A 132211-nucleotide genomic window follows, 5' to 3' on the forward strand; every position below is an offset into this window, starting at 1 on the left:
ATAAATGTGTATGAAAAGTCTTCCTGACCAATTCATCCCCAAAAATTCTTTTAGACTCATATACTCTCTCTGTCAAAACTATAGTCGTAACCAGTGAAAAGCAACACGGAAGAAGGTTTGAAGATTCTTGGACCTATCCTCTTGGGTTTAATTCAAGACGCTCATTTTGTACCTAACGTGTGCAATGTATAAATAAAGATGTTCATTGTCTTTTAAGAAATTACGGTTCAACTTTTTAAATATTGTTATGGATGTTCCAAAACATCATACACTACTTTGTTATAAAGCACAAACAAGCAAATTCACTCAAAAAATGCATAACAAATTTTTTATAATGCTAATAACAAATAATGCGGTAGGAAGCACCTTTGGATAGAAACATCTATTCCACTTTAGTTCTTGGTTCTTTTTATAAAAGCCTGCAATTATAATGCCTTTGTTTTTGTTGGTTGATTGGTATAATTACTTACGGCGTTTTCATTAGGTATATGTATACATATTTTTCGAAATGATGACTAAGGTGCTAATAAGGTAGCTTGGTCAGATGAATTTTATTTGTGCTTAAACAACTTTTATCATTCAATGTAGAATGTTCTCAACATATATATTTATTATTTGGAATTATGCTGTCAACATAGTTAATACTTGACGTGCCAATAATTTTCATTCTTTTTAGCGGAAAGAAAAAAAAAAAAAAAACTAAAAATGACGTACAGTAGTACGTAGTGTGAAAAGCTTTTGCTTACGTTGATGTGTTGATAAATATAAAACCCATGTGTGCTTGAAGCTTTTTTTTTCTAATACTACTGCATATTAAATGAATATTACACATATAATATCTTATCATCTTCAACCCTTTTATTTGACGAGGGATTGATTAATGATATTCTGTATTTAGAACTGTAATTTGGATTTTGAAATGGTTTTTTTGTGTAAGTTTCGTTTTTGTGATTTTGGGTGTTTTGTTTTCAGGCTTGAATACCCCTTTTTCAAAGTCCTCGCTGATCAAGGACAAATCCAGGTCATTCACGGTATGCTAAATTTGAGAATTTCAAATTTAGAGTTGTTAAATGCCGTATGGGAAATATTTTCATATGAAATTACTTACTGATAATTTATATTTTTTTTAAGAATTACGTGTGTGTACATAGTGATGAGTGTTTACAGTTTTGCTTATACATTTTGAGCTCTTGCAAAAAATCTGTATGCTTGAAATGTGCATTTCAGAGTTGTTTGTGTTTTTTTTTTTTTTTTTTTTTTGTTGGTTTTAATTCCGCTTTGTAGGCTCTGAACTCTTAGGCAAACATACATACTACAGGTTAACATCACCGTAAAAAAATCTCTATTGCGTTTAAATTCGGATTACAATTCTTCTGCATTGAGTTGCTTTTCGTTTATCAAATTGACTAGCCATTCTATATATTTGTAAGTGGTTTTTCCTCTATCTATATTCAGACTATAATTTGAGCTCTATCCTGTGTTGCATGATAAAGGGTATGTATGAAATTTCTGTATTCTCAATTTTCCCTTTGTTCCTATTTTTTAATTACATGATACATTGAGATTATAATTTGAGGTGCATATTGTGTTGGATAAAAAATGGAGTGCGTTTTATTAATGAAAATTTTGTATTATGGCTTTTCTCTTTGTTCCTATCCATTTATATTAATTTAAGAAATCTTGAAACAATGGAATTCAGTCATTTTACAGGTTCAGCTTAACCTGTGATTATATACTCACGTTTTCATTAAACTGAAAGTTTTAAGTTTATTATTTTATTTTTCTGATTTACCTTCTTTTTTTATCAATTTGTTTTATTTTGTTGGAAAATTAGACCTTTATTTATTTGCTTAGTGTAAGTTTTCTATTAAGGTTTAAATATGATTGTTGAAATTAGTTGAAAAATTAGACTTTTATTTATTTTCAGGAACACATATGAATGATCATGGTTAATTTTTGGGTTTAATTGAGTTATTTCAGTATTTACCTTGCTTCAATTTTTTATTTTTTTTTTAAAGCCCATACATTAGTGAGGGATGAACATGACTAGAATGGTAGTTGTTACAATGTGTTTGGCAATATGATAGAAGGTGCTCTAGCTTTATTTGATAGCTTGGTTACTATAGCTTCAAACATTGCTGAAAAACCCAAAAAAAAAGGGGATGGCTTCATAAATTTGTATAGGCGAAAAAGGAAAGCATTTTTGCTGTAGAGGCTTTTGTTTCTGTGTTTAGATCTTTTGTATAACTAGATAATTTTGTTGTCTTTCATTTGGAGGAAATAATGATTTTTGAGGGTTTTGTCTACAGGCTTTAAAGTTTAATAGTGGTTGCAATTTGAAAAAATCTCTGCTCCATCTCAGCCGCTATAGTAATTTTGGATGCCGAAGTAGCTTTCAGTTATCAACGTTTCAAGCAATTGAGTGTGTGTGTGTAAGTCTTTTTTGCTTTCTTAAAATTGTGTGAAAGATTACATTTATTCCTTTTGTTTGACAAGTGTTTGGTTGCTGTCAATACTATGGCTTTAAATTTTATATCGAATCATTCTTTTCACATATTTCTTTGCTTAAGTTATAATCTAGAGCAACTTTTACATTACAGTTTTATAGCTGGATAGTATATATTATTACAAATATATAATATCTTTTATCAATGTTATCTGTGCAGTGTAAGTTTTTTCTTTTTTCATCTATGTGTATGTTACTTTTTTATCTGAGAACTTAGTTTTAATTTTAAATTATACATGTTTAACTCAAATATTCTTCATCTTTGCAGTTTCCTATCAATGTGCATAAGATAATTCAAAAGTCATACTTTTGCTGAAAACTTATATATACAAAATAAATTTTGCTTATGTGGTTGCACGGTACATTGATCCATAATTTTGTAACTCCAATTCCAAGTGTCCAAGGTAAGCAGTTTAAAATTTTGAATTATTTAGTTTTAAATTCTAGATTCTTTTTTTTTCTTTTTGTTTTGTTTTTTTTTTTTTTTCTAACCACATTTTAAAGTCTGGGTGATCCAATTTCTTAAACTAGAACAAAAAAATAAGATCCAATTCCTATTAATTCTCAATTGTCATTAATCTCAGTTTCTTAATTCTTTAGGGTTTAGAACACCCATACCAAAAACACTAGCTTCACTCGTAATAATAGACTTTATCTTTTATATCCAGTGTCACATCCCGGCCCGGGGCGGATCACTTCTCAGGCCCGCTCCACCACCATAGCACGATATTGTCCGCTTTGGGCTTACCATTCCCTCACGGTTTTGTTTTTGGGAACTCACGAGCAACTTCCCAGTGGGTCAACCATCATGGGATTGCTCTAGCCCCCTTCTCGCTTAACTTCGGAGTTCCTACGGAACCCGAAGCTAGTGAGCTCCCAAAAGGCCTCGTGCTAGGTAAGGATGAGAATATACATTTAAGGATCACTCCCCTGGCCGATGTGGGATGTCACAATCCACCCCCCTTAGGGGCCCGACGTCCTCGTCGGCACACACTCGACCAGGGTTAGGCTCTGATACCAAATGTCACATCCCGGCCCGGGGCGGATCACTTCCCGGGCCCACTCCACCACCATAGCACGATATTGTCCGCTTTGGGCTTACCATTCCCTCACGGTTTTGTTTTTGGGAACTCACGAGCAACTTCTCAGTGGGTCACCCATCATGGGATTGCTCTAGCCCCCTTCTCGCTTAACTTCGGAGTTCCTACGGAACCCGAAGCCAGTGAGCTCCCAAAAGGCCTCGTGCTAGGTAAGGATGAGAATATACATTTAAGGATCACTCCCCTGGCCGATGTGAGATGTCACATCCAGCATAAAATAGATAATCATGCATGATAATGGATTACAAATTGTCTTTTATTTGTTATATTAAAATTTAGTTTCTACTCTTTCGTACTGCATGTAGCTCAATTTTTCCATCCATGTCAACTAATTATTATATATTATTTATTAACTGCCATAAAATGTTTTTTTAACACTTTGTTTTCCAATTTTAGGACGAAAAAAGAAAAAGGTAGCTAATTCAACAACAAACTTATAACGTTCAGAAATACGTTTTCAAGCAAAGAAGGCATGAATATTCAAAGGTACGTAAAATTAATTAATACTCTATTAATTTTGTTTTATTGACGTTTTACATTTATTTACAATTTTTACTAAGCTTTCTCTTCAGAAGTGTGACAACCTGTCCCTAATTTTACAATTTTATTAATTTTTAAAAAGTGAATTGACGGAAATACCCTTGAGAAGAGGATAGTTGACTTTTGTCGACCATCATTTAATGGGATGTACGACCCATTCTTTAAACGTATTTGGGTAGTACTCGACAAGATGAACACGTGAGCCCAAACATAATTAGATTTGGAGATACGGTGAAGATTTTACGAACTTACGAACGTGAAGGGCAATTTGGTAACTTCAAGTTGGGAGATATTTTTTTTTTGTGTGTGTGTGTGTGTGTGTTGTTTTGTAAGCTATCGGGGCCCACACTCCATTTCTCCCATGCTCCTGTGTCCCCTCCATTTTTTTTTGGGACTCTCTCCTTCCTCCTCATTTATCATCCCTCATCTCTCATTTTCACTTTCTCTCTCTCGTCCTTCCCTTTCAGTACGACAGCCAACAAAACCCTTTGACGATCCTTACCACACCAGACCACCATGGCATGTCCCTCTCTGTCTCTCTTTTGTTCTACATCCCTCCTTCAAACTCTCTAAAAACTCTCTCTGCACTCTTCGTGCACAGTAGCACCACACCACCACTACCCAACTACTCAAGCGAACCAGACTATGAAATCATCATTGTGCCTTGTCCTTCCTTATCTATGTAAAGCTGAAATCGTGAAGGCAACCCAATCATGGAATTTACTTTGTACAGTGGCTGTGGCATTGTTCATCCTTTTTCCCGACCATGGTAAGCCTTAAGACCTTCACATCTTTCATATTCCAAAGCCTTATATTCTTCTTTTCACCGTAGTGGCACTTTCGGATCACTTTTTCGGCTAGCTCCGATTATAGCATAGCCTCAAATGGGTATAGATCAATTCCCTATATTCATAGCTTTAAATGGGTGCTTGAATCATTGAATTTGGTTAAGAACCAAGCTCGAAATGAGCTCTAGAAGTCGGCGGTTCAACCTGCAAAACGCAGGCCCTCGCGAGGAATGCGAGTACAGTCATACTCGCACGTGGGTGGGCGCGTGGCTGCCTGTGCAGCCACATTGTGGCAGCGCTGGGAAGAACTCGAGGTCCTTTATTAGGTTTCTCGACGTACCGGACCGGAATTCGCCTTCCGTTTTCTAAAATTCGACCGTTTTAAAATATTTTCTTTATTAGGCATACTTGGTACGAAAACGCGTTTATGTATTAATACGTTACTTATTTACATAAATGATTTCATTTCTAGGCGAAATGCATCGCAAGGACTCTCGATGCTACGAGGCGGGTTCAACTCGACAACATGATCTGTGAGTGGGTCTTTTCTTTCATATAGTGTGTGTGTGTATATGTTGGTTAGTTTCCACATATATACTTATCAATGAATTTTCTAAATGATTGCCATAATTAAATTAACGTTTATAAGAAATGTCTTATTGTTGGAAAATAATGAAATAATCCTACGAGATGCACATGTAAGCTTAATATAAGGGGATACCTTAATTATATTTATGTTCATGAATAATGTGATGTCGACTAGAATTATCGAATCACTGTGGCATGATTATATTTGTGTTATTTGCTTATCGTTGCTGCACCGGTGTTAGTACTTGCCCAGGCTAGGGCCAAGCTTCACGTGGATGTTCACATTGCACAACACGCTCATCTTGGATCCATTGTAGGTGCCAGTCCTATCGAACAGGTTGCAATAGGCAACTCCGACTCGTATGTGATGTGCTTAGTGCCAGTCTTCACGTGATTGTAGTACTAAAGCGTATATTATGATTACACCCAGTAACGTTCATGTCAGATTACTTCTGCATGAACTCGTGTGTTAGCACGTGTCAATAAGCACTCGATGTGATATGTTTATTTATGCAAGAATATGTGATTATAGACATCATGTGCTTACTTACGAAATATTGTGCCGTATAGAATTCTTGAGATTTTGTATGCTATGTTAAGTAATTTTTTACCATACGTAGTACGTATATTTTGGAAAGTATACTTGTTTTATGGTGAGGGGTTATTATGTTTTTGGAAAAGGTTTCTATAAAACTTTATTTTAAGACCCACTCACCTTTGTTTTTCGCCTTTCCAGGTTTAGCAGCTGAACTTTTGTTTCAACAAGTATTCTTGGCAAATATGGTATTGGAGACTACCTCCGATGCTATAATTCTCAATCCACTTTACTGTACTTTACTTACGCTCTGACATCACGTGTGATATGGGTTCATTCCCGCTCACTAGCGCGCTCTTATACTTAGGCACTTTTAGGTTTAAATTGATTCACATTTTCTACATCACTACACTTTATGCCTTCGTCACCTTTCAGGTGTTGGCTAGCATAGCTCAATTCGGAGTCCTAGTGGACATTCCGAGTCGGGGTATGTAAAAAAGAATTAGCTATTACTAATATATATAAACTATCTTCTCTTCACATAATCTAAATACATGGCAAATTACCTGCTTGCATATTAAAACGATAAATTGAATATCCAAAAGTATCAAACTAGACATTTACACTAGAGATATACCCGCTCCACATATTTTAACCTAATATGTTCTTTCACATATTAAAAAATATGGATAGGGTTTATCTTTAGGGGAAAGATGTCTGTTTATACTTTTGAATATTCAATTTAACCTTTCACCAGACAAACAAATAATTAGTCATGTATTCACATTAAGTTAGAAGAAGAAAGTATCTATATAAATTCGTAATAGTTAAATTCCTCTGAAGAGAAAAGATAGAAATGATGATTCTTACTCCAGATAATCAAAATTGAGTTTACCAATTTACATAAACCTGATCCGTCTTACAACGCTATTTTATTTTATTTTAAAAATGATAATATTCATAAATAAACTGCTATTTAATCATAACATGATTTACAAGAGTTTTATAACTCTCATATAACGCGAGACGTTATCAAAATTCTTAACCTAGGTTTGTATCCAATTTCACTTACTCTTTATTTCTTAATGCATTTGTTTGTATAAATTAATACAACATTAGCAAAACTTAACAATTTACAAATTATGCTCAATCTATTTTTAATAAATTTTTAGTTGTTATTACCAACAAATTTTCTTATTCCACAGCAACGCGTGGGCATCACTTCCTAGTACATATCTAATTACAATTAGAAGGTTTTGTTAATCAATCACAAATTATTTCGAGTTTGAAGTATTGTTGGATTAAATAAATTTTTTATTGTGACGGGAATACGGGTGGTACACCATGTGTTTTTATAGAAGTAGTGAAAATTTTTATTTTTAAGTTATTAATTTTTTAGCACACATATTCTATTATTTGTATGATAACACATGATATAGTGTCTTGATACTGATTGCATTGAAAATTTGTCGTTGGATTAATGTGACAACTGATCAAAATGTATTGGCTGGCGTACACCCGCGTCAATGCACTATTTGACTAAAAAAATTCTAACGCCAGAGGATGGTCCAACATTTGCCACGTGGATGCCATTGTATTTGTCTTCGAACTAGAACAAACACAATGACAAAACAAGTCCTTATCTGTGAAGGATACAACGACGATTATTTTCTTGGAAATCCAAAAGATTTTGGAATCATATTTATTTATCATATATTATGAGGTTAAAAATTATTTTAAATTTAAAAATTTTAAAAATAAATATAAATAGTACCTAACAAAAACTAACCATACGATTTACGATAAACGAACACGATTATGAGATCCTTAGAAAAAGGATCCAGCGAGGATCCTTTTCCTTTATCCTGCGTGGCAATATAGACTTTTATGTGGGTCCCATCGAACCCATGTGGTAAGAACGATACATTTAAGTGGGCCCACAAGCGCTGTAAAATAAAAAAAAAAAATTATTGTAACTAGAACACGGGTGTTACATACATATCCCACCATTTGAACGTTATCACACATATCCCACAATTTATTTTTTAATACACATATCTCACCATTTGTACATTAACACGGAATGTATCATCCATTATTCCAATTACATTGGACAAAAATAAATAAAATTACATAAAATTGAGTTGAATTACGGTTATTTTATTCAAAATACCATACGAAAGAAGACAGAATCTTAAAACGAGGCCAATAACATTTAAGGCCACAAATGTCATAAAAGAAGACAGAATCTTGTAACCATCTATTATCTATCTTCTCACTTCTGTCTTATGAAATATGAGTGCATTAACTACTTCGTGGTCTTACTCTCTGAGTCTCGACACTTTAAATTCCAAGCAACCACCACAAAAACAGACGGACACATACTTAGTCGACTCTGAAAGGGAGAACAGAGGGGGAGAGAGAGAGCTTTCAACTTTGTTTCAATGGCGTCCAATAACCAAAGGGACTCAGAGAAGGCGCGTAACGGCACTAACAGCGCCGGCGACGATTACCCACATCACGATTTTCCAGAATCGGACGGTCACGAGCGATGCAAAATAGAAGAGGTGGCGCTGGTGGTGCCGGAGACCGACGACCCGACGATGCCGGTGATGACATTCAGGGCGTTGTTCTTGGGGCTGACGTCGTGCACTCTCCTAATCTTCCTCAACACCTTCTTCAGCTTCCGCACTCAGCCGCTGGCAATCTCCGCCATCCTCATGCAGATTATCACGCTGCCCATCGGAAAGTTCATGGCCTCCGCCCTCCCCCACCGCCAGCACAGCCTCCGCGGGTGGCGGTTCAGCCTCAACCCCGGGCCCTTCAACATAAAGGAGCATGTTATTATTACCATTTTTGCGAATTGTGGGATTTCTTACGGTGGGGGTGATGCCTACTCGATTGGCGCCATCACCATTATGAAGGCCTATTACAAGCAGAGCTTGAGTTTTATCCTTAGCCTCGTCATCGTCCTTACCACTCAGGTTCCACGACCACTATTCTATTTTGCAATATTTATTCTTTATATTTAATTATCGCTTTCTGAATTTTATATTTGTAGGGTAGAGGTTTTGGAAAATTATGATTTTTCCTCGCATAGATTATAGGTACTTTAACGAAAAAATTCTGGTATTGTTCATTTTAACGAAAAATCATATTTTTACACTAAAAAGTGAATCCTAGTACTATTTACTTTACTCTTTATTTTGTCATTATCGTTAAAATTCAAAATTTTCAAACATTTTTCATTAGTTTTCTTTAGATTTTATTGTCTAATTACTACTTTCTCTTCAAAGAGAATGGATAATATTTGTATCCACCCTATTCATCTTTGTTATTAGCGTATTTTCAACTTATGAAAATTTTAATCATCATTTTAAAATCGTCTCTATAAGACTCAATTACATAAAATTATTTAGTTGTCTATATGTATCAAATATATAGCCTTTTAAATTCAGAAAAAGTTCATTACTTGATCTAAAAAGGAAAAATAAATTATGTTTGTGGACGGAGGCTAGAAAAGAAAATCAAGAAGCCAAATTGTTGGACTTTTTCTCCAATTTGATGTGATTTTACTTTGAATTAATGTTGTGAATAAAGTTTAATTTCTGGGTTTTGGTGATTTGTTGCAGATAATTGGGTATGGATGGGCTGGGATTCTCAGGAGGTACTTGGTCGACCCGGTGGAAATGTGGTGGCCTTCCAACGTTGCTCAGGTTTCTCTGTTTAGGTAAAGACTTGGTTTTTGTCATGTGTCGTTCCTTAATCAATGTTTCCTTTGGTTGTTGCTGAGAATAAAAATTCAAGATAAAGTTGAATTCTTTGGTCCTCAGTGAACTAGGATTACTAAGCTCACTGGTGAAAACTCAAAACAACATAGTATTCATTCCTCCAATCTTAGCCAACCAAAGGAAGTGTAATAATTTCAGTGAAATCATAAGCCATGTGTTGTTGCATGTTCAATGGTTGAGATTCCTGAGAAGAACGTTTCTTCATGCTCTGTCTCTTGACAGATTGGGAATAATATTAGTCTCCACTTAAAACGCTACAATTTTGATCACATCAATAACTTTGTTGCTGTTTCTGTTTTGCTGTTGTGTAACTTACCCACAGAGCACTCCATGAAAAAGAACATAAAGCGAAGGGCCTTACCCAGTTGCAGTTTTTTCTCATTGCCATGACAGCAAGCTTTCTCTACTATGCACTCCCCGGCTATCTCTTCCCCATCTTGACGTTCTTCTCATGGGTCTGCTGGGCTTGGCCACACAGTATCACAGCTCAGCAGATCGGATCAAGTTACAATGGACTTGGTGTTGGTGCCTTCAACTTCGATTGGGCTGGGATTTCTGCTTATCGTGGCAGCCCCCTCGTCACGCCATGGACTTCCATTCTCAACGTTGGGGTTGGATTTGTCATCTTCATCTACATCATTGTCCCTCTTTGTTACTGGAAGTTTAACACTTTCGATGCTCAAAAGTTCCCTATATTTTCCAACAAGCTGTTCACTTCTACTGGGCATAAATACGAAACTACCAAGATCTTAACACCCCAGCTTGATCTTAATATTGATGCCTATAATAGTTACGGCAAGCTTTATCTTAGCCCCCTTTTCGCTTTGTCCATTGGATCGGGATTTGCAAGATTTTCAGCAACCCTAGTTCATGTGGCACTGTTTCACGGAAGGTACTTTCAATTCTTAAATGACATAGCTTCTCTTAGTGTCTACACAACGTTAGCATCTGCACAGCAATTACATAAAAATATATTTGACTAAACTGACAAACTGATCCTTTATTCCTTTTCATAGAGCTATTTTGCAGCAAAGCAAATCGGCAATGAAGAACTCAAAAATGGATATTCATGAGAAATTGATGAAAAATTACAAACAAGTGCCTGAGTGGTGGTTCCTTGTTTTGTTAGCTGTGAGCGTCGTCCTGTCCTTGGTGATGTCTTTTGTATGGAAAGAAACTGTGCAGCTGCCATGGTGGGGTTTGTTGTTTGCCTTTGTCTTGTCTTTCGTCGTTACCCTCCCTGTTGGAGTCATTCAAGCTACCACTAACCAAGTAATTTTTCGATTTCTTGAATGTTCCCCACCTTTGTTCTGGCATGTACTAACAAACTGTGAAATATCATTCTAACCTCTCTAACCATTGGTGTGGCTTCTGTGCAGCAACCTGGATTTGATATCATAGCACAATTCATGATTGGGTATATTCTACCAGGAAAACCAATTGCAAACTTGCTTTTCAAAATCTATGGACGAATCAGCACTGTCCACGCTCTTTCTTTCCTGTCTGACCTCAAACTTGGGCACTATATGAAGATTCCACCTCGATGCATGTACACTGCTCAGGTATTTGATTCAGCACAGAAACCTATGCTCAACCTTTCTGTTTTTGTTCCTAAAGGTAATTATTCCCGGTTTGACACTAGTGTTTTTTTGAAACTGACATTTCATGATGTTTGTTCCCAGCTGGTGGGAACTCTAGTTGCCGGTATTGTGAACCTCGCAGTTGCATGGTGGATGCTGGAAAACATCGAGAACATATGCGATGTTGAATCCCACAATCCAAACAGCCCGTGGACTTGTCCTAAATACAGAGTCACCTTCGATGCTTCTGTTATATGGGGTCTGATTGGACCAAGGCGACTGTTTGGACCCAGAGGATTGTATAGGAACTTGGTGTGGCTATTCCTTGTTGGAGCTTTGTTGCCGTTTCCAATTTGTGCAATGAGCAAAATCTTCCCAGACAAGAAATGGATTCCATTGATCAACATGCCAGTCATCACTTATGGCTTTGCGGGGATGCCACCTGCAACTCCCACCAATATAGCAAGCTGGCTTATCACCGGAGGTATCTTCAACTACTTCGTGTTCAAATACCACAAGCATTGGTGGCAGAAATACAACTATGTCCTGTCTGCAGCTTTGGATGCGGGGACAGCTTTCATGGGTGTCCTCCTATTCTTCGCCTTGCAGAATCCGAAGCACGAATTGAAATGGTGGGGGACTGAACTCGATCATTGTCCTCTGGCGACATGCCCCATTGCACCAGGTATTCACGTTGAAGGATGTCCAGTTTTTTAAATAGCCATGAAATGGTGGAACAAAGAGATATTTGAAGAATAAAAGCTAAGGAGGAGGGCTATCGTCGTAGTTATGGAGGAAGGGAAGATGGTGTGCTCTTAGCAAATGGGAGGATTTCAGGGTTGGGAGTTGTTCTAGTTTTTAATGCTTTACAGTATAACCGGAAATGTATCATTCAGATGAAATGTATGGGTGTTCTTGTTAATTATCTTAGAATCAATTTAATATGAATGAATGGGTATAATTTTACGTTTCTGTGCTGAATATCATTCTTCAATTTTTTTTAATTTTATTTTTCCATCTATTTGGAAGTTTTCTTGAGCAGAATCTATTTAGAAGGTTTTAAACCTATGTTTAAAATATGGGAAATTATCGATTTTTAAGTTTTGGCATCTTCGTAGCGTATGTATGTCTCTCTCCAACTAGATAACAAGAAATGGATGTTAACTTGCAAATGAATTAGACACAGAAAACTTATCCCTTCGACCTTGGCAGGTTTGGGAAATGGGGATCAGACAAACTAGAGAAAATGCAGATACGGCGACAACGGTTGTCAACAAAGTTCATTCTCTCACCTTTTTTTCTTGTACAACAACTGAAGAGAAACAAACAGCCAATAAGTGCAAGAATGCAAAAGCGGATGGATAAATGGTTATTAAGCAATGGAATTGTGTGAAAATGCAATCTTGAAGTTTCACCTCACAAATCCTTCCTGAACATTAACCGACGCCATGGAAATGGCATTTGACTTTGAAATTGATATAAAACTAACTACATAATGGGGACCATGGAGTCCAGACAGACACTTTGTGTGCGTGTGTGCGTGTGTGTGTTTTTTTTTCTCTGCAAGGACTTGTAGAGAACCACTGTAACATACTTCGCTATAAACCTCTCTGTTGTCCCGAGTGCCACCACAGATAGTCCACCCTTCCCTCTCTGCATGTAAAGATGATTGAGTACCACATGTTGAGGTCTCGACAAAGGAGGCGGCATCTCCATGTAAGATGAAGGTGCATTCAGCAGTGTCATTTGTAGGTGTGGAGGAACCAATGGGGGCTCCTTCGCGAAATATTCAGATCCAAGCTGCAGGTTGTTATAACGTGAGTCCGGCGACTGGGGAGGTTCAAAACCAGAAATGCTTCCGATGTCTTCTGGGACGTAATCCTGCAGAAGAATCCAACAATATCAATCAGCTTATAGGACTCACGCATCCAAGCCCAGTTTTCAAACAATTTCCAAAATCCGTACTTAAAACCAAAGGTCAAGACTCAGGCAAACCACAAAAGAGAAAATAGGAGGCATTCTGTCCATGTTACATGTAACCATTATGCCATTATAGAGAATTACAACTGACGACACTAATTTAGAAAAATACATCAGAAAAGTTTAACACAACATATTGATTAAAAATCCTCATACAAATGCCCAATTTCAATAATCTCTCACACACATATGAAAAAAAGTGCTAAATTACATCAACTGAATGTCATTTTAGTCTGACCCATAAGCTCACGCTCTTTTCCAACATTAAAACAATAACAAAATTATCATTTCGAGCACTTCTTTTTTAATCGCAGCATATAAATTTCTCATCGTCTCCAAGTTTGACTAAAAGTAGAGCGGTGCACAGAAAGAAGTTTTAATCAGCTGTAATTTGATCCTTCTCTTATTAGTACTAATACAATAACTTTAACTGCCTACTCCCTATGTGATATCCAAACCAACACATGAAAGAAAAAGGATAATTACAGCTCACTGGAAAAGACAAAGACTACCTGAACAGAACCTTATGAAGTATCATTTAGTTTTTTAACAGAGACCTCGTCTTCCCCGTCTCGATTGGGGTTGAATATAGGTTTCGGGTGGTTTTAACAATCTGGTAGGAGTCATGCAAGATATAGGGAATCCCTGGTTTTTGTCTTGTATCAATGTGTTTCAAGTTAGAGGCCGACCCCAAGTCCAACCTGATCTACTTAATTCGGCTCAATGCAATTTTTCTCTTTTGCAGACAGCTTTTCAAGGGCTTAGAAACCGAAATTTGGATAGAGAGCTTTATGAACATAAATTAGATATGCAATGGAGGCGAAAAAGCAGTCTACCAATGTAAACATGAATTTAACAGCTAAGCATGGTGAAGGGTATTAAATACTGATGCTTTCAAAACACATATATAACAACACAATATTGTTACTGAAGAAATTCTATATATACTAAAAGCCGGTGGATTGGCACTGTTCATTAACAGTGCCCATCCGGTTTTAACCCTCATTTTATTCATGGTTTTTGTACTTTGGTGGGATTGTGCAGTAAATGGTCTATTTTGCCCCTCTTTCATTTTTGTTTGCAGCTGTTGCTCCCGTTTGAAAGGTGCTTTTTGGTGTTTTTGGTTGAGCTTTGGCCACGTTGCGTTTTATAGGAAAGATGCCAGAAGCATCTTCTACTTTTTCTTTTCCTCTTCGTTTTTCTCTCAGTCGTTCCGTTTCTCTTTAGTTTTCCCGTCTGTCTTTTGATTTCGGTTCCGATCGGATCTTCTCGAAGGTGTTTGGCGTTTTTTCCCCTGTTTTGCACAAACGAATTGCTCCCATTCAGGTATGTTGATTCATGTGTTGGTTTATTTTCTGTTTGGTTAGGAAGAAAATTTTATGATTGATTGTTGTGAATATGGGCTATTCGGCTTTTTTGCCCAGCGTTTTCTTTGTTTTTTCGTGCTCTACGTCTGGTTGTTATCTCTGATTTTGCATTTCGGTTGCAGGAAACATTTTTCTTCAAGTTTTAGGGTTTTATTCTTCCTAGCTTTTTCTGGGTCAGGTATATAATTTATCTCTTTGGTGTTATTTTTTTTTGTTTGTGCTTTGATAATACTGATGATTAATTTTTGGGTTTTGCTTTGTATGTTTCGGTTTTGTACTGTGAGTGAGGAATTTTTTATTTTGGTGTTTTAATTAAGGGCTAAACATTTCCAGCTATACAAATGGATGATCATGATTAATTTTTGGGTTTAATTTAGCTGTTGATTATTGTGGATGAGTTGCGAAACTTCTTTTCAATTATGTGATATGTGCCTGTTATGTTTTTTTTTTAATTATTTTTGCGTTTTAACTAAAATTGAAAGATTGCCGACGAATGGATATGGCTACGGTTATATAATTTATCTTTAACCTTTTTTTCATTTTTTTTGTGTTTTAATTAAAATTTAAAAATTGTTGAGGAAGGATATGGCTGCGGTTTAAGGTTTAGACTAATTAATTTTATTGTTGTTCAGGTTTTTTTTGGGGAAATTTTTGGGTTTGGTTGTTCTAATTATCTGTGGTTTGATTTTTGTCCGGAATTTAAAAGAAGAAAAATGGCCATGATTAACTTTTGGGTTTTCTTTGTCTGTTCTGCATTTTAAAGTTTGAATTATGGATTTTTTTTGTATGTCAATCTTTAAATGATCACTGTATGGATTTTTTTTGTGTTTCAGCATATGCCCTTATTGGAATTTTGTGATTTGAGAATTGTAGAAGTTAGTAGCAATTCAAAACCCGTTAAATGGCATGAGAATTAGAGTGATTTGAAATCGGCGAGCAAGTATATACTAAAGCTCAGCGGATTGGCACTGTTCATTAACAGTGCCAATCCGGTTTTGCTCCTGATCTAACGCACAGTTTTCAGCCCTTTAAAAGATGCTACATGAATTGGCGATTTTGCCCCTTGGTAGAGTGAGTCTACATATGGGAAGGTGCTCGAACCCTCTCTCATTTTCTTCCGTTGCTTTTGGCTTTCGCCTGCTCTCTGTTTCTCTGCTTTTTTCCATGTTCGATCTTCGTGTTTCCTTGCTTCTCTGTTCATGTTGATCGTCTGCCGTCTGAAGAGGTGGGTTTTCTGGCTGATTGCGGTGTTTTAGGTGGTTTGTCTATTTTATTCTTTTTCTTTTTTCTTTGATTAGGAAGAAAATTTGTAGATCGATTGGTTGGTTGGTGTAATATTGAAGTTTTTTCGTATTGCATTGACTGTTTCGTTGATTTTTTACTGTATTCAATGCCGTTGTCTAATGTGAATCGGTTTTTTCTTGCAGGAAATATTGGTGTTTGAAGAAATTAAGGCTTAGCAAAGTGTGACTACCTATGCTTGAATTAATGTTGAAGTTTTGAGCTCAATTAGATTAAAGTGCATAGAACATCCATAGAAGTGGTAAAAGTTCTTCCCTCAATCAGCTTAATAGTAGTTAACATGTATGCTTACTTTTCAATTATTAAGAAACTGTACCTTCCAGTTGTATGAATCTCTAATGCATCAACATCATTTCTTCTGAGAAGTTCAGAGGTTGCATAAGCATCTCTTATGTACGAGCACACTCTGCTATTATGAATTGGAGTGGTTCTTATTGTCTTTAAGTGATTCTTATCACAACAATTAGGGAAGAAATCCCTTTCTTTTAAATTGGATTATCCCAACCTGCATAAAATTGAGAGTCATGTTGATAAAATCTTTATCTTTATTATGCTGTTATTAAAAGTAGCCTTGAAATATTTTAAATTCGTTTTATATTTATTTGAGAAGTAATTATTTCTTTGTTTGCAATCATCTGCAGATTAATTTTGGTTGAAAAAAAAAAAAATCTTTGCTGCATCTCAGTTCCTATTCTAATTTTAACTGCCAAGTTAGCTTTCAGCTGTCAAGTTTACAGACAATTGATTGTGTTTGTAAGTGCTTTTCACTTTGTTAATATTGTGTTCAAGATTATATTTCTTCCTTTTGTTTGACAATTGTCTGATTGTAGTTAATACTGTGGCTCTAAATTGTATATCAAATCATTCTTTTCAAATATTTCTTTACTTAAGTTATAATGTTGAGCTACTTTATGTTATAATTTTATAACTAGATGGTACATTATCATAAAAATAGAATGTTTTGTTTTTTTTTTTATCAATGTTATCTATGCAGTATAGTCTTTTTGTTTTTTTTTTTTTTCCTTTACTCTGTATATTACCTTTTTATCTGAGAAGTTACTTTTAATTTTAGCTTATACATTTTAAACCCATCGGTTCCACGTTGTGTTAATCATGATTTTTGGAACCATAGATAGTTTTTATTTTTGTAGTTAACTGTGTTATCGTTTTTAGTAAAACTGTGAATATCATAGATAAATTATATGTAAAATGCTTTTTTATAGTCATATAATGTGTAATTAAAAAAGTTAGATGTTTGCAACAACTGTCAATATCACGGAGTGATATTACAATTTTCTATTGTGATAACAATTTTTGTTTTAGTTAACATATACATTTCTTTGAACATGTGTATTTGTTAATTCTGTGTCACCCATTGTTTAAAAAAGTTTTAGGGCTCCTATTTTCTCACGATATATTTGATAATCTAGCCATCAATTTATATAATTCATGTATTAGTAAAAATCAATTGGCTTTTTTTATTTTTTGTAATTTGTGTTTCATTGAGAATAAACATTGTTAATACTGTTGATCTTTGCAGTTTCCACTCAGCGTGGATAAGACAAGTAAGAAGTGATACTCCCATTGAAAACTTATCTGCAAAATAAATTTTGCTCTGTGGTTACATGGTGCATTAGTGCATAGTTTCACAAGTGAACTATAAGAAGTAAGAATGTAGTTATCTTATTACTTTGTTAATTTTTAAATTTTTTTAAGTTCTATTTATTATTTGTTTTATATTTTGTGTCTTGCCATTTGTTGCTGAACTAAATTCTATTGTCCATTGTAATAATTGTTTGTTGTTTGCCTTTTTGAACAGATTGGCTATCGTATTTTCTAAAATTTCAATTGTTAAAGGTGAGCAATTTTAAATTTTAAATTATTTATTTTAAACTTTACTTTTTTTAATCTTCTTTTTTTTTTTATAACTTTTTTTTTCCAGTCGCATTTTAAAATTTGGGTGATCTATTCTTTTTAATCATTATAGTATATATTTGTTTAATCTTCACATTATGTGTTTGTTGATACTTCTTTTTTTCATTTTTTTGTCTTTTTTTCAGCGTGGTTTGCACTAATTTGTTTTCAAATTTGTATTACAATTTGATTCCATCATGTCAAAAAGACTTGCAAATGCTTTAACAATTAATGATACAGAACACGAGAAAGAGTTTGTCAATAATCAATCCTATGCTTTATCTGACTATGACAGACAATTTAAAAGAGTGTGTAGAATAAGTTGTATACAAAACTATGTCGATGTTTTCTTATCTAAGAGTAGTCCAATTATTCAGGAAAACTCAGCCATTGACTACCAAGATGGTACTAGCACATCTTCTGTTCAACAAGATGTTGAAAACATAAGTTCTTCCAATATCAATGAATCACATTGCATGACTGTTGTTGAAAAAAATGTTCTCTTAAGAGATAAAAAGGGAAAAAAGGTTGTCAATGTATTAGACCAATCTACAAAAAATACTCAACAAACCCTTGATGATCAGAATAATAATCTTATGAACAAGGGTCAAGCATTTTTTCAAAAGAATAGAAAAGGTTAGTTCTTAATTTATGCATCTATTAATTTGATATATCATGAATTTCAATTTTCTAATTGCCTAAATAATATTATGCTCATTTTGTTTTGTTTTTGTATCTTTTTTTGTAGGGGTTGTTAAAGAATATGCGGACTTAGGAGATAAAAGTTATAAGTGTGTTCATTGTGGTGCTTATTTTTGGCTAAAAGAGTCTCTTAAACCGAAGTGTAAAAACGATCTACCTGTTTTCACTCTTTGTTGCTAACAAGGAAAAATTAAGTTTCCAAATCCAAAACCAGCACCACCATTTTTAGATTACTTGCTTGATCCAACTAAAGGGCAAAAAAATTTATCATTTCGACAAAATATTATAACTTATAACTCAATGTTTGCATTCACTTCAATGGGAGCCAAAGTTGATAACTCAATTAACAATGGATCAAGCCCTTATATTTTCAAAATCAGTGGTCAAGTTTGTCATTTAATGGGATCTCTTTTGCCTGTTGATAATGAGTCTCCAAAATTTGCTCTCAACTGTATGTCTATGATACATATAATGAGGTGGAAAATCGACTTAAAGTTTTTAATTCCAATGGAAACAATCAAAGCCTAGATCCAACAATTGTAGAAGGGTTAATCAAAATGTTTGATGCATCAAATGAATTGGTTAAACTTTTTCGAATGGCAAGAGATAAATTTGAAAACGATGCTCTTTCTTCATTAAAAATGACTTTGCTAGGCAGGCAATTAAATGATAGCAAACAATATGAGCAACCTACAACTGATGAAATAGGTGGTTTGATAGTTGGAGATATAGGATTGTATGATTCTAATCGAGATATTATTATAGAGTCTAAAAGTCACGAATTAAAACGTGTAACAAAGTTGAATCCTAAATTTATGTCTCTGCAATATCCAATTCTTTTTCCATATGGTGAAGATGGTTATAGACCAGATTTAAAATGGAATGAAAATTATAAAGGTAAAAAAACTAAAAGACAAAGAATACCAATGAGAGCTTTCATTGCTTATCAAATTCAAGAACGAGAACCACCATTAAGTACATTGTTAAGAGGAGGAAGACTTTTTCAACAATATTTGGTCGATTCTTTTGCAACACTTGAAGAAGATAGATTAGATTATATTAGACAAAATCAAAAAAAATTTGAGAAGTGAAGTTTATAAAGGAATATATGATGCATTCTCAAAAGGTGATACTGATGCAAATAATTTGGGACAAAAAATTGTATTACCTGCTTCATATACTGGAAGTCCTAGATATGTGATAAATAATTATCAAGATGCTATGGCTATTTGTAGAGAATACGGACATCCTGATTTGTTTATAACATTTACATGTAATGTTAAATGGCCAGAAATCACAAGAGAGTTTGAGAATAAGCCAGGATTCAAACCTGAAGATAGACCTGATATAATTTCTAGAATCTTCAAAATGAAGCTTGATCATATGATTGATTTCATCAAGTCCGGGAAGCCTTTTGGAGAAATTCAAGCAAGTAAGTTACTAAAACTCATTCTAGCACTTATTTCAAGCTTTTTAGTTTTCTTATTTATTATAAAATTTACTTTTATTCTTTTCTTTGTTTTCATTTTTTCCTCATGAACAGATGTTTGCACAGTTGAGTTTCAAAAAAGAGGTTTACCTCATTCTCATATGTTAATATGGCTGAAACCAAATGTGAAATGTTTTTGCGCATCAGATATAGACTCAATTATTTCTGCTGAATTACCTGATAAAAATTTGCATCCACAACTTTATGAAACTGTTAATCAGTTTATGATTCATGGTCCATGTGGTTGTATTAATCCAAAATCACCTTGCATGCGAGAAAATAAATGTTCTAAAAACTTTCCTAAGCCATATAAAAGCGAAACAATTTTTGACACAAATGGTTTTGCTGTTTATAAACGTCGTGAAGATGAAGAAAAATTTGTGATTAAAAACGGTATAAAAGTTGATAATAGATTTGTTGTTCCTTACAATGCAGAGTTATTACTAAAATATAATGCACATATAAATGTTGAATCCTGTTGTCAATCAATGCTTATAAAATATCTATTCAAATATGTAAATAAAGTTTCAGATAGAGCACGTTTAGTTTTTCAGAAAATTTGAATGATGAGATTTTAGCATACCTCAATTGTAGATATATATCACCTTATGAGGCTGTTTGGAGACTATTTCAATATTTCATACATCATAGAGAGCCTTCTGTAGAGCGATTACCAGTTCATTTACCATTAGAACAAAATGTTGTTTTTACAGCTGATCAATCACTACAGTCAATCATTAATCAAAAAGCTTTTGAAAACACAATGTTAACAAGTTGGTTTGAATTGAACAAAAATTTTCCTAACGCACGTGAACTAACTTATGCACAAATTCCCACAAAATTTTTGTATGATGTAAAGAAAAAAACTTGGAAGCCAAGAAAATATAAAGCATCAATTGGCAGAATAGCATATGTACATCCTGCATCTGGCGAATTATATTATTTGAGAATGCTTTTGAATTTAAAAAAAGGCGCCATTAGTTTTGAGGATTTAAAAACAATTAATGGTGTTGTACATTCTTTCTACCATTCTGCATGCAAATCATTAGGACTATTAGGTGATGATAAAGAATGGATTGAGGCTTTATCAAGTGCTGCACATATTGCATCATCTGCTCAATTGAGACAATTGTTTGTCACAATAATTTTATTTTGTGATGTAGCAAATCCTCAAAATCTTTTTGATAGTCATTGGCAAAACATGTATGATGACATTTTATATAAATTGCGAAAAACTTTTGCAATTCCAGATATGATTGTGCCAGAACATGAATTAAAAAATTCAGTGCTATTTGAATTAGAATTACTTTTTAATAATGCATCTACCTCTTTGAAAAAATATCATCTTCCCATGCCTAATGCAGAAAAAATGTTAGAAATTCAAAATAGGCTTTTGAGAGAAGAATTAAATTATGATTGTGAAGAACTTTATAAGAAACATGCACTTTTGAAATCACAGCTTAACCAAGGTCAAAAACATGTTTATGATTGTGTTTTAAATGCTGTGAATGCAAAAAAAGGAGGTCTATTCTTTGTTTATGGTCATGGAGGCACTGGAAAAACATTTTTATGGGATACAATTACAAGTAAGCTTAGATCAGACGGTAAAATTGTTCTAGCTGTTGCATCATCAGGAATAGCATCATTATTATTACCAGGTGGTAGAACAGCCCATTCTAGATTTAAAATCCCTTTGATTATTACTGATTCTTCAATTTGTTCAATAAAGAAAAAAACTCATCTTGCAGGATTAATTGAAAAAACAGATTTAATTATATGGGATGAAGCACCTATGAATCATAAATATTGTTTTGAAGCATTGGATAAATCATTTTCAGATATTTTGTCAAATTCACAAGCTTTCGATAAAAATGTTCCATTTGGTGGAAAAACTCTTTTATTGGGTGGTGATTTTCGACAAATATTGCCTGTTATTCCTCAAGGAACTAAAGAGGATATAATAAATGCTTCATTGAATAGTTCTTATTTATGGCCATATTTTAAAATTTTTCATTTGAAAGAAAATATGAGATTGTCAAAAAATGGATTGAGTATTGAAGAAAAAAATAAAATTAGTTCTTTTGCAAATTGGATTCTACAAATTGGTGATGGACAAATTAATGATGCAAACAATGTGAATAATTCAATTGATAGGGATTCATCTTTGATTCAAATACCACAAGATTTGATAATTGATTGTTCTACAAATGCTATCCATTCAATTTTTTCTGCAACATACCCGAGTTTTGAAACTTTTTTTGACAATTTTGCTTATTTAAGGGAAAGAGCTATTATAACACCTCGAAATACAACTGTTACAGATGTGAATAATTATATAATTAATTTATTACCTGGACGACAACAAACATTTTTGAGTTATGATTCTTTATGTTCTTCAAATGCAAATGTTGAAAATCTTGAAATAATGTACCCCACAGAATTTTTAAACAAGCCTGAATTCAATGGTTTACCTGCACATAATTTGGTATTAAAAATAGGAATGCCTATTATGATACTACGAAACTTAAATCAGTCTTCAGGTTTGTGTAATGGAACTAGATTAGTTGTTACTCAATTATTTGATAGAATTATTGAAGCTAAAATTCTTACTAGTACTAATATTGGTCATAAAGTTTTTATACCAAGAATCACTCTTATAGCTACAGAAAATAAGTGGCCTTTCATCTTCAAAAGACGTCAATTTCCAATTAGAGCATGTTATGCAATGACAATCAATAAAAGTCAAGGACAATCTCTTAAACAAGTTGGTTTATATCTTCCAGAACCTGCTTTTACACATGGCCAATTATATGTAGCATTATCAAGAGTGACATCAAGAGAAGGTTTAAAAATTTTAATAGAAAATGTAGAGAGTAGTGTTAAAAACTGTACTTTGAATATTGTTTTTAAAAGATGTGTTACAAAATTTACAAGAAAATTAACCCAGTTCAGAGACTCTGCATCTCTCACTTTCTCATCTCACAAATCACTTCTCTCTCTTCCATCTCTCCCAATGTCTTCGTCTCTCGGCTTTCTTGCTCAATCTCTGTCGACTGAAATTTCGAGGTGATTTTCCAACCCTAAATTAATATATTCCATACCTTGATTTCATCTTAATTTATTGGGAATTGATCTACATATGTGTAGTATAGATAAATTTTTTCTTTAACTAATGTTATAGAATCCATGTCCTATTTAGAAATACTGAGATGGAAAAGGTTAAGGAAAAATTGAGAGGTAGAAATTCCATTATGAGTTCTCCGGCCGATTTGAGGTGAGTAGTACAAACTTTTATGTTAAATTGATTTGTTTTGGTTTTTCGGGATGCTTAATTTCATCTGCAAACAAGGTTGACCATCCAAAAGTTTCAGTTTTGTACCCATTATTCAATACTAGCTCAATAATCATAATGTTTCCTCTGACTTTGTTTATAAATTCTGATATATAATCATATTTTAGAGTTAGAGTTTTCTATTGGGGAAACTTTAGGAACCGATTGTCCTACATCGAAAAAATAGCAGCAGCTGATCCTATTTAAAATGAATCTAATTGAAGACATTAAGGATTGGGCACCTTCTATAAACTACAGTAGTATTACTCTTGATGAGGTCTATTTCATTTCCTCTATGCTGTCTCAATCTTCATAACTCACGTTTATGTGCATTTTTTGTCTGGTTCTTATTTAAAATGTAACTAATTGAATATTTATAACCAAAAGAATTAATTTTTCTAATTGCCCAACTTTACAGGTTTTGCATCATTGGAATATCAGGCCTATGTCATTGCTTTACCTAAGGTAGTTGAAATGTACTTACAATATCTTAGCTTTTAGTTTTTTTCTTCTTTGGCTGCTTAGAGATTATGTGTCATGAGCCTGGCCTTTAATAGTTTAGGAAAAATTTTGCATCTCTTTGAAAGCTACGAATTCAACTTTTGGGTTCCTTCAACTCAGAATTTATAGATGTAACATTTCAAGGCTCATGTTGGTATGAAATTGTAATTCCTCATCCGTCATTACATTTTTTTGACAGGGATTTCAGTTCATAAAACAATAAACTGCATAAATTTGTAAAAGTCTACTTTTTTAGATGGTAAAATCTTAGATTGCCAATTGAGGATATAATTGCAATTTGAATTCAATCTGCTTTCCGTGCACATGTGATATGTATGTGTGCACTAAAATCTCCAAAATATAAAATTCCAATTTCATTCTCTCCCTTAACAACGTTATTACTGAAGAAATTAAAGAATATTTTCAGTTCAAAGTATGAGTGCTATATGTGTTTGTTTCATTCCTAAAAATTATGGGACATAATTATGCAAAACTTAATTGATGATCGTATGAAAGCTATAAAACATCTCACTGTACAATTCTTTAAATCTGGTTCAGTTTTGTCTTAGGTATCCATACAATCATTATTTGTGAGATAATTAGTTCCATGGTTCAATTATGTTTTTTCCATGAGAATATTTCCATGTTGTAATAGAAGAATTGTCTAAAGTTCCTTAAACCTTTCATCTTTTATGTTTACCATAAAACAGATAACAATGCATGATAATGAATTACAAATTGTTTTTTATTTCTTACATTCAAATTTGGTTTTTATACTTTCTTCCTATGTATGACACCATTTTTCCATCGATGTCAACTAATTATTATATATTATAATTAATTGCCATAAAACTTTTTTTTTAACACTTTATTTTACAATTTTAGGAAGGAAAAAAAAATTGCTAATTCAGCAAGGAGCTTACAGTGCTGACAAATACATTTTCAAACAATGAAGAGGCAAACATTCAAAGGTATGTAAAATTAATTAATACTTTATTAATTTTGTTTTGTTAATGCTTTACGTTTAATTACAATTTTTACTAAGCTTTCTCTTCAGAGGAATTAGCTATTACTAATATATATACAAACCATCTTCTTTTCACATGATCTAAATACATGACAAATTACTTGCTTGCATATTGAAAGGCTAAATTGAACATCCAAAAGTATAAAAGTAGACATTTTCACTAGAGATATACCATGTCCACATATTTTAATCTAATATGTTCTTTCACAGATTTACAAAATATGGACAGGATTTATCTTTAATGGAAGGATGTCTGTTTATACTTCCAAATGTTAGCCTTAAACCTTTTGCTAGACAAAAATAATTAACCATGTATTCACAATAAGTTAGAAGAAGAAAGTATCTATATAAATTGGTAATAGTTAATTCCTCTGAAGAGAAAAGACGGAAATGATGATTCTACTCCATATAATTAAACCTAAGTTTACCAATTTACGTAAATCTGATCCGTCTTAGATCGCCAACATTTAACTTTGTTTTAAAAATTATAATATTGCCAAATAAACTACTATTTAATCATAGCATGATTTGCAATACTTTTCTAAGTCTTATATAACACTATCACTAAATATATTTTATTGCAAAAGACATCAATTTTCATTTTTGTTGTACTAAATTGCAACAAACTTATATTTTCTGAAACATTATTCAAATTCTCATCCCAGGTATGCATCCAATTTCACTTACTCTTTATTTGTATAAATTAAAAAATTACCAAATGCAATGGATAGTCGGGGGGCTAAGAATTCACAGTGTTAGTCTTTTTTTTTTTTTCATCTAAGGTTGTCTTTCAATTTTTATTTTAGATTTTTCCTAATTTGGATAAAACCCTAATGATTTCGTTTTGCTGTCAGTATATACATGCTTATTTAGAATCAAATGACACAACTTTATATTTACAATTATATTTTGTTTCTAATAGCTTATATAAGTTTTTCTTCGTTTTCCTATAACATCGTATCGTAACATGGTCTAATCATATTCAATATAATTGAACAAACTGTTATCGACCGGTTAATGCCAATTTAAACACTTCTAATAAGTTACAGCTACATTTATTATCTCGAATTTCAACATCAAATGTAAATTTTTTTACTTCAAATATTTCGTTAATTATTAATAATCGTTTTGACGTGTTATATACTCACACTCATAAAAGCAGTTATCCTCCTATACATAATTCTTCACCACAAATTTATATCACTATTAAAACACTTCTAACCTTAATTTATAGTTACTGCAGTATGTTCTATGTGCACATCATTTTCTTCTTCAGTTTCTGCTGTTTTTTGTTCTCTGAGTTGTACATGTTACCGGTGTTCACAACTAAAATCAATTACACAGACTTGACTACAGGTATGCCGCAACTTACATCACTTTCTGCCAACACTCTACTTCTTTTTCTTATTATATTTTCTGTGTTTAAATAGCATGAACATACTAAAAACCTGTTAATTACAAACTATCCATTACAAGTTTGCATTGACTGTTTTCTTCTTTTATGTCCAATAGTTTTAAGACCCGCAGCAACGCGCGAGCACTATTACTAGTTAGATTCTAAATGACGGACAACTTGAATAGTACATATAAAAGGAAAGCTTATATGTATGGACTATGGACTATGGACTAGGGGAATATCAGTTGCATGAATAAGAGAAATATCATCAACACAATATAACCGATATTCCCTAGTTCACACGGTCTACTATCATCATCGAATAGTTAACGGAAATCGAAATCATGAAAAGTAAGATTTACATAAACAGAATTAAATTAAATTCAGACTGGAACAAAAAACACAAACAGTATTAAGCTAAAAAAGGATATTTAAATGCTTTAACAAATTCGGATGAATATAGTTCCTGAATGATGATATTATAATAAACATCAAACAATCCCTTATTCAATCCTACAAGAAGGTTATACTACTTTCAGGTTGGGATTATAAACAGTTATGAGCGACTGGATACAGTGCAATTGGGCATGGACCATTAGTGGTCCACGGGTACATGCTGCAACCCCAGTCTAATGAAATGTATTGTTATATACATACACATAATTTTTCAAGGCACGTACCTTTAGATATGCCCTGCTATAAGTCTTTAGGGTATGTATGATTTAACAAAGAAATAAAAGAAATATGTTCTCCTCCACGCCCACAAAGAGCCCCAGAATGAATACACATCTTCATACTTCATGTGCAATATGTAGCATGCCATTGCCATGGAGGAGGCTGGTTGTCGTGTGTTTACTGTGTTGTGTATCAGTATGTAATGTACCCCACTTTCTCACTTTGGGAGTTACGTTTTTGGCATCACATGTCCCCCTCTTGTCCATCATTGACAGTGGAACCTTGGACCCTAGCAGATCAATTTTACCAACGAAATAAACAAATGTAAAATATATACATATATGTACCTGTATTCAAGAAACCAAAGATGTATGTACAAAGTCCACAAGTCTACGGCTACGGAAGACAACCTAGTTAGAGCATCTCCGATGCAAATGACTCAAAGTTAAACCTATTTTTTCATATTGAATGAACTTTTTCTTATTGGCATATGTTCCACTATGGACTCAAATCTCATATTGAAACCAAAATTTAACTCTCACTTTTCACAAAATCCAACTATGAATTTTAAGTCTTATATGCATTGGAGAGTTTTGCCTTATTTTGAACTCAAATACGAGATTTGATTCATTGCATCGAAGATAATGCAACCAATTAATAAAACCCGATCTTCTGCTAAAAGAATCAATTATTTGATGCAGATGTATATTCATAATACACACAATTGTATGTCTGACAAGTCACAAATGATTTATAGAACTCAACATTAACAAAATAAAAAATGAAATTATACGTGTTTCTGAATGCCATTCTCTTGTATAAATCACAAGAAATAAAAATGAGACATTAACATTGGTTTCTTTCTCTCTCTATAATTTTTGCCTTTTTTTTTTTTTTTTTTTTTGTTTTTGCAAATGAAATTTATTTTTACAGAATCAAATAATTTTTAATTTCATTTTCATTATTTTGTTAGATGAAAGCTTCCAATCTATCCCATTGATTCTCCCCTTCACTGCCGAAAGTCTTAGTCTCTTAGGTATATTACCACCAATTGTCTAATTGAGTTTTCTTATGGTAACCCCATAAGAACAACTCCATCTCATACTGTTTATAATGGTAAATTCAAGGGTCGCAATGTATCTTTCGTCCTACTAACTAGGATGGATCATAAGTATGGTTGGATAAAAGATTCAAAATCTTTTCTTTATGATCATTTTCTGAGGGTTTACTGGACCTAATGGCAGACTGTTGTGGACTGAGAGAGTGAGCACTCGGTGACTATTTTGCTGGAAAAGAATTGCATGAGTCTAGGAATAAACATGTCATCCATTCTACTATTATTCCTATTGTTAGGATTGTCTGTGATTTTAAATCAAAAGGAAAACATTTTCACATTAGTGTCGATAGTTTGTATTGGACGGGAACCCTTGTAGTTGTTATATTTCGTGGGTTAGGAGGAGACCCTGGTTCAGTGGATGATGATTGTGGCTTAGAGAAAACACTGATGTCTGTTTTTGAAGGTTCCCTCCCTGATTGTTTGGTGAATTTCTTTACGTGCATTCGTGAAAAAATTTAAGTTTTCGTATTTTTAAAGTTTTATTTGCTTTTCATTTGGATTGTTAAAATTGTGTCTACTTAATCAGTACCAATACTGGCCGCTTGATTACTTGCTTCAAAACCAATATGCTCTTATGAGTTCCGAAGTAAGAGTTTGTTGGAGGACCTATGTTGTTAGACATGTATTGGAGGGACCTAGTAGAAAGTCAAACATGAAGGAGCTACGTCGACATTGGAGAATTCATGGAAAACGAACTCATGAGAGAAAAGTTGTCATTCCACAATGGCGGAATGCATTGCATTACACAATGGAGAAAAGTTGTCATTTTCAGAATGCCATTCTATTGTACAAAGGAATGTAATGTAGTTCGCCATTGTGGAATAACAACTTTTCTCCTATGAGTTCGTCTTCCATGAATTCTCCAATGTTTACGTAGCTCCTTCATGTTTGACTTTCTACTAGGTCCTTCTAACATAGGACCTCCAGCAAACTCTCACTTCGGAACTCATAAGAGCGTATTGGTTTTGAAGCAAGTAATCAAGCAAACGGTAATCGTACTAAATAAGTAGACACAATTTTAACAATCCAAATCAAAAGTAAATAAAAACTTCAAAAATACAAAACTTACATTTTTTTACAAATGCACGTAAAGAAATCCACCAAACAATCAAGGAGGGAACCTCCAAAAAGAGATATCAGCATTTTCTCCAAGCCAAAATCATCATCCACTGAACCAGGGTCTCCTCCTAACCTACAAAATATAACAACTACACGGTCATCGACACCAAAGTTAAAATGTTTTCCTTTTGATTTAAAATCACAGACAATCCTAACAATATCATGACAATAGGAATAATGGTAGAATGGATGACATGTTTATTCCTAGACTCATGCAATTCTTTTCCAGCAAAATAGTGACTGAGTGCTCACTCTCTCAGTGCACAACAGTCTGCCATTAGGTCCAGAAAAGTCACAGTAAACCCTAAGAGAATGATAATAAAGAAAAGATTTTGAATCTTTTATCCAACCATTCTTATGATCTATCATAGTTAGTAGGACGAAAGATACATTGCGACCCTTATAAATAGTATGAGATGGAGTCTTATGATCTATCCTAGTTAGTAGGACGAAAGATACATTGCGACCCTTATAAATAGTATGAGATGGAGTTTTTCTTGTGGAGTTACTATAAGAAAACTCAAAGGAGATTTCAAAAGAGATTTCAGAAATTTTCCAGAAAATGTAATCTCAAACGAGATTTCCCAAACAATTTTAAACTCAAAGGAGATTTCCCAAAAGAGATTGTGGAGTTACTATAGGAACATCCCAGAAATTTTCCAAAGGAGATTTCAAAAAATGTAACCTTTTTACTTTTTTGATTAGGGTTGAGTGCAGGTTGATCTAGGAAGAGAGAAGGGAGGGGAGGTGAAGAGAGTGGAGGAGAAGGAGACGTGGGTCGGGGAGGTGAAGAGGGAAGAGTGGATCGGAGAAGACATGGGATTTAGGGTTTGGGTTGGGGGTTGCAGGGAAGGGAAGGGGATTGGGTTTTAGGTTTTTTTATTTTTATTTTTAATAGAGTAAATTATTATAATTTAAATTCAAAAAAAAAATTTGACACATGGCACAAATTTGACGTCAGCTCTCAACGGATTAATGAATGGAAAATGTAACGAATATATTATATTAAAATAAAATAGTATTTGAGGTATGAAAATGAAATATTTTAAAGATGTTGTATAAGATTACAATAGATCTCAAACATGAGGTTGTAAAGTGTAATTTATCTTCTTTTTTCCTTTTGTTTTCTTTGTTTGCAGGAGAATGGGTCTGCTTTTGGACCGGGCTGAGCTCATAGGGGGCTTGTTTCTGGAATTGGCCAACCCCAAAGATATCAAACGTCCAATGAAACCTACATTGTAGATTTGTGATTCATCTAAACACCAACTAGATTAGCAAAGTCGATTATATAAAATGTGAAAGAGAAAGAAAAAAATTGTTTCTGGAATTGGCCAGCCCCAAAATATCAAACATTTAATGGAAACCTAGATGGTAGATTCATAATCATCTAAACACCTAATAGATTAGCAAAGTCGATTATATGAAATGTGAAAGAAAAAGAAAAAAATTGTTTATGGAATTGGCCAGCCCTAAAACAGCAAACATTAGATTCGTAATCATCTAAACACCAAATAGATTAGCAGAGTCGATTATATAAAATGTGAAAGAGAAGATTAGCAAAGTCGATTATATAAAATGTGAAAAGAGAAGATTAGCAAAGTCGATTATATAAAATGTGAAAGAAAAAGAAAAAAAATGTTTATGGAATTGGCCAGCCCTAAAACAGCAAACATTAGATTCGGAATCATCTAAACACCAAATAGATTAGCAGAGTCGATTATATAAAATGTGAAAGAGAAGATTAGCAAAGTCGATTATATAAAATGTGAAAAGAGAAGATTAGCAAAGTCGATTATATAAAATGTGAAAGAGAAGAAGAAAGAAAAGAGAATAACATAAGTAAAACACATATACCGCATATACCTATAAACAAATCCAAATAGTTTTGGATCTAATTGAAGGATTGAACAAATCCGAATAATTCTGGATCTAATTGAAGGATTGAAAAAGCCATATCCCTATAAACAAATCCAAATAATTTTGGATCTAATTGAAGGATTGAACAAAACCAAATAATTTTGGAACAAATTGAAGGATTGAAAAAGCAAATGCATACAAATTGAACAGAAAATACATTGAACACCCGTATGAGAGGTGTAGTCATATGCATAAAACACAACTACCTATAAAAAAATCCAAATAATTTTGGATCTAATTGAAGGATTGAAAAAGCAAATGCATACAAATTGATCAAAAAAACAAAAAAACATTGAAAAACCGTAACAAATACAAACAGATTAACACAGTCAATTACTTACAATTTAAAAAGAAAAGATAATAAAATTAAATCATGAAATTAGTACTAGCCAAATTTGATACAATAAATTCACATAATTTTGGATTTAATTGAATGATGGATATGGGGTTGAGATCTGAACTGAACCATACATCAGGCGATTTGATAGATGAAAAATTTTAGACCATAGGAAGGAAAGAAAAAAAATTTGAGAGAGAGATTGAGTTTTATGATTGTGAGCTAAAAAAGAAGGATTGAGTTTGATGTATGGTTTATATGGACAAAAAACGAAAGAATGAGGTTCTGGATAATGTCATGTGACACAACGTGAATGGTTGAAAATCTTATCGAATTATTGGCTAAACTATTATAAACAGATAGTAACACATGATGCGTCGAGATTGGTTGAAAATCTAATCGGAAATCTACCCACAAAATAGTACGTTCGGATAATAACACGTGGCGTGATAAGATTGGTTGAAAATCTGATCGAAATCTTGGCTAAATTATTGTAAACAGATACTAACACATGGCGCATTGGAATTTGTTGAAAATCTTATCGAAAATCCATCCACAAAATAGTACTTTCGGATAATGACACGTGGCGTGACAATATTAGTTAAAAATTATATTTGAAATAAAAACTAATTTTTTATTATTATTATTTTATAAAAAAATTAATAATATTTTAAATGGGCTGGGTGCTAGCGTATTTTGTAGGGATGAAAATCATTTGTGCAAGCGCATTTTTTAAAAGTGGAGATGTATTTGGCCAATTTACTGTTCATGGGGTCTATCATTGTTTACTGAATGAATTAAATAGGCTAAATGCCAGCGTATTTTTTGGGGATGAACTTACTCTAAGAAAGAGAATGGAATCAATAAAGAGAATTTTGAGGAGTGGCTGTTTCTGAACGCAATCTACCTTACCCACACACACCCTAGCCCTCTTTATAATTTATGAAATTTTAACGAAAAGCTCCTGATACTGTTCATTTTAACGAAAAACCATATTTTTATACTAAAAAGTCAATCTTGATATTATTCACTTTACCCTTTATTTTGTCCTTATCGTTAACACTCAAAGTTTTCAAGTCATTTTCATTAGTCTTCCTTATAATTTATACTAGCATATGGGCACACACAAAGTGTGTGAGAAAATTTTTTATTTTTATTTTTGAAATAGAATGAGAGAGGAAGAGAGTGATAGAAAATGTGGGGCTGCGAAATTATTTTTTATTTTTAGTTTTATTTTTATTTTTATTTTTAAATTAGATATATGTTAGGATTATACGTAGGTGAGATTTTGAAAAAAATGTAAAATTTGGTTGTGTGAAATTACATTTCTACCCCATATTTCTTTTTCATGTTTTGTTTTAATTCGAGGATTAAACTAATAATTTCATAGCGTTTTTGTTGACAATGAATGTTTTATTAATTAATAAAAATACAAATATCATTTAGCCTTGGTGGAAGACAGCACATCACCAAATTACACGTTAAACCCTACCACTCCTTCATCTATACCGTCTGTTCCGAGGTCAAATTGGGGGAGAGATCCCCTCCGATCTCTCCTATAAAAGCCACATAATCAATTAACCTGGATCTTTGAAATTTAATTTAACTGTTAAAAGTATCATAATTTTAAAGAGATTTAGAGTCATTGAATTAAATTTTAAGGGTTCAAATTAATTGATTATGTGGTTTTGTTGGGAGAGATCCGGAGGGATCTCTTCCCGTCAAATTGGGAATACGGATTGAATCTCCTGCCTCGCCTCCAATTGGAACGCGACACGTTTAAGCGCTCAATAAGGAATTTGAATGATAGATTGATGCGCGTCATCAGCCTCCCCTCCACGTGACTTTCAAAGTTCCACAAACTCGCAAAATCTTCTTGTTCCCATTTTACCCTGTCCACACCAAGCCCTTAATTTTCACACATTTTTTATTAACTTTTTGCCATTAGTTATCTTCAAATTATTTGATATGTTAAAATTAAGAATAATATTTAAAAATAAAGTAGCGTGTGAATGCTATCATTTATTTTATCTGTACGTCCAACTAAATAATATTATCCATCAAAATATCAAACAAGATGAAAAATAAATAAAATAAGATTTGTGTTATACCTTCACGTCCAATCTCGAACTTAATTGAGACGCCGGTAAATATTTCCTTCAGACTGTTGACAACTGTTATACCCTTGAGAAGAATAGAAGCCACCATACTTTGTCGGTGCTTGCCCCAAATAAGGGTCCGCTCTCTGCCCCCGCCGGATAAACCAAAACCATCTACAACTCCAAATCAGTCATCAAAATGGCCTTTTGTAGTTGCTATTGGAAACCAATTCGGCAATTCGTATAACCCACTTCACATCAGCCTTTCTTTTCCAATTGATTGGTGTTAGCGTTTAAAATTTAGAGGTCAACAAAAATCAATATAGTCAATCCTTGATGGGCTTGGGAAAAAGTTTAAATGATGGACAACAAGGTTTATTGACCAACTAAGTCTAAGTTTGTTTATTGATCAACTAAAAAACGTTTAGCTTGGCTTTTGGAATTAAACCAGCAATACAATATTCCCCACACATGTTGATCACAGTCTCCGTTCTCATGCATCAAACTTCATCTCTATATGCTTGTTCATTCCATGCATGATTCTCCATCCAAGTGCGTATTTACGGTGAATGTCATCTTTTAGCGTAGGGATCGGAGTACGTATTAAGACTTCTTTATTTCACTAATGACTTTCAGAGCAATGATATACCATTTATTTGTACTTTCATTTAGACAATCTGTCTAATAGAGGTATAGCCCGTCAATACATGTGGATCCTATCTCTACTAACAAAATGGTACAAAAAGTTGATATGAGTAGTTTTTGAGACTTTTAACTTCGAACTTGACTCTCTTTTTTCAAATTTTATCCTTGCGTACGTGTTTTTAGTTTTGGTATGAGCATGCATCCAATTGAAAGTAGTCTTATAGGAAACGGAAAAGGATCCTTGCCAAATCCTTTTCCTAGGGATTAAGGGGATCCCATGATCGTGACCATTCATCATGTGGTTAGTTTTCGTTAGGTACTATTTATATTTAATTTTGAATTTGAATTTTAAAATGATTTCTAACTGTACGATGTACGATAAACGGTCACGATCACGAGATTCTTAGAATTCCTAAGAAAACAATCCGGCGGGGATCTTTTTCCACAGAAAACCTTGCTTTGCCTTCAAATTAATTATTTTCATTCGCGATGAAATTTTTGTTAGACAACATTGAGATAAGGCAAAAGTAGTCATAATACTGCAGACATCAAATTTTCGAGCTTCGCAAACAAATTAAATTTTTTATTCACAAAGGGCTTACGTTGCATACATCACGGGTCCTGTTAAATTGCACACATAGCATGCGACCCTCAAAGTCTGACGAGTTATCAAGAATGACAAATGTCGATATCTGGCAAACAAATCACAATTAAGTACAAACGGGACAAAATAACCCTAATTTGATCAAATTAATTCTAGGCAAAGAATAAACCATATCCAATTTTTTGCGTATAAATACTAGGCACTCATTCATAAGTGAAGGAGGGGAAAGGAAGCAAGTCCACACACATACATCCTCACACTCAGACGTTCAAACTCCCAAACACTCTACACACTCAAGAAACTCAGAAAGCTCTCTGCATTTGTCACCATACTTGCAAAGAACCATCAAGCACCACTACACATGCCAGTTCCTCTTTCGCCACAAGCCAAACTCTTGCGGCGTTCATTGGTTTAGAACACTCATAAAACTCTTTGCATTCCTCGCCATACCCATGAAGAACCATCAAACACCACTAAATGTGTCGGGTCATCCATCACCACAAGCTAAATCCTTGCATCATTCGTAGGTTCGAGATCAAGTCACTGCGACCATTGGATCAACATCTCTACCCATACAACCGCAGATCAAATTAGAGTATTAAAAATTTGTATCGCATATTGCAAACCTAAACTTTCATTAATACAAAATTTATTTTGTCACGTATTCTTTTTTATTTGTTGCATAAATTTGTGTTTACAAATACATTGATCTTTCCACATGTTGTGAGCAAAAGTTTGTTATATTGGCAGCAAATAAATCAGACACAAAACTTATCCCTTCGACCTTGGCAGGTTTGGGAAATGGGGATCAGACAAATTAGAGAAAACACAGATAGGGTGACAACAGTTGTCAACAAAGTTCATTCTTTCACCTTTTTTTCTTGTACAACAACTGAAGAGAAACAAACAGCCAATAAGTGCAAGTGCAAGAATGCAAAAGCGGATGGATCAATGGTCATTAAGCAATGGAATTGTGTGAAAATACAATCTTGAAGTTTCACCTGACAAATCCTTCCTGAACATAAACCGACGCCATGGAAATGGCATTTGACTTTGAAATTGATATAAAACTAACTACATAATGGGAATCGTGGAGTCCAGACAGACACTTTGTGTTTGTTTTTTTATCTCTGCAAGGACTTGTAGAGAACCACTGTAACATACTTCGCTATAAACCTCTCTGTTGTCCCGAGTGCCACCACAGATGGTCCACTCTTCCCTCTCTGCATGTAAAGATGATTGAGTACCACATGTTGAGGTCTCGACAAAGGAGGCGGCATCTCCATGTAAGATGAAGGTGCATTCAGCAGTGTCATTTGTAGGTGTGGAGGAACCAATGGGGGCTCCTTCGCGAAATCTTCAGATCCAAGCTGCAGGTTGTTATAACTTGAGTCTGGCGACTGGGGAGGTTCAAAACCAGAAATGCTTCCGATGTCTTCTGGGACGTAATCCTGCAGAAGAATCCAACAATATCAATCAGCTTATCGGACTCACACATCCAAGCCCAGTTTTCAAACAATTCTATACACTCGTACTTAAAACCAAAGGTCAAGACTCAGGCAACCCAGAAAATACGACGCATTCTGTTGCATGTTACATGTATCCATTATGCCATTATAGAGAATTACAACTGACGGCACTAATTTAGAAAAATATATAAGAAAAGTTTAACACAACCTATTGATTAAAAATCCTCATACAAATGTGCAATTTCAATAATCTCTCATACACACACATACGAAAAAAAGTGCTAAATTTACATCAACTGAAATGTCATTTTAGTCTGATCCATAAACTCACGCTCTTTTCCAACATTAAAACAATAACAAAATTATCATTTAGAGCACTTCTTTTTTAATCGTGGCATATAAATTTCTAATCGTCCCCAGGTTTGACTCAAAGTAGAGCGGTGCACAGAAAGAAGTTTTAATCAGCTGTAATTTGATCCTTCTCTTATTAGTACTATATACAATAACTTTAATTGCCCACTCTCTATGTAATATCCAAACCAACACATGAAAGAAGGGGATCGTTACAGCTCACTGGAAAAGACAAAGGCTCCCTGAACAGGACCTTATGAAATATCATTTAGTTTTTTAACAGAGACTTAGTCTTCCCCATCTCGATTAGGGTTGAATATAGGTTTCGGGAGGTTTTCACAATTTGGTAGGAGTCATACTAGATATAGGGAATCCCTGGTTTTTGTCTTGTATCAACGTGTTTCAAGTTAGAGGCTGACCTTAAGTCCAACCTGATCTACTTAATTGGGCTCAATGCAAATTTCTCTTTTGCAGACAGCTTTGCACGGGCTTAAAAACAGAAATTTGGATAGAGAGCTTTATGAACAGAAATTAGATATGCAATGGAGGTGAAAAAACAGTCTACCTAAAATGTAAACATGAATTTAACAGCTAAGCATGGTGAAGGTATTAAATACTGACGCTTTCAAAACACATATATAACAACACAATAATGTTACTGAAGAAATTAGACTCTAATGACAGACAACTTGAATGGTACGTATAAAAGGAAAGCTTATATGTATGGACTATGGACTATTGAATATGAAATATCGGTTGCATGAATACGAGAAATATCATCAACACAATATAACTGTTATTCCCTAGTCCACACAGTCGACTATCATCATTGAATAGTTAACGGAAATCAAAATCATGAAAAGTAGGACTTACATAAACAGAATTAAGTTCAGACTGGAACAAAAAGCATAAACAGTATTAAGCTAAAAAAGGATATCCAGCATAAACAGTATTAAGCTAAAAAAGGATATCCAAATGCTTTAACAAATTCGGATGAATACAGTTCCTGAATGATGATATTATAATAAACACCAAACAATCCCCTGTTCAATCCTAAAAGAAGGTTATACTACTTTCAGGTTGGGATTATAAACAGTTATGAGCTACTGTAATGGGATTGTCACACTCATTCAAAACATGTATCAACCTAAGAAGAGATGACAATCATTACCTGCAAGTCCAAAAGGTTGTAAGAATTGCCAGCATCATCTTGGGTCAAGGGCAAGTCAGGAGAACATCTCCACTGCCCATCAACAATAAACCTATATTGGTAAACACCGGATGGCAGTACCTTCATAATAGTGAAGTCCTTCCCTGATCTCTGCAAGGCCAATCTGAAAAACAAGATAGAATAAAGAACTTAGGCAAGAGTTCACATAATGCAAACTATATTCATAATCTAGAATACTTATTATTCTTTCTTTTATTTTCAGGAACCTTGTCTTCCAATTATCCCATGATCCCTCCACAGCTACATCCTTCCCACCATAGCTCCATGTAATCATAGTTGGAATTCCTTGCTCACAGCACATGTCTTCAAACCCTGACGTTTGCATCCACGAGCTGTTTGGAATTTGTATCTCATCTGGTCTTTGTAAGGGGACAACAGGGACCTGGAAAAAGAAGATGATAATAATAATTGAACAAGAGGAAGAAACTTATGGATCGCTGTAGATCAAAAAATATGAAAATACATCAGCTTGGGTAACTGGCAAGGCTACAAGCAAGGAAAACGTTTTCAGGGAGTTGACTGAGCTTATCATATATACTTGAGCAGAAGGCAGATTACCAATGGGTTGGTGCACAATGGTATTTCTAAAGGATCTTAGCATTAAAACTTTAAGTGTTTGTATTGCACCAAGAGACAGATTCATGTAAAACTGATATCCCAATTTCAGAATTGGAGGAGGAGGAGGAAGGATGTCGGAATCAAAGTTTACTACTTGGTTTCGCTCAATGTCTCCCAACGATTGACCACTCATTTTTCAGTTTCTGCCCCTACAACGATCCGAAATTCAGACCCTCAAGGAGAACCACAAGTCAAATCTCTGTTTTTGGTAATACAATGATCCAAAATACAGACTAGAAATTGTACGATTTGGCCGCCTCTCAGCAAGATATCAATAAAAAGGAAAGAACAATTGCACAGCATAATTCACACAAGCAATTCTAAGCTGAATCATAAAGGCCCCCAATTCTACGAAAAAAGCAATTCGATGGCAGTTGGGTTAAATCTGAATCTCCGTGGAAAAATTAAGAAAAGCAAAAAACCTTGAAAACAAGTGACATGAGGAAACAGATGAGGAGAGAAAAAAGGAACTGACTTGGGGAGTGAACATCAAAGGGGAGTGAGTGGCCCTAGGGCTATGAGGAGGCGATTGACCCATCAACTCAGCGGACCCATCAACAAGACGGGCGCCGTGGGCAGGGCCCTCCTGCAAGCTGCCGGCGGCACCGCTATCTTCCTCGGCCGCTGAGGGGCTTCCATCCTCATCTTCTCTCCCATTCACATTCCCCATCCCGATTGCTTGGATATGACCTCCGCTAGCAACAAGCACCAACCGACGAGAACGAAATTACTGATGCATAATAATACCCACTTTGCAGAATTGGAATCCAATCTCATATGATGAAACCTTAAATCCCACAAAGTTCACAAATTTGATTGATTGGGCGTCAAAACTCTAAAAAAGAGCCCCACAAAGACAACTCCGTTGTTATATATAATATAGAGAGAGAACGAGAGAGAAGGAAGGGGAAGGGAAGAGAGGAGAAAGAGGGGGGAGAGAGAGAGAGATTATTAGATTATTAGATTATCAGCAACAACAAACACAAAGGGAAGGGTGGGGGTGGGGCAGGGCGGGCAGATGGAAAAGAAGAAAAGTGAAAAAACGAAGGGAATGGAAATTAATTGATTGATGAGTAATGGTAATGGTAAAGGTAAATTGGTATAATGAAAGAAGCAGTAATAATCTCCGATGAGTTTGGAAGATGGAATGCTACTCCAATCATGTTGTTGGTTTAATGAGGGAAATGTTTTTCACGTCATCATATATATTTTTACAAACTCCTTTTAATAAGGGACAAATCAATTTATTAGATTGTTAATGCTCATTAAGATCTATTTAGTTGATTTTTTCCCTTATGCCATCATCATCATTGTCATTCTCCTCTTTGTATTATGTTTATATCAAATTAAACAGATTTTAACGGTTATACATTAACAACTCAATGAGTTCCTTTATCACTTTTACATTCACTTCCCACAACACTTTGAGTTGACGACACTCTTTAATCATCAAACTGTTCTATAAAATCAACAAATAATTTTGTTTTGGTTTTCATTTTGGGTTTTTTTTTTTTTTTTTTTTGGGTAAAGTGGGTTTCTTTCCTTTGAGTTTGGGGAATGGACTTTTCTTTTCCATTAGATTAAAATTACCAATGCATATATGTAGAAATAAAATTGTTGCTCAGAAGTAAAAACAAAAAGGACGCAAATGTGAATAAAATCACTTGATTAGGATAACATAATCATTCACTTTCACTTTGAGTTTGAATATCGTTGATCAGAATAATTTTGAATATTACCTCTTGAAAGTTAAAGAACGAATATAGAGTTCGTGTCTTAGTTAAAAAAAATAGAAGTGAGAGAGAGCGTGTTGGGCTGGGTTAGGTTGGGCTTTTTGACATAGATTAACTAGGCTCCAAAGGGTCACATAGGATAGGTCCAATCACCGCCGGTGGGCCTATCTCGTCGTCCCCTAATTTCTAGACAAGAGGCCTCCACCTCGTAAAGCAACCTGAAAATCGGGAAAAGTGGCGTGCGGCATTCGAACAAACCGATAGCGAACTAGAGCGGCAGCCTCGCGAGTCTGCTTTGTTTCATCGTATGTTCTGTCCCTTCTCCACTTCAATTCACTGTTTATGCTCTTTCTTGTTTTATTCTCTGGATTTTGATTGCTGGTTATGGTTCAAATCATTTGCTGTGTTTAAAATTGAAATGCTGTTGGGCTTTGTCGTCCCCATACTTTTCCGTTTTCTTTGATAAAAGCAGTCTACTTTTAACTAATCAAGTTCTAGGAAGGATTAATAATGCAAAGTAGCGTTTGGATTTGTAGTAAAACATCAGGCGGATTTGAGTTAGTGTTCAAAGTCCTGCAATTAAAGTTTCATAGCCCAGACGTACTTTCTCAGAGACAGAAATCTAAAGCTAGAAGCTTGTGGCTTAAGAGTATTTATTCTGCACGTAGGTCCCGAGTTCGATTCTCCCACCCCCAATTCTACATTCCTTAATCCTTACATGTTGATGTCTCAAATTGTCACAATCTTGATGCTTTCTGCATTTCAATTTCAGATATTTTCAACATGCAAAGCATTAGGAATTCCATCTTGTGGCATGTGAGGGTAGGGAGTTCAGCCGACAAATGTTTGCCCACCGAGAGAGGACATCTGATCAAATCTCTGAGCCGCCACATGTGTGCAGCAGCAGGTGCCGGCGCTGATCAAATAAAGGACCGAGTTATTAAATTGGTGAAGAAATTTGACAAAATTGATGCATCTAAGGTAGTCATCTTATTTCATTCCTACTGTTTTTGTTCAATTGGTTTCTCTGTCATTAGAGGACATCATGTTAAGTGGTTATTAAATTTGATCCCTCTCTACAGGTTACTGAAACAGCTGATTTCCAAAAGGACTTAAGCCTGGATAGTTTAGACAGGGTGGAGCTCGTAATGGCGTTTGAGGAAGAATTCTCCATTGAAATCCCTGAAGAGAAAGCCGATAAGTTGACCTGCTGTGCTGATGTTGCAAGATACATTACTTCTGGAGCTGAGCAGAAGTGTGTTTAGTCCTGCCTAATTCCCATTTCGGATATGATTTCTGTATTCAAAATGTCTTTTGGGATTTTCACATGACATTAATTAGCCTTATTTTAAGGCTATAAAAATGTAGGTAAAACCTTGAGACTGATTAAGATCACACCTCTCAATTCGTATATCTTATATCATATCATATTCATCTCCCGAAGCATTTACATACATGATATCTGTCATTATGCTAGTACTGCACATCCGATGAGTAGAATTGGTTCAAACCCCTGCATCTCAGTGTTGCTATACTTCCTCTTTTTGTTATTTTTAAGTGGATGAATCTGTCTTCGCACTTTTCCTATAAACGTATATACATATCAGTACGATGAGTTCAAACCCTTGCATCTCAATGCCGTGACTGCAGCGCCATCCAGGATCCCAGTCTAATATGCAATGGATCTGTATGATCATATCTGATTGTTGCTTGCTTCCTCAACGCATGCTTGTGAAGGTTTAGAGGTCAAATGCTGGAACCTTATCCTTCCGGCGGTGTAGGTTCGGATGCCATTACCAACCGACGATAGTTTGAGTCCCTTGTGCCTCCTGACAGAAGCTGGTCGGCATTGTGCGTTCTTTGGTATCCCAAGTACTCTAACACAACATGTTTTGTCCAAGTTGGGAATTGCATGTAGATTGGAAGGAAGATCAATCATGAACTCCCCGAATTCATCTGTGACGCTTTGTGCCAAACTGGATTTTCTTCTTCTCCCACTAACACGGCAATTGACAGACACCAAAGCACCTGTAGATTTTGACCAATGATATTGCAGTTAATAGGAAAAGGAATATTAGAATTAATTGAAATTGTAAATTAAATTATCATAACATGACTTAATTACATGATTCTATCTCATTGAGCCAAGTATAGCGCTTTCACTTTTTTTTTTTTTTTTTTTTGAGCTGAATGGTTGTTTTCGATACAATTATATCCCCGAATTAAAAAAAATACCATAAAATGTGTAAAGCAACGTTTTTGCTTTTCATCTAAGTCAAATAAAGTTTAGCTTAATTAGCGTTATAAAGTTGATCGTGAATTTCTTTCTGTAAGGTCCATATGTAGTTGTTGGATGACAGTATCTAGTACTGGTAGAATTTGTACAAGAGTGTGTGTGTGTGTCTATATATATTATATAGGGTATTTTGTCCCTAGAGAGATCCATTAACTATGTTATATGTCCAAATCAATTAGGAGAAGGAGAGGATTTTCACTTGCCCAACGTGAACATCAAAATGTCAGGTGATTGCTTTAAAGAGCAGTTATTCGCAGGGGAGAGAGAGAGAGAGAGAGAGAGAGAGAGAGAGAGAGAGAGAGAGAGAGAGAGAGAGAGAGAGAGAGAGAGAGAGAGAGACAGCGTGTGTGTGTATATTGAGAAAATCTTCATCAAAACATAACGAAGGTGGTGGCTACATATATAATATCGTGTTTGATGGGAAGAACTCTTGGGAGACCTCTTAATTCAAATTTTAGTTTCATAATCCTATCCTATATCAAGTTGAACTCGGATCCATTTTAGTTCAAACCCGCCAGATTTTACTATAAACTTTTTCCTGTAACTCATTCTTAATTCATAACCCTAAAGTTTAAACTCACAAACATATAAATTATTGACACGCTGAACTTGGATTCCTCTGCTTATGTGATTAATCTAAGATTATGAACTAATAAGGATATATCTAAGGAAAAATTAAAGGACGAAAAGGGAGCTGTACTCGCTAGTCTAAATTGTTGCCATGTATATAGCTGGTGATATATAATGAGTGTATGAAGTTTAACAATAAACAGTTAATATTTGTCACACAATGGAAGAGACAAAAACAACAGCACGTGAGCACGTACGCAATTAGCTGCATGACGTAGGAAATTAATCTATATATGCTGGAAACATTTATATTTAGATTCGTATGTAGATATATAGAGCTATCAGGATTGTTAAGCATGATTCAAGTATATAATTAAGATACAAACCTGATAGAGGCCATGCATGACGATGAAGCTGATGATCACGATCAGTTTGATCAGAATGCAAACTATTCAAATTATTACGATTAATACAAGCCTGCTCGCAATGGACTGAGCCTGTAATAAGGACGGTGGAAAGCTTTTCTTCTCCATATCCAGCAACCTGCATCATATCTTCTTGGCTGGACATGAGCTGCTCTAACAGGTCGTTATTCATTTCATCACTAATATCCTCCATCGCGGTTGAAATTGATCGCGTTATGAGGCTGCTGCCGATGATCAACAAGTTGAATAAAATGATGTAGCTCATCTTGACAAGCTTGTTGCAGCCGCAAATATTGTAGTGGCTCATCTTCTTTGTGTTTCCTTTACGTGAGTTGATCATCAGCCCTCCTCCCTTGGTTTTAGTTTTATAGATAGCTAATGCCCTCGCATTGGTCGCACTTAAATTCCACATAATGCCCTCAATAGCTGGTTTATATTACGTACCTTCGCAGTCCTTGTCTCCTACCTACATCCTGATAGAGTTACCCTTTTGCCCTCTAAATAGGCAGATCTCTATGCATGCATATTGCATCAACCTCGTGGATAGCATACCAACACCCAAACAGGTTGTGGTTTTTGGTCATTTGAGTAATGAAGTTACTGCCACCCAAACAGAACAAAAGGTTATTCAAAGCAAGACGAAATGGAGGGTATATCTGTCTTAACGACCTTATATACATAATACATGAAAGGTTAAGGTGTAGAAGGGCAGAAGAAGTAGGAGAGGTGGACGGGAAGTTAATTTGTTGGTTGGTAGCCTACCCTTATCTTCTACGTATTCTTTTGTTAATCAAATTTTAAGCACAAAACAAAATCCGTTTACTAAGATTAAATTAATTAATTAAGCAACACACACGTACGTCTCAGCAGTCATCAACTTGGAAGTAAGGCAGTTTGCAAGCACTTCCCTCCCTCCAAATATATATTAAGGAACATACATATTGGATAGGTTTGATCCAAAACATCAACACAGATAATTTAACCTGAAAATGATCAAAAGGTTGGGGAACTTTAACCTAAGTTTAATCGATTGGAGAAATCTTAGATCCAATACATAAACTTGTATTCGTTTTAGCAAACTAAGAAAATTAAATAAATCCAAACAAATTTTCTGTTTGGGTGGGTGATCATTACACTTACTTTGCAACCCAACAAATATGCGCTATGATATGAGTATATATATATGTATATAGGCTATAGCTGAATTAGTCTCACGTTCACAGGTAGAGCCATGCACGTTGATAGGAATAAACCTTCTATTTGTCTCAAAATAACATTAATATTCTCACATTGTTGGGAGATTGTTAACTGAAATTGTCAGTTGTTTGTTATCGTTGAACAACCTTCCCAAACATGTACACACATAAGAGGAATGCTAAGGAGACTCTTCAAAAAATGGGACTCTTCATACTCTCTGTCACCCTACAGTTTAATGTCAATTTCATAAAACATTGTGCAAAAAATATGAGGTGACATAAAATTGATAAAGAGTCTCACTTAGGGATATTCCTCTTAGCATTTCTCATACATCAAATTTCCAAAAATGAAAAGTGATTTCTTATTTTCAGTGAAAGAAAGTAATTAACCTGGAGATTAGAGAATGAAGCAAAGACTGAGAATGCAAAGAATTTATTTGTAATTCTTGTGTTGCCTCTGATGATGCTGATGTTGATGTAATCAACATCAAGATTGCGTAAATTCTAAAATATTTAGATGCGTTTTAGAAACCTTTTAATTTGTTTCTAACTCAAAAGATATATTCCTAAAACTTTGACAGCCACAATAATTTTATATTCTTTTTCTTTCAAAATAAATATTATGGGATTTAAATGACTCTTGAAAGTTACTCCTTAATGGTTGTAAGTTACACGAAATTTATGAATAAAAATGTCTTTGTCATGAATTGCATTTTGTTGCATCACTTTCGTCCTTATTGTGACTTCAGATCATTTGTTTTCCTCTGCCGGTTTTAAACAAATACAAGGTCTTGCGCTGCAAATTATTATATAGATTACAGCTATATATATATGTATATATAAATATATGATATACATATTTTACTTAATAATTTGATATTTAAATGTGCAAATAGCGCCACAAAAATCATATTGTGTAAGTTGAGTCCTACATATAAATTGCGAATTGACAGGTCATCTCATTATTTTGTTGATGGTTAACCAAATTAATGTGCAATTTGAGCTGCGATGTTTATGATGGTTAACCAAATTAAAAAGTGTGATTAGGACTTGACGTTCCAATTTGTTTTACTATTTAATCATACCTTTAAATTTAATAATGTCTTCTCCAAAAAATAAATCATCATTTAATCATACCTTTAAATTGAATACTGGCTCCTCAACAAAATAAATTATACCTTTAATACTGATATAGATCGTGATTATTGTAGCACAAATATGAAAAAGACTTGAGATAAATAAATAATCTTGATGATTGGATGGATGTAAACAGTGGATCCATGATCGTCGGTCATCGTATGTGCATATTACACAGGGGAGTGGGGGTCCTTGTCCTGCTACTTGCAACTGCATGTAGGGGTGGGTTCAAAAAACCGAAAACCGAACCGGACCGAGACCGAAAAAAACCGAACCGAAATTGTCAAACCGAACCGAACCGAATTTGACCGGTTCGGTTTCGGTTTTTGAGGCTCGGAAACCGAACCGAACCGAATCTGACCGGTTCGGTTTCGGTTTTTGAGGCTCGGAAACCGAACCGAACCGAACCGAACCGATATATATATATATATATATATATATATATATAATTTTTTTGAATATTTATAAATAGTTTAGTCATACAATCATAACAAAACAGAACCTGTTGCCAAGTTGGTTTCAGTGAAACTTTACAAGCATGGAGGCATGGGTTCGAACCCTCATGCCTCTAGGATTTGTGAGATTTTTTTTAATTTTTTAATCTTTTTAACAAAACCCTTAACTGTAACCCTAACCCTCCTCCTCCTTATTTTTCATTTTTTTTAATTTTTTAATCTTTTTAACAAAACCCTTAACTGTAACCCTAACCCTCCTCCTCCTTATTTTTCATTCCGCCTGGCCTATTAATATGAATGTGAACTTTCATATTTCCTTTTTTTTTTTTTAATAATTTTGGAGGGAGAAAGAAAAAAAAAAAAAAAAAAAAACGGAAAAAAAACCGAAACCGAACCGAGAAAAACCGAACCGAAAAAAATTTGAACCGAACCGAACCTAACCGAAATTTCGGTTCGGTTTCGGTTTTGAGAAAAAACCGAACCGATTAGAACCGATCCCAGCCCTGCATGATGAATTGGAATGTCCTTCAAACGTAAGGCTGACGCAAAAAAGTCTCAGCCTAAAATTTATGTACAATGCCCTACATTGTTTTGATTTTGATTTGCTTGTAATTAAACTCGTCAAGTTGGATGGGGTTTAACTTAAGTACCCTTCCACAAGACCTATAAACTCTTATGGGAGTGAAACTTTCCTACACCTTGGATTGTTATGTTACTTCCTAAGTTAATAATTATAGCCAAGTCAACATTGTATTATTGGCTTAGATTATTACAGTCGCATCAAGAGTGTAGGATAGGTTCTTCTTGTAAAAATCAGTCATAGCGTAATACAATATACTAGCTCAGTATTAATCGAACGTGTAGCCTAATAGCCTAATAGCCAGTTAAAGAGCACTTGTAGCTCTGCCATCTCGTATAGCTAGGCTCATAGCTCGCTAGTATATTGTCACGTAAAGAAAGTTAACATCATATATTTATGGCTGACTCGGATAACGACTCGGGAGGAGGAGCGCGAGAGCAGGACAGGTTTTTGCCGATAAATGTGAGCAGGATCATGAAGAACGGTTCGCCGGCCAACGCCAAGATTTCAAAGGACGCCAAAGAGACGGTGCAGGAGTGCATATCGGAGTTCATCAGCTTCATCACCGGATAAGCCTCCGACAATTGCCAGAGAGAGAAGAGGAAGACCATCTACGGCGACGATCTGCTGTGGGCCATGATCACGCCGAGGGTTCGAGGAGTACGTGGAGCCTCTCAAGGTTTACCTCCACAAGTTTAGAGAGATGGAGGGTGAAAAGATGACTAGTAGTACTAGTACTGGTGCTGCTGGAACTGTTACTGGAACAGGAATGTCTGCAGGCCACGGAAGGCACTCTGATAAATATCATCATGATCATCAGAGAGAGCAGTTGCATGTGCATGGTCATGGTGCTGCAGCAGATAATATTAATGGGATGCATGGTGGGATGGCGCATTCCACAACCATGATGATTATGGGTCATCAACAACAACATCAAGGTCATTTGTACGGATCCGGTTACAGACCCGCCACCGGGCATGGGAGACCAAGGTAGGGTTAATTTTGTTTATCCTCAATGCATGGACAACGGCTAACACAATTGAAACTTCACAAGTTTCTTAGGGCTTGTTTGATATCCTATTTGAAATTTTTTATCATTTCTCAAAACATTTCTTAAGAACAATTTTCTTTAAGACTCAAAAACTTGATTGGTTTGCGATTTAAAAATTTTAAATCTTACGACTTAAACTAGACAAAGAGATCTAAAAAGAGGAGGTCGAAGAGGAGAGATGAGGAAGTAAAGTAAGAGATGATTGAAGGAAAGAGAAAGAAGAGAGAGGATCAGACGAGATAGAGAGGAAAAAGAATGAGAGAAAGAACCGAAAGAATGAAGAAAGCGGATTGAAGAAGAGACGAAAAAGATGTATATATATATATATAAGAGGAGAGAGAAAGAAGAAAAGAGATAGATTTAGAGTGAGAGGGGAGGAGGAAGAGAAAATGAAGGTGTGAGTTTAAGTTTAAAAACTCTAAAAACTTACTTTTTATCTTTTTAGAGAATAGATTATACTTTTGAATTTAGTTTTTGAAAATAATCATACCAAACAAGTTTTTAGGGCTTAAAACTTGAAAATTGTTTTTGAATTTAAAAAGTTGGATTCAAGTAGAGTATCAACCAGACCTTTAAATTTCAAATGCAATCCAAACTTAAATAAGATTTAACCGAACCAGTTTCCTTATCAATATAACCTTGACAAAGACTCGGAGATAATTTGTTTATAATATGGCATCCACTGCAAAATGCATTACGGTCAAGCTTAATATGTACGAACGGAGTTCAATGCAGAAAGATTACATAGGAAGGAAATTTGACCGATTGGTGATGACTTGATGAGCTATATCCATTCTAGTTTGTTAGCTCAACAAAAGGGTTCGTACCTTGGCTGCTTCTATCTCTTGTTCCTGCTTCTGGATGTCAAAAGAGAGGGGCCGTAGCATGCACAAAAAGAATAAATCTGACTTCTCAAAGAACGACTTGTGACTCTGTCTGCAAATTACAAGAATGGTAAGAAGGATAATTTTCATTATAAAAGAGGAAAAGAACCAACAACTCAACATCAGAAATACTTAACGTGAATCGTACTATAGACTTAGAGAAAGGCAATGAGATGTGTCTCTCAATTTTCTAACACAATGCAGTCATTTTTTGCGGTCTGTGCAGTCCAAGGAATGTTCAGAAGTCCTTAATCCCTATAATAGTCAAGATATCGTCGCCTAAAATAGCTTTTATTGGAGCAAATTAAGAATTCTTGTTAATCCACAAATACCTACAAAAGTTGGATTAAACATTCAAATACAATGAAGATAGAACTCATCTATATATTGAACCGAGACAATAAATTTTGTTATCGTGGTGCAGTCCATAAGAGTGAATGACATGCTTCCCCCTAAATACTTAGTTGGAATGTAGGTTCATGGTCGCAGGTAAAAATTGCAAATCATTGTACAAGGTAGTCGGATTTAAGTTTATAAGCTTATACATGGCTCCATCCAATTGATAATTTCATAGACAGGACTTCAAAAAATTCATACCTGAATGCAAGAACTTCCACAAACTCTGAGTCAATCTGAGACAACAGGATAACAAAAAACATGAAATGATAAATCACATTAATAATCTAATATATACACTCACTACATGGTAAGTCGGAAAACTACTTACTCCTGTTTCTTCCTTCACTTCTCAGACAGCAGCTGCAAAGATATCTTCTCCCTGGGAGATGATAATTTTTTCAATATACGGTTTAGACTAGACCAAACTCAAAAGATCTGAGAATGGAAAACAATGCTTGTTAGAATGCACACATGACACACCTCATCAACGGCTCCGGTAGGGAGCTTCCACACACCTGTCCCACGATATTGTCCACCCTTTTCTTGGACTAGTAGCACCTATCGTTCAAATTTCACAAACCCAAAAGTTTTAGCCATGACAGCAGGATCATGAAAAACAATAAATGTGGTGACAGGTATCAAGCATTGTAAGTAACGCGGCATTCTTCTGAAAAGGGTTAACTGAAAATTAATAAATGGATCTCACATAACTATTTAGACACGATAAGCCAATTGTAGGACTATGCAAGTCCAGAAAATTAATGTAGTCATGAAAGATTCCCTCTTTAGGCATAATCTTAAAAGATTAGTAGCCACTTACTCGGATGACTGTTGATGGAAAGAACATAAACACACACACAAATGAAGCGTGCAAGATGTGGAAGCTGTAGATTTATAACTACATAAAGATAGAGGAGTTGCCTTACTTTGAGTAAATTAAATCAAATTGAAAGAAAGAAGCACTATGTGGACATTTGAGATAAAAGTGATAATGGTGGCTGGGGTGTTAGAAATTGCCTATACCTCTCTGTTTTGATTGATAAGAAAGGCACCAATTCCGACACGGTGTGTTGCATTTGTGGGAAGAGTATGAGGGGACTGAGGAATCCAATACACAAGCATCAAATAATCAGGCTCTGCATGGTGGTACCAGAATCCTTCCTGCAATTCACTCCTGCCCAATATATCATAAGTAATCTATACATATACAGAACACATTTGAATTATTAACATTAACAAGAAGAAGAAAAGCATGAACAGAATAGGAGCTTGACCTTGACCGCAGCTTCAACAAGATTGACTCGCTCTATTGGCAATTTGATCCAAATACCCTTCTTTCCCTGCACAAATATTAATGCTTTGTTAAAACTTAGAATATACGATAAGAACCCCAAAGAACCTGGGCTGGGCTAGGCTATGCCAACCTAAGGGTCTGTTTGGAACCGCTTATGCAAGCCTTTTTCTAACAACTAAAAACGCTTATGACTACTTTTAGGCTTTTAGCAGAACAAGATAAGTATTTAGTGTTTACTTATAGCGAAAACACTCTCTCCTATCGATCCTATGAAGATTGGCGATGACATTATGATGGGTTGAAGTAAATACCTGCAGCTTCCAATGCGCAATTGAAGAGGTAAGAGAGGATACGAAGGTAGCAGGCTCCATGGGCTCAGTGACGTGGACGATCACACCTCCGTAATGGTCATTCACTGCATTAAGCACCTTCTTCACCTCCCTTCCACCACCACCACCACCACTTTCAGTTTTGGCGGCCATTGATGATTATCGACGAGGAGCACAGAGCTGACCAATGTTAGTTAGGAGAGAAGTCGGTAGCCGTTGTTGACCAAAATACAAAAAAGGAAAAGAGGAATGGCCACAGACGTGGCATGCGAGATGATCACGCAGTAGGCACGTGACTCCACCGACAAAATTGGTGATCTCCGTAAATTCAAGTTTTAAAGGGCCTTTTACCTCTATTTTACTTTCCGTTTTCACCCACCTACTCTCAACTTCTCAACCCAAAAGCCCTCGCTCGAGCCGCTGTTACCTTTCCCCGGCTTTACCTCCTTTTTTATTTTCCTTTTATGTTTAAATAAATATGTAAAATAAATTAAATTTCTCGTTTTTACCGTGGTCGTCCGCCGGGGGCGGCAGGTACCCAACCCTGACGTCTTTGGAGAGCAGATATCCCCGTTCCCTGACAGCACAGACGAGCTTATGTTCGAGAATCCGACGCCTGCGGTTCCCTCGCCGCCCCAGAAGCTGCGTCCTGACAGGGGCAGCGGCGGCAGGTCTCCGATGGACAGTGAAAGAAAGCTGGAGGATGTTGGTCCAGCCAAAGTTGGTTCGGGAGACGAGGTGGAGGACGAGTCGGGGTCAGTCTTTAACTCCAAAGATTGAATCTTTTATTCACCGGACCAATCAAATCAAGATTTTTGTTTATGTTTTTCATAATTTTGTGAACAGTAGGGTTAACTTATTTTATTATTTTCCAACCAGAAAAGGTTTTCGATACAGTATGCCGTGTTTGTATAAGCACGTGATGATGTGGTTAACTCAATAAATAACTAGTGTAAAGTGGTTGTTAATGATTTTATTAGTAACGTGTTTATTTTATATTTATAAAACATCTAAATTGGTTTAAAAAGTTAAAGTACATAGCAATACTCATAGATAATTGTATTGTTTTGCTGGCCCATAAATTAAAAGATAATTGTTGGTTTGCATGTTCCTACATATTATGGTTGGTCTTATTGCCCATTTGAAGGTTGATTAGTGTGTATTTATGAGTACCAGTTTAATAAAGTGTTGTTTGTTGTAATGTATATTGTTTTAATCAGAGTGTTGTCTATTTTCGTTCAGTTCATCACCAGATGATGATGATCGTGACAAGTGTTTAAAAGCGCAAGGTGAAGAACCCGTGAACCGGAAGAGAAAGACGAGTCCGAGGAGCGGAAACGGGCTTGAAATTGAAAGGGTCGAGCTATTTCTGGGAAGTCTGGTGAAGAAAGTGATGGAGCAGCAAGAGCAGATGCATAAGCAGTTAATAGAGATGGTAGAAAAGGAGGAGGAAGAGAGATTAGCAAGAGAAGAAGCCTGGAAGCAGCAGGAGTTAGACAGACTGAAAAGGGATAAGGAGATAAGAGCCCAAGAGATATCTCGCAACCTTGCGAACCCTTTCCTTTATCCAGAATTATTTGGCCTATGAAATTCAAGTCCCCCAACCATCAGCAGCAACAGCACCCGAACGAGCACCAGCACCAACAGCAGCACCAATACCAATATCGGTGGTACCTAAATATGATCACCAACGCGTGGAAGGAAATGGGAAGGCAGACAATGGCATGCAGAGAGACCTGATGTTGGTGAGCCATAGTGATGCACCGGATAGAAGATGGCCAGAAGCTGAAGTACAGGCCCTCATAACGCAGCGGGCTGCTTTCAAACACAAGTTTCACGTTGCAGGTACTCCAAAGGGACGCACATGGGAGGAGATATCTGTTAAGATGCATGAAATGGGCTACGTCCGGTCAGGAAGGAAGTGCAGGGAGAAATGGGAAAACATCAACAAGTATTTCAGAAGGTGCATGGGATCAGACAATAAGCGCCCTGCAAATGCCAAGCTTTGTCCATATTTTCATGAATTGGAGTTGCTCCATAAAAGCGCACTTGTAAGTTTCGGGAATGGCTTTAACCGCACAAGCAACCAGAACGAGGCCAATATTGAAAAACAGTAGCAAAAGAGTGAAGGAGTGATGACGGTATCCAAAACATCTTCTAACTTGTGATTTTGATAACGGGGAGAGAGAGAGAGAGAGAGAGAGATGAATGCTGCTCTGATCTTTGATGATGGCTAATTGATGTTTAGTTTTGTGGGTCGTAGTGTTATCTTATATCTCTGGAGATCTGGTGAAGAAGTTGTATCTCGATTACTTTTTATATTATATTGACGTTTAACTCTGTATCTCGATTGAACTTTTTATTGCAATTAGCAGAGGCGTGGTGTTTGCTTTGCTAATCGAAAGAGGATTTGTTAGAAAGAAATAGACGATGGAATTGCAAATAAACAAATTAAATGATCCTGTCGCTTCGATCAGGGATTTCGTTATTTATATTTCACTGCCGCCGGGTTATTCATTATTCAGACGAAGTTAACATTCAAACAACATTCAGAAACAGAAGAAGAAATGAATTTGGGATCATTAATTTTAAGTGCAGATTAACATGTGCTTAACGTGACTGGGCCATAATACAATGCATGAAAGAAAAACGAAGACAGATAAAATAAAAAGTAAAACAAGCAAGTAGTAGACATACATTAATTAATCATGTCATTTATTTAAGGGTAAACAATCATACAATAGATTGCATGTTATTATGCATATAGATATAGGACATGATTGCCGCGCCATTGGCATGATTCAAGCCTGGCTCATAAAGAACCAAACCACTCCCAAAATGATGGGGATGACCAGGATCAGAGCAAGAGCAGGAGGGTGCAGCGGACCCATCAGCAGAGGCCCCAACAACACAATGGCCGCCACCAAAAGGAATACCAGAATGGAGACACTCACTTGATCCATATTTTCTTCAAATTATAATACCAACAGTTGAATGGCGATGAATGTTGAGGAAGAGTGGTGGTGGTCGTGGTGGTGGGGTGTATATATAATGTGCATGGTGTCTGTCTGTGCAGGGCTACAACGATTGGGAAACGATGCCATGCAAATGAAACCCCTCAGTCCCTGCCTGATCATAGTGTAAGGGGAATCGTTGGCTTGCCGCCGGTCCGGTTAAAGACGTATTCTTTCACGAAATTAAATTAAATTAATAAATTCGCTGCTGTAAATCATAATAATCGATTTTCTGATGAAAAAATCGCATTATACATTGATACTCTAGTTTTGCAATGACTTAACTTTTAATCTAAGCACGAAAGGCAAAACCCTAATAATTAATTTATACTACAATATGTGATTCCTTCCCCTTAATCTGGCTTCCAAAAAGTGACGTACCTACGTACTCCCGTGGCCCCAGCTCCACATGACACTTACCACATGTTTTAACATTATTTATATACTTATCACATATTATAATATTATTTATACCTTCTTTCTATTAGAGGTAAAATCTACAACACATAGTTTATATTTGTGTTAAAGGGATGAATGAGATGATATAAATAGTTAATATTAGTAGTATTTTTGTTTATTTTTAACATTCGATCTCTGTCTATGTGTTCATGCCCTTTTGTATAAATGAAAATAAAGTTGATGAAAAAAAAAACAAAAATAAATATACTGCAAGTATTACTCTATTTTCACGATCATTTGTGTACTAATATATTATTTGAGAGTCCATGCAGGGTTGAAACTATCAGATATCAACGTGAGGCCGGCTGAGATGAACCAATATAGCATGGGGATGGGGAGACAAACTACCACCACCACCAACGTTAACCACTCCTCCAATGCCAATACCACTAATGGCACTACCAATGATAACGAGTGCACGGTGCGAGAGCAAGACCGTTTCATGCCGATAGCCAATATGATAAGAATCATGCGCAAGATCCTGTTTATGTTTTGTATTCTGAGTGTTTTGTAAGGAATTTCAGTGAGTATTTCTATGAAGTATTCAGAGCAAAAGGGAATGAGAATAAGAGTGATAGCTGCTTATCATTGCAGCAGCATTCATTTCATATATATATCATCAGAGTAGGGTTTTACAGTTAACATTCTTATCTCAATTTAGGAATCAGACAAGGAACACAACCTAACATTGTACTACTCTAATCTAAGCCTTACAGCACAGTTTCAATCTTAGCCCTTCATTTGTCTCTTGGACTTTAGCTTGAGAAACTTAGCCGTTAACCTATTTACACACCGTTAGCTTCTTGTTTGTGTTATTGGAGACTGTTTGACCTCCAACACTTCCCTTCAAATTGTTTCCTGCTTGCATTCCAAGTAACTCCTTGAGATACACGAATCTTTCCTTAAGCTCTTCAGTTTCACAGGAGTAGAATTAGGAGTGAAGTTTTGGGAGACATAATTCTGTGTATTTTGAGAACTTTCACTCTGAGATTGAGGTGAAGTATGTTGAGGTGATTGCAACAACTGATATTGTTGAGACTGATTTGGTGAGTGAGCAGAGATTTGAGTTTGTGACTCAATTACATTGTCAGTTCCAGCAATTGTCATTGGTACTGATATGTCAGCTTTTACACCATCTTCCCAATTCCACCTTGTATCTTCATTGAAGACCACATCCTTAAGATGTTGATTTTCTGTGTTTTCAAGTTAAACAATCTATACCTTTTTTCACAGTTATCATAACCTACAAAAATGCACTTGTTGCTAGTTTCCTACAGCTTGTGTCTCAACTGTGATGGTATTAGTGTAAGAACCCGTCCCGCGATTTACGTAAGAAAATAAGTATTTTTGTATTTTCACTAAATTTGGGGGATACCTTCCTTTTTAAAATTGTTTTTGGAACCTTATTTGGTGAGCCCAAGGGGCCCACCCCCTGTTTTGTCCCCCCTGCCGTGTCCCTCCCTTCTTCTTTCTTCTTTTTCTTTTTTCTTTTTTCTTCTTTTCCTTTCTTTTGTTTTGTTTTGTCTGCACCTTCTCCTTTCCTTCGAAACTCCCCCATTTCTCTCTTCTCCTTCCTCCGACAAGAACACACACACACACACACCCATGCCCACACCTATAACTCTTTTCTAACCCCGTGGTTGTGTTTTGGACGTCAAACCATGAAGAAACCACCTCGGAGACATTTCCCAGTTTTCCGGCGAGCACCGCCCCTTTCGAGGAAATTTCCGGCCAAACCACGGCGATTTGGCCGGCGTGCGAGGTATCAATCTCTTCGTCTCGCTGAGTACTACAACTTTCCTTTTTGTTTCACCTAATTTCATTGAGTATTGAAGAAGTTACACTCATTTGAATCTTACCCAGTTTCCGGCGGACACCCGTGGCTTCCAGGCTGTTTTCCGGCCAACTCCGACCACAATGATGGGAACCAAGGGTATATTTCGATTCCTTACCTTCGGGGCTTCATTTTGGTATATTGAATGACATGTTTTGGTTGAGTTTTGAGCTCCAACGGAGCTTGGGAAATCTCCGGCCGAAATCCGGCCTTCTCCCTCCTTGGAAATCCGGCGAACTCCAAACCCAAGGCCTTTGGGCCTTTCCTGCCAAGCCCAAAACCTTGGTTGCAGCCCAAACCCATTTCCCCTTTTAAATTAGGCCTTGGGCCATGAGGTTTCAAACCCAAACCCACTTTCATTCTAACCCAAACCCAACCCACCTAAAACCTAAACCCAATTACCCTAACCCAAAACCCTAAAGCCCAAACCCGTAACCCGTTGACTCGTGACCCGTGACCCGTTGACCATTGACCCGGTCAACGGTCAGCGTTGACTTTGACTTTGACCGGTTTGACCGTTGACTTTTTGGGTTTTCGTGTGGGACCCCTCCTAGGCTAATTTCGACGTCCTAAACCCGTTTCCGATGTCCGTTTTCCCAAATTCATTCGTTTGAGTAGAGTTTGACTAAATGTACCATTTATGTGCTTAGGGGCGATTATTTGTGGCGTTTCCGTCTTCGCTAGTGGCGTGGCTTTTCGACGGCGAAGTACTGTGAGTGGACCCCTTCTAAAAATGCATGTTTTAATGGTAGAATTGCATACACAGAAAAGCATGACTTTACGATTATGTTTTATGAAACGTTTTGAGATAACATGCTTACTAAGGTTAGTTTGAATTATTACTATTTTTCCTATAACCCATGTTCTTATAGCATATCTGATGGATGACGATATGATATTTAGAACATGTTTAGAACACCTCTTTATAGTATAGATGATGGATGACTTTATACTATGAAGTTGATTTTCAATATATGTATGTTCACTGGTTTTGTACTTACCTAGTGGTCCCTTCCGCTACGGGACGTAGGGATAGATCCGGTCCGTCCCGGGCGACGGTTTGGTGTTGGCATAGGGCCTGGAGTGTGTTTTCCTCTGACTGTCTGCTCAGAGACGGGGAGCCGGCAAGGGGCCTGAAGTGCATTTTCCTCTGACTGTGTGCTCAGAGACGGGGAGCCGGTATGGGGCCTGAAGTGTTATATTGGACATTCACTAGTGATTATTATTTTATGCGAACGATGATTTGAGACATTGCACGACATGCTAGGTTTCGGAAAACCTATGTTTATCATTATATATGTGTTTTCATAAAACCTGGGGGTTAGTATGTTGATAACTGTTTTATTATATATATATCAACTTGGTCCACTCATGTTTGTTTTGCGCCCCCTTCAGGACTTAGAATCGAGGCATACAATCCCGACGTCCAGGCACTTCCGCATCGGCATCTTCGAGTTCTCTCGGTGTAGGACCCACTCCTTTGTTTCATTCAATTTTATATTATTTTCTTCTAGTGTTCTAGATTAGAGGTGTGCTCTGAACACGATCCTTATTTGCATATTCATTATTCTTTTATATTTATAAACCTTATTTATCCCTTATTTTCAGCATTTGCACTTAATAAATGGCTTTCGTCACCCTTGGGTGTCGGCCAACACGTGCTTATCCTGGTATTCGGGGAATATCGGGGTCGGGGCGTGTCAATTAGTGCATAGTATATTGAGCCAAACCCTTTTAAGTGTTTCACACCTAGTTTCCTTCCACTAGAGGCTTTAAATATAGTCTTCTTCTCCAATGAACTTGTTGGGCATTTATTTAACAAATAGACAGCTGTATTCACAACTTTTCCCTATAATTGATAAGGAATCCATTTTTCATAGAGCATGGACTTCACTATTTCAATTATGGTTTTGTTCTTCCTCTCAGCAACCCTATTTTGTTGAGGGGTATAAGCCACTGTCAACTGTCTTTATAATCCCATGCTTTCACAGAAAGAGTTGAATTCGATTGAGATGTACTCACCTCTTCTATCACTTCTTACTTTCTTGATCTTGTAACCACATTGCAATTCAACCATCATTTTGAACTTCTTGAATATACTGAATACATCTGATTTTTGTCTCATGAAGTATACGCAACACATTCTAGAATAGTCATCTATGAAGGTTAGGAAGTACTTGTTACCACTCATTGTTGCAGTTTGCATTGCACCACATACATCTGTGTGGATGATTTCCAATGGTTGTGTAGCCCTCCAAGACTTTCCTGCTTCAAAACTCTCTCTATGGTGTTTGCCTAAAACACACCCTTCACATATTTCATTTTCTTCATGCAGTTTTTGTAGTCCTTGAACCATCTCCATTCACTGCAGGTTTTTCAAGCTTTGAAAGTTCAAGTGACCATATCTCTTATGCCACAACCAAGTACTCTCTGTGACACTAGCTCTTAGTGAGATAACTTGATTATAATTGAGTAACAATGGGAAACTCTTGTTTTTTGTCATTAATACTTTTGTGACCATGTTCTGCAAACTTCTATCATCAAAGATTTCAACCACTGAATCTCCAAAAAGTAAGAAATAACCATGTATGATCATTTGGCCTACACTCAATAAGTTTTCATGAAGTCTAGGCACCAATATAACTTCTTTGATGTATCTCCTTCCTTGCTTTGTGTCAATCACCAAGGTGCCTCTACCAATGGCACTTACAAGTTGACCATTGCCCATCTTAACCTTCGCAGTGAATTCTCTGTCAATATTGATAAGTAGAGACTCATGTGCAGTCATATGATTGCTGCACCCACTGTCAATATACCATATATCTTTGTTTTTCTTAACAGTTGTGACATTGCAAGCATAGAACACATTTTTCCTTCAGTCTTTTGTGCATAGTTCACTAGTTGGTTTCTTTTAGAACCACAATCTTTGGACAAGTGACCAAACTTGTTACATTTACTGCATTTAGGTTTCCCTTTGAACCAACAAACACCAAAATAGGCCTTATCACAAATTGTACACTGTGGTTTTGTCCCACCAACACCTTTGTTTTTGGTAGACTCACTTGGTCTTCCTTCCCATTTCTTAGATTCCCCTTTCCATGGCTTCTTTTGTTGCTTGAAACTGTTGTATTGCCCAGTTGAACTGCCCTATCTAGGATTGATACTAACTGACTGAAAAGCCCTCTATGTGGCTGCATCAGCATGTCTCTCTAGCCTTTGCTCAAAAGCTCTCAATGAGGCTATAACCTTTTGTGCATCAAGTGTATCAATGTCCTTAGTTTCCTCTATAACATTTACTATAAAGTCATAGGGTTTTGTCAAACTGATTAACAATTTATGTACAAGTCTTTCCCTAGGTAGTTCTTCACTAATAGTTTTCATTTGATTCACAACATCAAACAAACTAGTAAAGTAATCATTAAGCGGTTCATCTTCTTTCATGTGAGTATATTCAAAATCACGTCTTAAAGATTGAAGCTTTACTTTGGTTACCTTCTTGTCACCTCTGTATTCTCTTTGAAGAACTTCCCAAGCAGCTTTGGATGTCTTTTCATTTGATATCCAAGGAAAAATAGCATTTGAGGCTGCTCCTTGTATTATCCCCAGCGCCTTAGCATCTTTCATCCCATTTTCTCTCAGAGATGCTCTTTGAGTTGCAATGAGTTCTTCATCATCCTCTGACTCATCATCTGAATCTGGGACTTCATACCCTTCTTGAACCATTTTCCACAGGTCTTGAGACATGAAAATGGTGGTCATCCTTATCCTCCAAAAATCATAGTTCTCTCCATTAAAAATGGGAGTTTTAAGCTCACCACCGTTGCTCCTTGACCCAGACATTTCTTGGTTCTTGAATCACTTTCTGGGGTTTCAAATACTTGAAATCTCCCCTGAAAAATAGCTTCACAACGCCCAGCTGGTTTTTTTAATCCAACTTGAGCTCTGACGCCATATTAATGTTTTGTATTCTGATTGTTTTGTAAGGAATTTCAGTGAGTATTTCTATGAGGTATTCAAAGCAAGAGGGAATGAGAATAAGAGTGAAAGCTGCTTATCATTGCAGCATCATTCATTTCATATATATATATATATATATATATATATATATATAGATATGTATCATCAGAGTAGTAGGGTTTTACAGTCAACATTCTTATCTCACTTTAGGAATAAGACAAGGAACACAACCTAACATTGTACTACTCTAATTTAAGCCTTACAGCACAGTTTCAATCTCAGCCCTTCATTTGTCTCTTGGACTTTAGCTTGAGAAAACTAGCCGTTAGCCTATTTACACAAAACTAGCCGTTAGCTTCTTGTTTGTGTTGCTGGAGACTGTTTGACTTCCAACAGATCCTACCCCCACATGCTAAGATCTCCGACGACGCCAAGGAAACCATCCAAGAGTGCGTCTCCGAGTACATCAGCTTCATCACCGGGGAGGCCAACGAGTGCTGCCAGCGCGAGCAGCGCAAGACCATCACTGCTGAAGACGTGCTGTGGGCCATGAGCAAGCTCGGCTTTGATGACTACATCGAGCCACTCACCCTCTACCTGCACCGCTACCGCGAGATGGAGGGCGAGCGCGGGTCCTCCACGACCTCCTTAATGAGAAGCGAGTCCTTGGCCAAGGGGGCGGGTACTAGTAGTGGTACCAGCAGCAGGGTAATTGATCACAACCAGTACTATACTACTATGGCACCTCTATGGCGTCGGCTGCTGCTGCTTTTCATCATCAGCATGGTCATGGCTTTTTCGGGTACATGAACCCATTCGATGCGTTCGTCTCCAACAATAATGTGAATGCTGCTTCTGCTGCCGCAGCATCTGGATCGTCCACCCAGCTCCAGGGTGGTGGTTCTGCCGCAATGCTACTAGTGTGCATTTATTAGTACCAGTTTAACAAAGTGTTGTTTGTTGTAATGTATATTGTTTTAATCAGAGTGTTGTCTATTTTCGTTCAGTTCATCACCAGATGATGATGATCGTGACAAGTGTTTAAAAGCACAAGGTGAAGAACCCGTGAACCGGAAGAGAAAGACGAGTCCGAGGAGCGGAAACGGGCTTGAAATTGAAAGGGTCGAGCTATTTCTGGGAAGTCTGGTGAAGAAAGTGATGGAGCAGAAAGAGCAGATGCATAAGCAGTTAATAGAGATGGTAGAAAAGAAGGAGGAAGAGAGATTATTAAGGGAAGAAGCCTGGAAGCAGCAGGAGTTAGACAGACTGAAAAGGGATACGGAGATAAGAGCCCAAGAGACATCTAGCAACCTTGCGCTCATTTCCTTTATCCAGAATTATTTGGGCTATGAAATTCAAGTCCCCCAACCATCAGCAGCAACAGCACCCGAACGAGCACCAGCACCAACAGCAGCACCAATACCAATATCGGTAGTACCTAAATATGATCACCAACGCGTGGAAGGAAATGGGAAGGAAGACAATGGCATGCAGAGAGACCTGAAGTTGGTGAGCCATAGTGATGCAACGGATAGAAGATGGCCAGAAGGAAGTACAGGCCCTCATAACGCAGCGGGCTGCTTTCGAACACAAGTTTCGCGTTGCAGGTACTCCAAAGGGACGCACATGGGAGGAGATATCTGTTAAGATGCATGAAATGGGCTACGTCCGGTCAGGAAGGAAGTGCAGGGAGAAATGGGAAAACATCAACAAGTATTTCAGAAGGAGCATGGGATCAGACAATAAGCGCCCTTTAAATGCCAAGCTTTGTCCATATTTTCATGAATTGGAGTTGCTCCATAAAAGCGCACTTGTAAGTTTCGGGAATGGCTTTAACCGCACAAGCAGCCAGAACGAGGCCAATATTGAAAAACAGTAGCAAAAGAGTGAAGGAGTGATGACGGTATCCAAAACATCTTCTAACTTGTGATATTGATAACGGGGAGAGAGAGAGAGAGAGAGATGAATGCTGCTCTGATCTTTGATGATGGCTAATTGATGTTTAGTTTTGTGGGTCGTATTGTTATCTTATATCTCTGGAGATCTGGTGAAGAAGTTGTATCTCGATTACTTTTTATATTATATTGACGTTTAACTTTGTATCTCGATTGAACTTTTTATTGCAATTAGCAGAGGCGTGGTGTTTGCTTTGCTAATCGAAAGAGGGTTTGTTAGAAAGAAATAGACGATGGAATTGCAAATAAACAAATTAAATGATCCTGTCGCTTCGATCAGGGATTTCGTTATTTATATTTCACTGCCACCGGGTTATTTATTATTCAGACGAAGTTAACATTCAAACAACATTCAGAAACAAAAGAAGAAATGAATTTGAGATCATTAATTTTAAGTGCAGATTAACATGTGCTTAACGTGACTGGGCCATAATACAATGCATGAAAGAAAAACGAAGACGGATAAATAAAAAGTAAACCAAGCAAGTAGTAGACATCCATTAATTAATCAAGTCATTTATTTAAGGGTAAACAATCATACAATAGATTGCATGTTATTATGCATATAGATATAGGACATGATTGCCGCGCCATTGGCATGATTCAAGCCTGGTTCATAAAGAACCAAACCACTCCCAAAATGATGGGGATGACCAGGATCAGAGCAAGAGCAGGAGGGTGCAGCGGACCCATCAGCAGAGGCCCCAACAACACAATGGCCGCCACCAAAAGGAATACCAGAATGGAGACACTCACTTGATCCATATTTTCTTCAAATTGTAATACCAACAGTTGAATGGCGATGAATGTTGAGGAAGAGTGGTGGTGGTCGGGGTGGTCGTGGTCGTGGTGATGGGGTGTATATATAATGTGCATGGTGTCTGTCTGTGCAGGGCTACGCCGATTGGGAAACGATGCCATGCAAATGAAACCCCTCAGTCCCTGCCTGATCAGAGTGTAAGGGGAATCGTTGCCTTGCCGGCGGTCCGGTTAAAGACGTATTCTTTCACGAAATTAAATTAATAAATTCGCTTCTGTAAATCATAATAATCGATTTTCTGATAAAAAAAAATCGCATTATATATTTGAAGAACACGTCTTGGACTGATGATCGCAAGCCCACTACCTTTTTACATTTGAGTCAAAAAAACAAAAGAAAAAGAAAAGGCCCAACTAAGTATTACGTGATCCGGTTATAACAGAGTGATTCGTCTCAAGTGTTGGACCATATACTACCGAACACTAAAATAAACAAATAAAAATAAAATGAATACGTAGCGCCACGTGTAACTAGGGATTGCCACGTCGGTTGTAGTTTAGGGAAATGGCTCCTATCTGAATTCCTTCCTCTTAATTCATCAAATTGGGAAATTCGGACCGTTGAAATTTGATCAAACGGCTACAAACATGAGTTCATTTTAAAATTATAATAATTTTAACCGTTTGATCAAATTTCAACGGTCAAGATTCAAGATTATCGAACTTGATGGATTAAGAGGAAGGGATCCAGAGAGGATCCCTTTCCGTAGTTTAAAGCAGTATAAAGGTGGACCCTTGCCAAGTAATAGCTTGTTCAAACTTGACTCGAGTCTTCTCCTCTTTCAGAAACTGTTGAGAGAGAGAGAGAGAGAGAGAGAGAGAGAGAGAGAGGCAGATCAGGGCAGGAAAATATAATGGAACGATCAGGAGGTTACCATGGCTATCAAAAGACCACGACTACCCCAAACACAACCTCTGCTTCTGGTAAAACTATTCTTCCTTGATTTTTTTAATAATTAACTTCCCTACGTATAATTTCACATTTCTTACAATAAATATATATAAACACACACGATCTTCTTGATATATATATGTGTGTGTGTGTGTGTGTGTGGGGTACCATTTATATATATATATGTATGTATATATATATATATCTATTGCATGTATTAGAATTATGTATCTTGGTTAATTCAGAGCCTGACCGTCCGTCTGTCTTTGAGATCTATCTATAGTTGTATACTCTTAGAAGGAAACGCATGCATTTGCACCAATTTGATGATCATTTATTTCACAAATTAATTTTTAATTAGTTCTAATTCTATCTTCATACAGTTGCGAGGTTTCAGCTCTTTGGTACTCATCCTTGGATATATCGAAGCTCCGTTTAATCCTTACTAATCATTTCATTTCATATATTTTTTTTCAATAGTAATAGATCAGTGGTCGCATACGTACAGACATTCTACCTCCTCCCCCTCTTCCACTCTCGATCTACATATAGATCTGTTCAGATTCCTCTATTATATATCATTCTTAAGTCTTGGAATTATTATATATTGGCAAACATGTCCATTTGATCGATATCATTGCCACTCATCATTTGTTAACTTTGGTAAATATATATCTGAGTCTGAGGACCTGACTGGCCGGGCCAAGAAGATATTTATATAAAGATATGCCTGAAACTTAATTAGAGGATGCATAAATAGGCGTATATAGGCAGCAGGTAGGCTTAGCAATGTCAATGTGCAGAAGAATTAGAAAATATATGCGTGATGAAAATTGAAAAACATGTAACCGCTGATCTCGTAGCCAGAGAAGAGAAGATAGTTTACAAGTGGCAACCATCTTACATGCAATCTATGACTCCATGTTAAACAAGTGGCCTCCATGCATGCATATCCTATCACGCATCCCCGGTCCCACTCCACTCACTCCCCATCTGTCTGCTTTCTTTCGTCTTTTCTCTTTTCATGCATTATGCTGTTGCACTTACTACATTATGCTACTTTATATCATATTTGTAATAGAAGTATGGCTCATCAACATATTGAATCTCATGAATCTCATTTCTATAAGAAAAATAGTATAAATGTTATATGAAAAATGTTAAGAATGGTAATTTTAATTGCACTTTGATATTCTAGTTTTGCAATGACTTAACTTTTAATCGATGCACGAAAGGCAAAACCCTAATAATTAATTTATACTACATGTGATTCCTTCCGCTTAATTTGGCTTCCAAAAGGTGACGTACGTACGTACTCCCGTGGCCCCAGGCCCCCAGCTCTACATGACACTTACCACATGTTTTAACATTATTTATACCATCTTTTTAACAGAGGTTGTATGCTTACCATATATTATAACATTATTTATACCTTCTTTTTATTAGAGGTAGAATCTACATCACGTGGTTTATATCTCTATTAAAAAGATGAATCAGATGATACAAACTGCAAATATGAGTAGTATTTTTGTTTATTGTTAACATTCGATCCTTGTCTATGTATTCATGCCTTTTGTATAAATGAAAATAAAATTAATGAAAAAAAAAAACTGAAAATTTAACTTTCCCCCTCCAAACTCATTTTTCCTAGCCTCTAGCCCATCATAAAATATTTATTCGAATAAAACTCAATGATTAGGATCCAACTAAGCAACTTACCAAATTAAGTTTGTGTCTCCGTTTTCATATTTTTTTGGATCCCTAATATACCCCATCTAAGCCAGTATGGAAAGTTCTTGTAATTTTGTTTTAATTGATCACGTGCATTGAATTTGGCAAGGTCTTGTAGCCATGAAATATGGTTCTAGATAGAGGAATTAATGTGGTTTTTTTTTTTTGAATTTCGACAATAACTTTCAATTTGAATATACCTAATTTAGTGTTTATTTTCAACAATATCTATTGTTTAATTTTATGAAAATAATTTACCTACTATGAAAATTAATTTTATGAAAACAATATCAATTGTTTAATTTTATACCTACAGTATAATTACATGAAATTAGTTTACTTATTATAAAAATTAATTTTTTGAAAACAATATTTATTGTTTAATTTTATGAAAATAATTTACCTACTGTATAATTGCATGAAAAAATTTACCTACTATGAAAATTAATTTTTTGAAAACAATATCTATTATTGTTTGATTTTATGAAAATAATTTACCTACTGTATAATTACATGAAAATTAATGTGCCTACTTTTTAAATTTGTAACAAAATTAATTTACCTACTTCTTTTTATGGTATTAGTATACATAAATGTAGAATATATGTCCGTATATATTTGATCAAATTAGATTTTGGATTGGAGGAGTTCACACAATATAAAAAATATACTAAACAAATTAAATGTCTAGCTAAAAGAAATGTATAAGAGATTTGGTGGCATGATTTTGTAAATAAACACAAATTCATGGACATCTTTTATCTAACATGATATCATCTTTAAAATTTGGGTTTTATTTAGAAGTTATAATATATGTGGGTTTTTGTGTAGAGTTTAAGAGTTGCAAGGGTTTAAATCTAAAGAACCCAAAAAAAAAAAACAAACATAAATGTACTGCAAGTATTACTCTATTTTCACGATTATTTGTGTACATACTAATATATATTATTTGAGAGTCCATGCAGGGCTGAAACTATCAGATATCAACGTTCGGCCGGCTGAGATGAACCAATACAGCATGGGGATGGGGAGACAAACTACCACCACCACCAACGTTAACAATGTTGTTAACAACTCCTCCAATGCCAATACCACGAATGGCACTGCCGATGATAACGAGTGCATGGTGCGAGAGCAAGACCGTTTCATGCCGATAGCCAATGTGATAAGAATCATGCGCAAGATCCTACCCCCACATGCCAAGATCTCCGACGACGCCAAGGAAACCATCCAAGAGTGCGTCTCCGAGTACATCAGCTTCATCACCGGGGAGGCCAACGAGCGCTGCCAGCGCGAGCAGCGCAAGACCATCACTGCTGAAGACGTGCTGTGGGCCATGAGCAAGCTCGGCTTTGATGACTACATCGAGCCACTCACCCTCTACCTGCACCGCTACCGCGAGATGGAGGGCGAGCGTGGGTCCTCCACGACCTCCTTAATGAGAAGCGAGTCCTTGGCCAAGGGGGCGGGTACTAGTAGTGGTACCAGCAGCAGGGCAATTGATCACCACCAGTACTATGGCACCTCTATGGCGGCGGCTGCTGCTGCTTTTCATCATCAGCATGGTCATGGATTTTTCGGGTACATGAACCCCTCCGATGCGTGGGTCTCCAACAATAATGTGAATGCTGCTTCTGCTGCCGCAGCATCTGGATTGTCCACACAGCTCCAGGGTGGTGGTTCTGCCGCAATGCTAAATGGTGATCACCATCAGCTGCCACATGCAAATGGTGCAAACGGTGGAGCGTGAATGCATGAAATGCACTGGAATGGAATCACCAGAGTGCTGACTGGTGAACTGAATAATGTAATGTTACGTCGCGCCGTCCTTCGAGTTGTAGTGTTTTAATTTGAGCCAAGTACTGTAATAAAATTAAAGACGCTGTAGTCTTTGTTGTCTGCTTTAATTGGTGGTGTTTTTTCTTAAATCTTAGTCGATGACTTGACCGAACGCCATCCGGCATTGTCTCTAGAGTCCACGTTTAAACCTTTCACATCAAGATTAGTCGGGACACAACATAAAACACACAAAAAAACACTGAAAATAGCTCCCAGCGAGGATCGAACTCGCGACCTTTCGCTTACGAAGCGAACGCACTACCACTATGCTATGGAAGCCAATTGGTCATTTTTGAAAACTTTATATTTTTAAAATTAATGTTTCTTTTGTTGATGAAGGCCAATTGCCACCCTTTACAGCTTTTCTTTCTTCTACTTGTTTTTTGTATAATTAAATATATATAAAGTCAAGTCAATAGTATGTATTAATTGATGCAATTTACACTCATGAAAAACTAAACCCCATGGATTTGGGTTGGGTGGCCATCAAAGGTAGTAGCTATGGGATGGTGGAAGATCAGCTTGCTGAATGCAGAAAATATAATTGCATTGCATGCCAAATAGCAGGCTTCCTTCAACTTTCAACAACAAAATGTAATGAAATTTCACTTATCATTGTTATATTGATCGTCTTCTGTTACAAAAAGACACCGTGAATAGGTGGTGTGAATGTTAAACTCCAACATAAACACAGATAGAAAGGCACATTCTCTTAACAAATCATGGAATTGGAAGGCCCTTGACTTGAGCACACTGCTTTTTGCTTCCAAATTGATCATCTTTCTCTTCATTTTCTTCACCATTCACTTGTTTAGATTGCTGATCTGAATCAGCCGGGCATCCCCTTTTTCTTTGAGGAATCACTTGGAAGAAAGCCTCCTTCCAATCCTTTGTTTCCAAATACTTTAGCAGTATCTCTATCACTTGGTTCACAGTTAGCACCTGCTCCCAAAACAAAAATTGGTTAACTCAAACCTCTATCAACCAATTGGATCGAAAATGGCAAAAGATGATATGCACATTATCGGTGACATATTTCTGTTCTTTATAAAAGAGAGAGAGACAGATGATACCTGGGAAGAGGACATGTTCAAGTAGTTGCCTATGGGGAGTTTGGCCGTTTGGATACCCTGCTCCTCTGCTTTCTTCATGGTGATCCCTTTCCAACGATTCCGATCCACCAATCCCCCAACAATGTATATCTTGCTTGCATCCAGCTCATTAACCACATTTTCCGAATCAGCAGTCAGATACACCAGATTTTGCTTCTTGTTTTCCAGAGCTTCAATGTAGGGTCGATCTTCCTTCTCTATGATCCAATTATCAAACCCCGGTAGCTTCTTTAATGCATTCCCCATGTCTCCCTTGCACCCTGTCAACCACAGATGGCCTGGCTCGCTGCACCTTTTGTTCACCGCGTAACAATACATAATCTGCATTCACAATTCCAGTATCCAAACAAACACATAAACAACGCTGTAATCAAGTATCAAGATTTCAGAAACTACAGCCCCGTCTGGTGTCTAAAGTTGGACTAAATAACTCTTCAGTGTATGTTGAACGAAGAAGCAGCGAATGTCATCTTTCAAATTTTATCCAAGTTAGAGGCAAAGACGGAATATTCATGCCTGTACAATCCCTACAAAAACAGTCGGATTGGGATTGATAAGTTTCTTTCGAGACTGATCCATCTTCCACATTCAATTTGGACAAAATCTAGAATAAAAGTTTACAAGTTAACATCATTTTCTTCGTTCAACATACATTGACGAGCCCTAAATGTCATAAACTATCCAATTCAATTCAATTCAATCCAATCCTAGACACAAAACGCGGACTCAAAGACTAAGAAGTCAAGCAAAGCAATGCCAACCTGTTGAACGAGGCTGTTGATCTCGGCGGGGGTCATGAGGTGAGAGAATTCGAGGTCAATCACGATCTTCTGTCCGCACTCTTTGGCTTTACTCAGTCTCTGTGTCTGCACCGCTCGCTCCTCTGACTTGTGCTCCATCCTCTCCTTCCTCAGACTCTTCCTCTCCTCTATCAGCTTCTCCCTCTCCTCCTCGCCCAAGCTCGCCAACTTCTCCTCCCATTCCCTCCGCTTCCTCTCTACCTCTCTCTTCTTTTGCTCTTTTTCCTGAGCTTTCTTCTCTGCCTTCTTCGCTTCCCATTTCTGCTGCTTCAACAGCTTCTTCTGGGCGCTCTTCGACAGTGATCCGCCGCCATTCGTGCATTCCTCCTCTTGAGGACCTTTTTCCTGATTTTCTTTGCCCTCCATATTTCGATTGCTATTGCTGGCTACAATGCTCCTGCTTTGTGTAATTTCAGATGGAGGCTTCTTTCTCTCACTTCTCTGGATGTTTTGTTAGGGTTTTTGAATTTTTTTTATTTTTTTTATTTTTTTGTTTTGTTTGGGAACGATAACGACGGTTTGCGCAAAGAGAAACGACGTAGCTTGCTACAAAGCCTTTTGTTTTTATTTTTATTTATTTATACAAGAGTGTGTAGTCGAAAGTTGAAATGTAATAAGTTGAAGAGAAAAAAAATGTTCTATCTAGTAGGTCAATTCACTCTATTACTTGCCTTCTAAGTAATAAATCATTTTTAAAAAATTGGAACTTGAGTGCAATGAATGATCGACACACCAACTTAGCCAACTGATCTATTCACACATATGTATGTTTGATTCATATTTGATTTAAGGTTAAGCACAATTCAGTTAACCAGACATTATGCATAAATTGATTAATGAATCAGCCTCTTCATTTATCAATTTCCCAACTTAAAGATGAACACTTAGGTTCAACAACAAGAGGTTAGTTAATGGATTTTAACAATTCAGATCGCCCTAATCTCAATTTCATTTGTTTGAACTTGTGACAACATCAATAATAAGAAGGATAACGACTGTGGCCAATCAAGAGCTTGTAGATCTTGAGGTTTCGGTCACCTAGGTTCAACAATTGCAAGTTGATTGGTTGGTTTATCAGTTTCTTAAATCATTTTGATTACATTTGTTTTAAGTTGTAGAGGAGTTGGAGGTTGTGTGTTGAAGACTAAATCGAACAATAAGAGGATTATAACATTAACAGGGGTTGTAATGGACAAATGGAGAGTAACTATTTAGGAGATTGGTTAGGGGTTACTATAAGAAAACCCCAAGTTCAGATTACAAAAAATAACATCAATAGTCTTCCTTCACTTGTGGGTAAAAAGAAGATGCAAAGTGAACCATAAATAAACAATCAACTGGTATGGTATTCATGCTACTAACCTAGTAGCAGTTGCTTTATCCTTCATGTGGCAGTGGCAGTTGTCCATGTTTCTTCTTCAACCAACCGAGGTATCAAACTTTCAACTTCCAAGTACCATGCTAAAACTCAAAAGCATGTTACCAACTTACCATGTTAGCATTGCATTGGTTCCCCCTTCCCCCCATCTGTTGTTACTTTCTATTTGGATTTTTTTCCCCTATTTTCGTATTACTTTTCTTTTGGTATTTTACAACTTTACCCTATCTAAAACACAAAATCTTATATTTCTTATTATACAAGCATGGCCGCAATTTTTTGTAACAACGAAGATCATCATATGTTATCATTTTAGGAAAAAGAAGAAACAAGTTTACTCGTAAGTAAAAATTTTAAGTTATAATCTCATAAATGGTAAACAAGATACCGAATTATATTTCCATTTCTTATTAATATATCATTGTATTAGAAAATTGAGAAACTTTTGAATTTTGAAACCCATTTTTTTTCCTAAATAAAATTTCAATTAATCAAATGTTCCATAATGAAACAAGTTCAACTAATGACATGCCTTCCAAACAATGAAAAAAATCCGTCATTGGGGATGATTTTAAAAAGGAAAGAGAAGAAAAATGTGTTAACCAAAAAATAAATAAAAGGGGAGACATGAATGGGAAATGACTAAAATATAGGGGTAATAAAGGAAATGTGCGATTTATGAAGTCAGCAAATTTCACTTACATTTGCAGCTCATTTCGCATCGTTGTTCGAAAAATCCCAAAACCCCCCCCCCCCCCCCCCCCCCCAAGGCGAGAGAGAGAGAGAGAGAGAGAGAGAGAGAAACTCGGGCACACTCAGTGAGTCAGAGCCCAGAAACAATAAAAACAGACAAACAAGAAGCTCCTCTTCCATCTCAACCTTGAATCTCACCCTTATCGACTCCATGAGGGAGGTGTCGTTGCCCTAAAACGATAGCGCCTGCTCTCTCCCACGAAAAGATGGCCCAAAAGCTCGAGCAGCAGCTCAGGGAGGTGGGATCGAAGCTCGAGACCCATCATTCTTCCAAAGACGCTCTCGTCAAGCTCTTAAAGGTTTTGCATTTCTCTAATTCCTTATTTTGTGTACCCAATTTCGCTTCTCTTCCAAGTTATTTCTCAAAAATTTCTCCTGTTTCGAGAAATTGACGCTCTGTAAAGTTTAGTTATTTTCTGTTTGGTTGCTAGGAAACCGGTGAAAAGAAAGCGAAAGCAAGTATTAGAAATTTTGAGCTCCGTTTACTATTTCTCTTTGCTAATTTCTTCCTTAACACTGAAATTCTCGGCTACTTGATATAAATTAACTAGTTCAATTAGGGTTTAATCACCAATGAGGAGATTAAACATAGTTAGCCTTAAGATTTCAAATTATACTTCTTTTTCGGATTTTAGGGATTCAACCGAGTGTTCAGAGTGAAATTTCTCTGTTTAGAAGTTTTAATTTTCTTAAATTTGAACAAGTTCGGGATAATTGCCCTGATTTAGGGTTAATATTCATGCCTTCGTGCTGTGTGGCTTTAGTGGTGGCTAGTTATGTCTGGAAGCGGCACATGTTTAGATGCGAAAGAAGTGAGTGGAAGAAACAAAATTGGGATTCCAAGTATTATATTCACTTGTGAGAATGCTCTAGATTTACTAGTGGGAAGATTCCAGAGTTTCTCGATAAACTGGGAAAAAGTATAGGACTGGCAATGAAGTTAAATTATTCTCATGATTTGTTAAATTTAAGCACTTCTGATAAATAAACAGTTTTGCTAATTGTTTTGCAATGTGCCAACTTTCAGTCCAAATGTGAAAGCAAATTGTACTCGATCTATGTGATAATTATTTCAGTGATCTAATGTAGTTAGAGGTTTGAACTTGGTAATATTGGAAACTGGAGAATGGCGTTGCACTTAAGAGGATCTTGATAGCTTTGTCAATAAGGTTTGCTCTCAAAATTATAGTTGCAGTGGCGCACTGGTGCTTGGTTAAGCTAGTGATGCAATTACAATGACTTTTGACTAAACATTCTTTTATGTCTCATTGGAAATTTTATCCTGTGTTTGTGTACGGTTCTTTTGGTTTACAAAAAATTTGACTTTGTATATAGCTAGTAGTGGAACAGAAATATAGGTTCTTTATTCCAAATTGCAAAATGATTATAAGACTCATTGAAATTTCTATGTTATTTTGTATTTTCTCATGATGGTAAGAATAGATCTTTATGATTTTATTTTTTATGTTAAGCCATTGTTTTGCTAATTAATGTGTTGGAATTTTTGAGTTTTAAACGATACTCTAAACACTCTTCTAATAATCAGTATATGGATGCGTATAGTTGCGTGACTTGTGTACTTCACATGAAAAGTTAGGTTTAATTTATGCTTCTATTAATGATTATTTCCTTCCAACTTGCAGCAAGCTGCATCATGTCTTTCGGACTTGGATCAATCACCTCCAGCGTCTACGTTGGAGTCAATGCAGCCTTTACTTAATGCAATTGTCAAGCCAGAGCTGTTGAAGCATCAAGATAGAGACGTCAAGCTTCTAGTTGCAACCTGTATTTGTGAGATAACTCGAATTACTGCACCTGAAGCTCCTTATAGTGATGAAGTGCTAAAGGTGCATTTATTTTATTAAGTCAACTGGTTAAAGGATATACTGTGTTTTCATTTTGTCAATGTGTACTCTCAGTCTCAACTGATTGTTCCGGATGTCTTTGCAGGACATATTTCACTTGATCGTGGGAACTTTTAGTGGATTGAAAGATACGAGTGGTCCATCATTTGGTAGAAGAGTACTCATTTTGGAGACTCTTGCCAAATATAGGTCATGTGTTGTAATGTTAGATCTTGAATGTGATGATCTGGTGAATGAAATGTTCAGTACATTTTTTGCGGTTGCCAGGTTCGTTTTTTTTGTTTCTTTAAAATATTTGTACATGAGTTTGAGGAATATCTTGTTATCATATCCTCTATAGCATATGATCATCTCTCTAAGGTGCTCACTTCTTTTCCACTATATTTCATGAGTTAATTTACTTTGATTAAGTTACTTGAACTCTAATCTATGTTGCAATACATTTCCAAGATAATGTCTATAGATCAGTCTGATAATGGGCATCAATTGGTTGGTTATTTTTAAAAATAGCTTTCCTATAAAAGATGGAACAAAGATACAATACTCGAAACAAGAGAACCTTATCACATAAAATGTGAACCCTCTAATAGAAAGTTAACATGGGATACAGCTAGTAGCAAGATATGTTATCTGCTAAAAATGCCCTGGGAGGGGGGTGATTGTTGCTGTTCATTGGTTGACTGAATTTCTTTCTTCTTTCTAAATGTTTATTACCGAAGGTATATTTTCCGCTTCAATTTGATAATTAACGTTTCGAAGTTTGTCATATGCAGAGATGATCACCAAGAAACTGTTTTGTCATCGATGCAAACGATCATGATTGTGCTCTTAGAAGAGAGCGAGGAATTGCGAGATGATCTTTTGTTTATTGTATTGTCTATATTAGGTCGTAATAGAAGTGTAAGAATCTTCTCTATTTTCTGGTCTATTGAATTAATTTTGTAGTTTTTCTGGGTCAAGTTACATTGTGTGCTGACCTTGTGAAATTCAAATACTAGGATATCACTGTGGCTGCTAGGAGGCTTGCCATGAATGTTATAGAACAGTGCGCAGGAAAGCTTGAATCTGGCATTAAACAGTTTCTTATATCATCAATGTCAGGAGACAACAAGTCTGAGAATCATCAGATTGATTACCATGAAGTCATCTATGATGTATATCGATGTGCTCCCCAAATCTTATCAGGAATTGTCCCATACCTAACAGGAGAGTTACTGGTATATACTAATCCAATGTCCGGCATTTCGTCTCTTCATACTACCTGACATGGATATTTTTAGTTTGATGAATAAATTTAAAGTAAAATTTTGAACATGTGCAGACTGATCAGCTAGAAACTCGTTTAAAAGCGGTTAGTTTAGTTGGAGACCTATTTTCTCTGCCAGGCTCTACCATCTCCAAAGCCTTTCAGCCAATCTTTTCAGAGTTCTTGAAGAGGTTGACTGATAGAGTTGTGGAGGTTCGCATGTTGGTCCTCCAACATGTCAAGAGCTGTATGCTGTCCAATCCTTTCGGAGCTGAAGCTCCCGAAATAATTTGTAAGTTCTTTGGAGCATTTGAGCTGCATGCTGTCAAATCCTTTCATATGTTACACCTGCTGATTTTGAGCTGGGTTAACGTTTTCTAGCTGCCCTCTGTGACCGGCTATTGGACTTCGAAGAAAAAGTTCGGAAGCAAGTTGTTGCTGTAGTTTATGATGTGGCATGTCATGCCCTGAATTCAATTCCTCTAGAAACTATAAAATTGGTTGCAGAGCGCCTTCGAGATAAATCTGTATATACACTTGTCCCTTTTATCTTCATTTGTGCCCATTTAGTTTATTTCTCCATTTTCTGTAATGCTCCATTTTCCCTTTCTTAGCTACTTGTTAAAACGTATACCATGGAGAGGCTAGCTGAGATATTCAGGGTTTATTGCGCAAAGTGCTCTGATGGTCCACTCCTATCCAGTGATTTTGATTGGATTCCTGGGAAGATTCTGAGATGTTTTTATGACAAAGATTTCAGGTAAGCCCTTCAGGGTTTTGGTTTTTTATAGGAAAGTTTGCGTGGTCCAATATATCATATACACACGCACACACACGCACATCTGTTATATATATTTTTCTGTTTCTATTGTACAGCATTAGCAGTTTGTGCTATTTGGAAAATGTTAGGAGGAACCAGGTAATGATAGGTTGTTCAAGATCTTGATGTATATTTAGTTCATCCCTGTTGTGAGATTTTTTTATTTATTTATTTGTTTATATATTTATTAAGAAAATTCTGGCTCACCCTCTGACCTTGTTTTTGTCAAATGGTTGATTTAGAGATCTATTAACTACTTTTCTATGTGATGATTTTGCTTTTTTTAACCGAAGTTCCTAGATTGAAATTGACTCTGGTTGTAATCTACTGATACTATGCATGGGTTGTCTATCACTTTTGTTGTTGAGATTCAGGTTTTGTCGACTGCAAGTGCAGAAACTCAAATTGTTTACAGTGAATGGTCATGATTGTATTGATGAGCAACACATTAGATTTGTTGTCTATTGGTAGCTTTCATAATATTTTATATTTTGAGGTTTTTCCACCTGCTACCCTCTTTTTGAGTCTGAATGTTGAGCATTAATTTTTGAGCACTTCAATTTTGCAGATCAGATACAATTGAAAATGTTCTCTGTGAGTCCCTGTTCCCTCCAAATTTTTCCGTCAAAGATAAAGTTAAACATTGGGTCAGAGTCTTATCAGGATTTGATAAAGTTGAGGTGAAGGCTCTTGAGAAGATTCTAGAGCAGAAACAAAGGTATGTTGTCAACGCTTGGATTCGATACCAAGTGACGACTTTCTAAAGTCCTCTCAACTTTTTGATCCTGGTATTTGATGATTTGTGAACTGATTTTCAGGGGATTTCTTCTTGGATTGCAGGTTACAACAAGAGATGCAGAAGTATCTGGCACTTAGGCAGATGCATCAGGTTAGCAAATGCTCTGAGTTTGAACTGTGAAATGTCATATGATGTCCCAAGCAAAGTGACTGGTTGTGATTCAAATGCAGGATGGTGATGCTCCTGAGGTCCAAAAAAAAATTCTCTACTGTTTTCGTGTAATGTCACGGTTGTTTGCTGACCCTGTTAAGGCTGAAGAGGGTTTTCAATTTCTTGATCAACTGAAAGACGTAAACATCTGGAAGATTTTAACAAATCTTATTGATCCAAACACTGGCTCCCAGCAAGCTTGCACTTTACGGGTAAGGAGTAACTCACGAATATAATTGTATTGTAGTATGTTCTTTAATGATAAAAACCAGCAAATATGGTTTGCACTAGTAAGGCAACCCATATCTGAAATCAAAGGCCTCATGCTTTACTCTCATGCTGCCATTGCATCAACATAAAGGGTGTCAGTCTCACTACATTTGACATCTATAATTGTTACACCAACAACTGTAGCTAGTCAATACCCCCACCTCCAGCAGGGCCAAAACACACACACAAAGACAACTAATTTTCTGATTGCTACCTATATGTATTAAACTTCCTATCATATCCTACCTTCATCAGCGCATGTCTATCCTCAACTCGTAACTTTACAATTCTATGATTAGTTGAGTTTGGAATACTAAACCTGAGTAGCCTAGTATAAGATATGATTTCTGACCCTAATGTTCTCTCAGTTTTCTTATTTTGTAGTAGGACATGGAAACTGCACGTCGATATTGTATTTAAATTGATATTCATCCAAACGTTCCTTATTTGCAGGATGATTTGCTTAGGATTCTGGGTGAAAAACACCGACTGTATGAATTTCTTAGCACTCTCTCAGTGAAGTGTTCTTATCTACTTTTCAACAAAGAGCATGTGAAGGAAATTCTTCTGGAGATTCTTGTACACAAATCTACTGCAGATATGAAATATGTGCAATCTTGCATGAATATTTTGGCAGTAAGGATACAATTCGTACTATCTCTTTTGTAGATAAATATGTAAAATGTTTGCTCTGATTACTATCTGCTCAAGTTAGTAAACCACACTTTTCCCCAGACCTGTGGATTGACAACTATGTCCCATACTTGTGCGTACTTTTTCTTTCTAGTATGTTTATGTTGTCTGTCAGGGTCAAAATTCTTTATCATTGAGATTGGAGGTTCTTACAATGGTATTATCTTTGGCCTAATATATGATAGTTAGCAAGAGTTTCCGGTTTCATTCTCCCAAAATTTAATGTTATTTGAGCATTTTCAAGTCTAAATTTCGAATTCTTCTGTAATGTATTTTCAGATTCTTGCACGCTTTAGTCCATTATTACTCAGTGGGACAGGAGAAGAACTAGCAAATTTGCTTAACGACGATGATGAAACAATAAAAGAAGGGGTTCTGAATATTTTAGCTAAGGCTGGTGGTACCATCCGGGAGCATCTTGCAGTGTCATCAAGGTTCACCTGTTGGAATTTTAAACTATTAGGCTATTCCCCTTGTATTGCTCATTGTTGTCCTATATTTATCTTGTATTTATCTTGCAGTTCCATAGACCTTGTATTGGAAAGGTTGTGTTTGGAGGGCAGTCGAAGACAGGCAAAGTATGCTGTACATGCCCTTGCAGCAATAACAAAGGACGATGGACTTAAATCACTCTCTGTTTTATACAAGGTTTAAGATTAGGGTTACTTTATGTGCGCAATTATATCCTCTTAAGTTGTATAATAGTAAGATAATGTGAGCAGTTGGGAAGTTGATATTTCTCAATTTGCAGAGCCTTGTGGATATGCTGGAGGAGAAGACACATTTGCCTACTGTACTACAATCTTTGGGGTGTATAGCTCAGACTGCAATGCCAGTTTTTGAAACTAGAGAGAAGGAAATTGAAGAGTTTATAGTTGAAAAGATCCTAAAGTGCAATAATGTATGCCTCTCTAATTCACTGCACTTGTGATATATCTTGAATTTAATGACATGTTGATAAATTGTTTTCTGGCATATGGATGCTTTACTTTTCAGAAATCAGGCGACAATAAAAATGCATCTTGGGATGACAAAAGTGAGCTTTGTTTGCTAAAGGTTGGTCAATTATGAGAGATTTTTTTTTAATTTTTGTTTACCGTATAGAACTGTGTGGGTTTAATTTCATCGTTCATATTTTATCCTCCAGAAGGAATTAGGTAACTTGTCCAGGATATAATAGTGTAGACAGTGACCCCTTTGATGCAATACCTTTTTGCATGCTCCTTATACATGGGGTTGCTCTTTCATTTTTTTTTTCTTTTTTTTGAATTGTAGATATACGGGATAAAGACATTAGTGAAAAGTTATTTGCCTGTCAAAGATGCTCATGTTCGCTCTGGCATTGATGGTCTGCTGGAAATCTTAAGAAACACACTTTCTTGTGGAGAAATATCAAAAGACATAGAAACAAGGTAAGTTCAAAATTGTACATTTCCTGGTTCTGGTTGAATCAGTTTGATCAATCTACTTCAGTTCGTTGTCTGTAATATTATATGAGGCATCAAATTTCATGTAAAGTTTTTGTGATTTACAGTTCAGTTGACAAGGCGCATTTGAGGCTTGCTTCTGCAAAGGCGGTTCTTCGTCTGTCCAAGCACTGGAATCATAAGATACCTGTTGATATCTTCTACTTAACCTTGAAGACTTCGGAGGTGGAGTTTTTCCTCATAATATTTTCTGTATTACTTGCTGTATTTTTGTTTTTGTTCTGTTTTTCGTAGTACAAGTACTTGATTGTCATATTCATACAACTAGATGTCTTTTGTTTGTCTTTATTAATTTGTTTATTATTTTTGGTCTTGTAGATTAGTTTCCCTCAAGCTAAGAAAATTTTCCTGAACAAAGTTCATCAATACATAAAGGACCGGCTTTTAGATGGAAAATATGCTTGTGCATTCTTTTTTAACACATCTGGATCAAAGTCAGTGGAGTTTCAAGAGGTATCGATACTAGGGTTGATTCATTCAGATTAATTATCCTTGTTTTAGCGTGTTTATTGGCTGAAGTTTGTACTTTGTTTGTAATGGCAGGAGAAACAGAATCTCGCAGACATTATTCAAATGTATCACCAAACAAAGGCACGGCATCTCTCTGTGCAGCAATCTGATGCTAATTCATTGACTGCTTATCCGGAGTACATCCTACCATACTTAGTTCATGCCCTTGCACATCATTCTTGTCCTAATATTGATGAATGCAAGGATGTGAAAGCATTTGAGCCGATATACCGGTACTTTATCCTGACTTAGATGAATTTATAGATACTTTCTATATGAAACCAGAGCTGAAATGATTGAGAAAATGAGGTGGAATTATTCTATATCTGTAGTTAAATAATCTCTTGCCATTATTTTATTGTTAATGCTCATTCTCACCAAGTTGTCATTTTCTGTATTTTACAGGCAATTGCACTTATTTCTGTCTATGTTGGTGCATAGAGATGATGATGTCAAGTCAGAATCTAGTAGCAACGTTGAAAAGGAGGACATTTCTGCCATAATCTCTATCTTTCAAAGTATCAAGTGCTCTGAAGATATATATGATGCAACAAAGTCAAAGGTTGAGTGTTAAACTTATTGTTGATATTCAATCATCGACCCCTTCCCCTGTTTCAAGCTTACTTATGGGATACTTTGAAATATGCAGAATTCACATGGTATTTGTGACCTTGGGCTGTCAGTTACCAAGCTCTTATCCCCAAAGGAGAATGATTTACAAGGATTGCCTGCATCAATTCCTCTGCCTTCAATGTTGTACAAACCATATGAGAAGAAAGAAGGAGATGACTCTGTGGTAAGGGTTCTCTTTTCCTTTTTAAGTCTTTTGCTGGATAAGGCAGGTAATGATCAAGAGCAGGTGCCTTGCCTATGTGTTGGGCATGCGGTGATAGACTTTAGTTTCAGGAATGAGAGATTAAACCCACATTTTAGACTTGAAAGTGGACTATTTCTTGCTTATGTACAAGAGTTGAGAACTCAAAACAAAATGACTTAAAAAGAAGAAAAAAAAAAAACGTAATCATTTTACAGAATGAGTCACTTTCCATGATATGTGAATGACCCAGCCTGATTAAGATAGTCTAAAGCTTTGTGCTAAACTACTTGAGTTAAACCAACATTAAGTTTTTCTTGAAATATTTGGCTATTTTTGGTCATATGCTCAATTTTTATTATATCAATTTAATGCTTGTTTTTGATAGGCCAGCGAAGGGCAAACGTGGTTGGCCGATGACAGTGTGCTGACTCACTTTGAATCTCTTAAGTTAGAGTCTAGTGAAACGGTATGTTATGATACCGAAGAACACTTGCACTTTCTTGAAATATGCTGTGATATTTGGTACATTGACCTTTTAGTAACTGGTGCACTGTTTCTTTCATCACAACAGGGAGTTTCAGAGATTGCTGAAGATGAGCTTCTGAAAGATGGTGAAAGAGATGGAGGTGAAGTGCCTTTGGGAAAAATTATAAAGCGCTTAAGATCTCAAAATTCCAAGGCTAAAAAGGCGAAAAAGAACAAGGCATCATCAGCTGATGCAGAGAATGCTGAAAATAGTGTTGATATATTGAAAATGGTCAGGGATATAAATTTGGATAATTTGGAAAAACCTTCTAAGTTTGAGTCAAGCAATGGTCATGGAAATCTTCCAAGCAAGAAATCAAGAATGGATCTAAAGCACGAAAAGGAAAACAAAAGAAAATGTACCGAGGCAACATCCGTCCCTGTTCCTAAACGTAGGAGGTCGTCATCCACTCACAGTGCCTTCAGATCACCTAGAAGCACTTCCAAGTCTCCTCTAAGTGCTTCACTAGACGATGTAGACAATGTAAGAATTCTATCATTCAATCCATCTGCATGAATGCTAAGATTCAGCCCAGCTCTGAAAATAAAATGTCTATGCAGAGAAAGCTGTTTCAAGGCACCGAGTCAGATTTGTTGGTTTCATGCTTCCGGAAGAATGCTACCTCTTCATCACAACGTAAAGGCAGAGCCTCTGACCGTGGTCATAATGATGAGGCAAATGAAGTTGGAGAAGCCAGTGACCGTGAAGTGAGTTGGCTTCAACTTTTTTTTATTAAAAATGCATAACGTCATGGTTCTGTTAGCTGTTCAACATCAAACTTATGTTCTACCTTTATTGCAGGAGCCTAATGTACTGAAAGCTGACAAGGATGACCCAAATAATGATCTCAACTCTCCTGCAGGATCCATCAAGAAGCGGAAAAGAAAGAGTATTGCTGGTTTGGCAAAGGTAAGTTGATTTACAACTTCCAATCCTACATCACAGTGGTGACGTCATTAAAACTGGCACATCTCCCTTTATTGTATCATTAGTATGTCGTTTCTGAACTGATGCAGTTTTCTATTTTCATCCTTAGTGCAAATTCAAGGAAAGTGGAAAAGATGTCGAAGACTTGATTGGTTGCAGAATAAAAGTTTGGTGGCCAATGGATAAGCGGTGAGTGCTCTAAAAGATAATATGCAGACACGACATGTAGATTGAAGCTTTCCTTTTTGCTGTTTATTATACCCTAAAACTTTCCCTTTCATTTCTAATTTCCGTCTTACATTAAGCAACTGCAACTATATGATTATGAACTAGTTTATAAGTAAGAACTAGTACATAAGTAAGCACTAGAATACTTATTTTGCTCAATTTAAAATCTACAGATTTTATGAAGGCACAGTGAAGTCATTTGATACGTTAAAGAGGAAGCATGTGGTAAGCTGCTCTTTGTTTCCCCTATCATCTTTTGGATGTATGGATTACCTGTTGTAAATGTGCATTTCAAATAATTTTCACTTGTTTATGTCATATGGAAGATACTATATGAGGATGGAGATGTAGAAGTGCTTCGGTTAGAAAAGGAACGGTGGGAGCTCATTGACAAAGGTCGCAAGCCCACAAAGGTGTGAAGTTTTTATCAAAATTCTCTCTCTAGCTGATAGCGTTCTGCACTTCTACTTTACATTTCCAGTAAAGCAACAAATCCTGACATAATTATGACACATGACACGTTTCCTCATTTGCAGAAGTTAAATTCGTCAAAGAAATCCCCCTCAAAAGAAGTGTAAGTATGGTCTTTCTGATGCAAGCGCGTAGGTTATTTGTTCTTCAAAGTGATTTGCAAAATGTTTCTGGGGAATCTTTGTTAGCATTGAATGCGATAGTGGTGTTGATGTCTATGGTATGCCATTTTCATTTTCTTCAATTTTATCATTACAGGTCCCCTGGTCAAAAGAATAAGCGCGCAGGTGGTTCGCGTGAGAACAAAAAACCAATTAAAACGTGAGTGAAGTTTGCATCCCTTGCTTATTTGACTGATTCTTTTTCTTAATAATGAAAATTGTAAACGTGATTGGTCTCTGATTTTCTAGAGTTAAAAGGAAAAGAACACCAAAGAAAAACTCGGGCGGGAAGAAGGGCGTATCAAAAAGAAATCATTGGGGAAGTAGGGACAAAGATAGTTCTGAAGTTTCGAATGATGAGCCCACCCTTACATCTAAAGTTGAAGAAATGGACTCAGGTAAGATTTCTCATCATTTTTCATCTTGATGCCATAGTGCTTTTGGCATATGATATATCAATTTGTTATGGCAATGACATTCGATGCGATGGTGTGGGTAAACCTGTAAGAATTCTGACATGTAATCAAATGTAACGAGTCCACGTTTTGTTTGCGTATCTATTTTGTATGGCTGATGCATGTGAACTTCCCAGCCAGGCGGCCACTAGGAAGATATTTTTCTTGGCTTGTCTGAAAACAATTTCTTTTGCAGGTAGTTCAGAAGAGAATGCTGAAAATGTGGATGAGAACGTGACAGATGAGGGGGAATCTGACGTGGAAGTGAAATCTGTTTCTGAAGGAAAACGGTTAAAAGATGCAGAAGAAAGTCCACATCATACCGAGGAATCTGCTGAAGAGAAACCTGGTTCCGAAGGGAGCCCTGCTGAAGACATGGACACTATCCCACAAGATGCAGAAAATGGAAATGAGGAGATGCAACACTCAGAAGAGAAAGAAGCAGATGAACTAAGTGGAGGGTCAAGAAAGGTTAACGAGGAAGATCCGTCAGATTCTGAAGGGATTCAAGAAAAAGATGATATTTCTGGCAGTTCCTTGCAACAGGGGAAATCCCATGTAGAGCCTTCAAGTCTTTCTGATGCTGGGGATGACGAACTTTCTGATGATGAGCCTCTTGTACTCACCTCCAGCCTTGCTTTTTAACATGAAGAATGCTTAAGCTGTGTTAGTGGATTTAAAGTTAAATTCTAGGTTTTAATTTTGTTTTTCTTGTGTGCCATGGATGCAGAGCAAGTGGACGCAACGAGTAGTGAAAAAAGGTTCAAGGCCAGTGGGATAAGTGGTTGAGCCACTTTGTACGGCTTTACCTTGGCTTGGCTGCAGGGCTGTGTGTAATCTGTGCTGTTTCCATTAGGCGTGGGCGGTGAAAGAAGAAGAATGAAGAATGAAGAAGGGTGGCCGGCAACATTCATGTAGAATGTAAAAATGACAGCGTAGGCATGTAATATCCATCCCGCTGACTGTAGGTGAAGAAGTGTTAAAAAGCTTGTAACATTTTGGGCATCATTTAGCAAGTGACAGCACGGACGGACTGTACGTACTAGACTTGGTAGTGGTTAGCTGATAGATTTTGACATGGGATTCATGGGCTCTAGTCTAGTCTAGTCTAGTCTAGTCGACGCTAGTTTACCGTCACGATTTGTGTTTTAATGTCCCTGACATGTACAGTAGGGTTTTATACGTGGGATAATTGTTGGTTCTGTTTGTGTTATTCTTGCTTGAATCCTAATAACACCCGTGGAAGTGATAATTGGAGGGTTTTATTTTGTGCATTTGCTGCTTCTCGAGCAGTTAATTACCTGTTGTCGTTGTTGATGGGTTTCACGTGGGCGTAGGTGGATTCATTTTTTCTGATGAGGTTTGGTTGCAGAGTTGGAGATTGGTGAGACAGCGCAGAGCCTCGGGCAATTCAGCTGGGAAAATATTTGCAGTTGAGATTTTTGGTCAAAGTAAGGTATTTTTGTAGTGGCCAAAGAAAGAGTAAAAGACTAAAGAGCATTGCAGTAATAATAGACTAAGCCTTGATTAAACTAATCTAATCTCAATATCTTTGTTTCTTGTGATGCACGTGCAATTGTGGATCGGAGAGGAGGGTTCACAACTTCACATGCACATGGGCATGCAAATTCTCTGTTGAACCATGTAAATTCTTGACCAACTCTACTCGCCCATTCACACCTGTTGACTTCATTTTTGGTTTCCTATACTAGTTTAATACTGCCGTCACCGCCACTCCCAACTAAATGTTATTTTCTTTTCCCAAAAACACGATAATTTATTTTCTTGTATTTATTAATGTAAAAAAATAATTATATTAAATTCATCTCAGCTACAATAATAAAGATTTAAACTTAAGCAGAGAAAAATGGGGGAAAATACGAGAAATAGAAATTTCGAAAGATAAATACTGAGTCAAGAGTCAGCTCATCGGACGGTCTCCACTCGTCAATCGGATTAGAGCAGGTGTTGCTTGAAAGGCACGTGCCTGCGTTAATCCAGTGGGCGTCCGAGTGCCTAAGTTTGGCGGTGAATAAAGCCAGAGGGAAAGCGGGGGAGGGCCATAAAGTCCAATTCCAAGAAATAATTGGGAGAATTCGATATTACTTCTCCTTGATAAATCCTTGAAAAATAAATCTCTCCTGCCTGAGTGCCTGGTAAGTCAAGTGATGTTACGTGACTCTCCTTCTTTCTTTCTTTCTGTCTCTCTGTCTTTGGTTTTTGCTTTTCATGATATGCTTCTAAGCTACTGCACCTGTTCCCAGATATGATCCTACATATTAATTATTTTTCTTTTCTTTTTCTTTTTTTAGTTTAGTTTGTTGAGTGAGTGAGTGGTGGCTAATGGCTATTCTTTTCTTGCAATTTTTTGGTTTTGCTGCCTTTGAGTTTCTTGGTAATAATATCGATATAAAATATGAGATAGATTATCTGGTTAATCTGGTTATCGGTTGCTAAATCTATCTTCTTTTTTCCTCTTCTGTTTTTAATTTTCTGCATCGTCTCCGTCTTTTATTTTCACACACAAGTCAAGTGATTTATACGTATATTATTTATGGGTTTTATTTTATGTGATGGATCTAAGATATTCTCGAATAATCACACAATTTTTCTCTAGTCCAAACCCTTTTGCATTACCTTAAATTAAATAAATTGTCAAGCCAATGTTATGTGGAATTGTTAGTAACTGCGCCTTTTCGTTCACTGAGTTTTTGTCCTTCTTCTTTCACAAATATTCTGTGAGGTTCCATGGAAATTGTTTGCATTTTGTAAATGTTTTGGTTGAATGCCCTCTGGATGGATGAATGCTGGGTTTCTTTTAAGGTTGGGTTGGGTACTTGGGAAGTGCAAAAGAGCATAATTAAGTAATATTCATTGCGTGGTGGTGTTCTCGTGCATTTTCTTTTCAAACTTGAAAGGGTTAAATATGTCTGAGTCATGTGCAGAAGTTGGCAAATTTCTGGAAAGTGGAAAGGAAGTATGGCAGATTCATTGGGTTTGATAAAAGTTACAGTCGTGCAAGGGAAAAGACTCGTCGTCCGGGATTTCACGAGCAGCGACCCTTATGTTGTTGTCAAGTTGGGCAATCAGGTAACGAATTTGCTGTCCTTCTTCTTTCTCAACTGTTATGAAGATCGTAGTTATGCTTTAATACTATGCAACCCCGCACGCGCGGAGACACAGATCCTTGTTCACAGACACACGGGATTTTCAGGAACTTCACTCTGAGCTGAAGTGCATTGGATTGTCTTCAGGGGAATTTGTGTAGCTGTCCTCATAGGCTTCCTTGATAAAGACCTGTCTTTATATTCCAGGGAGGATGAGTGTCAGTTTCCCCTTTAACTGACATTGGATCAAATTTCCTACAAAGGATGTTGAATGAAGGCAAAGTTATCTTCAATGCTTAATGAACTAGATCAAAAGATTCTGTTGATATGATTACGATAACGAAAGGGCTACCTCGCTTCTTTATTGTTTAGCCCTTCAACTGGAAAGATGTTAGTTTTACAAACTGACTGAGAAACTTTGATATTTCACCCAGTCTTTACTGTAGCCAGAATAATATTTGAAACTCGATGCATGATTCCTTCTTATAGTTTTTCAAGAGATCAAATTACTGAAATTGATGGTATTAAGGAGATTGTGCTTTGTTCTTCAGAAATAAACACATGCTAATATTATACTTGTTTTTCAATCACTCACACTTGAGTGATCTGCAGAATTGGAGTATCCTATTGTCTATGCTTCAAATTTCATGTATTGGGTTTTCATAGTTCAGGCGTAACTCTAGATTAGAATATCATTTCAGCGTTTCTTTGAGGGGCCTGTTTGTAAACAGGCTTATAGTATCTTACATATTAATTACTTTGGATGTGAATAAAGTTGTTTTACAATAAAAGATTGAACCTGGAAGCGGCTTATTAATATTATCTGCACCAGGTGGCAAAAACCAAGGTTATCAACAGTTGCCTCAATCCAGTTTGGAATGAAGAGCTAAGCTTCTTCCTTAAGGAGCCTATTGGAGATCTAAGTTTGGTAAGTTAGGCATTTGAATTTGATGGTAGCCAGTTCTTCTGATGAGCTTAATAGATTATGTTATGTTGTTTGGTAGAAGCCTGTGTTTTACCAAAATTAGACCATTAATTTTCCTTAATTTGTATGTATTTCGTTGTTTCAGTTTTGGTTTGAGTCCAGTTCATTTGTCTTCTATTTTTCAGGTTTTATAATGGTCACCGTTGTTTTAAAATCAACATTCCCGAGTAATTTGCTAGTGATTGATTATATAATTGGTGAAAATAACTTTGGAAATATTATTGCCATTACTACTCTTTTAGGCTTGTACGACATATGACTGAAGTGATTTTTCCATAGGAAGTGTTCGACAAAGACTTTCTGAAGACGGATGATAAGATGGGACATGCTCACCTCAGCCTTCAGCCTATAGTCTCCGCTGCTAGATTGAGACAGATTTTGCGTGTTTCTTCTGGTGAGACAACATTAAGGAAGGTTGTCCCAGACGGTGAAAACTGCCTAGTTAGGGAAAGCTCCATCACAAGTGTAGACGGTGAGGTGGTGCAGAGTGTTTGGTTGAGGCTTTGTGATGTTGAGTCAGGGGAAATCGAGCTGAAAATCAAGTTACCTAATGCGCCGGTTGCGTAGTGCGGAAGTTAGGGTTGGCTTAGGTGTAGACCTCTAACAAAGGGGAGAAGAATTGAATCTTTATAGCATGGTCATTTTCTGTTGCAACTCCTCTAGGAATGCCAAGGAGATTGACAATGTAGTGGTATGAATTTGTACTAGCTCAAGGGCTCAAGGGGGAGTGGGTTGTTTCAACTTCTGAAGACTCGTTAATTTGGAATCCTGTGCATGTATGAATGTATTGTAGGTTTTATGGATAATGGTGTCATCCAATTCTTCTTTAATTATGTAGAAACTCAAATTTTCATTGTTTCCTCGACTGATCTGAAAAAACTATTGCAAATGCAAATGTGAGATCAGGCCAGTTGCTCAAGATAGTATACTCGTCTCTTCGTTCGGGTTCGAATCCACTCCTCTAATATAGAGTAGTATATAGTATAGTTTTGTGAAGAAGATAACATAGAAGAGTTCAGAATTTATTATTATTATTATTATTATTATTCTTTGTAGTGAAAATATTGTTGTTTTGTGACGGAGTAAAAAAGAAAAAAAGTAGAATAGTTTTGAAGACCTAACCCCAATAAGTTGAAGAAACACGTTTGGCCCGTTAAGTAACTCCAAAAAGTTTGGCCCATTCCATATGGCCCACTATCATATTAATAAGGGATGTCGTTTTTGGGATTGGCGCGTAAATCGTAGTCGATGAGTTTGAGGAGGCTAAAAGTGACGGTGGGTGAACCGGCGAGCCCAAACCCTAACGTCGACGGTGACGATACCATCAAGGCCAAAAGGCAGACGGTGGGTCTGGGCAATGGAAGCGAAGTTGTGTTCATACCAAGACTGATAAGCTTCGATCAGGCTTGGAAATGGTTCGACTACCTCGACACCCAAATCGCTTGGACCCGACCCACCATTCGTGTCTTCGGCCGCTCCTGCCTCCAGGTTTCTCTCTCTCCCTCTCTCTCTCATGTGTTTTGTGTATAAATATGCCTTCTTTCTTCAAACAATTATGTTATCTTGGTATTGTGGATTGTTCAATTCTTGTTGCAAGATGATTTATGTGGGAATTTATGATGGTTTGCAATATGGTGGGAATGCTGTTTGGAAGTTGGGTTAAATACTGTTTATGATTCTACATGCCTTGAGGAAGGGTTGATCGAATTGAAATTTGGACCCAATTAGTTTGTTGGTAATTTGGTTTGCAGCCTAGAGATACATGTTACGTAGCAAGCCCAGGACTTCCCCAGTTGGTTTACAGCGGGTACCAGCCTCGTGCCTATTCATGGGATGATCATCCTCCGCTTAAACAAATCTTGGAAGCGGTAATACGATTCATTATCATAATAAATCCCACCATTGTGGTACCGTGGCTCATCATGTGTTCATTTACCTTGCTTAGGTCCATAAAGCTCTTCCTGGAAGCAGTTTTAATAGCTTGCTCTTGAATAGGTATAAAGGTGGTAATGACTATGTTGGCTGGCATTCTGATGATGAGAAGCTTTATGGTTCTACTCCTGAAATTGCATCCTTAACCCTTGGATGTGACCGTGAATTCTTCTTGAAGAAGAAGAAACCCAGTAAAACAGTCCAAGGTATGATCAACTGTTTTCTCAATTTGTTACTTAACCTAGTTTTCATTGTTTTTGTTATGGTTTGTTCATTTCGTAGGGACTGTGGACAGTTAACTACACATATAGCCACAAAAGTATTATCTGCAGCAGCTTTCCATATGCACGACTAGAAGCCTAGGACCCATTTGAATAACTGTCACCGTAATTTTTATGAAATAACATAAAACTTGTGGTGTAAATGCCAGAGAGAAGAGACGAGCAAGAACCTGCTAGTAAGCGCATAAAGAGGAATCATGCTGATCACCGCTCTTTCATGCTTAAGCATGGATCACTTTTGGTGATGAGAGGTTACACTCAAAGGGATTGGATGCACTCGGTGCCTAAGCGGTCAAAAGTAGAGGCAACTCGTATTAACCTCACCTTCAGGTGTGTTGTCAGACAGATTATAGCCTATTATAGGATTAAAAGGAGAGTATTTGTTCATCTTGCTCTTTCTTTTATGCATTTGATACAGAAATGTTGTTGAAGAACCTGGTGCAACTGCGGCTATGTAACTTCACCACATCGGTGCTTTGTCCTAAAGGAAGAATGTAGAGCTGATTTCTTGGTCTTTTGTTCTTTTGGGGCCTTGTATGTTGGTTGGTTATGAAGGTTGTGGCTGTCTTGTCTGTACCAGTTCACAGTTGGTATGTGCTCGTATGTATGTTATATTTCTTTGGGGTAAAATAGGATTTACAATTCTCTGTTAATTGCTTGGCTGGTAAGGTCCTTTGCCCTTGTGAGTGAAAGAGTGCGGTAGATAAAGCTTGTTATGAGTCTTGTTGTAGTGTGAGGGTGCTGATATATCTTGAAGCAGGTACCATTGGGTTCTATATGTCAGACGTTTTGACTCTGGAGTTCCTATTTGACCTCTCTTCTAATTTAAGTGCAAATGAAAATGTCAAAATCAGCGTGACCAAATAAATAGAGGAGGAAGGATTGACATATTCATGTTTGATTGATGCGTTTCCAAGTATTTCAGAGATGAAGCAGTGCAATGCTATTAGTTTTAGTTGTGGGGTGCCTAACATCACTGCATGATCTCGACTGCAATAATTTGTCTGTAAATTTCTGGTTTTTTTCTTTCGCTCGAGTGTAAATTTCTAATCCAATCTTAATATAATCTAATGATTATTGATAGAAAAGTGAAAGATAAAAAAATCCAATAACCAAACACAGAGACAAAAAACTGGAAAAAAAATGAAGGCTGCCCAACTTGGGAGTGGGGTCAGGAGTGGGTGATGTTTGCGGTTCCCGGCGTAGAAAGATAAAATTCTGGGCTGAAAAACTGATGATAAACATCCAGCAAAACAGGCAACGACAGTGATGACACCATGAGCATGGCTGGCGCAAGTCAGAAGAAAAAGACAAAGGAAGGTCGGTCACGACTCACGTCATTAATTAAATCAATTAATTACTTTAAAACGATAAACTCGAACAATCATCAATCATCAATCATCAATCATCAATCATGCTCATGGGATAATCTTCTTCTTCTTCTTCTGCGACCCAACCTTACGAGGCACGTACTCTCTCCCTCTCTGTTCGTTTGCAATTGCAACGGCGATCCTCCATCGCTCATGGCTCCTCCATCTTCTTCTGATCCTATTCATCCTCGAGGTAAAGTAAAACCCCCCTCTTTCCTTCCCTCCCTCTCTAACTGCGCTGCTTCAATTTTCCATTTCTTCTTGTCTCTTTTTTTTTCCTTCTGATTTGGGGGGGACGGTGTTTGCTTGTTTGTTCAGATGTGTGTATAGTGGGAGTCGCCCGCACGCCCATGGGTGGATTCCTTGGCTCCCTCTCCTCTTTCTCTGCTACCCACCTCGGCTCTCTAGCTATTCAATGTCTGTCTAACTTCTCTCTCTCTCTCTCTCTCTCTCTCTCTCTCTCTCTCTCTCTACTTTTTCTGCTATTAGATTTATTATTGTTTCGATCAACTGTAATAAAATACATGGTTAGGTGCTCTTAAGAGAGCAAATGTGGATCCTTCCCTTGTGCAAGAGGTCTTCTTTGGGAATGTTCTAAGCGCCAATCTTGGCCAAGCTCCTGCCAGACAGGCTGCTCTCGCCGCCGGCATCCCCAACTCTGTCATTTGCACCACCATTAACAAAGTTTGTGCTTCTGGGATGAAATGTTAGCTCCCCCACTCCCTTAATTTGTTTATTTCTGTCACTTGTGATCTTCGTCACTGTCACTGATCCCTGGCGGGGTATTTCTTTGTTCAGCCACAATGCTTGCAGCACAAACCATCCAGCTGGGTCTCAACGATGTCGTTGTCGCTGGTGGCATGGAAAGCATGTCCAATGCCCCTAAATATCTACCAGCTGCCAGGTTAGCCTTTTTCTCATTTCCTTATTGTTGTGTCTACCAGCTACTGAAAAATTAAGATACTTGTAAGTCTCATGATTAGGGAACTTTAAGTGAAATCTTGCAATCCATCTTCCACTTGAAGGGCTTACACTCATGTTGGTGCGGTTCAGTGTGCTCCTAAATGTACCTAATTTGTGTTCGTGGCTCTAATTTGCAAACAGGCAGGGGTCTCGATTAGGACATGATACCATTGTCGATGGCATGCTTAAAGATGGTCTTTGGGATGTCTATAACGACTTTGGAATGGGAGTTTGTGCAGAAATATGTGCTGATCAACTTTCCATATCAAGGGAAGAGCAGGTAGGGTCTCTCTAGAGATTGACCCACTAAATTATATTGATGCATTTCATCTTTAGGTGTTCTGCAATCAAATAAATTTATCTGAGAGATGGCTTTTCTTGTACTTGTGGCCACATCAGATTCATAAATTTCTGTGCTTAGTGTGCTTAGAAAACAGACTGCTTAATCCATCAACATTGGAACTGTAAAATCTTACAGTTCAGTGTATGTATTTTAACATATAATTCCCTTGTCATACTAAGTTTAACTTACTCTTGTCACTATCTCTAAGATTGGGCTATATTAATGCTTCCTTGCAGGACTCTTATGCTATTCAAAGTTTTGAGCGTGGACTTTCTGCGCAAGATGCTGGTCTCTTTAAATGGGAAATGGTTCCGGTGTGATTTCGTACTGTACTAAACAGCAGAAACTTTTCAGCTTATGCTGCAGAAAATGCCAATTTTAACTCTCAATCTTCTGCTGCAGGTTGAAGTTTCTGGGGGAAGTGGAAAGCCTTCCTCAACTGTTGACAAGGATGATGGTTTACAAAAGGTAAGCACAATAGGTGGGCATGGGATAAACTTACATGGACTGTGTTTCTTTTAAAGTGATAACTACCATATTTTACTTTGCAGATCAGAATTGCAAAACTTTTCGAGTTTTAGTGATCAAAGCATATTACCTATATCTTGATTTCGACTAAATGTTGTAGATTTTCTTGACAAGGAAAGTGGGGATTTTAAATTGGTTGAACTTCAATATCTGGTTGTAGTGAGTCAAAATTCTACCTCTTCCAACCACTTTGTTCTCCCCCTCATTTGACAATTAACATAACTTTTGAACTTTAATTTCATGATTTTGGAGGTCTACAAAAATTTCATTCCTGTATTATGATTTCATTTTTCAGCATCAAAATATCAAATGCACTTCCATTGTCATATGTTTTATCTGCCTTTTGCTAGTTTGATGCTGCAAAATTAAAGAAGCTTCGACCAAGTTTTAAGGAGAATGGGGGTTCTGTTACTGCTGGCAATGCTTCTAGCATAAGGTCTCTCTCTCTCTCTCTCTCTCGCTCTCTGGTGCTTATCTCATTTTTAACGAAGCATAATGGGTTCTGTTTTTCTTGGGCAGCGATGGTGCAGCTGCACTAGTGCTAGTGAGTGGGGAGAAGGCACTTCAACTTGGGTTACAAGTAATTGCTAAGATTAAGGGATATGCTGATGCAGCTCAGGTAGTGACATGCCATTTCTCATTTATCTTGGTTTGGTGGAGTCCAACTTGTTTTGATGCTAAAACAAGATTGTCTGGACAGGCGCCTGAATTATTTACAACTGCTCCAGCCCTTGCACTACCAAAAGCTATTTCAAATGCTGGTTTGGAGGCTTCTCAAATTGATTACTATGAAATCAATGAAGCATTTTCAGTAAGAACACATGCTTTTCTACTTTGATACATCTTTTCTTTGATTTATTTAGCATTTTCTGAAAACAAATACTTTTTAACGCTGCAGGTAGTTGCTCTTGCCAATCAAAAGCTGTTGGGCCTTAATCCCGTGAGTCTTTCATGCAAAGTTATTGAAATCAAAATTGATATGGTGCACTCTGAACTCTCAAAACAGGTCATTTATTTATTTATTTATTTTCACAATTCGTCTTTCTTATGAATTCAGGATAGAGTTAATGCCCACGGTGGAGCTGTATCTTTGGGACACCCGTTAGGATGCAGTGGAGCTCGTATCTTGGTCACATTGTTAGGGGTAAATCAAGGATTTGCTTGTTTCTCTCATGTGATTGTTAATTTTCGTGAGTGTCCCTTAATTAAAGAGTAACGTTGTTGCAGGTACTGAGACATAAGAATGGGAGGTATGGGGTTGGTGGCATATGCAACGGGGGAGGGGGGGCATCTGCTCTTGTTCTTGAGCTCATGTAAGACTTTTACATTTGGTAAGGCGTATGCTCGATTCAAATTGAATAGTGTCTTGTTCTTTCCAATTCCACCGGCTGCTAGTGCTATAACAATTGCCGATGTTTGTCCCCTTTTGATGTGTACCTCTGAATTTTCTACAACCTTAACGAGTAGAGGAATCAAATCACTAAGGTAGTAGTTTTGATGTTGCACCTGCAGGCCAATAACTTGGCAGGTGGGACCGTCTTTGTTATGAATGACGCCGTCATCATCATCATCATCATCATCAGAATGTTGTATAAGGTGTTTTAACTTTGTTTCGCAGCAAGTAACAGAGGTTTGTAATTGTAATTTGTATGTCAGTAATTGATGCTTGAAGAAAGAAAATAGGGATATGCCCTATATTCCTCACTCGGTTCTTTTTGTTCTATCCTTGCATTCTACGTGTGGAGTATGGTATATGAAACTATAGAGAATCAAAACCTTTTGTCCAACTCTTATACTACATTATTATTACCCAGTCTGCTGTGCAGCGAAACAAGCACCAAATAGGGTTTAGAATTGTGTTTTTTAGAAAATCAAAAAATTGTTTAAAAAAAAAAAAAAATCATAGATTTTAAGTTTTAACCCCGCATTTTTTTAATACAGATTTTTTATTTTCACGAAATATTTTGCATGTGCATCAAGAAATACATTATAAGACATATGGAGAGGTTTTTATTTTTATTGAGCCACAAATCTATTTTAATAGAATATTTAAGCCCAAAAGTAAAATATAAGTGAAAAGTATAGTTACAAAGCCTAAAATATTGTCAAAACAGTTCTCCACCCTCAAAAATATCAATGGAAAGTTTTACATTTACATTCAAAAGTGACTAAAGACCGTGAGCAATCTAGAATTAATTCACTTATTACTCTACTCGCATTAGTAACAGGAAAAAAGAGTTAACTATCGTTATATTTTGAAAAATACAATGTTTTATTTTGTCTATTTATATGAAAGTTTTGGGCTAAAATATTTTATTAAAAATACATTTGTGGCTCAATAAGTGGTAAAACCATTTTCAATTGCCTTATAAAGTTTCTCTTATTCATGACGGAAAATATTTAGCTAGATAAAAAATTTGTAGTTTTCTAAAAAAAAAAAAAAAAAAGATGGGGGTAACTATCACTGTTTCTCGGCTATTTTGCAAATTTATACAAAATCATCCTAAAATCTTTTTGCTTTCACCTTTACCGCACTGTGAGGTTCTGAAATTTATGTAAGAGTTTTGTTAATATTCTTGTAGATGAAGTCCCTTTTCAGAATGTCTTGGGCCCCATTGCAATTTTCGTCTTTTTTTTTTTTTTTTTTTTTTTAAGATTTCGACTTAAAGATTCAATTAAAAGTTGTTTTACCATTTATTGCTCAATAAATGGTAAAACAACTTTTAATTACCTTATCAAGTTACTCTTAACCATGATAGAAAATATTTATCAAAAATAAAAATTTGCATTTTTCTAAAAAAAACGTGGGCATCACGGTTTATAGGTGATTTTGGAAATTTGTAGAAAAATAATCCTAAAACCTTTTTTCTTTCACCGCAATGTGAGGTTTTGAAATTCATGTACAACTTTTTGTGGATGTTGTTGTAGATGGAGTCCTGTTTCGGTAATGTTTTTGACCTTACTTCAATATTTGTCTATATACTTTTAAGTTTTTGGCTTAAATATTCTATTAAAAATACATTTGTAGCTAAATAAAAGGTAAAATAGCTTCCAATTGCCTTATAAAGTTACTCTTAATCATGACGAAAAAATATTCCGCTTAGCTAAAAAATTTGTATGTTTTTTTCAAAAAAAAAAAGCGTGGGCACATCATGTTTCCAGGCCATTTTGCAAATTTATACAAAAATGATCATGTAATTTTTTTGCATTCACCTTCACCGCATTGTAAGGTTTTATAATTCATGTATGAGCTATTGCTAATATTCTTGTAGATGGAGTTCCTTTACGGAATGTCTTGTACGCCACTTCAATTTTTGTCAATTTATTTTAAGTTTATGACATAAAGAATCAATTAAAAATACATTTGTGGCTCAATAAATGGTAAAACAGTTTTCAATTGCCTTATAAAATTATTCTTAATCATGGCGAAAAATATTTCACAAAAATAAAATTTGCATTTTTCCAAAAAAAAAAAAAAAAAAAAAACGTAGGCAAACCGACACGGTTTCTAGGCTATTTTGTAAAATTGTAGAAAAATAATCCTAAAATCTTTTTGCTTTCACCCGCAACGTGAGGTTTTGAAAATTATGTATAGCTTTTTGTGGATGTTGTTTTAGATAGGACCCAACTTTAATATTTGTCTATATACTTTTCAGTTTTGGGCAAAATATTCTATTAAAAATACATCTAACTTAATAAATGGTAAAATAACTTTCAATTTCCTTATAAAATTACTCTTATTCGTGACCGGAAAATATTTTGCATAACTAAAAAATTTGCATTTTTTTTCAAAAAAAATGTAGGCTAACCATCACGTTTCCCGACCATTTTGCAAATTTATAAAAAAAATTGCCCTAAAATCTTTTTGCTTTGACCTTTACTACACTGTGAGGTTTTGAAATTCATGTAAGAACCTTTGCTTGTATTCTTGTAGAGGGATTTCCTTTTCGGAATGTCATGTGCACCACTTCAATTTATGCCAATTTATTTTAAGTTTATGGTATAATGAGTCAATTAAAAATACATTTGTGGCCCAAGAAATGGTAAAACTGTTTTCCATTATCTTATGAAGTTATTCTTAATCATGGAAAAAAATATTTAGCAAAAATAAAAATTTGCATTTTTCCAAAAAAGCAAAAAAATGTAGGCTAACCGTCACGGTTTCTAGGCTATTTTGCAAACTTGTAGAAAAATAATCCTAAAATCTTTTTTCTTTCACCGCAACGTGAAGTTTTGAAATTCATGTACAACTTTTTGTGGATGTTGTTTTAGATAGGACCCCACTTTAATATTTGTCTATATACTTAAAATATTCTATTAAAAATACATATATGACTCAATAAATTGTAAAACAGCTTTCAATTTCCTTGTAAAGTTACTCTTATTCATGACAGAAAATATTTTGCATAACTAAAAAATTTGCATTTTTTTTCAAAAAAAAACATAGGCTAACCATCACTTTTCCCAACCATTTTGCAAATTTATAAAAAAATCGCCCCAAAATCTTTTTGCTTTAACCTTAACTACATTGTGAGGTTTTTAAATTCATTTAAGAGCTTTTGCTTGTATTCTTGTGCACCACTTCAATTTTTGTCAATTTATTTTAAGTTTACTGCATAATGAGTCAATTAAAAGTACATTTGTGGCACAATATATGGTAAAACAATTTTCAATTGTCTTATAAAGTTATTCTTAATCATGGCGAAAAATATTTCGCAAAAATAAAAATTTTCATTTTTCCAAAAAAAAAAAAAAACATAGGCTAACCATCACGGTTTCTAGGCTATTTTGCAAATTTGTAGAAAAATAATCCTAAAATCTTTTTGCTTTCACCGCAACTTGAGGTTTTGAAATTCATGTACAACTTTTTGTGGAGGTTGTTGTAGATGGAGTCCGGTTTTGGTAATGTTTTGGACCCCACTTCAATATTTGTCTATATACTTCTAAGTTTTCGGCTTAAATATTCTATTAAAAATACATTTGTAGCTCAATAAATGGTAAAACAGCTTCCAATTGCCATATCAAGTTACTGTTATTCATGATGGAAAATATTCTGCATAATTAAAAAAATTTACATTTTTTTTGCGAATTTGTAGAAAAATAATCCTATAATCTTTTTGCTTTCACCGCAATGTGAGGTGTTGAAATTCATGTACAACTTTTTGTGGATGTTGTAGATGGAGTCCTGTTTCAGTAATGTTTTGAACTCCACTTCAATATTTGTCTATATACTTTTAAGTTTTCAACTTAAAGATTCTATTAAAATATATTTGTAGCTCAATAAATGGTAAAACAACTTCCAATTGCCTTATAAAGCTACTCTTAATCATGATAGAAAATATTCCGCATAGCTAAAAAATTTGCATTTTTTTCCCAACAAAACGTGGGCTAACCATCACGTTTCCAGGCCATTTTGCAAATTTATACAAAAATGGTCATATAATCTTTTTTCTTTGACCTTCACCGCATTGTAAGGTTTTGAAATTCATGTAAGAGTTGTTGCTAATATTCTTGTAGATAGAGTCCTTTTTCAGAATGTCTTGTGCACCACTTCAATTTTTGTCAATTTATTTTAAGTTTACGGCATAAAGAGTCAATTAAAAATACATTTGTGGCACAATAAATGGTGAAACCATTTTCAATTGTCTTATAAAGTAATTCTTAATCATGGCAAAAAAATATTTCGCAAAAATAAAAATTTGCATTTTTTCCAAAAAAAAAAAAAACATAGGCGTTAATCACGGTTTCTAGGCTATTTTGCGAATATGTAGAATAATAATACTAAAATCTTTTTGCTTCCACTGCAATGTGAGATTTTGAATTCATGTATGACATTTTGTGGATGTTGTTATAGATGGAGTCCCATTTCGGTAATGTTTTGGACCCCACTTCAATATTTGTCTATATACTTTTAAGTTTTTAGCTTAAATATTATGTTAAAAAGTACATTTGTAGCTCAATAGATGGTAAAACAGCTTCCAATTGCCTTATAAAATTACTCTTATTCATGACGGAAAATATTCTACATAACTAAAAAATTTGAATTTTTTTCCAAAAAAATATGGGCTAACCATCACGTTTTCAGACCATTTTACAAATTTATAAAAAACATTGTCCTCAAATCTTTTTGCTTTCACCTTTGCTACACTGTGAGGTTTTGAAATTCATGTAATAGCCTTTGCTTGTATTCTTGTAGATGGAGTTCCTTTTCGGAATGTCTTGTGCACCACTTCAATTTTTGTCAATTGACTTTAAGTTATGGCATAAAGAGTCAATTAAAAATACATTTGTTGCACAATAAATGGTAAAACCGTTTTCAATTGTCTTATAAACTTATTCTTAATCATGGCGAAAAATATTTCGCAAAAATAAAAATTTGCATTTTTTTCCCAAAAAAAAAAAAAACATAGGTCACGGTTTCTAGGCTATTTTGCAAATTTGTAGAAAAATAATCATAAAATCTTTTTGCTTTCACCGCAACGTGAGGTTTTGAAATTCGTGTACAACTTTTTGTGGATGTTGTTGTAGATGAAGTCCCGTTTCAGAAATGTTTTGGACCACACTTAAGTATTTGTCTATATACTTTTAAATTTTCGGCTTAAATATTCTATTAAAAATACATTTGTAGCTCAATAAATGGTAAAACAACTTCCAATTGCCTTATAAAGTTACTCTTAATCATGACGAAAAATATTCCTCATAGCTAAAAAAATTGCATGCTTTTAAAAAAAAACATGGGCTAATCATCACATTTCCAGACCATTTTGCAAATTTATACAAAAGTGGTCATATAATCTTTTTGCTTTCTCCTTCACTGCATTGTAAGGTTTTGAAATTCATGTAAAAGTTGTTGCGAGTATTCTTGAAAATGGAGTTCCTTTTCAAAATGTCTTGTGCACCACTTTAATTTTTGTCAATTTATTTTAAGTTTACGGCATAAAGAGTCTATCAAAAATAAATTTGTGGCTCAATAAATGTTAAAACCATTTTCAATTGCCTTATAAAGTTATTCTTAATCATGGAAAAAAATATTTCGGAAAAATAAAAATTCGCATTTTCCAAAAAAAAAAAAAAAAAAAAAAAGAACGTAGGCTAACTGTAACATCCCGTTCCGGGATTTTTAAAACGTACGCGTGAATTTACGATTTTTACCCCTTAGTTCGTTAAACTTACGGGTAGTTTTGTGTTGTATGGTGTGGTGTGTAGGACCACCCACACTCATACCCTTTCTTTTCTCCCGGGATTCCCTCCCTCATTCCCTCACTCTGTCTCTTCTCTCTCTCAGTCTCTCTCTCTTTCTCCCCAAGCTCCATTTCCTCTTCTTCTTCATACAAACACACGGACTACACACAAAACCAATCAAATCTTCACCAAACAAGAAACCAATTATACCATTGAACTCGTGAGGTTGTGAGGAGCACAACCATACCAATTCCAGGTAAGAAATCTAACGTTTTCACGTCGTTTCAACAATGGCCGATTTGAAACACTGTTCATGCAAACCTAATCTAGCTTGTTTTTGGAATTTCTAAGCTTGTAGTTGTGTTTGTGAGGTTCCAAGGAGCCTCGGAGTGGTTCGTTGGGTGAGTTTGGACGTCGGGATCGTCCTGTGCAAAGTTGGCCGAACTTGGATCGTTGTTGCAGGTGAGATTCCTTAATTTTTAGGCCTTAAAAGTAGTCCAACGTGATTCTACTAGTCCTAAGCTTCATTTTGGTATAAAGAACGTGAAATTTGGTTGAAAAACGAAGGAGAAAACAAAGTTAGAAATTTTCCCAGTTTTCCGGCGCCGTCGCCGGCGCCGGAGGTTCGCCGGAGAAGAAAGGGGAATATTCCGTTAAGTCTAACGGAATATTCCTAACGGCAGTGACGGAATCCGGTTAGATTTGACGGAATATTCCGTCAGTTAACGGAATATTCCTGACGGCGTCTGTTGACACCGTCAGTGTGCAGGTCACGTGGCCGCGCGTGGGGGGCGCGTAAGTCCGTGCCTTGGCCGGCGCGTGGGGGCGCGTGCGTGGTCCAAAAATTTTTCTAAAAATTTGGGCGTGATCCTGAGGTTGTGTAGGTCACGTTGGTATATTCATTTGCCCAATTTGAGCAATGTATGAGAAGTTATTACGAGAAGTTGCTTAGGTGCTTTTAAATTAATGTTTTCGTAACTTTGTCGCGTATAGGTGATTCCTATTCCGAGGACGAGCGTACGCACTCGAGGCAGGGGGGCTACGACCCTTCTAATTATCAGTGAGTGGGCTTTTGTTTTCCGTATATACCTATATACCTCTAAATTCCTAGAAATAGAATAGAAAAAGTTATTTGTTTTATGCCATGCATCATGTGATTGACGTTTACGCATTATCACGTGCATTGGTAATTGACATACATTTATAAATGTGTATTTGGTGCTGTGGACGCACAGGTAAGTGCCAGGTAAGCGGTATTCATGTGGTTATGCATTCCTGTTTATTATGCACTAGTAGTTTGAAATGCTTAGAGAGCTCATAATCTGCACCCCCGGTGTTAGTGCTCCCGCCCAGAGAGGGGCAGAGTCCTTCACGTGTATGTTCACCAGCACCACACGCTCGCCTTGGATCCAAGTTAGGTGCAAGCCTTGTCGTGCAGACCACATTAGGTGGTTCCGACTCGTAGGTGACCCGCGATTATTCGCATAGTCTTCACGTGATCGTAGCACTAGAGCGTATATATATTACACCCAGTCTTGTCGTACAGACCACGTTAGGTGGCTCCGACTTATGTGCAGATTCAGATATTGAGTTGAGATTGGAGCTCTATATGCAGCGGTACATGTCACGTTAGGTGACTCCCGGCTGCCAGATTATGTTATTGATGTGAATTACGCTTGAGCATTTATATTTGATTATGATATTTTGTTGTGGCATATTCTCAAGCATGAATGGCATATTCTCGAGCATGAATGGCATATCATAGAGCATGATTGACATATCTATACATACGTATATATGTTCATTTTCTGGGAAGTATACAGGTTTTACGGCGATGGGTTAGAATGTTTTTTGCTAAAGAGTTTTCAAAGAACTTTGTTTTTGCCCACTCACGCTTTTGTTTTGCGCCCCTCCAGGTTCTAGTGGTCTAGCGAGTTCAGTGGTTTATCCCAGAGGGCGTCTCGGCATTTCTGACAGACATTCACCATTGTAGGGTCACCTTCGGGTGTACATATCTCGTATCTTTCCTTTTGGACTGTTGTAGACTTGCTCTGAATTGTGTCTCACTTACACTAGTACTTTGTATGTTATTAGGTTTTTAATTATTCGTACTTTTATATTACCTTCTTAATAGCTTCCGCACGCGCACATGGCTACGTCACCTTCACGTGACGGCCAGCATGCCCTGATCTCGGTCGGGGTGTGTCAGCTTGGTATCAGAGCCTAGGTTTGGCAGTCCTGTGTCTTTGTGAGTATTCTAATAGTTGGTGTCTTCTGTCAGAATCATGCCGCCTCGTCGGGAACCACGTCGCTCAGATGAGTCTAGTTTCCCTGATCTTACTCAGTTGGGGGAAGTGATTGCTACAGCCCTTCAAACAGTGATGCGCCCTCCCCAGAGGACTCCTCTGGAGACTATGTATAACCTGAAGTTGGATAAGTTTAAAGGTAATGAGGGTCACGAAGGCGCAGAGCGTTGGTTGGAACACATAGAGAAGACTTTCCGTGTGTTACATAACCAGGGGAACCTTCCGATGGAAAGGTGGGTTGAGACAACCTCTTGGTTTCTGGAGATGGAGTCTGCAGCTTGGTGGGAACAAGAACTTCGTAGGTTGACTCCAGCTCAGAGGACCGATTGGAATGTTTTCAAGGACGTGTTTCAAAGGAGATTTGTACCCCCTGAGTATATCGACCGTAAGAAACAGGAATTCACTGAATTGAAACAGCGAAAGATGACGGCTAACGAGTACTATCGTAAGTTCACTGATTTGTCTCGTTACTATCCCGATGTCGCTGGTAATCAGGCGGAGATGCTTCGTCGTTTTCGCTTGGGCACTAAGAAGAGATGGCGTTCTATGGCCACTACTACTCACTGTGAGTCCTACCAGGAGTTCTATGAGATACTGTTGAGGATAGAGGACTCAGAGAATATGTCGAGTGACAGTGATGAAAAGAAAGATGACAAAGGGAAAAGTCAAGTGTCGCTTGGGCCTCGCCAGACTCAGAACTTCAAAAGAGGTGGTGCCAGTTCGAGTTCGTCTAGTGGTGGTTTCAGTGCCTCTGGACAGGGACGTGGAGGTAGGTTTTATGGAGGTGCTCGAGGCCAGAGACAAGGTGATGGTGGTCGAAACCGAGTTCCATTTTGCCGTAGATGTAATAACCGACATTTCGGCGAATGCAGGCGTGGCAGCGGTGTTTGTTTCACTTGTGGACAGATGGGACATATAGCCGTGAATTGTCCCCAGGGTCAGCAGCAGAAGCCGCAGCAGACCTTTATGCCGCCACCTGCACCAATTCGGCAAATCCAGGGTCCGAGTATTTATGGTCAAGCAGGTAGAGGTGGTGCTTACCACTATCAGGGTGATGTTGTTCCCTATGCCCCGGGACCGTATCAGTACCCCCAGGACCCGTATTCACAAGGTGGTTATCCCCCGTATCCCAGCAACTACATGCCGTATCCTCCAGCTCCAACGGGTGGTTCTCAGTGGTACCAAGGAGGACAGTATCAGCAGGGGGAGATTGCCACTAGTAGCGCAGGGTCTTCGAGACAGATGGGTCAGCCCAGTCAGGGGCGTGGAGCTCAAGGTCGCGGTGTTCAAGCGAGCAGAGGTCGTGGCGGACGACAGCAGGGCCAGGGGCGTATTCACAATATTTCCCTGCAGGATGCTCAGAACAACCCGGACTTGATAATGGGTACGTTAAACATTATTGGTTATTTTGCTAGAGTCTTAATTGATTGTGGAGCTACACATTCCGTTATTTCTCATACATTTGCTCAAGTAACGCAACCTCGCCCCACACCTCTAGGGTACGATTTAGAGTTCGCTATGCCTAGAGGAGAGAGATGTGTTGTAGATTGTATGTACCCAGGATGTCCAGTGATAGTAGAGGGTGTTGTTATGCCCGCGGATCTTATTCCGTTAGATATTGTCGATTTTGATGTGATTTTGGGCAACGATTGGTTGCACTTCTATCGTGCCAACATTGATTGTTACGGGAAAGTAGTTACGTTTCACCGTCCTGGATTACCTGAGGTTACTTTTGTGGGTGAGCCGAGTGGAGTAAGACATGGTGTTATTTCGGCTTTGCGAGCGAAGAAGTTGTTGACTAAAGGTTGTCAGGGGTATCTAGCTCATGTGGTGCTAGAGGAGGCCGTTCCAAGCAGAATTGAGGATGTGAGAGTGGTTAGACACTTCCCTGATGTTTTTCCTGAAGATTTACCTGGTTTACCCCCAGATCGAGATGTGGATTTCAATGTTGAGTTGCTTCCAGGTACTAATCCTATTTCATTAACTCCTTATCGAATGGCTCCTGCTGAGTTAAGGGAATTGAAAGTGCAATTACAGGAATTAGTGGATAAGGGATTCATTCAGCCTAGAATTTCACCTTGGGGCGCTCCAGTGTTGTTTGTGAAAAAGAAAGATGGAACTTTGAGGCTATGTATCGATTACAGACAATTGAATCGGGTGACGATTAAAAACCGTTATCCATTGCCTCGTATCGACGATTTGTTTGATCAGTTGAGAGGTGCTTGTGTATTTTCTAAGATAGACTTGAGGTCTGGGTACTATCAGCTGAAGATTAGTAGGGATGATGTTCCTAAGACGGCGTTCAGGACTCGTTACGGTCATTACGAGTTTCTGGTTATGCCGTTTGGGTTGACGAATGCACCAGCAGCTTTTATGGATTTAATGAACCGGGTATTCCAGCCTTACCTGGATAGATTTGTCATTGTCTTCATTGACGATATTCTGGTGTATTCTAAGTCCAAAGCAGAGCATGTTAGACATCTTACTTTGGTGTTGAAGAGGTTGAGAGAACACCAATTGTATGCTAAGTTTAGCAAGTGCCAGTTCTGGTTAGATCAAGTTGCATTTTTGGGGCACATCATTTCTGCTCAAGGTATTCTTGTTGATCCTCAAAAGGTTGCAGCTGTGGAGAGTTGGGAGCAACCACGAACCGTCACTGAGGTGAGAAGTTTCATTGGTTTGGCGGGATATTATCGGAGATTCGTTAAGGATTTTTCGGTGATTGCCTTGCCACTGACGAGGTTAACAAGGAAAGATGTTAAGTTTGAGTGGAATGATAAGTGTGAACAGAGTTTCCAGCAATTGAAGCATTGTCTCACTCAGGCACCTGTTTTGACACTCCCGGACGATAGTGGTGATTTCGAGGTTTATAGCGATGCTTCCTTGAATGGTCTGGGATGTGTATTGATGCAGCATGGTAGGGTGATTGCTTATGCTTCGCGGCAGTTGAAAACCCATGAAATGAATTACCCTACACATGATTTGGAGTTGGCTGCTATCATCTTTGCGTTGAAGTTGTGGAGACATTATCTTTACGGAGAGAAGTGTAGGATCTTCACAGATCACAAGAGTCTTCAGTATCTCTTCACCCAGAAGGAACTTAATCTTCGTCAACGGAGGTGGTTGGAGTTGCTCAGCGATTACGATTGCACGATTGATTATCACCCTGGTCGTGCGAACGTAGTAGCCGATGCACTTAGCAGGAAGTCACATGGTCGTATCAATGCGTTGTACGCTAGTCGTATTCCTCTTTTGGTGGACTTGCGTGCTACGGGAGTAAGGTTAGAAGCAGAAGATCGAGAAGTGACATTACTTGCTAATTTTCAAGTTAGGCCAGTCTTGGTTGATCGGGTGCTTGAAGCTCAGGTAGCTGATGAACAGATTCAAGAACTAATTCGAGCTCGAGATCAAGGAAGGAGGCGAGATCTCAGAGTTCGTGATTCTGATGGCATGTTGATGTTAGAGGGTAGAATGTTCGTGCCTAGTAATGCGGATTTGAAGAAGGAAATTCTTGATGAAGCACATATCTCGGCTTATGCCATGCACCCAGGGGCAACTAAAATGTATCATACCATTCGACCATTTTACTATTGGCCGGGTATAAAAAGGGAGATAGCTGAGTATGTGAGCAGTTGCGCTGTTTGTCAACAGGTTAAAGCAGAAAGAAAGAAGCCGTTTGGATTGTTGCAACCGCTTCCCGTTCCAGAGTGGAAATGGGAAAATATCACTATGGATTTTGTGTACAAGTTGCCGCGTACACATAATGGCTTTGATGGCATTTGGGTGATCGTTGATCGGCTCACTAAATCGGCGCATTTCATTCCCGTAAGAGAGAAGTATTCTTTGAGCCGGTTAGCGGAATTGTTTATCTCAAAGGTTGTGAAATACCATGGTGTCCCTGTAAGTATTGTCTCAGATCGTGATCCACGATTCACATCGAAGTTTTGGGTAGCTTTTCAAGAAGCTTTGGGTACGAGACTACTTTACAGTACGGCATATCATCCACAGACGGACGGACAGTCTGAGAGAACTATTCAGACCTTGGAAGATATGCTGCGAGCATCAGTGTTACAGTTCAGTGATGCTTGGCACCAGCGATTAGATTTGATGGAATTTGCTTACAACAACAGTTTCCATTCGAGCATTGGCATGGCGCCATTTGAAGCTTTGTATGGTAGATCTTGTCGCACTCCGTTATGTTGGTCGGAGGTTGGCAAAAGAGTTTTAGTAGGTCCGGAGATTGTCGAGGAGACTACTCAAAATGTTCAGGTAATTAGGTCTAACCTGAAAGCAGCTCAGGACAGGCAGAAAAGTTTAGCAGATCGACATGCTACGGACAGAACGTATGAGGTCGGAGATTGGGTATTTCTGAAGCTTTCACCGTGGAGAGGTGTTGTGCGGTTTGGAAAGAAAGGGAAGTTGAGTCCCAGGTACATCGGACCGTACGTAGTCACAGAAAGAGTTGGTGAGGTAGCTTACAGGTTGGAGTTGCCTCCGGAGTTGGCTAAAGTGCATAACGTTTTTCACGTGTCTATGCTCCGACACTATGTTGCGGATTCGTCGCATGTGATACCTCCTCAACCGTTAGAGATAAATCCAGATTTGACGTACGACGAGGAACCGTTAACGATCTTAGATTGGAAAGAGAAGGTTCTGAGGAACAAAACGGTGAATTTGGTGAAAGTTTTGTGGAGGAATCATTCGGTTGAAGAAGCGACATGGGAGACAGAAAATAGGATGAGGGATTTGTATCCTAGATTGTTTTTCGATCACTAGGGGTTATATGTGGTTGTTTTGAATTTCGGGACGAAATTCTATTAAGGTGGGTAGGTTGTAACATCCCGTTCCGGGATTTTTAAAACGTACGCGTGAATTTACGATTTTTACCCCTTAGTTCGTTAAACTTACGGGTAGTTTTGTGTTGTATGGTGTGGTGTGTAGGACCACCCACACTCATACCCTTTCTTTTCTCCCGGGATTCCCTCCCTCATTCCCTCACTCTGTCTCTTCTCTCTCTCAGTCTCTCTCTCTTTCTCCCCGAGCTCCATTTCCTCTTCTTCTTCATACAAACACACGGACTACACACAAAACCAATCAAATCTTCACCAAACAAGAAACCAATTATACCATTGAACTCGTGAGGTTGTGAGGAGCACAACCATACCAATTCCAGGTAAGAAATCTAACGTTTTCACGTCGTTTCAACAATGGCCGATTTGAAACACTGTTCATGCAAACCTAATCTAGCTTGTTTTTGGAATTTCTAAGCTTGTAGTTGTGTTTGTGAGGTTCCAAGGAGCCTCGGAGTGGTTCGTTGGGTGAGTTTGGACGTCGGGATCGTCCTGTGCAAAGTTGGCCGAACTTGGATCGTTGTTGCAGGTGAGATTCCTTAATTTTTAGGCCTTAAAAGTAGTCCAACGTGATTCTACTAGTCCTAAGCTTCATTTTGGTATAAAGAACGTGAAATTTGGTTGAAAAACGAAGGAGAAAACAAAGTTAGAAATTTTCCCAGTTTTCCGGCGCCGTCGCCGGCGCCGGAGGTTCGCCGGAGAAGAAAGGGGAATATTCCGTTAAGTCTAACGGAATATTCCTAACGGCAGTGACGGAATCCGGTTAGATTTGACGGAATATTCCGTCAGTTAACGGAATATTCCTGACGGCGTCTGTTGACACCGTCAGTGTGCAGGTCACGTGGCCGCGCGTGGGGGGCGCGTAAGTCCGTGCCTTGGCCGGCGCGTGGGGGCGCGTGCGTGGTCCAAAAATTTTTCTAAAAATTTGGGCGTGATCCTGAGGTTGTGTAGGTCACGTTGGTATATTCATTTGCCCAATTTGAGCAATGTATGAGAAGTTATTACGAGAAGTTGCTTAGGTGCTTTTAAATTAATGTTTTCGTAACTTTGTCGCGTATAGGTGATTCCTATTCCGAGGACGAGCGTACGCACTCGAGGCAGGGGGGCTACGACCCTTCTAATTATCAGTGAGTGGGCTTTTGTTTTCCGTATATACCTATATACCTCTAAATTCCTAGAAATAGAATAGAAAAAGTTATTTGTTTTATGCCATGCATCATGTGATTGACGTTTACGCATTATCACGTGCATTGGTAATTGACATACATTTATAAATGTGTATTTGGTGCTGTGGACGCACAGGTAAGTGCCAGGTAAGCGGTATTCATGTGGTTATGCATTCCTGTTTATTATGCACTAGTAGTTTGAAATGCTTAGAGAGCTCATAATCTGCACCCCCGGTGTTAGTGCTCCCGCCCAGAGAGGGGCAGAGTCCTTCACGTGTATGTTCACCAGCACCACACGCTCGCCTTGGATCCAAGTTAGGTGCAAGCCTTGTCGTGCAGACCACATTAGGTGGTTCCGACTCGTAGGTGACCCGCGATTATTCGCATAGTCTTCACGTGATCGTAGCACTAGAGCGTATATATATTACACCCAGTCTTGTCGTACAGACCACGTTAGGTGGCTCCGACTTGTGTGCAGATTCAGATATTGAGTTGAGATTGGAGCTCTATATGCAGCGGTACATGTCACGTTAGGTGACTCCCGGCTGCCAGATTATGTTATTGATGTGAATTACGCTTGAGCATTTATATTTGATTATGATATTTTGTTGTGGCATATTCTCAAGCATGAATGGCATATTCTCGAGCATGAATGGCATATCATAGAGCATGATTGACATATCTATACATACGTATATATGTTCATTTTCTGGGAAGTATACAGGTTTTACGGCGAGGGGTTAGAATGTTTTTTGCTAAAGAGTTTTCAAAGAACTTTGTTTTTGCCCACTCACGCTTTTGTTTTGCGCCCCTCCAGGTTCTAGTGGTCTAGCGAGTTCAGTGGTTTATCCCAGAGGGCGTCTCGGCATTTCTGACAGACATTCACCATTGTAGGGTCACCTTCGGGTGTACATATCTCGTATCTTTCCTTTTGGACTGTTGTAGACTTGCTCTGAATTGTGTCTCACTTACACTAGTACTTTGTATGTTATTAGGTTTTTAATTATTCGTACTTTTATATTACCTTCTTAATAGCTTCCGCACGCGCACATGGCTACGTCACCTTCACGTGACGGCCAGCATGCCCTGATCTCGGTCGGGGTGTGTCACTAACCGTCACGGTTTCTAGGCTATTTTTCAAATTTTTTAGAAAAATTATCCTAAAATCTTTTTACTTTTACTGCAACGTGAGGTTTTGAAATTCATGTACAACTTTTTGTGGATGTTGTTTTACATAGGACCCCACTTTAATATTTGGCTAAAATATTCTATTAAAAATACATATGTGACTCAATAAATGGTAAAACAGCTTTCAATTGCCTTATAAAGTTACTCTTATTCATAACGGAAAATATTCTGCACAACTAAAATATTTGCATTTTTTTTCAAAAAAAAGTGCGCTAACCATCACGTTTCTAGGCCATTTTGCAAGTTTATAAAAAAAAATCATCCTAAAATCTTTTGCTTTCACCTTTACTACATTGTTAGGTTTTGAAATTCATGTAAGGGCCTTTGCTTGTATTCTTGTAGATGGAGTTCCTTTTCGGAATGTCTTGTGCACCACTTCAACTTTTGTCAATTTATTTAATGTTTACGGCATAAAAAGTCAATTAAAAATACATTTGCGGCATGTCTTTTAAAGTTATTCTTAATCATGGCGAAAAATATTTAGCAAAAATTAAAATTTGCATTTTTTCCAAAAAAAAAAAACGTAGGCTAACTACCACGATTTCTGGGCTATTTTGCGAATTTGTAGAAAAATAATCTTAAAATCTTTTTGCTTTCACAACAATTTGAGGCTCTAAAATTCATGTACGACTTTTTGTGGATGTTGTTGTAGATGGAGTCCCGTTTCGATAATGTTTTGGATCCCACTTCAATATTTGTCTATATACTTTTAAGTTTTTGGCTTAAATATTCTATTAAAAATACATTTGTAGCTCAATAAATGGTAAAATAGTTTCCAATTGCCTTATAAAGTTACCTTAATCATGACGGAAAATAGTCCCACATAGCTAAAAAAATTTCATTTTTTTGTCAAAAAAAAACAAAGGTGGGCTAACCGTCACATTTCCAGGCCATTTTGTAAATTTATACAAAAATGGTCATATAATCTTTTTGTTTTCACCTTCACCAGATTGTAAGGTTTTGAAATTCATGTAAAAGTTGTTGCTAATATTCTTGTAGTTGGAGTCCCTTTTCATATTGTCTTGTGCACCACTTTAATTTTTGTCAATTTATTTCAAGTTTACGGCATAAAGAGTCAATTAAAAATACATTTGTGGCACAATAAATGGTAAAACTGTTTTCAATTGCCTTATAAAGTTATTCTTAATCATGGCGAAAAATATTTCGCAAAAATAAAAATTTTCATTTTTTCCAAAAAAAAAAAAAAAACATAGGCTAACCCCATCACGGTTTCTAGGCTATTTTGCAAATTTGTAGAAAAATAATCCTAAAATATTTTTTGCTTTCAGCGCAATGTGAGGTTTTGAAATTCATGTACAACTTTTTGTGGATGTTGTTGTAGATGGAGTCCCGTTTCGGTAATGTTTTGGACCCCATTTTAATATTTGTCTATATACTTTTAAGTTTTCGCATTAAATATTCTATTAAAAATTCATTTATTGCTCAATACATGGTAAAACAACTTTCAATTGCCTTATAAAGTTACTCTGATTCATGACGTGAAATATTCTACATAACTAAAAAATTTGCATTTTTTTTCCAAAAAAACGTGGTCTAACCATCACGTTTCCAAGCCATTTTGCAAATTTATAAAAAAAATTGTCCTAAAATGTTTTTGCTTTCACCTTTATTGCACTGTGAGGTTTTGAAATTCATGTAAGAGCCTTTGCTTTTATTCTTGTAAATTGAGTTCCCTTTCGGAATGTCTTGTGCACCACTTCAATTTTTGTCAATTTATTTTTAAGTTCACGGCATAAAAATTCAATTAAAAATACATTTATGAGTGTATAAATGATACAACACCTTTTGCTAGTATTCTTGAATGAAAATATTTCACAAAAAAAAAATTGCAATTTTCTTTTTAAAAAAATGTGGACTAACCATCAGAGTTTCTAGGCCATTTTACAAATTTGTACAAAAGTCTTCCTAAAATGCGACTATTGAGTTTCCGCATAAAATTTTCGCGGCCAACAAGGGAGTTATTATAAGATTTTTGAAAGCGCTATTTCTATTTTAATCAAAAGGAATGGATCAATATAAGTAAATTACTAGGACAGTCTGTGATCCAAAATCTCTATAATGTCCTACATTATTATTACAGAGCATACATAGCAAAGGAACAAGCACTAAAATAAGTTTTATAATGGTTGTAATACAAATGCAAAAGTTGATGGGTCTCACTCTTTTTACATTCTTTAATATCTTTTGGTGAGGGATGTAGCTAGTCTAAGAGATAATATTAAATTAGATCTCAAATTTGCATCATTTTTATTGGAGTAGAACATGCATTTGCATTTGGTTATAATGTAAAATGAGATGTAAATAAGACCTTTGGAATCGTGTTACCATTAGTTGAGTCTAGAAGTATGTATGATTTGTATCAAGTATAAGAATAAATAGAACAAAAATACATTGAAAGTATTATTCAAGGGTAATAAGGAAAATGTAATAAAACTTTTGAAAGCGGTATTACTGTTTTTAAATCTCAATAAATATGTTTATATACATTTTAGAGTTGATAAACAGATGAGTAATAAAAGAATACTGGCATAGCTCGAGAGTGATGTGGAGATCCAGACATGTTTTCATGATCATTTTTGTGATCTAAAGAAGGTAAAGCATCCTTCCAAAAAAAGAAGGTAAAGCAACGCACGCTCTGGTCAATGGTCAAGTACGTCATCTGTGTGACCATTGACTAAGGTGAGGTGAGGTGAGGTGAGGTGGCAGGCAAGGCCAATTCTGTAATTCCCCAAATGTGGCGGTTGGCATTGTCCGTTAAGCTCCGCGTAGTTCGGTTTGGTTCCCGCTAAAATAGTAGAATAAGTAAATTTGCACAAAGGCCAATCAACCTCTTCCGTTCCTCCCTACTCTTTGGGCTCTCTTCATCTCTGCGCTCGTTTGTTCTTGTTTCCAACGGACCCGGAGAGCTTCCATTCCGCCAACAAATCTAGTCCCATCCACCGTCTGCCATTTCCTCTTTTTTACTTTTGACCTCCTGCATCACCTCTGACTCCAAGTCTTCCATCTTAATCATCTTTTTCCCTTGCAGGTACGTGCTTTCACGTTTCCAATATTATAGCACTATTCAGACGCAATAATTTGGTTCAAATATTTGATACATTCATACATACATGCATGTTGCGAGCAGAAGTAACCAAAAATGGCGAATGTCCGTATAAAGGATCAGCAGAAGGCTTCGGGTTCCCCGAGGGTGGAGGTGGGAGAGGTTGACACCCGAGCACCCTTCCAATCTGTCAAAGCTGCTGTTAGTTTGTTTGGCAAAGTCGTTTCTAGAGGAGGACCATCTTCCAATGCCAGCCCCAGAGCCAACGCCAACGCCAACGCCGTCGCCCTCAAGAAAAAGCTTTCGCCAGAGGTACAATATTCAATCAATATATCCCTTCATGCCATGCTAACTTATGGACGCACGTCTTGCACAGATGATACCCTTTCTATTTTGTATTGTATATATCATCTCTTCTGAATGATTTGATATTTAGCCGGCGATTTCTTGTTTGTCAGACTAATGCACTGGACAAGGAGACCCAACTTCTATTAGCGCAGAAGGAACTAAACAAGATTAAGCAACAATTACAGAGTGCGGAAACTACCAAAGCTAGAGCACTCTCTGAGCTTGATAAGGCCAAGAGAACACTGCAGGATCTGAACGCCAAGCTCAAAACTCTGACAGACTCCAAGCGATCAGCAATTAAAGACGCCGAAGATGTCAAGAATCGGGCTAAGAAACTAGAAGAGGTCAAATCCAGAGAAACCATTGAAGGTAATGCTTGGAAACGGGAACTGGATCACGCAAGAAATGAGTACACAGCCACTGTGACCGAACTCGATGCAGCAAAGCAAGAGCTCACCAAAATCCGACAGGACTTTGATGCTGCCTTGGAAGCAAAGCTGGCTGCATTCCAACAGGCAGCGGAAGCTCAGCGTTCAGCAAACGTTAACTCAGACAGGGTTAACGAGCTGTCAAAGGAAGTTTCAGCCATGCAGGGATCCATTGAACAGCTCAAACTTGCCACCCTGCAAGCCCAACAGGAGCAGGTAAACGCCATGTCTGAAAAAGAGGCCCACCTTCGATCCTACAGAAGTGCGAAGCAAGAAGCAGAAGACAAATTGCTATCTTTGAAGAATGAAATTGATCCGGAACTGGCCAAAGAACTAGAGGCAAAGCTTGAAGAAACAATGTCGGAGATTGAAGTTATACAAGAAGAGATGAAGAAAGCACACGCATGCGAAATGGACTCCGTGAGAGGGGTAACTATGGAGCTCAATGAAGCCACAAAGACGCTGCAGGAAGTTGCGGACAAAGAGAGCTCTCTCCGAAGCTGTGTGAGTTCCCTCAGGCTGGAATTGGAAGACGTGAAGAGGGAACGGGGTGAACTGAAGGACAAAGAAATGGAAATGGAAGCTCTCGCTACTAAACTAACTGATCAAATACAGAAAATCAAGGAAGAGGCAGAGGCACAGCGTAACGCACCTCCTAGTCCTCATGAATATGATGCACATCACAGTTCAACTGCCCAGAAACTGTCATCCGAAACTGAAAGTGCAAGGCTGGAAGTGGAAAAGATGAAGGAAAATGCTAACCGACATAAGCAAGAAGCTGAAGATAGCCGAGTTGCAGCAGAGGGAACAGAGAAGAAACTGAAGATTGCCCTCGAAGAAGCTAAAGATGCAAGAGAAGCAGAACAAAGAGTCCTTGAGGAGCTGAAGCTCTTATCTGGGGGAACACAGGAAGAAGGTGCGTCTTCAAACTCAGAGAACGGTGGTGCCAAGATCAGACTATCGGAGGAGGGGTTTGAATCTTTGAGAAGGAAAGTTGAGGAATGTGAAAAATTGGCTGAGATGAAAGAGGCAGAAAGCATTAACCAAGTGGAAGCAATCAATGTAAGAAAACCTGAAGTAGATAAAAAGTTGGAGGCCAATTTAAAAGCCATAGAGGAAATCAAGACTGCAACAGACATGGCATTGAACAAAGCAGAGATGGCAGATTCGGCAAAATCAGCAGTTGAGGGAGAACTTCGTAAGCGGCGCCAAGAAGAACAAACGGCGGTAGGCAAATCATCAGCGTCATCCCCCGTTCGGTTCTAGCAGGATTCGAGATAAGATCACAATGCCAGACAAGTCGGGCGGGAATGGGATCTCTCTTAGTCTTTGAGAGAGAGAGAAAGAGAGAGAGAGGGACCAAGTTCCATTTCAACAGGTCACATTTTTGGTGTATTGATTGTATTCAGGATAACTTATTTGTAAGTCTCAATGGTCCAAAAACAGGGAAACATGTAAATCTATATTTTTATTATCTCAATACTCAAAACAACAATTTCTGCTTTTGTTGGCCCTTCCTAGCAAAATTTAAGAAGTTAAGTATGCAGACTTTAATCAACCGATCGCTACGCGGGTCGTCACTACAGAAATAGCACCAGAACCAGAAACTGACATATTTTAAAAAAATAATAATAAAAAAATCCCCATCCACGAAGGAAGATTATATTGACACACCTCAAATTACTTTCCCTACACCCTTTTAACTTTTTAATATTTTTCTATCAGGTATTAGTGGTGTAAAAAATATTACAAAATTAAAAAGGTGTGGGGGAGATAATTTAGGATGTGAATATAATCTCTGTAGGTGAAAACAGGTTAATCCGTCCAATTACCATATGATATAGAACTGTGCAACTAAAGACGACAAATTTCCTGCTGCATTACTACAGCGCATATTAGGCTACTCAGAGGTCTGAATTGATAATCCAGCCCGACACGTCAAATTACATACACGGTAGTAGCTTTGCGACCGTTAAATTCACGTAGATAATGTCAGCAACTACCATTACAACCAATCATATCGGATGATTGCAACTCTAGGATCAGTAATGCAAAGACTCCTTGTCCAGCAGCTTTAGAAGTGAGCACAAAGCCATAAGATTCATCGCTCAAAGCCATAAGATTCATCGCAAGTTGGAAAGGCACCAAACTCTGGCTTCAGTCACCATTGATTTTGAGGCCATCTATTCAGATAGCCCATTCCCATTACCAAATTTGTTAAACTCAGATTCTATCGTTTTAGCAATCTGTGTTCTTTCTGCAGCCGCCTCCGGCACATCCACATGAAAAGAACCGTGTCTGAATGGTTGAACGGATTCCTTCATCATCGATTGCTGCTTGATGTGGTTGTAGAGCTGTTGATGAAAGTGGTGGTCCAGGGAGAAGCAATTGTCAGCTCCATTCTGTGAATTTCGAGATGATCCCGAACCTTCACTTTTACAGAAATGTGGAAGAGATGCATAATCCATTATCTACACAAACATCAAATCCAACTACAAGATCAGTCCATTTGAATACAAGAAGCAAAACTGGGCCATGTGTCCATCACATGGGTTTGCCTTCGCATCCAGTTTCAACAAGTACATTGACTTTGGAAAGAGGAAACATGTTCGTGTCCATTGAAAATACTATGGATACCAAAACTCAACCGTTAGAAATTTATTTTAATGTGACCGAAAAAAGAAAGATGCTTTCGAGTAATATGAGAAGAACTCATAAGCATTCAAATTCGCAACACATGAAGCATAATGGGGAACATATTACCTTCAACAGTTCATCCCTACCACAACCAGACAACACTTGCACTTTTTTCCTTGTCCTCTCCTGCAAAAGTGGCTTGACAACCTGCTAACAGTCCAAAAATTATACCACTCCAATTCCAAAAGCGCATCTAAAATATATGAATGTGCTCATGCAACAAACTCAATCATACTTATGTAGAAAACAAAAGATTTAAGATCACATTATATCACAAAGATCAACAATGTGAAGACTAACCTTCCAACAAGCTGAGAATATATATGGGGCATTTACAATGTAGTACGTATTTGTCCTCTCCGGGTAGTTCAAATCATCAATGGTTGATATAATTGTCATTAACTGCACGGACGTGAAACGTATAAGGTACTGAATTGTAGAACTCATGTACATACATACAAAAGTAGAATTGTCACACTTATGCATTTCATGAGATATATACTCATCCTAGTTTATATTTTTTGTTCGAAAATTTATAAAAGTAATTCCTCACTAAGGAACATTGGATAAACCTAAATAAAATTGTGATTTGTACTTGTCATAGGAAAGAACAAGATACGTTTAAACTGTAATGAAAACAAACAAACAAAAAGAATCTACGTTATCAAGTTTTATGTACCTTTATTTGGCTTAGTGCTGAGAGCTTCAAACCAGTCATATCTAAAACCTTGATGCAGGTGGTAATAGGCTTACCATACTTCTTCGATGCAGAAGGCTACAGCCAAAAACACAGGTCAGAAGAAAGACTCAAGAGACCTTAGAGATTCAAGATCTGATACTCACCAAAATTACACGATCTCGATATTCATTAATTTGAATGTGTGACTGCACATAGTAGTGAACCTGCAATCAAGAAGAAAAAATATTTCTCAAAGACTGTCAAGACTCAAGGACCCCCTGTTGAGAGTTGTCCCACATTGGTGAGGGACAAGGTTTGCTATGTGCTTATATGGTCTTGGGCTACTCCCCATATTGCCAATTGGTTTTATGGTGGAACCTCAATTTCATCATGGTATCAGAGCGGGTTGTCCTCGTGTGAAGCCAAACGGCCACACGCGCTCCACGTCACCCAGTTGTTGTCCACGTGTAGGCTTGAAAATCCGCCACACGTGCGGGGGCGTGTTGAGAGTTGTCCCACATTGGTGAGGGACAAGGTTTGCTATGTGCTTATATGGTCTTGGGCTACTCCCCATATTGCCAATTGGTTTTATGGTGGAACCTCAATTTCATCACCCCCATCACCAAGATAAAGTGGCAGATGTAGGTAATTCAAATTCAAGAATTGTTGTCAATTGTAAAAGACAATATGGTCTTTCATTTTCATCGAATACTTACTGATGCTTTGTCAAATGTACTTAGTCCAACACCAATGGCAAAGATGGGCAAGCCCTGAAGTGCAAAGGAGAATGAATAAACATGTTATAGGCTGAAGCACTCACAAATTTCAAGAGAAAAACCATTCGTAGAAGAGACATGACAGTGTAAACGCCACAAAAGAGATAAGTTTTAAGAAAGAAGGAGCACCTCTCTTGAGTAACCCGAAACACCTATGAGCTGTGAATCTCGCACTCCTCTGTATAGTTCAGTTGGAACTATGGGCTTCTGCATAGAGGAATAAGATTCAGGAAATGTCAGCACGGGTGGGCCACCATGGTTATACATTAGATTGGTAATTTGGCAATCAATGGAAAACGCTAGACAAGTAGGAGAATAGGATAAACTTACGGCCAATATTTTGTCAATATCATTTTGTACCCTCCAGTTTAAACAATCGACCAACTGGAACATCACGAACATACCATTGGATTTCATCAATAGAAACAAAAACAAAAGAAGAGAGCCGACAATGGATATGATTCATTTGAATCATTTGGAGGCGAAAGAGACGAGATGCAGTGTTACCATTTTATGGGCTTTGGCAACGTTGGAATCCCTTGCTTTGAGAAAACGACCGAAAGTCTCAACTAGATAGCCTTGATGAACATTCTATAAACCAAGAAACAATTACAATGATCATCCATACAAGTCAAAAATAAATAAATAAAAGATAGACAAGGAAAACACGAGTCATTATTATCCAGTAAAGGTCAAAATTCAAATGAAGCATTTGTTGGGAAAGACGACCTACATCAAGTGACATGATTCACGAAATAGCAAGACAAGAAATTTATATAGTCTTTGACTTGTCCCCTACTTGATGTTCATGTTAAAATCAAAGAATTGGATTTTTTTTTTTTTTTTTTTTTTTTTTTTGTGGGGATGCTTATTAAACGCCAGTAACATGATTTGAGTTGCAAAAAATGCCAATGGGCAATTGGCAATTAGAAATTATCCAGAAGAACAAAAAACAAGATGAAAGATCACGTTAAGCAATGGGATGATGAGATTGATTCTAGTGGTATTGGGTAGATTAACCATCACATGATTCACAAGATGGTAGTGTATACTACTAATGGGATTAGCATTAGCAGCATCTCCAAACCCAAAAAGTTCAAAAAGAAGGTCAATTAAAAACAAATAAATTAAGTAAAACGAAAGAAAAGTAGAAAGTCGGCAGCAGCAGCAGCAGCAGCAGAAGAAGAGTTGTGAGTTGAGCTGAGTTTAAGCTGACAAGTGACAAGTGAACAGAAGAAAGATCGGAGAGGGGAAAATGCCAACCTGAAACGTTCTCTTGAGAGGCTCATCAACTGCCATTTCCCCAAATTCCACCCAATAAAAAAACACTAGAAATATCAGAAACAGTGAAAAAAAAAATTAAACACCAAAAGGGAAGAAAGAGGAGAGAGAGAGAGGAAGCAGACCTTGATCCATCAGAGCTTGGAACTGTTTGATCGCTTCCTGAGAAACGATCCCCATTTCTCTTCTTGTGCTGCTGCTGCTGCTGCCGTGCCCGTGTCCTGTGTCCTTTGTGTGTCTCTAACTCTCCGAGGACAGTGAGTCTTTGTTTTCTTCTGTTGCTGCTAACAAGGGAGCCCTCACCTCCCCGCTTACTATGAATAATGTTGGCCCTATAAAGATGAGTAGAAACTCATATTTAAATTTTTTTTATGTTTGAATTATAGAAGTTTGTACTTATAATTAAAATCGTTCAATCAATTTATTATATAATTTTTTTGCAAAAATGATTTTTATAGTGTAATTTATAATATAAACGATTCTGATTATAAACATTAAATTCTACAAATCAACATTCAAGAATTTTGAATAAAAACTCTTACTCATTTTTGGGAAATCATGTATTGTTCCCATACTATTACCAAAGGCAAGGATAAAACAAAAAAAAAAAAGGAAACCAAAAGGGTATTTATTATTATTTATTAGTCTACCTACTTATATTGTGCACTTTAACTTTATTAAAAAAAACAATCTGATTGTAGTTTGCTAAATTGACCTTTTACTTTATTAAAAAATGATTGAGATGTAGTTTGCTAAATGTGATCCCCATAACGTCATTTTATTTTAATATAATTTTTTTAACAAACGATATTATTTACCCTAAGAAGAATGATGAGTTTAGTTTTACAATAGACTAGCAATAATGTGGTTTAAATTCACCTTTGACGATAATTGAATGTACGACTTATCACTTACAAGCGAAAATAAATACAATTTTCTTATATATATATATATAATTAATGTTAGGAACACTAAATTTTTAACTAACTTCATTTAATTTGAAAATTTATTTGAAATTTTTGATCTAATCTTATATATATTTAAAGTGCAAAAATAATTTTTTGAAATCGTCAACAACAACTTTCAAATAAATTTAGTTAAACTGATGTATTTTTTAATCTTATTTTAGTGGGAGTGGGAAGGAAAAAGGGAAGCCATTGTTTTTGTTAGATAACTAGATAGATTTTATTTTATTAGGAAGAGAACAAATACTAACTCCTACTCATGTCAGTCATTTTTGGTCAACAATGTCATGAGTCATAACTCGTGAAAGAGAAGAGGGAGGAGAGAGAGATTCAACAAAAGATGAAATTTTTTTATTATGATTGAAATATAAATGGTACATTATATATTATTATATAAATTGTGACATCCCGTTTCGGGATTATTAAAACGTACGTGTGAAATGACCTTTTTACCCCTAGTTTGTTTCGTTATGTTTTTGGTTGCTTGGTGTGGTGTTGGCAGGTGTTGGGCCACACACACACACACACACACAGTCTCTTTCCCTATCTCTCTCTCTCTCTCGTGCTCCCATTTCATCTTCTTCCTTCGAACTCGTACGGACACACACACAACTACACCAAATCATCACAGATCGAGGAAACTAAGGACACCTTCGAACTCGTGAAGCTCGTGCAAGTGCAACCATACCATTTTCAGGTAAGAAATCCTTCGTTTTCACATCGATTCGAGGTGGTCCGATTTGAGTACTATTCATGCAAACATTAATCTAGCACGTTTTTGGAATTTTGAAGCTCGCAGATGTCTTAGTGAGGTCCCAAGGAGCCTCGGAGTGCTTCGTTAGACGAATTTGGACGTCAGGTTAGCTTGGTTCGAAGTTGGCCGGTTTTTGAGTTTGGAGACAGGTATGATCGTGTGGTTTTTAGCTTTTAAAAGTGGTATATCGTGATTCTACTAGTCCTAAGCTTCATTTTGGTTCAAGAATCGTGGAAAATGGTTGAGAAACGAGTGAGAAAACGAAGTTTGAAGTTTTTCCAGTTTTCCGGCGCCGGCGACGTCGCCGGAGGCTCGCCGGAGAAGGTGACGGAATATTCCGTCAAATCTGACGGAATATTCCTGACGCCGTTGACGGAATCCGTTAGAACTAACGGAATATTCCTCACGGCGTCAGTTAACGCCGTCCGTGTGCACCGCACATGCCTGCGCGTGGCCGACGCGTGGGGGCGCGTGCGGCGGAGGAAAATTTTTCTAAAAATTTGGTTGTGATCCTGAGGTTGTGTAGAGCACGTTGGTATATTCATTTGTCCAATTTGAGCAGTGTATGAGAAGTTATTACGAGAAGTTGGTTATGTGTTTTAAAGTTAACGTTTTTATAGTTATTTCGCATATAGGTGACGCGTACCCCGAGGACGAGCGTGCGCACTCAAGGCAGGGGGGCTACGACCCTTCCACTTACCAGTGAGTGGGCTTTTTGTTTTCCGTATATACCTATATACAATTATTTTCCCAGAAATTGAGTAAAAAGGGTTATTTGTCTTATGCCATGCATATTATTATTATTGATTATGCACCCTTAGCCGCATTATTAGTTGCATACACATACATATGCATGTTGGGTGCTGTGGACGCACAGGTAAGTGCCAGGTAAGTGGTATTCATATTTACATTCAGTAGTGGTTTGAGATGCTTAGAGAGCTCATAACCTGCACCCCCGGTGTTAGTGCTCCCGCCCAGAGTAGGGCACAGTCCTTCACGTGATGTTCACCTCTCGCACCACACGCTCAGCTTGGATCCAAGTTAGGTGCACAGTCCTGTCGTACAGACCACTTTAGGTGGTTCCGACTTGTAGGTGACCCGCGATTATTCGCACAGCCTTCACGTGATCGTAGCACTAGAGCGTATATATATATTACACCCAGGCCTGTCGTACAGACCACTTTAGGTGGTTCCGACTCGTGGGCAAGTTCAGTTATTGAGTTTTGAGATTTGAGCTCTATATGCAGCCGTACAGGTCACGTAAGGTGACTCCGGCTGCCAGATTACATGTTATTGATTTGATTTATACCTGAGCACTTGCATTTCATCATGAGGTTTCGACATGGCATATCTTGAGCATGATTGGCATACCCTTGAGCATGTTTGGCACATCTATATACATACGTATATATGTTATTTTCTGGGAAGTATACAAGTTTTACGGCGAGGGGTTAGATTGTGTTTTACTAAATGGTTTTAGAAAAGATTTGTTTTTGCCCACTCACGCTTTTGTTTTGCGCCCCTCCAGGTTCTAGTTGCTTAGCAGGTTCGGTGGTTTCCCAGAGGGTTCTTCCGGCTTTTCTGACAGACACTCACCAGCATAGGGTCACCTTCGGGTGTACTTATGTCGCAACTTTTCTTTTGGACTGCTGTAGTCTTGCTCTGAAGTTGTATCTCACTTACGCTAGCACTTACTTTAGTACTTTGCATGCTAGTTTTAAATTATTTGTACTTTTTACATTACTATCTTATTAGCTTCCGCACGTGCACATGGTTACGTCACATTCGCGTGATGGGCAGCACGCCCTGATCTCGGTCGAGGTGTGTCATAAATAGTGAGAAATTTTAATATTTAAGTTATTAATTTTTTAATATATATATATATATTACTATTTGTATAATAACACGTGATATACTATTTCATATTTTGATCATATTGAAAAATATCTCCAACAAAGGCCGAGACAATTGAGTCATTCATGCATCTTTCTTCCTTTCCCTATTTCTCTGTTCGGTGACACTTTCCTCATAAATTCAAAAACGTTATGTTACCTATCCTACCCAATCAATCTATTCACTTCAAGTCTCTCTCTCTCTCTCTCTTTGGAAAATTGGGAATGGAGTGAGTGTACAACACAGATCCTAAGTAGACTTAAATGAATCCGGATCATCATCGGATCTTTTTTGTGAGGATTTCGGGGATCTGTGAATCGTATTCGGTTATCATACATCGTGCGATCAAAAATCATTTTAAATATTTTTATTTAAAATGAAACACAAATAGTACCTAATAAAAACTAACCGCATGATGTACGATGAGCGGACATGATTCACGGATTTCTAACATTCTCACCAAAAAAATCTGAAGAGAATCGTGTTGGGACTTAAATAGGCTTGTGGTAGTTAGATTAAATAATTAAAATAAAATTAATGGATTAATGTTAACAAAATAAAAATGAGTGTTGATTTCTTCTCTTTTAATTGCTAAAATTAATGGGTTAAATTAACAAAATAAAAAAAAGTGTTGATTTCTTCTCTTTTAATTACTATTTTTCTGCAATTTAGTATTACAATCTAGTGGTATTCCTCCTTACTTGTAAATGAGATATTTTAGGTTCAATTATTGGCAAAAGCAAAATTGTCACATCCCGACCCGGGCCCCACCACATTATGGGGCCGCTCCACCACCATAGCATGATATTATCGACTTTAGGCCTCGACCACGCCTTTACGGTTTTGTTTCTGGGAACTCATACAAGAACTTCCCAGTGGGTCACCCATTATGAGAGTACTCTTGCGCTACTCGCTCAACTTCGGAGTTCCCATGGAACCCGAAGCGTGAGCTCCCAAAAAGCCTCGTGCTAGGTAAGGATGGGAATATACATATAAGGCTTACAGGATCTGCTCCCCTGGACGATGTGAGATGTTATCAATCCACCATTCTTAGGGCCCGACGTCCTCGTCGGCACATCACGGTCAGGGTTAGGCTCTGATACCAAATTGTCACATCCCAGGCCGAGCTGCCACTACATCCCGGCACACCACGGCCAGGGTTAGGCTCTGATACCAAATTGTCACATCCCAGCCCGGGCTGACACTACATCCCGAGCTTGACTCCACCGTAGCACGATATTGTTCGCTTTGGGCCCCCACCACACCCTCACGGTTTTATTTCTGGGAACTCACAGAATAACATCCCAGTGGGTCACCCATCATGAGATTGCTCTCGCATGCTACTCGCTTAACTTCGGAGTTCCGATGGAACACGAAGCCAGTGAGCTCCCAAAAAGCCTCGTGCTTGGTATAGATAGGAATATACATATAAGGCTTACATGATCCACTCTCCTGGGCGATGTGAGATGTTACAATCCATTCCCCTTAGGGGCCCGACGTCCTCATCGGCACACATCTGGCCAGGGATTGGCTCTGATACTAAATTGTCACATCCTCGCCCGGGCCCCCACCACATCCCTGGCTCAACTCCATCGTAACACGATATTGTTCGCTTTGGGCCTCAACCACGCCCTCACGGTTTTGTTTATGGGAACTCACACAATAACTTCCCAGTGGGTCACCCATCATGGAATTGCTCTCGCGCTACTAGCTTAACTTCGAAGTTTCTATGAAACCCGAAGCCAGTGAGCTCCCAAAAGGCCTTGTGCTGGGTAAGGATGAGAATATACATATAAGGCTTACAGGATCCACTCCCCTGGGCGATGTGGGATGTTACAGAATTTGAACCACATTATACTATTTCATTGTAAGAATAAGCTCATCCCTCTCATATTTAGTATAGAGAATAAAGAAAACTAATGAAAATAGCTTCAAATCTTTACATTTTAATAAAAAAACCATACACTAAATTTTATTTAATGATAAGGGCAAAAAATTAAAAAAAAATAAAAAACTTAAAAAAAATCCAAGTGCGCTGAATGCACATCCCTTCCCCACCCACCCTAAAAAAACCTTTGTAACTCCAACTCGCCCTTCTCCATAAACCCCATCCCAATCCCCTCTCCCACAATACCTATAGTCTATCCCTCATTCACTAATACCACTAATTCCGCTGCGAGATCACCTACACCTTCCACTCCCGTTGCTCGTTACTCCTCACCATCATCAATTTTCGATCCCCCAACCTTTACAGAAAGCTTCGCCTACTACCTATCCGCCCAACACTTCATCACCAACTCCATCCACAAATGCACAATCCTCTCTGTCTCCGCGCCTCCTTCCACGACAAAGCCTAGCAAACCTATACCCTAATTGCCTAACCTTCAAATCAAACCCAGTTTCCTCCATGCCTCATTTTTTGGAAAGCCATAGCTTGATGGAACAAGGTTGCATAAGGGAAGGTTTGCCAATAATAGAAGGGAACAATATCAGATCAAATCAAGTCCATTAACTGCCTTTTTCAATACAAAGCGAATTTTTTGAGAAAATTGCAAATTTTGATTGGTATGACAGGCTCTAGATGGTTGCTAACTTTGACTGTATTTTCATAAACAATGTAGTAAGTTTCATAAACAGTGTTGTAAGTTTTCATAAACAATGCAGTATGTTTCATAAACAGTGTCGTAAGTTTCATAAACAGTTTGTGCGCGTGTCATATATTTTTTTTTAATATTAAAATTATGTCTTTTTCATTAAAATTTAAGTTCTTTTGTCTTTTTATTAAAATTTAAGGGTTTTTCATTAAATTTTAAGTCTTTTTAATTAGGAAATTGTTATTGGCACTCCAAAAATCTCATTCTACACTCCAAACTTTCTATATTTGGAAAGAAAAATACACTTGTGAGGAGTGTAGAATGAGATTTTTGGAGTGTCAATAATACTTCCCTTTAATTAAATAAAGTTATAGCATGATTTTTTTATTAAAATAAACTTTGCTCAAGTTATTTTCATGAAAGTTCCCTAGATAATATCGTTTGTTAAAAAAATTACTATTTTTCTTAATAATATAATAGTTATTTTTGTTAAGATTTCTTGTGAGTTGGTTTAGTTTAGAACTAGCATTTGCCTACACATTTTGTGTGTATAAATACATTTTTTTAGAAAATGAGAGAGAGAGAGAGAACGTGGAAGGAATGAGAGGTCTTTATTTTTTTTTTTGTTTTTTTTTTTAATATTGGAGGTATTTCAACATCATCGATAGGTGAGACTTCAATAAAAAAAAGTAAAATTTGGACTTGTGAAATTGCATTATTGCCCATAATTTTTTTTGTGTGATAGAAGACTAAGTAGTTTTTTCATCTACTTTTAATTGACAAAGATAATTTCATTAATTAATAGAGATATATTCATATCACCGTCAGTCTGTTATCAGTCAGTCAGTCAACCACCCACATATGACATATGATTATGATTCCAATCCATGCAATAAAAAATGAACCCGGCTTCTCTGCCTTCTCACTTCCCATACATTTTCATTCCCTCCTATTTTGTGCGGTCACGGTTAAGCAACGTCAACATTTTATATTGATTTTTTTTATAAAGATAATAAGATAAAAAATAATAATAATATAAAATGTTGACGTAATTTAATCGTAACCGTATAAATAAAAGGGAATAAAAGTGTATGAAAAGTAGAAGGGCAGAGAAGTCAGGGCCATAAAATATTGGGTCCCGTCCCATGGCATTGCACATTCCTAGATCTCTTTGGAGCCGTCGGATATGACTTGTTGTCAATTTCATGGAGATGGAGGATCCCGAGACACTAGCACTAGCACTACTTTACTTTGGTATCAAAAATCAACTTAAAAGAAAAGGAAAAAAAAGAAAAAAGAAAAAAAAAGGGAGGCAGAGCAATGTGCGCCAAATTAATACTTGTGCCTAACAGACAGCACAGCACCAGCACAAGCACAGGTATCCCAGCTGAAAGATTCCTCCCAAACCGATCGACCAATAGGATTGCAAGTTTGGAACCCTCCTCCATCCTCCCTCCTCCCTCCTCCCTCCTCCCTCCTCCCTCAGTCCCAGACTCTCAGTCCACACCCCAAAATCCGGCAGCGTTTTTTCATGTGTTTAATTCCATTTTTCTTTTTGCTGTCTGCTAAGTTCACTCCTTCTATAGTATAAATTACATTTTTTTTGTTAAATTTTTTTTTCTTTTAAAAATAGTAATTTGTATCCAAAAGCAAAGTTTAAGAGTAGTAATTATTATAGGTGGGTCCGGAGTTAGAGGGTCTTAACCTTGGTATATTTTTGTTAGGGAATAAGGGTTATCCTTTTTAAATACGAATTGACTTCAATTCCAAAGGTTAGTTGGTGTTAATGACGGAAGATAAGATGAAATTGAATAATAAATTTTTGGGGTGTGTGGAGGAGAATGATTATCTTCCCTCCTAATCTCTCTTTCATTCTCTTCCTTCATATTTGAACGGTTACGATTTAATCACGTCAATATCTTATATTGATTTTTTATAGAGATAATAAGATAAAAAACAATATATGAGAAGCGGGGAGGAAAAGTGATGAAAATAGGAGAGGAAAGAATTCTCTCCGTGTGTGGATTGTAATCAAAATTACTACAAATTGTTGACCAATCACCATAGGAATATCAGATGATGTAGTACACAAGCTGTATATTCGATTACGTTTTATTATGTAATGTTTCCAAGTTAATGATATCGTTTTCTTTAAAAAAAAATTAAAAAAAAAAAAAAAAATTCAAAATGAACAGTGTTGAGGTTTAAAGATTCAATTATCAAGCTAGCTTTCATGCACATAGTATTAAGTACCTCTACTTGTTCATGGAGTGACATCATAAATAGTAGCCTAATACCGTGGGGGAAACTAATATGTATCATTATTAATTAGCAAGGTCTTCTCTTAGTTTTGGAAGATGTTCAAAATAGGTATATATGTAAGATTTAAAGTCCGACTATTCCATAAATAGCTTTAGGCTTTTACTATGTTAGAAAAATTTCTTAATGTATCGGAAACGCTTCTTACATATGTACTACAAAATGATGGATATGAGCAGTTACATATGCAGTGTAATTATATACATATATTATATATGTAAGGACAAAGGGGAGAGAACTATCAAACGAAAGCAGGTAGAATTACAAATGAAGCCCTGCGCATATCAAAGTACATTTAACCAGTCGTTGTGCAGCTTATAAAGTTTAACCATATAATATTGAAAGATTAGCAACACCTAGTTGGCTGAAAAGCAGTGATATCAAAATGTCGTAGGCGTCCAAAGCCGATCGTGAATGTAGTACCAGTATGGTGGCGCCGGAAGCACGAGTAGCGGATACCGCGATGATCTGCAGCCGCAGCATGATGAAGATGACGACGATGATGAGTACAGAAAGGACTACATGAAGTGCAACACATCAAGCAGAAGCATAGCCGAGATTGAGGAAGAGGAAGGTGATGATATCGATGATGAGAAGAAGTGTAAGACCAACTATTCAGATCGAATTTTGTAAAACATGACTTAATTGTGGATGATTGAATTATTATTTAAGTGTTGATGAATGTGTTTATTTTTTAGGAAGTTTTAACAAAACACTCTCGGTACTGTTCATTTTTAACGAAAAATCACATTTTTACCTTTCTCTGGTACTATTCACTACACATTTATTTGTCATTTTTCATTAAAACTAAAGTTTTTTAAAACTTTTCGTTAGTTTTCCTTAATTTTTATTGGTGACATGTCACATAATTTACAAATCTGGTCTAAAAAGTTAGTTTATCTATCATTCTGGTTAATTAAGATCCAACCGGGGCTGAAGAAGTCTAATACCATGTAGAAAAGGATTTTCCTTAATTACGAAAATGTACAGTAGAACAATATTTATACAGGGATTACAAAGGTAACAGCCCTATACTAATTACAGATTAAATTACAGGCTCATTTGGAGGTACTTTTTAAAATAACTGAAAACGCTTTCGGTGAAAACGTTATGAAAACCAATTCTTTGTAAAAATCCAAGTGGATCTAAAAAAAGTACTTTAAGTGCTTTCTGCAAAAAACCACGTATCTGATGCTTTTTTTCAAAAAACACTTCAAATGCTATTGAAACCCAAAATCAATTCCACCAAAAGCTTTTTCAACCATTTTAAAAGCATTTCCCAACGAGCCCTACAAATAATTATCATAACGAAAGCTGTTACAAAACTCATTGAATTGGTGATAAATGTTGCAACTCGCTAACAGAAACCATTTGCAGTCAATAAACAACTATTGCTAAAAGAAATCAAACTCCAGATAATTATCAGAACCCTTTTGATCGGGAGCTGCAATTGTTGGGGTAGGAGGAGCCTTCTCCTTCTCGCTTGATGATGCTGTTGGGGCTGGTATCCGCTCAATCTCAACAGGCCTTGGGATATCCGGTGGGGTAGCACAACGTATCAATGCCCAATTTACACCTTCAAAGAAGGGATGTTGCTTAATCTCAGTTGCCCCTCGCTTATATGCCAATCTGTGCTGTGGTTCCTTAACAAGCAATCCCCTTATGAGATCCCTTGCTGCAAAACTGACAACTGGTGATTCTGGAAACCGGAGAGGCTGACCCACAACATTGAACAATGTCGCACGATTCCCAGAACCCTTAAATGGAGTTTTACCAAACAACAGCTCATATAAAAAGATTCCAAAAGTCCACCAATCAACAGCACTTCCATGACCTTCCCCCTTGATGATCTCAGGTGCCAAATATTCATGGGTTCCAACAAATGACATGGACCGGGCATCAGTTGGCTCAGCAATCAGCTCAGGTAATGGTCTAACTTGGTTTCCTATTTCGTTTTTAGATTTTTTGTCCTTCTTGGACTTGCTAGAAAACAGACGTGGTCCAAAGCATGTTGTAGGAGCTACACAGGATGGTTGGATACAGGAAGGCGGCTCAATGCAAGCTGGCTGGACACAATACACAGGGTTCTTGCGCATGGGTTCAAACTCCATTGATGATGCTTTGACAAGAGTTGGACTAACAGCACAACGGAGGGAAAGATCAAAGTCAGAGAGCATTATATGACCATCTTCCCTCACTAGCACATTTTCTGGCTTAAGGTCACGGTAGACAATCCCAAGCATGTGGAGGTATTCCAGAGATAGCAGGACCTCAGCAACATAGAATCTGCAAGCTCCAAATGAAAATCAACTTGTTGCAATCAAAAGCTATGGACATGTACAATTTTAGTCCTGGTGACCACAAGACCATTGCTCAAATTGATTGAAGCAATTGTTTGCAGAAACCAAGATAAAGCCCACAAAATATATACATTTAGACTGATTACATCAAAACACATCAGCACTGAAACCCTTAATTTTTTAACATAATATCCGTCATCCCCCCCATCTTACTTACTAGAACTTTAATCGTTTCAAAGTTTTGAGGACTTTCTGCAAGTCCCTAGCTTTTTGGAGGAATAGAAGACAGTTACATAACGACTGGTGGAAGATTGCCGATGACATATAATTGAACCACATAGATGTTCTACATAAAATGACTAGGGCACTTACCAAAGCACTTAGACAATGTAATAGCATCTACATTGTTTTTAGATGATAGCACCTACGGTTTTGATTTCATCAGTTAAGGATGGCTCCAGTATTTAAACTTTGCTGAACATGATGGGAATTAATCGCACCAACGGGAAAAAGTTGGTGCAAATAATAATGCCACATGAATGTACAAAGAAATATCTTTTAAGATAGAAAGCAAATGGCAAAGGCCATAGCCTATCAGTAGCTCAATATCAATTATAGTCTTGCTTCATTTAATGCTTTTACATGATAACCAAGAGCATTTTCTAAAAGTGTTTAACTTGGAGCATCTTCAGTATACAATGTTTGGTTAACCACCTATGGCTAAAAGGTAAAACCACATCCTCATTGAGGATTGATTTGCTGCAGACAGACCCTATATAATCTACATAGGCCTGACACAAAGCTTAAATATAGGACATCATCTGAAAACTTTCATTTCAATTTTCAAAACAAAACCACACAATCTAGTTTACCAAAATAATCTGGGATGATATGAAGATGAAACAAAAGATTCTTGTGAAGTAAAATGAAGAGAACCAGATAAATGTGTGCAATTTAAATGAACATACTTTACTGCCTGCTCAGAAAAATGCTTCCCTGGCTGCCTCTGCCTGAGAGTGTGCAAGTCTCCTCCAGGACAGAACTCCATTACCAAGCATGAAAACTTGTCTGTCTCAAAGTGGGTATATAATGTTGGAAGGAAGGGGTGATCCAGAGATTGCAGTATCTCTCTTTCTGTCTGAGCCCGAAGAAGCTTTTTACGACTTGCTAGAGACCCTTTGTCCATAACTTTCATTGCAAAATAACATTTTGTTCCACTCAGCTCTGACAGATAGACACTTCCAATATCCCCACAGCCTAACCTCTTCAGCAGTCTGAAATGACCCAGACCCAGAGCCCCATCTCTAGTTCGGACAGCTTGAATAGCTTCCCATCTCAAGTCATTTGCTTTGTGAGGTTTGCTGATGCTGCTACTAAAGCTGCTACAGGTGCTCTCATCACTCACATCACTGCCAGTGCTTCCTCTACACATACTGCTCTTGCCACTCTCAACAAAATCAACTCGATCACTAATCTTAGCACTTCCACTGGTCTTGGCAAGGCTGCTTGTTCCATCGCTCACTTTGGCTGAAACTGAACTGTCCTTCACACTTCCATACTCTGATGTCTTCTTTTCTTGATCAACAGAACTTTCAAGTGAGCCTCTAGTCTCATTTGCAGTAGAATCTATTTCCCTTGTTGCCTTTTCAAGGTTGGATGACATTGACAATGAAATTGAATTCAATTTACTAATCAAGGAATCCGCAGATCCTTTTTCTTTAGAATTTGTTGACCTTTTATTATCAGAAGCGTTTACTGCAACCTGCTTTGATGAGTTTTGTACAGATTTTGGTAAATGCTCCGGGAGCAATTGCCTGAGATCATTAGTTTCTACCGTCTGCCCACCAGCTGCTTTCTGTTGCATTCTTGAGGAAGCTCTAGTACCAGATTTTGAGGCCATCAGATTTCAGAGGTAATTGGGGTTATCAAGCAAATTGAAAACTTTCATTGCCCTCCCCCACTCTGGGCAACATTGTAACCTCCATTAGCAGCCCACATAGTCCCTTGTCAACTCTTCCAGCAGCAACAATCAATCTATATATTATAAAACATTCAGATGCGATACATGTATACCTTGTGTATCCTTTCAAATCGGAATTGAAAAGAAAGACATTGACTGCAATCATTAGACAACCAGCTCCTTCAAATGACCTCAGGAAGTAGATCACACAATTGGTAAAGCATATAATCAAGCAGAGAAAGACATGCAGATTGCAGAGGCACCCCTGACAATGGAGGATCAGATGATGTTGATTCACACAGATATTAATGATCAGATAGAGTGCATTAGCCACCCCTTGTACCCTTTTACGCTTTACCCACCCTCCAATACATATACAAGGAAGAGGCAGAACAAAAATTACAATTAAGGAAATTGAAAAAGAAACTGAAGAGTTGAATGATATTAGCATAAGCAGCAAGTAAATGCAGGTAACCAGATAATGCAGTTTCTAGTTTCTAGTTTTATAGAGAAATAGTAGTAGGCGTTTCGTTAGAAATGGAATAATATTAGCATAAGCAGCAAGTAAATTAAGTTGATGAATCGTGAGGGGACAATTACATAGAGCCCAGATCTATAATCTCACAAAACCGATGCCTTCAGCCAAAACCAACACAGATCCAAAAGCACAGACACACTCAGATGCAGAAAGCAAGTCTAGTCTACAACGCATAGCCCATCAACGGAAAAGGAAAAGTGTGTCTGTGAGAGAGAGAGAGGGCCAAAAAGGATTACCTGAATTGAAGGATCAGAGTAGAGGAGGAGGCGGCTTTGGTTTGGCAGAGGAAAAGGAGAGGCGCTGTAGAAAGCGCGCAGCTCACAGCTTATCAGTTGATGCTTGTGGGGAGAGCAACTGAGGGGGCAAAAGGGAAGCTTGCTTGATTCTTTTAGAGAGAGAGAGAGAGAGAGAGTAATAAAACAGACAGACTGGGCCTCCTCCGCTTCTGCTGGTGGTGGACTATTAGATTTAGGCGGAG

At 37.1% G+C, this 132211-nt stretch overlaps 14 protein-coding genes, 3 long non-coding RNA genes, 1 other non-coding gene and 6 pseudogenes across 27 annotated transcripts in view; 16 read left to right on the forward strand and 8 right to left on the reverse strand.

The window, feature by feature from the left end:
* Positions 1-4587: 4587 nt before the first annotated feature.
* LOC148693963 (uncharacterized) lies at positions 4588-6558 on the forward strand. Its single transcript, XR_015952789.1, has 3 exons — positions 4588-4915; positions 5407-5467; positions 6259-6558. It is a non-coding gene; the product is annotated as an uncharacterized LOC148693963 (long non-coding RNA).
* A 1744-nt stretch (positions 6559-8302) lies between these two features.
* Positions 8303-12409, forward strand: LOC137729691 (oligopeptide transporter 3). Its single transcript, XM_068468695.2, has 6 exons — positions 8303-9041; positions 9690-9787; positions 10171-10740; positions 10865-11120; positions 11228-11410; positions 11531-12409. The coding sequence occupies exons 1-6, from the start codon at positions 8502-8504 to the stop codon at positions 12143-12145; spliced, it is 2262 nt and encodes a 753-aa protein (XP_068324796.2). The 5' UTR covers positions 8303-8501; the 3' UTR covers positions 12146-12409.
* Positions 12410-12839: 430 nt separating this feature from the next.
* On the reverse strand, positions 12840-13456 carry LOC148693964 (SNF1-related protein kinase regulatory subunit beta-2 pseudogene; annotated as a pseudogene).
* Positions 13457-14338: 882 nt separating this feature from the next.
* LOC148693965 (uncharacterized) lies at positions 14339-16600 on the forward strand. Of its 3 annotated transcripts, XR_015952577.1 has the most exons (3): positions 14339-14734; positions 15609-16000; positions 16203-16600. It is a non-coding gene; the product is annotated as an uncharacterized LOC148693965 (long non-coding RNA). The 3 variants fall into 3 exon arrangements; XR_015952578.1 differs by lacking the exon at positions 15609-16000; XR_015952576.1 differs by lacking the exons at positions 14339-14734; positions 15609-16000 and adding an exon at positions 14741-14953.
* Positions 16601-17065: 465 nt separating this feature from the next.
* On the forward strand, positions 17066-20745 carry LOC148693966 (uncharacterized; annotated as a pseudogene). The gene is made up of 4 exons (XR_015952466.1): positions 17066-17070; positions 17897-17934; positions 18740-20125; positions 20237-20745. The product of XR_015952466.1 is annotated as an uncharacterized LOC148693966 (transcript).
* On the forward strand, positions 20675-26534 carry LOC148693967 (uncharacterized). Its single transcript, XM_088678428.1, is given in 5 exon segments — positions 20675-23090; positions 23092-23456; positions 23932-23978; positions 24900-24985; positions 26276-26534. Coding segments are annotated over 2 exon segments (2178 nt in total). The 5' UTR covers positions 20675-20945; the 3' UTR covers positions 23125-23456; positions 23932-23978; positions 24900-24985; positions 26276-26534.
* A 9348-nt stretch (positions 26535-35882) lies between these two features.
* Positions 35883-39690, reverse strand: LOC137728802 (SNF1-related protein kinase regulatory subunit beta-2). Its single transcript, XM_068467574.2, has 4 exons — positions 39095-39690; positions 38208-38383; positions 37942-38104; positions 35883-36401 (listed from the first exon to the last, which is right to left on the reverse strand). The coding sequence occupies exons 1-4, from the start codon at positions 39287-39289 to the stop codon at positions 36075-36077; spliced, it is 861 nt and encodes a 286-aa protein (XP_068323675.1). The 5' UTR covers positions 39290-39690; the 3' UTR covers positions 35883-36074.
* An 841-nt stretch (positions 39691-40531) lies between these two features.
* MTACP3 (mitochondrial acyl carrier protein 3) lies at positions 40532-41789 on the forward strand. Of its 2 annotated transcripts, none has more exons than XM_068468872.2 (3): positions 40532-40657; positions 41125-41333; positions 41435-41789. In XM_068468872.2, exons 2-3 carry the CDS (start codon positions 41136-41138, stop codon positions 41615-41617), a joined length of 381 nt encoding a protein of 126 aa, XP_068324973.1. In that variant the 5' UTR covers positions 40532-40657; positions 41125-41135; the 3' UTR covers positions 41618-41789. The 2 variants fall into 2 exon arrangements, with proteins under 2 accessions (XP_068324973.1, XP_068324972.2); XM_068468871.2 differs by lacking the exon at positions 40532-40657 and adding an exon at positions 40892-41016.
* Positions 41736-43998, reverse strand: LOC137729827 (Pollen Ole e 1 allergen and extensin family protein). Its single transcript, XM_068468870.2, has 2 exons — positions 43605-43998; positions 41736-42380 (listed from the first exon to the last, which is right to left on the reverse strand). The coding sequence occupies exons 1-2, from the start codon at positions 43981-43983 to the stop codon at positions 42046-42048; spliced, it is 714 nt and encodes a 237-aa protein (XP_068324971.2). The 5' UTR covers positions 43984-43998; the 3' UTR covers positions 41736-42045.
* Positions 43999-47227: 3229 nt separating this feature from the next.
* LOC137728929 (nudix hydrolase 2) lies at positions 47228-51467 on the reverse strand. Its single transcript, XM_088678344.1, is given in 8 exon segments — positions 47228-47805; positions 48890-48998; positions 49544-49578; positions 49674-49724; positions 49826-49903; positions 50369-50506; positions 50620-50685; positions 50951-51467. Coding segments are annotated over 8 exon segments (687 nt in total). The 5' UTR covers positions 51122-51467; the 3' UTR covers positions 47228-47766.
* LOC148693968 (trihelix transcription factor GTL1-like) lies at positions 51461-53312 on the forward strand (annotated as a pseudogene). Its single transcript, XR_015952547.1, has 2 exons — positions 51461-51723; positions 52211-53312. The product of XR_015952547.1 is annotated as a trihelix transcription factor GTL1-like (transcript).
* Positions 53313-53962: 650 nt separating this feature from the next.
* On the forward strand, positions 53963-61230 carry LOC137728651 (uncharacterized; annotated as a pseudogene).
* Positions 55943-57876, forward strand: LOC148693969 (uncharacterized). The gene is made up of 4 exons (XR_015952548.1): positions 55943-56203; positions 56305-56374; positions 56926-56987; positions 57671-57876. It is a non-coding gene; the product is annotated as an uncharacterized LOC148693969 (long non-coding RNA).
* On the forward strand, positions 61214-62388 carry LOC148693970 (trihelix transcription factor GTL1-like; annotated as a pseudogene).
* Positions 62389-63860: 1472 nt separating this feature from the next.
* Positions 63861-67533, forward strand: LOC137728652 (nuclear transcription factor Y subunit B-6-like). Its single transcript, XM_068467379.2, has 2 exons — positions 63861-63930; positions 66595-67533. The coding sequence occupies exons 1-2, from the start codon at positions 63861-63863 to the stop codon at positions 67377-67379; spliced, it is 855 nt and encodes a 284-aa protein (XP_068323480.2). The 3' UTR covers positions 67380-67533.
* Positions 67534-67675: 142 nt separating this feature from the next.
* On the reverse strand, positions 67676-67747 carry TRNAT-CGU (transfer RNA threonine (anticodon CGU)). Its single transcript has one exon. It is a non-coding gene; the product is annotated as a tRNA-Thr (tRNA).
* A 316-nt stretch (positions 67748-68063) lies between these two features.
* Positions 68064-69825, reverse strand: TRM10 (tRNA (guanine(9)-N1)-methyltransferase-like protein). The gene is made up of 3 exons (XM_068468606.2): positions 69342-69825; positions 68542-68901; positions 68064-68410 (listed from the first exon to the last, which is right to left on the reverse strand). Exons 1-3 carry the CDS (start codon positions 69744-69746, stop codon positions 68189-68191), a joined length of 987 nt encoding a protein of 328 aa, XP_068324707.2. The 5' UTR covers positions 69747-69825; the 3' UTR covers positions 68064-68188.
* Positions 69826-71444: 1619 nt separating this feature from the next.
* Positions 71445-84210, forward strand: LOC137727856 (binding protein). Its single transcript, XM_068466690.2, has 34 exons — positions 71445-71810; positions 73155-73358; positions 73462-73643; positions 74150-74276; positions 74375-74593; positions 74698-74914; positions 75004-75149; positions 75237-75382; positions 76011-76160; positions 76283-76331; positions 76412-76603; positions 77115-77297; positions 77634-77788; positions 77876-78002; positions 78106-78255; positions 78351-78410; positions 78630-78766; positions 78889-79006; positions 79160-79294; positions 79385-79584; positions 79757-79913; positions 80001-80147; positions 80554-80634; positions 80740-81177; positions 81255-81401; positions 81496-81603; positions 81731-81810; positions 82023-82074; positions 82176-82262; positions 82386-82423; positions 82579-82641; positions 82731-82879; positions 83133-83554; positions 83667-84210. The coding sequence occupies exons 1-34, from the start codon at positions 71718-71720 to the stop codon at positions 83715-83717; spliced, it is 5010 nt and encodes a 1669-aa protein (XP_068322791.2). The 5' UTR covers positions 71445-71717; the 3' UTR covers positions 83718-84210.
* Positions 84211-84952: 742 nt separating this feature from the next.
* On the forward strand, positions 84953-87887 carry LOC137727308 (protein C2-DOMAIN ABA-RELATED 11). 2 transcript variants are annotated; one of them, XM_068466174.2, is made up of 4 exons: positions 84953-85092; positions 85882-86026; positions 86876-86971; positions 87308-87887. In XM_068466174.2, the coding sequence occupies exons 2-4, from the start codon at positions 85916-85918 to the stop codon at positions 87593-87595; spliced, it is 495 nt and encodes a 164-aa protein (XP_068322275.2). In that variant the 5' UTR covers positions 84953-85092; positions 85882-85915; the 3' UTR covers positions 87596-87887. The 2 variants fall into 2 exon arrangements, with proteins under 2 accessions (XP_068322275.2, XP_068322274.2); XM_068466173.2 differs by lacking the exon at positions 84953-85092 and having other exon boundaries at positions 85739-86026.
* Positions 87888-88196: 309 nt separating this feature from the next.
* Positions 88197-90142, forward strand: ALKBH2 (oxidoreductase, 2OG-Fe(II) oxygenase family protein). The gene is made up of 5 exons (XM_068466177.2): positions 88197-88516; positions 88780-88896; positions 88974-89166; positions 89391-89571; positions 89660-90142. Exons 1-5 carry the CDS (start codon positions 88277-88279, stop codon positions 89697-89699), a joined length of 771 nt encoding a protein of 256 aa, XP_068322278.2. The 5' UTR covers positions 88197-88276; the 3' UTR covers positions 89700-90142.
* A 272-nt stretch (positions 90143-90414) lies between these two features.
* LOC137727309 (acetyl-CoA acetyltransferase 2) lies at positions 90415-94149 on the forward strand. 2 transcript variants are annotated; one of them, XM_068466176.2, is made up of 14 exons: positions 90415-90804; positions 90930-91028; positions 91144-91317; positions 91410-91515; positions 91716-91854; positions 92154-92231; positions 92320-92385; positions 92796-92881; positions 92965-93064; positions 93146-93256; positions 93344-93385; positions 93503-93589; positions 93673-93776; positions 93958-94149. In XM_068466176.2, exons 1-13 carry the CDS (start codon positions 90519-90521, stop codon positions 93760-93762), a joined length of 1464 nt encoding a protein of 487 aa, XP_068322277.2. In that variant the 5' UTR covers positions 90415-90518; the 3' UTR covers positions 93763-93776; positions 93958-94149. The 2 variants fall into 2 exon arrangements, with proteins under 2 accessions (XP_068322277.2, XP_068322276.2); XM_068466175.2 differs by having other exon boundaries at positions 90440-90804; positions 93673-93758.
* A 17897-nt stretch (positions 94150-112046) lies between these two features.
* LOC137729251 (WEB family protein At5g55860-like) lies at positions 112047-114480 on the forward strand. Its single transcript, XM_068468123.2, has 3 exons — positions 112047-112186; positions 112286-112513; positions 112660-114480. Exons 2-3 carry the CDS (start codon positions 112298-112300, stop codon positions 114241-114243), a joined length of 1800 nt encoding a protein of 599 aa, XP_068324224.2. The 5' UTR covers positions 112047-112186; positions 112286-112297; the 3' UTR covers positions 114244-114480.
* Positions 114481-114937: 457 nt separating this feature from the next.
* On the reverse strand, positions 114938-118732 carry LOC137729252 (phosphatidylinositol/phosphatidylcholine transfer protein SFH1-like; annotated as a pseudogene). Its single transcript, XR_015951927.1, has 11 exons — positions 118536-118732; positions 118393-118421; positions 117637-117720; positions 117460-117513; positions 117259-117336; positions 117070-117123; positions 116518-116577; positions 116354-116449; positions 115975-116076; positions 115741-115821; positions 114938-115448 (listed from the first exon to the last, which is right to left on the reverse strand). The product of XR_015951927.1 is annotated as a phosphatidylinositol/phosphatidylcholine transfer protein SFH1-like (transcript).
* A 9518-nt stretch (positions 118733-128250) lies between these two features.
* D6PKL2 (D6 protein kinase like 2) overlaps positions 128251-132211 on the reverse strand; it is a 4250-nt gene continuing 289 nt past the window's right edge. Inside the window, exons 1-3 of one of the 2 annotated variants that reach the window (XM_088677498.1) lie at positions 131970-132211; positions 130204-131460; positions 128251-129221 (exon numbers count right to left, since the gene is read on the reverse strand). The exon at positions 131970-132211 is cut by the window's right edge and continues 289 nt beyond it. In XM_088677498.1, coding sequence (XP_088533624.1) covers positions 128330-129221; positions 130204-131135 — 1824 coding nt within the window. In that variant the 5' untranslated portion in view covers positions 131136-131460; positions 131970-132211 and the 3' untranslated portion in view covers positions 128251-128329. The remainder of the gene's footprint in view (positions 129222-130203; positions 131461-131969) is intronic. The other variant, XM_068468044.2, reaches the window with a different exon arrangement.

The sequence above is a fragment of the Pyrus communis genome, chromosome 10 (assembly GCF_041283825.1).
Source record: "Pyrus communis isolate YQ-2024b chromosome 10, ASM4128382v1, whole genome shotgun sequence".
Lineage (NCBI taxonomy): Eukaryota > Viridiplantae > Streptophyta > Magnoliopsida > Rosales > Rosaceae > Pyrus > Pyrus communis.

What these genes read in the sequence shown, in the direction of transcription:
- LOC137729691 (XM_068468695.2), top strand. Translation starts at nt 8,502, where the DNA reads ATGGCGTCCAATAACCAAAGGGACTCAGAGAAGGCGCGTAACGGCACT. An exon ending in TTCAAGCTACCACTAACCAA is followed by an intron (nt 11,121 to 11,227) that starts GTAATTTTTCGA and finishes GCTTCTGTGCAG; the next exon opens with CAACCTGGATTTGATATCAT. An exon ending in GATGCATGTACACTGCTCAG is followed by an intron (nt 11,411 to 11,530) that starts GTATTTGATTCA and finishes GTTTGTTCCCAG; the next exon opens with CTGGTGGGAACTCTAGTTGC.
- LOC137728802 (XM_068467574.2), bottom strand. Translation starts at nt 39,289, where the DNA reads ATGGGGAATGTGAATGGGAGAGAAGATGAGGATGGAAGCCCCTCAGCG. An exon ending in CTTTGATGTTCACTCCCCAA is followed by an intron (nt 38,384 to 39,094) that starts GTCAGTTCCTTT and finishes TTCTTTTTCCAG; the next exon opens with GTCCCTGTTGTCCCCTTACA. An exon ending in TGGGATAATTGGAAGACAAG is followed by an intron (nt 38,105 to 38,207) that starts GTTCCTGAAAAT and finishes CTTGTTTTTCAG; the next exon opens with ATTGGCCTTGCAGAGATCAG.
- MTACP3 (XM_068468872.2), top strand. Translation starts at nt 41,136, where the DNA reads ATGCAAAGCATTAGGAATTCCATCTTGTGGCATGTGAGGGTAGGGAGT. An exon ending in ACAAAATTGATGCATCTAAG is followed by an intron (nt 41,334 to 41,434) that starts GTAGTCATCTTA and finishes CCCTCTCTACAG; the next exon opens with GTTACTGAAACAGCTGATTT.
- LOC137729827 (XM_068468870.2), bottom strand. Translation starts at nt 43,983, where the DNA reads ATGATCAACTCACGTAAAGGAAACACAAAGAAGATGAGCCACTACAAT. An exon ending in TCATGCATGGCCTCTATCAG is followed by an intron (nt 42,381 to 43,604) that starts GTTTGTATCTTA and finishes CAAAATCTACAG; the next exon opens with GTGCTTTGGTGTCTGTCAAT.
- LOC137728652 (XM_068467379.2), top strand. Translation starts at nt 63,861, where the DNA reads ATGGAACGATCAGGAGGTTACCATGGCTATCAAAAGACCACGACTACC. An exon ending in AAACACAACCTCTGCTTCTG is followed by an intron (nt 63,931 to 66,594) that starts GTAAAACTATTC and finishes GAGTCCATGCAG; the next exon opens with GGCTGAAACTATCAGATATC.
- TRM10 (XM_068468606.2), bottom strand. Translation starts at nt 69,746, where the DNA reads ATGGAGGGCAAAGAAAATCAGGAAAAAGGTCCTCAAGAGGAGGAATGC. An exon ending in TCAACAGCCTCGTTCAACAG is followed by an intron (nt 68,902 to 69,341) that starts GTTGGCATTGCT and finishes TTGTGAATGCAG; the next exon opens with ATTATGTATTGTTACGCGGT. An exon ending in TGAACATGTCCTCTTCCCAG is followed by an intron (nt 68,411 to 68,541) that starts GTATCATCTGTC and finishes TTTTGGGAGCAG; the next exon opens with GTGCTAACTGTGAACCAAGT.
- LOC137727856 (XM_068466690.2), top strand. Translation starts at nt 71,718, where the DNA reads ATGGCCCAAAAGCTCGAGCAGCAGCTCAGGGAGGTGGGATCGAAGCTC. An exon ending in CACTTAGGCAGATGCATCAG is followed by an intron (nt 76,332 to 76,411) that starts GTTAGCAAATGC and finishes ATTCAAATGCAG; the next exon opens with GATGGTGATGCTCCTGAGGT. An exon ending in ATGATGCAACAAAGTCAAAG is followed by an intron (nt 79,914 to 80,000) that starts GTTGAGTGTTAA and finishes TGAAATATGCAG; the next exon opens with AATTCACATGGTATTTGTGA.
- LOC137727308 (XM_068466173.2), top strand. Translation starts at nt 85,874, where the DNA reads ATGTGCAGAAGTTGGCAAATTTCTGGAAAGTGGAAAGGAAGTATGGCA. An exon ending in TTGTCAAGTTGGGCAATCAG is followed by an intron (nt 86,027 to 86,875) that starts GTAACGAATTTG and finishes TATCTGCACCAG; the next exon opens with GTGGCAAAAACCAAGGTTAT. An exon ending in CTATTGGAGATCTAAGTTTG is followed by an intron (nt 86,972 to 87,307) that starts GTAAGTTAGGCA and finishes ATTTTTCCATAG; the next exon opens with GAAGTGTTCGACAAAGACTT.
- ALKBH2 (XM_068466177.2), top strand. Translation starts at nt 88,277, where the DNA reads ATGAGTTTGAGGAGGCTAAAAGTGACGGTGGGTGAACCGGCGAGCCCA. An exon ending in TCGGCCGCTCCTGCCTCCAG is followed by an intron (nt 88,517 to 88,779) that starts GTTTCTCTCTCT and finishes TTTGGTTTGCAG; the next exon opens with CCTAGAGATACATGTTACGT. An exon ending in ACCCAGTAAAACAGTCCAAG is followed by an intron (nt 89,167 to 89,390) that starts GTATGATCAACT and finishes TGTAAATGCCAG; the next exon opens with AGAGAAGAGACGAGCAAGAA.
- LOC137727309 (XM_068466175.2), top strand. Translation starts at nt 90,519, where the DNA reads ATGAGCATGGCTGGCGCAAGTCAGAAGAAAAAGACAAAGGAAGGTCGG. An exon ending in CCATATCAAGGGAAGAGCAG is followed by an intron (nt 91,855 to 92,153) that starts GTAGGGTCTCTC and finishes GCTTCCTTGCAG; the next exon opens with GACTCTTATGCTATTCAAAG. An exon ending in AGGATGATGGTTTACAAAAG is followed by an intron (nt 92,386 to 92,795) that starts GTAAGCACAATA and finishes GCCTTTTGCTAG; the next exon opens with TTTGATGCTGCAAAATTAAA.
- LOC137729251 (XM_068468123.2), top strand. Translation starts at nt 112,298, where the DNA reads ATGGCGAATGTCCGTATAAAGGATCAGCAGAAGGCTTCGGGTTCCCCG. An exon ending in AGAAAAAGCTTTCGCCAGAG is followed by an intron (nt 112,514 to 112,659) that starts GTACAATATTCA and finishes CTTGTTTGTCAG; the next exon opens with ACTAATGCACTGGACAAGGA.